Below are 113,648 nucleotides of genomic sequence, written 5' to 3'. Positions count from 1 at the left end.
TCCCTGGTGATCACTCAGAGTCCCTTCCCACGCTGTCTGAAATGCACAGGAGATTCTCTTATTCTTTTTACATCCAAGGAAACGGAGGAACAGAAACAACTTTATTAATTTACTTTGGGTCCCAGACTAGTGACCAAGCCCCATATGGAACCACTGTTTCAAGTTCAGAGGAAGCCTACAGAGGACACCTGGGTCCACTCTGTCTCGGGGGCCAAAGGCGTCCTAACAGGCAGTGTGGAAACAGATCTGGGATAAACAGACACACTAAAGGTAGCTGGGGGAGGCACTACAGACTGGCACAGGAGGGCAGGTACAAAGTTCTAATTTGGAGAGATTAAATACTTCAGAGGCAAGCAACCAGAGACTGACTCAGGGACACCAGTGGGAGGGTCTGGGCTGACAGGGCCAGCCAGAGAAGACACTCTCTCACGGGGGACATTTATGGGACAAAGGAAACATGGGTGATGTCAGGAAAGGAATTCAGTTGTCTGGTCACACTATTTTGGGTCTTTGTCCTACAAACAGGGCTCAGATTTTAGTTTTGGGTAGGGAGATACTCTTGGCCTTTCTTTTAAAAATTTAAAAGCTGGGCATCATACACATGCAGTAACTAGTGAATACATTATATATGTGTATAGATTCCCTCGCGATGATACTGCTCTGATGAGGGTCCGCTCTACCCAACCTACAATACTGGGCCATTTTGCCTGCGTTTGAAAAACCAAGGCTAGATACACATAGGTATGTGTGCCTGTGTAACCCCAACCAAGTCATACCCCATTCCCAGCAGCCCAGAAGTCTCCAGGGACCCTTCCGTCGCTTCCTGCGCAGGAGTCGCCATTCGGCTGCTGTCTTTCCACCCAGCGTTTTGCCTCAGGCTCCACTCAGCTTCCGGCTTCCTAACCCCACCTGCCCCCCCGTTGAACTACAAGCCCTCACTCTGTGGAAGCAACCCTGGGATTCACAAAGGGCTCCTCCTCTGCGGAGGCCTGGGGTTTGTCCTAAGGGATATTCTACATCAACCTTTGCAGGCGCGGAATCCACTAAAAGCGGCGCCCCGCCTGGAAACAACCGTCTACTCCGCACCAGGCCGACACCCTAACGATCAGTCAGGGAGCAGAATCTCTCAACAGTCGAGGCAGGGGACTGCGCATCCCCAGGGGCGCGTGCCCGCGGGGGAGCGCGCGTCCAGCGGCTCCCGGAGCCTTCCGGCAGGTGCCCCGCCCGCGTCTCGCGTGCGCACTCGGGCACAGGGCTCGGTGGCCCCACAGCTCGGACGCGACAACCGAGACCCAGCAGAGCGGCTCCTGGGGCCGCGCTAGGCAGCTGCCTGGCTAGACCACGAGGGTCGGTCCGGAGGCCCGGGAATAGAGCCGAACCCCGGGATCCCGGGCACACACGGCGCGGCTCGGCGCCCCGCCCGGGCTCCTCTGCGCGTGCGCCACCCGCAATCTCGGTTTCGCACTCGGCACCCCGCCCCACACCGTTCCTACGGCGAACCGCAAGGCCCAAAGAGCCGCGGGCCGAGGGCGGGGCGTCGCGCTGAGGTCAGCGCGGCGGCGGTCGGCCCCGCGGTGGTTGGCTGCGCGGCGCTGGCCGCGCCCTGGTTGGCTTGCGGGTCGCGGGCTGGGCGGCCGGCCGGGCTGAGGTCGGGGCTCGGGCGCCGGCCGGGTTTCTGCTGCGCTCGGCTCCGCCGCGGTCCAGGTCGGCGACGGCGCGCGCGAGGGCGCGGCCAGGCGGCTGAGGGCGGGGACGGCGTGCGGGCGTGCGGGCGGCGCCTAGGGGAGGAGACCGGCCCATGGACCCGCGGGGCCCGGTGCCCCAGACTCGGTGCCGCCGGGACGGAGCCCAAGATGTCGGCCTAGGCCCGGCTGCGACGACGAGGACTTTGCGGCTACTGGACGCCGGGGCGCGCGGCCGCTGGGCCGGGGAGTGCTGGCCCTGACGCCGGGGGCGCACGGGCGGCGAGAGGCCGGCGCGTGGGGAGCGGGCCGCGCGGCACCATGTCGGCCAAGGTGCGGCTCAAGAAGCTGGAGCAGCTGCTCCTGGACGGGCCGTGGCGCAACGAGAGCGCCCTGAGCGTGGAGACGCTGCTGGACGTGCTGGTGTGCCTCTACACCGAGTGCAGCCACTCGGCGCTGCGCCGCGACAAGTATGTGGCGGAGTTCCTCGAGTGGGGTGAGTAAGGTGCCGCTCGCCCCTCCGCGCTTCTCGCTCCTCGTACCCGCGCCGGGCCTCCCTGGTCCTGCGCTCCGGAGCCACATCCTCCGTTCGCACTCCCCCCACTCCCGGCCATCGCCCTGGCCGCTTCCTAGACCCACCCTCCGAGTCTGGATATCATTTCCTGCAGCGCTCCCTGGGACATCCGCCCTGCCTCCGCCCGGGACTGGCCTTTGGGGTCCAGAATCGGGCCTGGAGTTACCCCTCCAGCCCTAGCCTCTGCCGGGTGGGAGGGCAGCCCCCGTGTCTTTTGCATCTCCTCAACTCCCGCCCCCGCCGGGTGGGCCTTCCGAGGGCATCGCGTCCCACAGCCCAGCCCCGAGAGCTCCACCCAGGTGACAGCCTGTCCACATCCCCTCGATGTCCAGGGCCTGAGCATCCCCTTCCCTTTAGCACCTCCAAGCGAATTTTAACGTTAAAAGCTTTATTTCAAGTACACCATTCGAGCGCAAGTCGATATTCCTCCCCACCCCCGAATTATAATCGTGTCAGACTCTGGTGATATTGGGGCGGGGGCGGGGAAGCTGGAACTGTCACTTAAAAACTTTTCTTCATCTGACCTTGGTATTGGGTTCATTTAGGGATCGAATGCAGTAATCATGGGGCGAATAACCTATTGTGCTTCATTAGGACAAATACGCGATCGAGTCATTTATTGATAGGAGTTCCCAAGACAGGTTAGAGTATAAGGTGAAACCCTTGCTTCAAACCTCCCTTACGGTCATTTCCCCTCAAGACCCTCAGTTCCTTCACAAGGCCTGACTGAGTAGGAGGAAGTGAAGCTTAGGTACAGGTCAAACTCTGTCCATCTTGCCCTCGGGTTGCTCTCGTCATTGGGCTAGGACTGTGCAGTTTGAACCAGTCATTTCTAATCTTCGGGACTGATAAAGCTGATATTTACATGCGGAGGCCTCCTCCTCTCACAGTGGTTCCCGGCATCTAGAATTCTGTTGAGGACCTAAAGTGCAGTGATCTTTAGAAGGGCTTCTGTCTGGTTGCTTTTGAGCGTGACGTTGCTGCTGCGTGTGCCTTAGAGTAGCTGGAGGAGGGACCCTGCCTCAGGACACTCTGGCGCTTTGTTGTGTGTGGGGCCCCTGCTCTTGGTTACAAAGAGGGCTGAGCCCTTAGTTGAGAGAGGACTGGCTTTCCGGGGACCTTTATCAGTGACATGATTTCCAGTCAGATAATTAACTGACTTCAGAGTTGCTTTGAAAGCGAGGTCTTGAGTGCATGCTGCAATCTGAGACTTCTCAATATTGTATTTGTCATTCTTTTCTGAGCACTGGATCTGGAAATCCGGACAATTCCAGAGTCAGGTTCAGCTGGGTGCATAGCATGTGAGTAATGAGAGGAGACGGCACAGGGAAGGGCTGGTTCACTGATGAGGTGTGGTCCAGGTGTCCTCTGGCCCAGGACGTGCACAGTGCCTGGTGGGGATGGGCCGGAAGGCTGGGTGCTCACTGCTGGGTACTCCAGACTTCCCGGGAGGAAGCTCTTCTCAGCATGTGAAGAGGGCAGATTTTGTAAGATCTGACCTTTCCAAATCTAAACAGAAACTGTGTGCTATAATGTAAGCATGGTTACAAAATTGTGTTTTGGCCCTTGGAAATTGTGATTACAAATAAATTATCCTCTTGGCTCAATTCCTGCAGCGGTGTAAGCTTTTAATTAAGAGCAAACCGGATGGCACACCCTTAATCCCAGCATTTGGGAGGCAGAGGCAGGAAGATGAGGACCTGAAGGTCAAGCCTCAGCTACATTATGCGTTTGAAGCCAGCATGGGCTACCTGAGAGAGACTGTTCTATAAACAATAACAAACACCAAATTAGAGAACAGAATGGCCTATTAAATACAAGGTAGAATTTTATTGAAATAGTACATAGTTTAGAGTGCCATGTACTTCTATGTATATTCCTGTGTGCACTGCTGTAACATTGGTGTGTCGCCAGTACACACGTGTGCAGTCATTGTTTAGGTGTTGGTGACAAGACAAAGAACGGCCTTCCTAACAAGACTGTTCTAGTAGGTACCTAACTTAACAGTGGAGAGGCTTCAGTTCAGGAAGCATACAGCTTGTTGAGATTTGGGGTTCCTCATTCTGCCTGTTTTGGAGTCTGATAACATTGACAGTCCAGAGGGCCAGTCTCTCTCTCCCCACCACACAAGTCTATCTAGTGACAAGTAGATAGGATTCTTGAGACTTGGGAACAGCTGACTTAGCCCTTAAGAAACTTAAGGGAAGCCGGGCGGTGGTGGCGCAGACCTTTAATCCCAGCACTCGGGAGGCAGAGCCAGGCGGATCTCTCTGAGTTTGAGGCCAGCCTGGTCTACAGAGTGAGATCCAGGATAGCCACCAAAAGTACAAAGAGAAACCCTGTCTCGAACAAACCAAAAACCAACCAAACAAAACAACAACAACAAAAAGAAACTTAAGGGAAACCTTTGAGGAAGTTTGGGAAATGAAAGTAATAAAAGTTTTTAAGTTTGAAGATTATTCCTGACTCCATGACCACTGTGTTTGTGTTGGACGAATGGCTGCAGCTTTCACTGTGGGAGTTCGTCTTTACTTTTCCTCTGATTATGTTTATCGTTTGATTGGTTTCCTCTATGAAATTCCGGATGGTAATTAAAGGTTGGAAATACTGCGCTTTGTATGTGTTTCTTTAGACTATTTCTTAAAATTGTAAATTAGGAGCTGTTTGAAGATAGCATATGAAACACTTGAGTTTCCACTGGTACATAGTAACAAATACAAACACCCCAGTGTGCTCTTTTCTCTTCGCTATATAAAGTGTGTTTTCACGTGCTGAGTATTTTTTCAGTTTAGAGTGGTGTTTGAAAGAGCTGTTGTTTGGAATCCCAGCTTGCCCCACACTCATGGGTCTGTGTAGTTTGTAGACCAGGAGAAAGGTGCCATGGCTTCCCAATTCCCTGTTGGGCATCTTCTCTTGCTGTGTGCTGTCTCTTAATAAATAGAACTAATCTTTTTATCCTTCTGGTTGGTTAATTCCTTATAGTTTTTCCTTTTTTCTTCTGCTTTTTTTTCCTTTTGGTTTTCAAGACAGGGTTTCTCTGTGTAGACCAGGCTGGCCTTGAACTCTAAGATCCACCTGCCTCTGCCTCTTGAGTGCTGGGATTAAAGGCGTGCACCACTACACCCAGCAAGCAGTTTTTCATGTATTCAAATACCTACCCCCTCCCATTTTTAATGTATTATGTGCGCCACATATATACAGTTCCCTCAGAGGTCAGAAGAGGGTGTCAAAACCCCTGGGACTGGAGTTAGAGACAGTTGTGAGCTGTCCTGTGAGTACTGGAGTTAAACTGTAATCCTCCAGAAGAGCAGCCAGTGCTCTTAACCTTTGAGTCATCTTTCAAACCCCTTTAAAAGAACCACCAACAACAAAAACCAAGAAAAAACAAAAAAACAAAGCACTTTTTTAAATCTTGTGGCACACAGGGATGTGTACTGTGGTGCGTGTGTGGAGGTCAGAGGGCATCTAGCAGGTGTCCGCTCACTCCAGCAGGAGAGTCCTGGGGATGGACTCAGGTAGTCAAGCTTCAAGGCAGCACTTTTGCTTAAAGCCACTTCACCCATCCCACTCGGTGGCTTCCTCATCAGCAGTGTGACCAGTGTCTCCACGCCTTCATTGAGCTGTGTGGGGATGCCCAGCCCAGTGTGACCAGGCAGCAGCCACCACAGGAAATAAGACCTGATGGTGCAAAGCATCTCAGAATACCTGGTAACTTAAGATTTCTCTGAATAAGATGGAATATAGCTAGTCTTTCTCTGTCCTGTCAGCCAGCTCCCAATTAACAACTCTTTATTAGTTATGAAAGCTAGGCCTTAGCTTGGTTTGTTCCACTAGCTCTTTTAACTTAAATTAACCTGTTTATATTAATCTATGTTTTGCCTCATGGCTTTTTACCTTTCTTTCATTCTGTATGTCCGACACCCTCCATGTCCTATGTCCTCTCTCTCTCTGCCTGGAAGTTCCACCTATACCTCCTGCCTAGCTACTGGCCGTTCAGCTTTTTATTGCACCAATCACAGCAGTACATTTTCACACAGTGTACAAATATCCCACAATAGTGGAACATGAAAAAAAAAAATTTTTTTTCCAAGACAAGATTTCTCTGTGTAGCCCTGGCTGGCCTGGAATTCACTCTGTAGACCAGGCTGGCCTCGAACTCTGAGGTCCACCTGCCCCTGTCTCCCGAGTGCTGGGATTAAAGACTTGCACCCCCACTGCCTGGCTAAAATTGTAATGTTTCTGTCTTTTTGTTTGTTTCTCCCAGTGAAAATATTTTTTTAAAATAAGAGACTTAAGAAACATCTTCTAGTAAGATCCAAATTGGAAGGAAATGCTGGAATCGCATGATAAAAAAACAGGCTAGCATAATTTCAGTTTTGTAAATAGCTCCTTGAAGTGCGTATTGGCTGAGTTCAAGGCGTGAGATAGGATGGTGGAAACAGTTAATCATTAACAGGCAGTCCTGCTTTGTCCCTCCTCACACCACTTCACGGACAGTGGGGCTGTAAAGTGAGCAGGCAGTAGTGTCCATGTTAAATCTTCAAACACACAGAACTGGAGGTGAAGATCGTTCTCAGTCAGGACACCACTGTGGGAGCCACCGACTTGGAAGTTGATGTTGCTTGGAAGTTGATGTTGCGTGGGAAATTGCTTTTCAGCTCAGTACTCAAGTGCAAGTTAGGGAACTGAGCCTACATTGCAGGGCTAGCAGGCAGGTCCTCCCTGCCTCCTGCTTCTGGTCAGCCCCCTGCTGGGGACCCAGGTGCCTAAGTTGCCTATCTGAGTGGGCAAGACTATTTCTTCCAAATAATGGGCTAAGAAGTTCCAGGAGAAAGTATGCTGGGCAGTGGTGGTGCACGACTTTAATCCCAGCACGCAGGAGGCGGAGGCAGGAAGATCTCTCTGAGTTCAAGACCAGCCTGGTCTAGAGTGAGTTCCAGGACAGCCAGAGCTATACAGAGAAACTTGTCTTGAAGAAAGAGGAGAGAGTATTTTTAAATTTTTATCTATTTTATGACTGTGTATATGTGCCACCGTGTGTGGTCAGAGGGCAGCTTGGGGTGAGCTCTCTCCTTCCACTGCTGGATTCTGGGGATCAGCTCAGGTTACTGGGCTTCCTGGGGGAGCACCGGTGCCTGCTGAGCCGCCCCACTGACCCCAGAGAGCGCTCTTGAGACTGATAACATTAATCGGTTCTTGTTATATGAGACTGAACACAGGCTTTACCTTTATTTTTTTGAAAGAATTAAAAACTGGATAGGAATTTGGCTTGGTTGGTGGAGTATTTGCCTAGCCTGTACAAAATCCTGGCTTCAGTCTCTAGTACTGTATATAAACTCGGTGCACTGGTGCCTCCCTGCAAGCTAGTGCTAAGGAGGTAGAGGAAGGAAGGTCAGAATTCAAGGTCATCCTTGGCTACATATCAAGCTCAAGGTCAGCCAGGGCTACATGAGACCCTGGGCCAAAAAAGAAAAACTTTTAAACACTAAAAAGCATAACCACGTAGTCATATCTGAGCCTGTGACAAGACACACCTTGGGTCCTTTTCCACTTTGATGTTTTATTATTTACTTATTTTTTAAAATGTTATTTTGTGTGTGGATGGATGGATACACCTGTGCCACAGTGCCTGTGTGGAAGTTAAAAGATGGTGTGTCAATCTGGGCTCTCTCCTCCCTCAAATGCGCCCTGGGGATTACATATAAGATCATCAGGCTTGGTGGCAAAGCACCTTTACCTACCCTCTGAGCCATCTTGCTGGCCCTTTCTAACTTTTATTTATTTACTCTGAGAGACAGGGTTTTATGTAATCCAGCTGGCCAGGAGTTCTGTGTAGCCAAGGATGACTTTGGACTCTTAACCTCTCTGGTGCTGGGTAACAGACATGGGTCACCATGCCCAGTTCTTACTGGATTCCTAGGGTACTGTATAACAACAGGATCTCAGGAAGTGTGCGTGGGATCTCATTCATGCCTGTCCTTACTGATGAAGATCGAGATAACCATGCTCCTCAGTAGTAAGTGTGATGTACTTAGGACGATTCTCTTTCCTTTTTGGGGAGGGACTGTAGTCCCTTCACAGTAATATTTTTCACAATTTGTTTGGATTTAAAAATCTACCAGAAAAAGCTGGGCAGGGTGGTGCATGCCTTAAATCCTAGTGTTCTGGAGGCAGAGCCAGGTGGATCTCTGAGTTTGAGGCCAGCCTGGTCTACAGAGCTAGATCCAGGACAGGCACCAAACAAACTACCAGAAAAACCTTGTATGTGCAAACAGAATAGATACTACCTATGAGGTATAGGTCATTCCTTTAAGTTTGACATACACTCCTTTCATGACAGGGTTTCTCTGTGTAGTTTTGGTGCCTGTCCTGGAACTCGCTCTGTAGACCCGGCTGGCCTCGAACTCACAGAGATCCGTCTGGCTCTGCCTCCCGAGTGCTGGGATTAAAGGCGTTCGCCACCACTGCCCAGCTAAAATTAATCTTTTAAAAGTCTTTTTTAGGGGCTGGAGAGATGGCTCAGAGGTTAAGAGCACTGGCTGATCTTCCAAAGGTCCTGAGTTCAATTCCCTGCACCATATGATAGCTCACACCTACCTATAGCTATAATACCATGGGGGTCTGATGCTTTCTCTCTTCTGGTGTACAGAGGCATATGCAGGCATAACACCATACACATAAAATACGTAAATAAATGAATTTAAAATTCTTTTTAATGTGCTCTTTGACCAGTAAGATGGCTTGCTGGTGCCACTGTCTGGCTAAGTTTGACTTTAATCAGTCTGCGTTGACAGTTAGGTTTTGGTTGATTTCATTGGTTGGTGGTTGATTTCATTGGTTGTTTTTAGATGAACGTTGTCCAAAAAAAGATTATAGAGAACTTTGGATCGTTTTTTTTTTTTTGCTGTTCTTAGGAAGGTGTTAAAAATTCAGAAATTTTGAGTTATTTCATTCAAATTCTGCCCTGCACTGGAGCCTCGTTGGAGAACTTGTGACACTTCTCCCTCATGGGTGATTTCTAACGTCATCGAACCCATGATTCCTGTAGTCCCAGAATGGGAATTTTGAGACACTGGGGCCTGCCCCATTCCATGCTCCTCTCCCTTGAGTAAACCAGTTGTAAACATTCCCTTTAATTCTGAGGCAGTGTCTAGCCCCGCCTGACTCTCTCAGGACCACAGTCATCCTTGGGCCTCCTGGTTGCTCGTTGGTTTTTGGCTTTTTCTTTGGGTTCCCCTTGGCACTGGCCTGGATAAAGTTCTTGACCCTGGACGTAAGTGGGTGCTCTTCCCTGCATTCAGGGCCTCCGTAGGACCCTAAGTGTGTGCTCTTTCTTCCAGCGTTCTGCTATCCATTTCGTTACGATTTCTTCTAGAAGCTTCATTTCGTTATTTCTCCTAGAAGCTCCCGCAGTGCTTCAGGATGTTGCCTTATAACATTGTCTGAAACCCAGGTCAGCGTGAGAGTTTAAGAGACTCAAGAAGATCCGTGGAATCCTAGTCTTAGAAGTTAAGGTTAACATTTCTGTTAAAAACACCTGAGAGTGATTTTCTTTATATTAAATTTTCCTTTATTAGTGTGGTACATTCACATAAAGCCAAGTAGAGCTATGGAATTCGAACATAATCCAGCAGCTCCTTGACTACCTTTGCCTCGGATTCTTTTGTCTCCTCTTTCTGCTTATCAGTTGGAATCACACTACACTGCCAGCCGAGGAGAGGAGCCAAGGCTGTGTCCACTGTCACAGAAAACTGGGATGTTGTGGTCCAGGCTGGTAGGACACCTTGTTCTTAGAAGTGACCAGGGGCTGGAGAGATGGCTCAGTGGCTAAGAGCACTGCCTCTCTTCCAGAGGACCTGGGTTCAGTTCCAAGCATCCAAGGTGGCCGATAACCACCTGTAGGTCTAGTTGCAGAGGATCTGATGCCCTCTTCTGGCCTCTGAGGGTACCACCACGTGTGTGATATGCAAATACTCATGCAGACAAAATACCCGTACACATTAAAAAAAAAGTGTGGGGCTTTGGGCTGCTCCTACTTACAGCTCACCTGTCAGCAGTGGCCAGCCCTTCCAGGTCTCAGGCAGCAGGTGGGGGTTACTATGGAAACCCTTGGCTGTCTGTGGCCACTTATTCAGCATCCCTGGTTCACTTCCTCCCGTACAGCAGGCTTGTGTGGTCCTCCCACTTCCCTTTGAGTATCACCGGCCTCTTCCAGTGTCTCCTCACTCCTCTGCGTCCGTGTCCTCCACTGCCCTGGAGACAGGCTTTTCTGTCTCTCTCCAAACACTGCTTTGTAATCTGGCTTAGGTTGCTCTTCAGTGTTGCCATTCTTACCAATAAGTGAACCTGTCACAGCTAACCCATAAAGAGGACGGTTAATTTGGGTGTCCTTACTAAGACAGGGGAGATTTTTATGTGATTGGAGTGAATTATTTGCCTTTAGCTTGAGTTTCAGTGAACAGACCTGAATTTCATACTAGGTTTTTATTTTATTTATTTACTAGAAACAGGATCCCACTATGTAGTCCTGGCTGTCCCTGAGCTGGCTGTGGAGACCAGGCTGGCCTTGAACTCACAGAGCTCCTCCTGCCTCTGCCTCCTGAGTGCTGGGACTAAAGGCGTGGGCCCCCATGCCTGGCTTCATACTAGGTTTGTAAGTGGAACATGAGTGTAGTCACATGCAGTCTGTCATTGTTGTTTTCTCTAGAACCTTCCAGGTTTTCTGCTTCATTGTGGGATGTTCTGTAGGTTACAGCTGAGCTGCTGTCCATAGATCCTTTTCATCTTTATTGGACTCTTTCTCTTTTGGAGGTGGGGGTGGGGGGAGCTTTGAGATTGGCGTGGAACTTGGGGCCTCTGCCCGGGCTGGCCTCAGCCTCACCCTCTCCTGTGCTTGCCTCTTGAGTGCTGTTTGCCACACCTGGCTGTCGTGGGGACTTTGTTTCTCTCCTCCATCATTTCAGTCCCTTCTGGATTCATCACAGGTAAATGTTTGAGGCCTGATCTGCCTAAAAATGCCCTTCCCCTCCCGACTGGGATCCCAGTTTGCCTGGATGTTGGGTGCTAGGTTGGAAAGGATTTCCCTGAGCAGTTTGAAGAATTCTGTTGCTCGTAATGAGACGTCCAGGACCACTGAGGTTCTGTGGCCTTCATGTGATGTTTGGATCTGGAGGCACAGACATTTTCTTTTTTCATTCTTGTTTCTCTGCATGGTATATGTGTGTGTGTGTGTGTGTGTGTGTGTGTGTGTGTGTGTGTGTGTGTATGCCTGTGTGTGTGGGGGGGTGTGCATATGTGAGTACTCTCCTGTGTAGAGGCCACAGGTAAACATAGGGTGTCTCTTTCTGTTGTTCTCTACCTTATTTTTTGAAACAGTGTCTTTACTGAACCTGGAACTCACAGACTGCTAGACTAGCTGGCTAGCGAGCTCTAGTGTTACACCTGTGTCCACTCTCCTGGTGCTGGGGTTAAGGACTGTGTCATGCCAGTTTTTACATGGGTGCTGGGGTCTGAACACAGATCCGCCGTGCTTGCACAGCCTGCACTCTACCCACTGAGCCCTCTCCATCCCCCCTCCCCTCCCCCCTCCTCCCTTCCCTTCCTCCCTCCCTCTCTTCCTAAGATGGGTCTCACTGTGTTACCCAGGCTGCCCATGGATTGGTATCCTCCCCTACAGCTCTGGGGTCACATTCTCCCTAGTTTCAGGAGTTGTCTCTGAGTTCCTGTTTTCCTGTCCTTGCTTTGGTCTGTGGGAAGGCTCTTTTCCCACATCTGGTGGTTTGGACTGTCTTTCTGTACTCGCATATTTGACTGGAACTCTGTATCACTGGCAAACTTGAAGCCTTGTCTCATCTTTAAGAGATAGGATGTGGGGGCTGGAGAGATGCTCAATATACAGAGCACTTCTTGTTCTTCTAGAGGACTCCAGTGTGGTTCCCAGCATCTGCCTAGGGTAACTCACAAGTGCCTGTAACTCCAGCTCCAAGGGATCTGTCGTTCTTTTCTGGCCTATTTGGACACCTGTACACTTTGTGGCATGTTCTCATACAGACACATGTAAACACTCCCCTTCCCCCCAGGGTTTCTCTGTATAACAACCCTGGCTGTTCTGAAACTTTGTAGACCAAGCTGGCCTTGAATTTACAGAGATCCTGCTTCTGCCTCCCCAAGTACTGGGATTAAAGGCTTGTGCCACCACACCCAACCCACAAAACATCTGAAAGAAAGACAGACAGACAGACAGACAGCTGATAAGGCCCTGTCAGTGTGATTGGCAGTGCCAGAACTTAGTAGTTTGGTAACATACTTTTCTCTTGGTCTTGAGAGTTTCCTCAGTGAGAAGCATGTATGGCCTCCTCAGTTTGTCTCTCAGGCTCTGTCCCTGTGAAGCTTGCATGTTCTGATTGGGGTGGAGTCTTCTGACTGTAGGTAAAAGGTGTGCTGTGTTTTGTGGTCCTGCACATGGGGCCATGGAGTCCTTGTGCTTACTCTTTCCTTCGATTTGGATAGATTGCTGCTTCCGTTTTTTTTATGCTCATTCATTTTCTTGAAAGGACCCAGGTTGAGTAAGAGGAGAGAATGGAAGTGAGGGGTCAGACCTGCACTGAGGACAGAGATGGGCTAGAGAGGGATGAAGGGTGGAGGGACACCAGGCGGTGGTGTTGAAAGTCTGAAGGGTGCCTGACAGTTCCTGTTTCCAAGAAGGGGGCTCCGTGTTAAGGGTGCCGTTTGTGCCACAGCAGCCGTGTGTATAAACTGTCTTGAGATGACATGGAGCAGAGTTCGTCTAGTGCCTGAGCTGCTGCTGTGTAGGAAGAAATCACTTGGAAATAAACAAAAGGGTAACAAGAAAATTCTCATCACTAGAACCTCTTTAAAAACATAAAAACAGCTGGGCGGTGGTGGCGCACGCCTTTAATCCCAGCACTCGGGAGGCAGAGGCAGGCGGGTCTCTGTGAGTTCGAGGCCAGCCTTGGCTACCAAGTGAGTTCCAGGAAAGGTGCAAAGCTACACAGAGAAACCCTGTCTCGGGAAAAAACAAAAACAAAAGCAAAAAAAAAAAAAAAAAAACCCATAAAAACAGCCTGGGTGGCGGCGGCGGCGGCGGCGGCGGCGGCGGCGGCGGCGGCGGCGGCGGCGGCGGCGGCGGCGGCGGCGGCAGCGGCGGCGGCGGCGGCGGCGGCGGCGGCGGCGGCGGCGGCGGCGGCGGCGGCGGCGGCGGCGGCGGCGGCGGCGGCGGCGGCACACGCCTTTAATCCTAGCACTCAGGAGGCAGAGGCAGGTGGGTCTCTGGGTTCAAGGCCAGCCTGGTCTACAGAGTGAGATCCAGGACAGTAAGGACTAAACAGAAAAATTCTGTCTTGAAAAACAACAACAACCAAAAAAAAAAACAAAAACAAAGAGGAGGGGAGGGGGAGGAGAAATCCAAAGGTCAGCAGTCTCCCTCACCTACAGCCCACTGTTTGCAAGGCTGTTGCTCTGCTGCACGTCACCCATGACAGTACAAGAAGGAGTTGACACAGTTGACCCTGCCATTCTGTTTGAGAAATGAAATCTGCAAGCTGAGTGTATTTAGTATATACCACACCTTTAGTCCAAAGACCCTTTTGTGTTGATTGTTTGCTATTGAGAAAGATGCTGATTTCATAACTGGTGGATAGCTAGCAGTCCTTAAAGTAATTTCCTTTTATTTTATTTTTTAGACAGGGTCTCACTGTGTAGCCTTTGCTGGCCTGAGACTCACCATATAGTTCTGGCTGCCTCTACTACAAACATCCGCCTGCTTCGGCCTCCCAGTGCTGGGATTTAAGAGCCACCATACCCTCCTTAAAGCTGAGTCACACATGGATGTTTTTTAACCCAAAGTATTTGAAGTCAGGTTGTTGAAGTCTTTTAAGTACATGAAGAAAGCAGCTTTCTGGTGTACATTTACAATCCGTGTCGAGGAAACGTGGAAATGTGCTGTGTGAGCCGCAGGTGGGTGTTGCTGGGAGGGGGCTGGTTCAGCCTTTTCTGGTTAGTTAAGGCATCGGGGAGAGCATTGGATTGTAAATATAGATGGTGTTTGAGAGATTTCTCAAACCAGGCACCAGAATAACTTTATATGACCAAAATGATAAACCCAGATACATTCCCTTCATAATAAATATTTCGTTTTTTTTTTAGAAAGCAACGTTTATGTTCATGAAGTTTAGATAGCCCTTGTGAAATATTTTAAGAGGATTTTCAATTAAAACTACAAGTCTGTTATAATAAGTAAGAGAAATTTAAATTGAGTTATATAGGTGGTTGTTTATTTTAGTGGAAAAAGTTTCTTCCTTTTCTTCATGAGTGTGTGTGTAGGTTGTGTATGTGTTTGAAATAGGGTCTCTTGTGCACCTAGGCTGCCCTACAAAGATCCTGCCTCAGCTTCCCCAGTGCTGGGATCACAGGCTTGTGTCACTTGTAATGCCTGGATCCTTAGTAACAGGTTTTCTGTTTTGTTTTGTTTTGTTTTTTAAGGTATAGCTGTGCACGCCTTATCTGTTTAAATTTTATAATTCAACTTGGTGAGGTGTCTTGGTGGATGAAGTGCATAGGGGCCTGAGTTGGTATGCTAGTACCCTCCCTCCTCCCCCTCTCCCTCCCTCCGAAGCTGGGTGGGGTGGTTCACATCTCTAATTGCAGAGCTGGGAGATGGAAATCGGAGGATTGGGAGGCTGGTGTGGGGACACCTGATGGCTAGCTAGCCAAGCCAGATTGTTGAGCCCCAGGTTGTAAGAGACCCCTGCCTCGGGAAATAAAGTGGAGAGGGAGCATGTGAGGTGTGACACCTGACCCTTGGCTGCCACTTGCTCACACATGGGGTTCATGCACCTGGTTATACATTGCACACCACACACACACACACACACACACACACACACACACACCACAAGCATACACCAGAAAACCCAAACAACCCCAAGTGTACAGCTCAGTGGTGTCTTAGTTGTGCCCCTGAGAGCGTCTCTGCCTCACAGGGAAATTCTGCATGAGCCCACGCCCCCAGCGGGTGTCCTGCCACCTCAGCCCCAAGGTCACTGACCTTACACGTTTGCGATGCTATACTGTAGTCATCCCCGCACCCAGGCACACCTTACTCTGTGTCTCAGGCTATTAAACTCATGGTGAACCTCCTGCCTCATCCACCCCGGCTTGCCTAGCTCTTTCACTGGCGTGTTTTCAGGGTTCCTCCCATAATCTTCCTTCCTCTCCATCATACAGTGAATCTACAGTTTATTCATCAATTGATGGACATTTGGGTTTCTATCGGGTTCTATTGACTATTAGGAGTAATATTATTATAATACTAGTATACAGTTCTTGTGGACATGTGTTTCTGTTTCTCTTGGGTTGTGGGCTGGCAGCTCTGTTTTTGGTGTTTTGAGGAACGACCAGATTGTTCTCCGCGGCAGTTGCCAGCAGCACAGGCCTGCCCCAGTCCATATTCTCCTGTGTGCGTGTGTCTGACTCTGTTCTGCTTATTGGCAAGGACAGGTCCTCACTCTTGACTTGATGTGCATCTCATCAGTGGCTCGTGATGTTGAACACCTTTTCCTCTGTCTGTTGACAGTCTGTCTGTCTGTCTGTCTCTTGTTTTGTTTTGTTTTTTTCGAGACAAAGTTTCTCCGTGTATTTTTGGAGCCTGTCCTGGAGCTCGCTCTGTAGACCAGGCTGGCCTCGAACTCACACAGATCCACCTGCCTCTGCCTTTGGTGTGGGCTACCACCGCCTAGCCTGTCTCTTTTTTTAATAATCAGATTCTTTGCGTATTTAAAACTGAGTCAGTTTTCTCTTCATTTTTGAGTCATTTATAGGATACATCACATATCAAACACATCTCAGTCTCTGGAGCTGCAATCTGCTGTCTCCACGGTATCTTTTGAAGCACAACGGTTAATTTTGATGAAGTCCAGTTTATTTTTTCTTTAGTTGCTTCTGATTTCTTCACAGCTAAGAAGTCATTGCCAAATCTAAGGTCACCTGTTCTTGCTTCTCTCTCCTCCCCCTTCTTTCCTCCCCTCCCCCTTCTCCTCTCCCCCTTCTCTTCTCTCCTCCCCCTTCTCCTCTCCCCCTTCTCTTCTCTCCTCCCCCTTCTCTCCTCCCCCTTCTTTCTTCTCTTCTCCTCCTCTCCTTCTCCCCCTTTCTTCCCTTTCCTTGGTTGGTTAGTTTGTTTTCAGGCATGGTCTCCTTATGTAGCTCCAGCTGGCTGTGAACTCAATTCTGCACCAGCCTTCTTTTGTTGTTTTTGAGACAGGGTCTCTCTGTGTAGCCATGGTTATCCTGAGACTCACTTTGTAAACCAGGCTGGCCTCGAACTCAGAGAAAGATCCACCTGCCTCTGCTTCCTGAGTGCTGGGACTCAAGTTGTACACCACCATACCTGCCCTATGCACCACCCTTCTGAGGATGGAACTGCACACCTACACCACTGTGCTCAGTGTCTCTTGTGAACTCACAATCCTCCTGCCTCAGCCTGCTGAGGCTGGAGTTACACACCTTCTCCACTGTGCTCAGTGTCTCTTGTGAACTCACAATCCTGTGTCAGCCTGCTGCGGCTGGAGTGAGACCTGACAACTATGCCCAGACTGCTGTTTGTTTGTTTGTTTGTTTGTTTGTTTTTAAGACAAGTATAGTTTTAGCATTTATATGTTGGTTCGTTTGCGTGTAAATATCCAATTCAACCATTTGTTGAAGAATCTAGTTTCCTCCATTGGATGACTGTGGGTGTTTTGAATGCAGAGCACTCCCGTGTTCTCATGTGTTTGAATATTTGGTCCTCAGCTAGTGCCGATGTTTTTGGAGGTTGTAGAGTCTCAAGGAGCTGGTCCCTTTTTTCCCCGGCTGCCACAGGGTGCAATGTAACTAGCCACCCGCTCTGCATGGTGACTGTATCCTCTCAAACTGCAGGTCAGAAGAAATCCTTCCTCCCATGAGACCTTTCAGGTGTTGTGCCCAGCCATGGGGAAAGGTAAATCATTTGTAAATGTGTGGGTTTATTTACACATTCCAGTTATCCCTTTGTTCTTGACACCAGTTATCACGGTGTCTTGATGATTACTGTTGCTATATGGTCAGGTGTTGAGTACTCCAGCTTTGTTCTTTCTAAGATGGTTTTGGCTACTGGGGGTTCCCTAGGTTCCCTGTGCATTTTCTCTTCACTTTGTTGCTGCTGAGAGCCTCATAGGGACTGGGATAGACCGCATTGTCTGCCGGGAGTACTGCTGCCCCAAGGGTGGTGAGGTCCTCTTTTCATGAGCACCCATCCTCCTGGTCACGTAGATTGGCAGTATTCTGTGTTCTTTTCTGTATAGCAAAACATATAATGTAAAACCTGTCATTCTAACTATTAAATGTCCAATTCAGCAATTTTTTTTTTGCAATTCAAGATTTCTTTCCCACACCATTGTAAATGGGAATTGTTTTCTCAACATCATTTTTAATTGTTCATTGGAAATATATCAAAAGACAGTTTCTTTGTGTATATTGATCCTGAGTCCTGCAAATTGCTGAATGAATTCCCTTATTCAAGTAGTTTTTGTGGTGCTGGAGTTGGAATGTAGGTATTTTTTTTTTTTTCAGTTTTTAGAATTTATTTTACGGAGTTGTGAAATAGAGGCAGAGGCAGGGGGGATCTATGTTCAAAGCCAGTATGATCTACACAGTGAGACCCTGTCTCAAAAAACAAACCAAAAGGCCAGATGTGACGGCACACATCTTAAGTTCCAGCACTCAGGAGGCAGAGGTAGGTGGATCTCTGTGAGTTTGAGGCCAGTCTGGTCTACATAGTGAGTTCCAGGACAGCCAAGTCTAAATAAAGAGACCCTGTCTCAAGCAACAATTAAAAATTATAATTAAAAAAATTTGATTTTTATGTGTATGAATGCTTTGCCTGCATACATAATGTACCATGTGCATGCAGTGCTCATGGAGACCAGAAGAGGGCATCAGATCACCCAGGACAGGAGCTGCAGACAGTTATGAGCTGCTATTTGGGTGCTGGGAACTGAACCCTGGTCCTTTGGAAGAGCAATTTGTGCGTTTAACTACCAAGCCGTCTTTCTAGTCCCCAGTTGTAGCTGGAAGTTTTCCTGTCCTGACCACCCACCCCCCATCCTGGCAGCTGCTCCCAGTTTACCACACAGAGATTTAATATTATTTACAAATGCTCGGCTGATGGCTCAGGCTTGTTACTAGCTAACTCTTACATTTAAATTGACCCATATTTCTAGTTATGCTTTGCTACACGGCTCAGGGCTTGTCACCTCATTTTTCTATGTCCTGCTTGCTCAGCAGCTGCTGGTGTCTCCTTCTCTCCACCCCTCTTCATCCTGGTATCCTCTGTTTGATTGTCCCACCTAACTATATCCTGCCTTGGTATAGGCAAATCAGCTTCTTTATTAACCAGTGAGAGTAATACATACTCACTGTGTACAGGAGGATTATTCCATAGCACCCGGTGCTAAGAATTTTTTTTTTTTTTTTTTTTTTTTTTTTTGGTTTTTCGAGACAGGGTTTCTCTGTGTAGCTTTGCGCCTTTCCTGGGACTCACTTGGTAGTCCAGGCTGGCCTCGAACTCACAGAGATCCACCTGGCTCTGCCTCCCGAGTGCTGGGATTAAAGGCGTGCGCCACCACCGCCCGGCAAGAATTTTAAATCTGTAAAATGAGGCTGGGTTTGCTGGCACAAGCTCTGGGCCAGCTTGGTCTGTGTAGTGTAGTGAGACCTTCATTGAGAAACAAAGCAAAACAACACACACACACACACACACACACACACACACACACACACACACACACAAACCCCAACTACCCCAAATTAAATATAGAGGAGCCGGGTGGTGGCGCACGCCTTTAATCCCAGCACTCAGGAGGCAGAGGCAGGAGGATCTCTGTGAGTTAGAGGCCAGCCTGGTCTACAGAGTGAGATCCAGGACAGTCAAGGCTACATAAGGAAACTCTGTCTTGAAAAACCATAATAATAAAAACAACAACAATAGCAACAGTAATACATTTTTGAAGTAATTGTAGCTGAGTGTGGCTGAGGCATGAGTTTGAGGCCATGGTAAGACTTCCCCTAAAGACGAAGCAAAACAAAACTGAGGTGATTGTAAGTAGAAGTGACCTTGAGTAGAGCAAGGGTAACGTCCGTCCGTCTGTCCGCTTGTACCGTTACTGCCGTTCACTCCTGATCTGGGTCTCCAGTTTGGGTTTAGCGATGAAGAGCACAGTGGCCAGAGTTAGTGTCTCTGATTCAGTCTGCCGTGTTGTTGTAGGTGTGTTTGCTGTTGCTCTTTTCTGTGCTCTTCAGACCTTTCTCACTTCCTCTTCCCTAGTAGATTTCACAGATGATCCAGTCACCAGTCTGTGGTTTAGGACTACCTTGTACTAAGCATCAACAGTATTGGAGCAGAGGTCACGGAAACTTAGGCAAGTACTGTTGTCGAAAGGATTGTTTATTTGTTTATTTTTGTGTCGAGGAGGAGAATGGGGACTTGCTTTGTTGCCCAGGCTGGACTTGAACTTGGAGATGAAAGTGATCTTTCTATCTCAACCTTCCAAAGCTGGGACTATAGTTACCTGTTGATCTGCCTACCTTTACTTACGTGTGCATGTGTGCATGTGTGTGTGGGGGGGGCACTCGCGTGCCTTGGTGTGCATGTGAAAATCAGAGGGCAAGAAGCCAGAGCTGGTTCCCCTTTGACCATCAGGGAACTTTTTTTTTTTTTTTAAGATTTATTTATTTATTATGTATACAGTGTTCTGCCCGCAGATTTCATTATAGGTGGTTGCGAGCCACCATGTGGTTGCTGGGAATTGAACTCAGGACCTCTGGAAGAGCAGCCAGTGCTCTTAACCTCTGAGCCATTGCTCCAGCCCTCATGGGAACTCTTAACTCAGGTCCTCAGGCTAAGTGACAGGTCCCTTTACCATGGAGCCATCTTGCTGACCCCGCTTTATTTTTTAAATTATGAAAATAATGTGAACTCATGGCTACATAAACTTAAATAGTGCAAAATAAAATATATTCCATAAAAAGCATCTCTTTCCTTACTTGTATCTTTTTTTACCTTTTAGATTTTAAACAGTTTCTCTTAGAGTTAAATATTATGTTTAAGTGTTTTAAATATTAAAATATATTCATTGTCTTTTGAGTTGTGAGCCTAGCCTTGACTGGCTGAGCCATCTCTCCAGCCCGTTAAAATCCCTTTCTGTTCATAGTCAAGACTTCCGTGAGCAGCTGATGCTGGTGTATGGTGGTGTGTACGTTGAGAGGATTTGGCTTTTGCCTGTGAATGCCTTTGTTGTTGTGTTACTGTGCATGGTGCTGTTGACTCGTTCACTCCAGAATCAAACACGAAGTGCCATTTTATGTTCTGATGATGTAGTGAGCCTGTTAGGTTTATGCTTTGTTTGAAGACTAGGACTTAAAATTTATTGCACTATTATTTAAAAACTTTTATTTTGTGTGTGGTTGTTGCCTGTGTGTACCTGGTGCCTGCAGAAGCCGGAGTGCATCCGACCCCACAGAACTGGTGTTAGTTACACAGTTATGAATGTCCGTGTGGGTGCCGAGGACTGAGCTCAAGGCCCGGAAGAGCTGCAGGTGCTCTTAACCACCAGACCATCTCTCCAGCCCGGTTTATCTGTGTGTTTGTGTGTGTGTGTGGGGGGGTGGCACACATGCCACAGTTCTTTTCTTCCTTCCTTCGTGGTTCTGGGCATTAAAGGACAAGTTTGTCCGGGGGCAGAGCCATCTCTCCAATCCTGATTTTTTTTTTTAAATTTGAGACAGGATCTCACTATGTAGTCCTGGCCATCCTGGAGCTCGGTAGTTGACCAGGCTTGCCTCTGCCTCTGGAATGGTGGAGTTAAAAAGCTGATTTTGATAATTTTCTCTTAGAAACATCATCCACTTTCTCAGTAATTTCTGGTTTATTAACATGAATTGTCTAAGAATTACTAAATTTGATCTTTATACCTTTTCATTTTTATTTGAGTTAGAGGACTTAATTAGTTTATGACATTTATGTTGTGTGACTACAGTGATTCAGGGATGGAGATGTTGGGAAGGTACTCTACCACAGACTGTATCCTTAGCTGTGACGTCTTTATGTTGGTTTAAAGAATCGAAAACCAGGCCGGGTGGTGGTGGCACAGGCCTTTAATCCCAGCACTCCAGAGGCAGAGCCAGGCGGATCTCTGTGAGTTCGAGGCCAGCCTGGTCTGCAAGTGAGATCCAGGAAAGGCACCAAAGCTACACAGAGAAACCCTGTCTCGAAAAACCAAAAAAAAAAAAAAAAAAAAAAGAATTAAAAACCAGTGACAAACTTTTCTGGCTGAGTCATCCATTATAAGCCCTTGTCCTGTGAACGCGTCCAGTGAGAGTGCAGGCCCATGGACGTCCTTGAGCAGGTGAGTGGGCGTGGGCTGTGGTTCAGGTGTGATGTGGACTGCCCCTCCCCTGACTCTGGTGTTCTTCACGCCGCTGCGTCCCACTCACCCACCACTACTCTCTTGTGCTCACCCCTTTTTCTTGGATTCTGTTTTTTTATATTTTTCTAGGGTCCTCATGGGTGTGTGTATATGTCTATACACACAGTGTATGCATGCATTGCACATGTATGTGTACCTATAACTAACACTTGGGTTTTCCCCCTCTGAGGATTGAGATGTCTTCTGTTCGCAGCTGACTTAGAGTGAACATGGAACTAGGGGAGACTAGATAACATCTAGAGACCCTGCTTGGTGGTCATGTGGTTGCCGGGGAGGGTGGTAGAACGCTGTAAAGGCCTCTCTTTTGGTTGGTTAGAATTTCAGTGTTTTCTTCGGTGACGTTCAGTTTCCTCTAGACACAGCTCTTTTCTTTGCTGACACTGGCGTGTCCGGGTTGGTAGTCCTTGGCTGTCCACTTGGCTCCAGGTTATGTACTTGTTTGTAGTGTAGGTCAGCACCGTTGTTAGTCTCTCTCTCCAATAGCATCGCAGTGGCCGTCGGCTGTCCTCGAAGTTGAAGCGCGCGTTGCCGGGAATCGGGGCCCATCTCTCCTCCACCCTCTCTCCGCTATCCTCTTCTTCTGTGGGAGTTCTTGTCGGTGGCCTGCACGTCTACTTACTGTATTTACAGTCTTAGAGAAGAGTTCTCAGTAAGATGAACAGTAAATGGTTTTGTGGAGAATTTCAATGCTTGTTTCTCATTTCCTGAGGTTTGTTCTGTAGCACTGTGTCTGGACGGAAGCCGACATGTGGAACAGTAGAGAACCTGCACAGACATTGCAGTCAAGTCCAGAGTGTGGCTGGGCTGGTATTGACCAAGTTTGGGAAGTGTGGATAGTTAGTGCTGAGTACTGAAACTGTCCATCATGTTAGCTCTGCAGGGTTTGCACAGAAGTTTTACCAGCCCGTAAAACTTTTATGGCCCGGAAGGAATGCCAGCAATAAACAATGAATTCATAGCAACTTAGCTGGGCACGGAGCTGGTTGTCCTGACAGTGCCTCCGTTGGAGATGCTGCCCCATGGGCTACAGGGCTGGCACTCACGGGGTTCTGGGTTCTGCTTGGAGAATGTGTGCATGGGCACTTGGTCAGCAGTCTTCAGTGGTGTGTCCTCCAGACTCGTTTCTGACAGCCGCTGTCTCCCTTTACACCATGAGGTCTGATTTGACCTTCCCAGACACTTCTGGTTTAGTTGGGGCCCTCCCTCCATGGGGTGGGAAATTTGCAGTGAAGGGGAGCTGTCTGGAAGGGTATACTCCCCCTCCCTGTAGCCCTCCCCTTTCTTGTGCTGGCCAGATGTCCACCCAAGAGCTATAGGGCAGCTTCCTAGGATCCTCCTGTCTCATGGAACCACACAGACACAGGCTCTGGGGGGAGGGGAAGCCTTGTTTCTTCCTGTCTCCGGCCAGAGCACTCTCTGGGCCCGACCTCCACTGGGTAGGAAGGCTGTAGACTAGTTAGGAGGCAGTGACTGCCCCCTTTGCCAGTGGTGACTGGCAGGACCTCAGACCTGCTCCTCGGAGGGAGCAGAGGGAACAGAAATGTGTGGTGTCCTCCTAGCGTCCCCTGCCAGCAGTAGCGGACCCTTGCACAGAGTGTCTGTACAGCAAACACATGGGCTCATTGCGTGCTCTACACTACTGCTCAGGATTCCACTACTGCCTGGAGACCCTTCATTGCTGAAGGTAGTGAGGACTCCGTTTGTTTTGAAAAAGGATCTCATGCAGCCCAGGCTGGCATGAACTCCTCATCTTCCCACCTCAGCCACCATGCCCAGCAGGACTTGGCTTTTAAATATGGGCTTGAGCTTTGTGGTATAATTGAGTTTAGGAAAAACAAGTTGATGCTTGCCCATCTCTGTGAGCCGTGCTGTGTCCAGCTACCTCAGGTGTGTTTGTGGATAGCTCTTCCAGTTGCTAGATCTCCAGACACTTGCTGCAGATGAGTCCAGATGGCAGGCCTGGGCCGGGAGCCTCTTCCCACCAAGAGCGGTGTGTGTACCCAGGAGCAAGCACAGCGCCCTGCACTTGTCTGTGTGCTCCCTTCCATTATGTGTTGACTGCTTCGGTGTGGCTAGGGAGAAGTCCTTGGCACAGATCTAAACTAGGGTACGGTGTTTGTCTTTTCGTCAGCCTCATATGAAAGTCTTTTCCATATTCTAGACAGATACAAATCCCTTATCAGCTGTGTGGTTTGCAAATGCTTTTTGACTGTGCTTGTCGTTTCCTTCCCAGCCTCCCTTTTCAGTTTTTGATGCCCCCCCCCCCCAATGAGATGTTGCCTGGTGTACGTGCTCACCAGAGCTCTCGGCTCAGCCTTGCAAGTGTCTGGGACTATAAGTACACCACCTCCCGGCTCCACTGCCCCGCTCCACCACCCCGCTCCTTCTGCCTCTTCTTCCTTTTGCTTTTTTTGAGACAGAGTCCATGTAGCCCAGGCTGGCCTCAAACTTGTGGTCTCTTGCCCCAGCCTTTCAAATGCTGGTATTGTAGACGGGTGCCACCGTTTTCTTACTGCTGTCTCTTGTTTTAAGGTCTGAGGTGGAGGTCTGTGGTCGAGTGCGTCCTGGTACTCGGGACTCACTCTCCAGCACTGGGGAAGCTAGCCCACTGCCATTGGCTCCTGACGGACACTTTCAAACACGTTTTTATGCTTACAGTGTTTTGTTTGTTTTTTGACTTTTTGAGACAGGGTTTTACCAAGTAGTTCTGTGTAGCATGAATCTTAAAAAGTCTTATTAATAAAAACAAAACCTGGAGCCAGGTATTGGGGTCAATGCTGGGAAGATCAGAGAAGCAGAACAAGCCACAGCTAATCTCACCTCGCCAATTCCTCAGCTGATCCTGTTTCCTCAGACTGGATGCCTCTGAGTCCTCATCCAAATAGATCTCAGCTGAACTGTTGCTCAAAAGCCTAAAAGCTTAACCATCTAATTCCTCATTCTCATGCCTTAAATACCTTTCTGCTTTCTGTCATCAGTTCTGGGATTAAAGGCGTGAGTCACCATGCCTAGCTGTTTCCAGTGTGGCTTTGAACTCACAGAGATCCAGGTGGATCTCTGCCTCTGGAATGCTAGGATTAAAGGTGTGTGTGCCACTATTTTCTGGCCTCTGTATCTAGTGGCTGTTCTGTTCTCTGACCCCAGATAAGTTTATTAGGGTGCACAATATTTTGGGGAACACTATCACTACAGTCCTGGCCACTGTAGAACTTGATGTGCAGACCAGGCTGGCCTTGAACTCAGATCTGCCTGCCTCTGCCTCCTGCTCTTGAGAGCGTCTGCTGCCATGCCTGGCATGCTGTTTTGATGAAATCCAGTTTGTCTGGTTTGCTTGTGTTTTTGGTTTCATATCTAAAATTGTCTCCTAGCTCAAGATTACCAAGATTGGGACCGGTTCTATTGTTCTAAGTGTTTCCTAGTGTTAACTCTTGGAGGAGGTTGCCCCCCACTTCCTTACTGAAGAGGCCGTTCTTTCCTGTTGGACTCCTGGTGGGGGGTGTGCTTTTGAGTTCCCCGGGGGTGTGGTGGATTGTGCCTGGTTTCATGTGTGGATGTCCACACGTGTCCCACTCCACCTTATCTTTAGAGACGTGGCTGTTACTGAGCCTGGTGTTCACTGATGAAGCCACGTTGACTGGCCACACTCTGAGGCATCCTCCTGTCTCTGTTTCCCCAGCTCTGGAATTATAGGTGTGTTGGTGGTGTTTGTTTTATTTTTAAACATGGGTTTTGGGATCCAAACCTCCCCAGTGCATGCTCGCTCTCCCTCACATTACGTTACGATTGATTTACGTGTGTGGGGTGGGTGGGCCTGTGGAAGAGCGTCAGGTGGGGGCTGGGCTCTCTCCTACTCCGTTAGTCTTCTGACTCCGGTCATCGGCTTGGCGGCAATGCTCTGCTCACTGGGCCATCTCGCTGGTGAACACCCTTGCGCCTCACTTTCTTTTTTCTCTTTGAGACAGTTTGTAGCCCAGCCTGGCCTTGAACCCATGATGGTTTCTGCCTCAGCCACTCCAGCAGTAGGAGCAACGTGAGCTACTGTGCCCACCTTTAGCTTCACATGGTGCCGGAGATACTCAAGTGTATCCGGCAGTAATCTGCTCTTTTTTAGGTGTAGTGATAGTATTTATTATATGAACAGAACAGATTGCCCCTTCACCTGGTAGGGAACGTGTGGGTGTTTTTAGATTTTGATGATCACAGATAAAGGTGCTGTGAACATCTCTGTGTGTCCTTTTTGATAGATTCGTCCATTGTTTCTCTTAGAGTTACCTAGTCTGAATTCAGTCTTTGGGCTGCACCTGTGTTAGCCAGAGAGCTTCCTGCACAGGTTTGGGATGGTGGCAGCCAGATGTGCTTAGAGGAGAGTGAGATAATTTCCTGAAGTTAAACTTTTCCCTTCAACTAAGAGGCATGGCCCCTCTGACGGGCAGCGCTCAGAGCGGGCTCCTCCTACCGTGAGAAGCTGCTGTCACTTGTCTGTTCAGCAGCACAGGCTGTTTTGCTAATGTCATTTACTAATGATTACATTAAAAATAACCAAAAAAAGTCAGGAGCTAATTTTCCCTCTAGCTTTTAAATGGAAGCATTTTAGTGTTACAGGAAATATAAGACATGGATGTGGAAGATGAAAATAAATGGTAACACATATAAATACCAAGTGTTACCATGAACTTAGACCTCACATTTCCTCCTTCTGCTTAGATAGTATCCATCCTTCAGGTTTTGAAAATAACAGTGTGATATCCCTGACACTTATTGTTCAGAAAACAGGAACTGCCGTGAGCTGTGAAGTGGATTTACTACTTACCTAAAAATTAGGATTCTGTGAGCAAACGATTTTTAGAATATTAGGTGAGTCCTGCCTTTCGAGTCTTAGATAGGAAGGACTGTACGTCTGAGTCTTTGCAGGCTAGTGGTTCGTGGGGTCTGGAGAAATGCTTGTGTGGGTGGAGGGCTAGGATCCTGGCTGATCAGCCCCTTGGGTGCCAGAAGAAGCTTGGCCACATGAGAACTACCAGCAGACAGCCCCTGAATGGACTTACATGCCCCTTACCCTCAGATTTTCCGGATTACGGAAGTTTAACCACCCACGTTCGCTTTAGTTTGTTGATGCCTTGCAGACTCGCCCTTCTGGTTAATCTCCCTGCTTCCTTCCCGGTGCAGTCTCTGCTCTGGCTGCCGGTTTAGCAAGTGCACTTGGTCCTCAGCCTGCCACTGCTGTCACCAGAAGCATGTTAGAGAGTCCCTTGGGCTTAAGGATTGGAGCCAGAAGACCTCGGTTGTATTCTGTCAGACATCCCCAGCAACCAAAGTTGAATCTCCTTTTTGTCTTCCATTCACAGAAAACTCATGACCAGAGGCATTCTGGGAGGAAGAAGGGCAGACAGTTCCTTCCTCAGTGTCATGCCCTTCCTGTCGTAGCAGCCCCAGCCCATGCTAGTGTGGGAGCATCGCTGTGTGTTTAGAATGGCTCAGCCCAGTGCTGGGAAGGAAGGAGGAACCCAGTCTTGATTTCTCATCCTGCACCTGTACAGTACTTAAGTTCATTTCCCTTGTTGCTGCCCTGGAGACAGGCATTGTCCTAGGTTCTGTCTGCGTGCTAGATCTGTCCATTTGATCTGGGGAACCAATCTGTATTGCTTCTTGTCTGTAAAGTGATTGCATAGAACTTGAGGGTGGGGAATGGGTCAGTCGCCACAGTTTGAGGTACTTAGTTCACAATAATATTGGGATTAGAAAACTTTTTCTGCAGTGCTCTTGCTATTCTGTCTTGCTCACCTGCCAGTAGACTACACTCCATGGTACAAGATCCAACATGACTCTGTTGAGCATGCTGTGGAATCTGCCACTACCAGATAACCCCAGGGTCTGGCTATAAAAAACTGTGTGTGCGCCATCCTGGGAGGACATCACATATAAAGTCCACCAAGGGCTTTCCCCAGTAAATGTGGGCAGAGGTAAATCTGGACTGGGAGACTTTGTTTCTCAGATTAGATGTTAAGGGGGATGGTTAAATTGGGACAAACCAGGGGCCTTTGTCTCTGTGTCTCGGCTAGAACACACTGTTTCAGCAAAGGTGATTTGCCAGTTAGCTGGTGGATGCCGCAGAAGACCCCAAGTTCTCTCAGCATGCAGAGCTGGTTCTTTTAATTTCACCCTCAGGGTGAATGATTCCAGATATTGAGTGAAATTCTTTGCATTTGAAGAGTGGTAGAGGTGAAGAGGGGTGGGAGTCCAGAGTTTGGGGAAAGGCCTGGAAAAGTATGTAGTGGGGAAAGGAAAAGAAACCACAGCAGCTTCCTTCTGGAGCAGCAGTGGTTTTATGATCTGTTCTCCACTATTAAGCTCTTCATTCCCAGTACTAAATGGAAGAAACAGACAGACGGCCTGCTGAATTCAAGACTCTCTTACTGAATTACATTTTGGAATGAGTTGGTGTCACAGGGTAACAGAAACAAGACGTTCCCCCTTGTGTCTTGGCTGGTCAACCCCAAAGCAGGAAGGTGGCTGTGGGGGAAATTCGGAAGCTAACTGGAAAGGCCCTTGTGACAGGGATGTGACCATCTAGCCTTCGCCTCTGCTTGGACTGTCCTAGCCTGTCCCCTGAGACCAGTACCTGGTGCCTGGGAGAAGATGGCCCCCAGGGACCGACACAGTCAGATCTTTGATTTAGTCTTGGCCTGGGGTCGAAGCTCTGCTGTTTCCTGTGTGATGTGGCCACAGCCCTTAGTTGTCTACCTGTCAGATGGGGATGCTGCAGCACAGCCACATTGCTGGTGGTTGGGGTGGGTAGCAAAGTGTTCTGTGCACTCTAATTCACATCCGCTCACAGGCTGTGTCATTTCCATGGCAGGTTGTTCCACGCTTGTGTTTCCTTTCCATGCTCAGCTCAAGTTTTGCCCCGTGTCTGTCTTTGTAAAACAAGGTCAAACAAAACATTATTAAAGCTCTTACATTAAAGATTCTTCTTGCACTGGGCGGTGGTGGCAGAGACTGGTGGAGCTCTGTAAGGCTACGTGAAAATAAGTACATATTTTCCAAAATATTTTGTCCCATTTTCCCCCAAAGCAGCAGGGCACCGGACCTTACTGTGTCCTCTGGTACCTCTCTATTGTTGAGGTTCTTGGGAGGGCTCCACTCCCCACCCAGCGAGTGTCCGTCAGGATGACACTGAGGGCCTCTTACCACAGGGCTTCAGGGCTGGGAGGATGGCTCAGTGCAGTGTGAGGACCTGAGTTCTCAGCACCTGTGACAAGCAGGGTGTGGTGACACACGCCTGTAGCTCCGGTGCTGGCAGGGCAGAGAGACAGGTGGATCCCTGAGGCCTCTGGCCAACCAGTCTAGACAAAGCGGAGCTCCAGGTTCAGTGAAAGAATCAAAGATGGCATCTGATGTTGACTTGTGGCCTCCACTCATCCATCCACTAATGAGTGCGCGTGCACATGTGAGACACACACACACACACACACACACACACACACACACACACATACACACATGCAAACACTCACGCATGCACACGCAAGTGCATGTGCACCATACACACAGGTTGGGGTGTCTAAAGCATTGTAAGTCACAACTTCCTGAGTGCTGCCGCCCTTGCTGCTCCAGACTCGAGCATTCCACTTCTAAACTACCAGTGTTTTGTTGTTATTTAACATTTGTTTACTTATTTTGTGTGTGTTTGGCCGGGGGCTGGTTATGGTACAGACCACAGTGTAGCACAAATCTAAAAGAGTCTATTTAATAAAATCAAACCTGAGGCCAGTTATTGGGGTGAATGCTGAAAGATCAGAGAAGCAGAACAAGCCACAGCTACCTCACCTCACCGGATCCTCAGCTGATCCTGTTTCCTCAGACTGGATGCCTCTGAGTCCTCATCCAGAATGAATCTCAGCTGAACTGCTGCTAGAAGCCTGAAAGCTTAACCAGCCAAATGCTTCTAGTTTCTGGTCTTCACACCTTATATACCTTTCTGCTTTCTACCATCACTCCCTGGGATTAAAGGCGTGTGTCACCATGCCTGGCTGTTTCCAATGTGGCCTTGAACTCACAGAGATCCAGAGGGATCTCTGCCTCTGGAATGCTAGGATTAAAGGCGTGGGCTACCACTGCCTATCCTGTTTAATATTGTGGCTGTTCTCTTCTCTGACCCCAGATAAGTTTATTAGCGTGCACAATATTTTGGGGAACACAATACCACCACACCACGGAGTGCATGTGGAGGTCAGAGGACAGCCTGGAAGAGTTGGCTCTCTTTCCACTGTGAGGGTTCCAAGGATGAAACTCAGGTCATCAGCCAGCCTGGCAGCAAGCACTTTCCCCTACCCAGCCATCTTGCCGACACCCAAAAGCCGTCAGTTTGTACTCGGCACCATGGGCCTCTGGGCCCTTTTCAGCGTGTCTTTGGTTAGCTGGCAGAACTCCCGGGGAGACAGAGTTCAGGGAAAACATCCTGGCTTCTAGTTACTAAATCTCTACCTTCTCCCAGCAGATGCTGTGGGCCAGTGAACTGGTTAGGGTTTTGTCAGCTTGACAGAGCTGGTTCATCTGGGAAGAAGGAACCTCAGCTGAGAAAATGCCAACATCAGATTGGCCTGTAGGCAAGGCCAGGGGAGCATGTTCTTGATTAATGGTTGACATGGGAGGGTCCAGCCCACTGGGCAGGTGGTCTTGTGTTCTATAAGAAAGCAGGCTGAAGATGCCAGCTGGTGGTGGTGCATGACTTTAAACCCGGCACTCAGGAGGCAGAGGCAGGCGGATCTCTGTGAGTTTGAGGCCAGCCTGGTCTACAGAGTGAGATCCAGGACAGGCACCAAAACTACACAGAGAAACCCTGTCTTGGGGGGAAAAAAGAAAGAAAAAAAAAAAAAAAGCAAGCAGGCTGAGTGAGTCATGGAGAGCAAGTCAGTAAGCACCATCCTCCATGGCCTCTGCTTCAGTTCCTGCTCCGGGTTCCTGCTGTAAGTTCTTGCTCTCACCTCCCTGGGACAGTGTGCATGTGGCTGGGTCACTGCCTCCTCAGAGGGTTCAGGTGGGGTGCACCATCTTTGAGCAGGAAGTCAGGACACTGCTAGGTGATGTGCATCAGTGAGGTGATGGGGGAGGGGCTTGTTGAACAAAGCAGCTTCAATCAAGTGGGTGTGAGTGGAGAGAAGGAACCTGACAGACATGGAGTGCAGCCAGTGAGAGGCGTGAATTGGTCTGGAATTTAGGTGTGAATGGCTTCATAGGGGCATAGGCTGCCCCTCCCATGACTGTATACTGCTGGAATGAAGGTTTCCCATCTGGGGTTGACTCAGCTCAGCCTCCCCGCCCCAGTGGACTTTCACTGCCCAAGCTTGTAGCTGGCTTGGCTCCTGACTCACTGTTAAAAAGCTTCTTCTCTACTCTGAAGTCCCATGTTGAGCAAAGTTCACATTCACTGTTTGCTCACTAAGAGTGTTGCAGGTCTGCAGGTCCACGTCCGTTTGGGCGGGAGGGTTCTCGGGTAGGGAGCTAGAGCCAGGTGCCACTGGGGCTTCTTGGAAGAGTCAGATCAGTTTTCTCTAGCTGATGGTCATGGTGGAAGATTTGTAGTTGCCTGCCTGGGAGGCAGATGGCTGTCACTTTACAAATATCTGGTTATCTGTACAGTGAGTGCGGTTTTTATCATTTGAGCACAGTTTTCAGAACTCTTACGGTGAGTATTAATCTTTTGTGCCCTCACTAGGAGCAGGTGCCTCCAAGGAGCCGCCCATGTGCCAGGGGCCACCCTACGCTCCTGAAGGGAGCCAGGCTCCCTGTGTCTCTATGATTCTGTCAGCTCTTCCCTTTGCCTCCTGTAGTTCTTCTGGGCAGAGCTTTCTTGTCTACAGGAACACTGGGCTTCAGTCTTTCTTAACAGTTTGGATCTCATGTTTATCAGTAGTTCCTCTTTTTGTGTGTATGTTCTTGTGGGAGTGTGCCTGTGTGTGAACATGAAAGGCCAGAGGAGGATATCAGGGGTTCTCCTCTATTGCTCTGTGCCTTTTTGCCTTGAGACTGGGTCTCTCGTTGAAGTGGAAGTTTGCCTTTTTGGCTAGGTTGACTGTCTGGTCATTGAATTCCTAGGACCTGCCTGTCTCTGCCCTTTCTGCTGGGGCACACAGAGCCATGCCTGCCCAGCAAGCAGTATTATTTACTGAGCCATAGTAGGTATCCTGAAACTCACTTTGTAGACCAGGCTGGCCTCGAACTCACAGAGATCCTCCTGCCTCTGCCTCCCAAGTGCTAGGATTAAAGGCATGTGCCACCACTGCCTGGCTTCATAGTAGGTATCTTGATTGATGAATTCAATCAATCTTTTGGGCAACAAGAGAAGTTCAGAGGGTCAATAGAGATCTACAGCTCAGTGTAGAACACTTGCCTGGGACTCTAGATTTGGCCTCTAGCTCTGCAAAAAGAGGAAAAGTTCAGTGTGGTTTAGAGAAATGGCAAGTTTACCCGCGTAGACTTGGCGGTGTAAGCCTTCCACACAGAGAGGTAAATCTCTCTTTGGTGGCTTGTCAGTGTGACCAGTTTGTGGCTGTACTGGGGAGAAAGCAGTGGTTAACCCATGGGAGGGAGACCTAGACTCCAAGTTCACTTTGTGAGGGGGTCTTGGTGTGTGGGAGTGTTTCAGGGCTCCTGGAGTCTAAGGCCAAGAGCGCTGGTACTGGAGTGAGCCATCGAGGGCTGGTTCTAAGTTAAAGCTGTGAGTGCCCGTCCCTCCCGGCCCTGCACTTGCAGGGTCCCTGTGGGCATTTACTGACCTGGCAGCATTTAGTGTTTAGATATAGACAGGTATAGATAGACTATGCAAGAAAGTTCTGCTGTAGTTTGTTTGTAAGACAGTCTCTCTCTGTGTAACCCATCGTAATGCCTCTGCCTCCTGAGTCTTGGGTTACAGGTGTTCATCTCTGCCCCTCACACAGTTCTGTTCTTGAAACTTAGAATTGTTGCATGTGGTCTTCCTGCTCCATTTATGACGTGTGGGTCTCACTGGGAGAGTCAGCGCCGTCACCTGAATGTCTGCCTTTTTTAGCCTGTGTTGTGTGAGCTGGGAAGATGGATGCTCTTCAGAGGACCAGGGTTCTATTCCGAATACCCACACGGCAGCTCACAAACCTCTGTAACTTCAGTTCTGGGGGATCTGACACTGTCTTCTGGACTCTGGGGACTGCACATATGTGGACACAAACACATGCAGGCTGAACATCCATATATAGAAATAGTTCTTTTTGAAACATGGTCTCTCTGTTTAGTCGTGGCTGTCCTGGAACTCACTCTGTAGACTAGGCTGGCCTTGAACTCACAGAGATCCACCCGCCTCTGCCTCCTGAGTACTGGGATTAAAGGCATGTGCTACCACCGCCCGAGGAAAATATGTTTTAAATAAAGATATGATTATTTTTATTTTATATGTATGTATGTATGTTTTGCCTGCATGTAAGTATGTGTACTGCTTAAATACCTGGTGCCTGCAGACTATGGAAGAGTGCGTCAGATCCCCTGGAGTTGCTGATGATTATGAGCTACTGTGTAGGTCCTGGGATTGAACTCAGCTCCTCTGCAAGAACAAGTGCTCTCAAATGCTGAGCCTCTTTCCAGCCCTAGTGTTCTGAATTTTTTTTTAAAAGTACAAAACAGCAGTAAAATGCTGTCTTAGGGTTTCTGTTGCTGTGAACAGACACCATGACCACAGCAGCTTTTAAAAGGAAAACATTAAATTGGGGCTGGTTTACAGTTTCAGAGATTTAATGTCCATTATCGTCGAGAGAAACATGGCAGCATGCAGGCACACGTACGTGGTGTAGAGAAGGAGATGAGAGTTCTACATCTTGATCTGCAGGCAGCAGCAGATTGTACCACACTGGCATAGATTAAGCACAGGAGACCTCAAACCCCACAGCAACACACCTGCTCCAGCAGGGCCACACCTCCTAATGTGGCCAAGCATTCAAACACATGAGTCTGTGGGGGCCACACCTATTCAAACCTCCACAAATAATGTAAGAAAAGACAGTCACTTTGTCCCCTTTACACTTGAAAGTCCTGTAGCGTTAACTTTTGTTGCTTGATTTTTGTGGTTCTGGGGGCGTTCTCTGCCTCTCATCCCAGCCTGACATCACTGGATCTTCCACTTCAGTAAGTCATGCTCTTGCTCACCAGGTTGCTGGGATGTATGCTCTGGTCCCTGAGGTGTCCAGGTGCATCCCGCTCCTCCGCTCCTCTAGGACTGGGACCCATCTAATTTGTCCTGGTTTTCTCTTGAGGCATTAGTGGCAGTGTTCATCTGACGAGTGTGGCTGTCCCCACTTTTTAAACTTCTCTTCTTAGCTACAAATGACCATTAGAAAAAGTGTTTAAAGTGGCTTAGTAATGGTTTTAGACTTAGAGAAAAGTAAATAACAAGTATTTGAGAGTAAGTTCTAACATGATATTCCCTGACTCTTGACTAGTATTTCCTGTAAACACAGGTATTTTTTGTAACCCTAAGACAACTGAAGTATCATGAAGTCAGCCTTAATATGTCACTGCCTGCTCCTTTTGGGACGCAGGTAAGGTCTTGAGTATCCCATTTTTCCCAGCTGAAGAACATTTTTTTGTTTTTTAGAGACAGGGTTTCTCTGTGTAGTTTTGGTGCCTGTCCTGGAACTTGTTCTGTAGAGCAGACTGGCCTTGAACTCAGAGATCTGCCCGCCTCTGCCTCCCAGTGCTGGGATTAAAGGTATGCGCCACCACCGCCGGCTTGAAGAACTTACTGATTTTGTCAGTACCGACTCCCTGGTTTGCGGTGTGTGCCGATGGTTTGTTACCACCGTGGACCATCTCTCCTTGAGCTCGTCTTCACACTGCAGGCTGCTCTGGCTTGCCTGAGGAGACCGGCTCCTTTGGAGGATATTGAGAAACTGAAACCTGGTATTAGGAGCTCATTTTTGCTGGAGTTTCTGTTTCTATGGCCCTCGGGAGATAGAGCTTGATTAGATGTCTGTGTACACCCATTTATGACTGTGCTCATTTCTATATGTCTGTCTGTGCCTCAGTGTGTATATTTGAGGCAGGATCTCACTGTCTGTCTGTATAATGGAAGTGGGGAGTCATGCTGACCCTGTTGGATTCCCCCCACATGCTCCCATTGCCTTCCTGTCCTTCCACCGACTTTGTCTAGGTCTGTGTATTTACGTGATCACTCCCAAGTCTATACCAGCTCACCCCTCCATCCTCAGCCTCTCCCCAGTACAGAAGTCTTCCTTGCTCTGTCACCCAGAGTGTGAGCTCTGACTCCTTTATTTTTTGACCTAAAGAAAGTGCTAGATGAGGCTGAGAGATGGCTCAGTGGTTAAGAGCACTGGCTGCTCTTCCAGAGGACCCGAGTTCAATTCCCAGCACCCACATGGCAGCTCACAACTGTCTGTAACTCCAGTTCTAGGAAACCTGACACCTTCACACCAATACATGTAAAATAAATAAAAAAAGAAAGAAAGTGCTAGATAAACCCTCAAGGGCTTTCCTTCCAGGCGCCATTGTGTGTCTCACTTGGTTTACATTGATTTCCTGGTTTTACTCTTGTATTTCTTTACCTTGTCTCATTCTCCTCTTAGGTTTGTTTCTGTAGTTGTCCAGGTTATCAGGCTGGTCCTGGTCACTCCATGTCAGCCTTTTGAGGACACCTGGGCAGGACTGTTGAAATGCACAAGCAACAGACAAAAGTTTGTCAAAGGGTAGAAAGAAAGCTTGACAAGACACTTAAGTAACCTTAGGGCGGGCATGTGGAAGGGTGGCCTGAAGGGAGGGAGAGACCTGGAGGGGACATCCTGGGCGTGGGCTCCAGCGGGGAAGGACTTTGTGTGCAGAGAGAAGAAATCTATTCCCTAGAGCGTTGAGTGACCTCTAAGGTGGCGCAGGCGCCGGGTTGTTACCAGGCATCTGATCTGAGTCTGTGGTGGAGGCTGGAGCTTTTCTCTGGACCCCACAGTGAGGGTAGCTTCTGCCTGAGGAGGGAAAATTGAACAGAATTAGGCAAATCATGTTCAGACTACTTAATGCATGTGGGTGGTTAAAAACAAGCATTAAAATCTGCATTTCACACCTGCTAAGAGATGAACAGTAGGTGGCATAAAGGATTAAATGGTTTTGAAAGCCCTTTAACAGAAAATAGGATTAAATAGGATCTCCAAAGGATTAATTGGTTTTCTAAACCTTAATAAAATGATAGGAGAAAAAAGAACCAATTAAAATTTATTAAGATAATTTTTTGCCCTGCCTCAAAACCAAAATGAATAAACATATAAGTATGATTTTCCTTAAACACTTTGTATAAAATGAAAAACAGTGTCATTCGTTAAAAAAAGGCCACAGTGTAGAAGAATTCCATTTACAGCCGTTATGTCTTGACGGAATGAGGGTAAAGCATCCCCGTGCCCAGCAGGAAGAGCAGCGTGTGTAGGGTACAGAGCACACCGGTGGCTTACTAACCCAGCCCACTGGAGGGTTTCAGCTCTCCAGGTAGCGTCTGAGAGCCGTGGTATTGAGAGTGTGGTCTGGGTTAGGTTTGCTTGGGAAGGCGTCTTAGGAGCTATACAACATTTCTGTGTTCTTTGGAGAGTCCAGGAATTTCATCCTCAAAATTAATTAAAATAATAAAAAGATAGTGTGTATGCAAATGATCATTGTAAATGTATTCACTCTATGAAAATAATATTTATTAAAATTAACGTATTCAATAGACTCAACTCATAAGTCTACTAAAGCAATCATTGACTGATATAAAACATGAAAATCACAAGTAAAATAAAAACAGAACAGAGGTTTGTAAGCAGTCGGTTAGTCCAGGAACAAGAACTGAAGTGGCAGTGTGGGCCAGTTCAGTATGCATGTGAGACTTATAGGTGGAATTCCCTTTGCTCCCCGAGTGCTTCTGTGTGACGGACGCGCTGCTTGTGTGACGGCCCTCAAGCTTGTGCGCCTGGTTCCGTGGGGTCCAGAAAGCCCTCTGCTGTTGGCATTTGTGCTCTCGGTGGCTTGTGGGTAGGTGACCGGCACCCTTCCCTTCCCAGACACTTTTTTCCCCTGGTTTATAACAGAAGTCTGGTCCCTGTTTCTCCTCACAGTAGGGTGGAAGGTGCTGTTTGGTTTCCCTAAAAGAAACCAAGAGGTGGTCTCCAGTGGCTGTCTAAAAGACTTGTTTTCTTCGGGGATTTTAAGAATGGTTATTTTTGGTGATATTTGAAAGAAACAAGCATGAACTGTAGATGACCCTTTAAGTTCTAACTTGAGGGTTTTCCTGTTAGACTGGCCTTAAAACCCAGGCTTTGTGTGTTCTGTTTTCTGAACTCTGTGCTGCTGGCGTTGCTGGTGATGGACTAGAGCCCACTGCTCAGCCTCTGAAGAAAGCCCAGAGTCGTCTGTTGCTTCCAGTCTGTTGTTCTGGGAACAGCAAACAATAGTGATTGACCGTAATAGTCCTGAGCACCTGTGTAAGGGAGAATACAGAGAAGTAAGGTCAACGACGTGGACGTCAGTGTAAAGTTTAAAATGTCATGTTATTCATTTTGACAGAGCTAGTTTCAAATATTAATCTGTCCGGTTTCCCAACCACCTAATGTTCTAGAAACTTTAGAGTAGCCGGGCGATGGTGGCGCACACCTCAGGAGGCAGAGGCAGGTGGATCTCTGAGTTCGAGGACAACCTGGTCTATAGAGTGAGTTCCAGGACAGTCAGGGTTACACAGAGAAACCCTGTCTCAAACAAACAAACAAACAAAAAAATAAAATAAAATAAAAAAAATAAAAAAGGAGGAGGAGAAGAAAGAAAAAGAAACCTCTAGTAATTAGGCCAAATAGAAATGTGGGTTTGGGCCGGGCGGTGGTGGTGCACGCCTTTAATCCCAGCACTCGGGAGGCAGAGGCAGGCGGATCTCTGTGAGTTCGAGGCCAGCCTGGACTACCAAGTGAGTTCCAGGAAAGGCACAAAGCTACACAGAGAAACCCTGTCTCGGAAAAACCAAAAACCAAAAAAAAAAAAAAAAAAAAAAGAAATGTGGGTTTGGGTCTGCCGGTGAAAGCAGGCAGCATCCGCAACCAGCCTACTTGCCAGGTGGGCAGACTGGGCAGGAGGGAGACTGGTTAGGAGCACACTTCTCCAGAGCCGCAGTCCAGCCTCGTTTGTGGCATTCGCTGTGTCCTGGGAGAAATGAGCACCTCTCTGTGTGAGTTTCCTGGGATGACCATGCCTTGTCATATTGGTGGAGGTGGGGGCGGTGCTTAAAGTGGCAGAGCCTGTCACAGTTGTGAGGGCTAAAAGGCCAAAGTCAAGGTTTGGTCTGTTGTTTCCTTGAAGGCCCAGGGAGAAACGTGTTTGCCTGCCCCAGCTCCCAGTGGCTACCAGTGTTCCGCGGTGTTAACTGGTTTGGGGCTCTCTCCCTCTATCTTCTATTTTCATGTGGCCATTTCTCCTTCCTGCCTCTGTCCAAATTGTCTTCCTATAAGAACACCAATCTTGTTGGCTTTAGGGCCTACCCTGTTACAGTATATGACTTCATGCTAACTTGGTTATATCGGTGAAGACATAAAGAAAGTCGCATTTTGGGGGAACACTTCATCCCATTACTACACCTTCCAAAAACCCAGCTATTTACTCCTATAAAACATGGACAGTAATAGAGTTACTCTAAAGAGTTGGTGTGAAGAATACATACATAGTAACATGAAGTGTCTGACTGGCAGATGTCTCCAGCAGAGCTCGCCTGTCTTACCAAGGACCATTTACAGCTCCCTGAGAATGCTAAAGGCATCTTTGAGTCTCACTGTCCTGCAGGAGTCTCCTGTTTCCATAGCTGCCCCATAGTTCCTGCGTCACACAAGTAGGGACCACAGAAACACCCCACCCAGCACTCTGTGATCATTCGACAGAACTGTCCCTTATGATGTTTGGGGACATGCCAGTTGCTCTCTCAGTGGACCAAGCTTGGATCTGACCAGGAAATTTAGTTTTGGATTTTTATATTTAAACCAGGAGCTTTTCACAGCAATGGTATTTGCTACAGTAGATACTGAAGTGTATAACTGTTGACAAACATCCACATTCAGAGAAACTTATAAAATGCGGTGTGGTGCTACCTCCATCGTTTAGGTTTTAATGGAGTGTTAGTGTGCTGGACTCAATTGGCATTTTTCTTTCTACTTACAGCTAAGCCGTTCACACAGCTTGTGAAGGACATGCAGCTTCATCGGGAAGACTTTGAGATCATCAAAGTGATTGGAAGAGGGGCTTTTGGTGAGGTAAGAGGGACTTCCTCTTCATGGCCTGGGCAGCGCCACCTCCATACTTCTTGGGCACCTGTCCACTGGCATCTTCTGGGAAGCTCTGGTGGGTAAACTCTGAGAAACAAAGTAAGAAAACAAAGTTTATGAGTGGTGAATTACCCTGCATATTTTAGGGCCTAAAAAATAGTTTCTTGGAGATAGAAGTTTTCAGTTTGTTGATTGAATTTTTTTTTTTTTTTTTTAATTCTCTGTCTTTCCTTTTTTGTTTCTTTGCTTTGGGGGGAGGGGGTGGGGTATCAAGATCTCATATAGCCCAGACTGGCCTTGAACTCACTATGTAGCTGAACTTTTGATCCTTCTCTTTTTGCCTCCCAAGTGCTGGGATTCCTGGCTCTTGACATTTTCCTAAAACTGCAGGAGGGGCTAAGTGAGATCCTGTTCTGTCTGTCTGTCCCGGGCACCTTTCTCTTTTCCTCCAGGGCCGTGCACTGTAGTGAGGTCTGACCTGATCCCCTAGCTTGCTTTGGAAGTGCATGTTAATCACTGAGGAAGAGTCGAACAGTAACGAGGCGATGCATCACACTGGCTGGGCGTTGTCTCTGCCTGACAGTGACCCCGTCAGGCATTACCCACTGGGTACTGCTGTAGAGGGCTGCCAGGCAGTTGATGTAGCACAGGGGGGGATCCACTTTTCTCATTTAAAAAAGCAAACAAAAAAAATGAAGGAAAGTAGTTTAGAGAGTGGCTGCTTCTCTCTGGGGTCCCATCTGACTAGAGTCTAAACCAGCTCAGTGTTGGAGGTCTGGCTGTGATGGACTCTGTGTCTCCCCATTCCTCCCTCTGCCTTCCCATATCTCCTCTCCAGACCCACCTCTCTCAGCCCTTTCCCATCAAGGGGAGAAAGGCATCCCGTCCCCAGTGGCTTTTCCACAGCTCCAGGCCTGTCTTAGTCCCGCTCTGGATAATTACATACAGAGTGCACAGATTTCAGCACATGGTTTGTGCCTGAAGGAGGCCTGTGCCTCTGGAACTAGCACCCAGTGAGATTTCTGTCTGGTAAACTCAGCCAGCTTCCACCCAGCCCACTGTTTGCCTGCAGTGGTGAGGCACCCACCACAGCCAGAACATCCCTGCTGGAGGGAGCACACACCAGATGGAAGCAGAAGGGAAATCCTTTGCCAGGACAGTTACAGTGTTTGCCCATCGTGTGTGTACAAGTGTGTGTGACACTTTGGGGGAGGGTGTTGAGAGCTTGTTGAGAGCTTGTTGCAAAGCTCGGGTTTTAATGAGTTTCAGAGATGGCACTTAGCAGTATAGGCGTCTCCCAGGTTAAGAGAACCAAATCTCCTTCCAGGCTGGGCCTGCCCTCTGTCTTCTCCCCTCTCTCCCTCTCTGTGATGCTGGACTCAGCCCAGGGCCTCTGGAAGGCCTTGAAATGTTTTCTTCTTTTTCATTTTTTGTGTTTGACGAGTGGTGTCACTATGTGGCCCTGGCTGTTATGGAACTCGCTCTGTAGACCAGGCTGGCCTCAAACTCACAGAGATCCACCTGCCTCTGCCTCTGGGTACTGGGATTAAAGGTGTGAGCCACCATATCTGGCTATCTTTTGTTTTAAAGATTTTATTACTTTGGTTACATGTGTGTTATATGTAAGGCTATATGAATTTATGTGCACTGCCTGCATGCACAGCATGGAGGCCAGAGGGTGTCAGCTCTCCTCAGACTGGAATGACAGTGTGGGCCACCTGGTATGGGTGCTGGGAACAGAACCTGGGTCCTCTGCAGGAGCAGCTCTTAACTGCTGAGCCTTCCCTTCAGCCCCTTGGCCTTGCACCTTTTACCACCGCCACTGCCCCCAATTCCCGTGAGGTATATTAGCTCATACCTGTAATGCCGCAGTTGGGAGACTAAGGCAGGAGGATTGCTGTGAGTTGAGTACAACCTGGGCTATATAGTCCTATCACAAAAAACAATAAATAAAGAAAACTGCAAATTAAAAAACAAAAAATAAGCAAACAAAAACCTGTAGCTTGAGTTTTTCTGCCTTGCCCACAGTCTGGACAAACCTCTGTCACCCGCCAGTCCCACAGCCGCTCAGACCCAACCAAGTAAACACAGAGACTTATATTGCTTACAAACTGTATGGCCGTGGCAGGCTTCTTGCTAACTGTTCTTATAGCTTAAATTGACCATTTCCATAAATCTATACCTTGCCACATGGCTGGTGGCTTACCGGCGTCTTCACATGCTGCTGGTCATGGCGGCGGCTGCAGTGTCTCTCTGCCTCCGCCTTCTGCTTCCCAGAATTCTCCTCTCTCCTTGTCCCACCTACTTCCTGCCTAGCCACTGGCCAATCAGTGTTTTATTTGACATACAGACCATCCCACAGCAAAAACCCTCTTCTCTTTGTGTACTCTTGTTATCCTTTGGTGGCCTCAACATCATCCGTGACTGTCCTCCCGGGTCCCTGTGGCCTGGGCTTTGCACCCAGACCTCCTTGCTCAGTCCCCCAGCCAATCTGCTCGTTTTCCTGTGGCCATACACCCTTAGGTTTCCTCTGTCATAAACTAAACCTTTGGCCTCTGACTGAGGTTACCGCAGCCTTATGTCCCTGAAGTGTGCCAATCTTTGTACCTGACTCTGGAAGCATTGAGCAAGTCACAAAAGGTGTGGACAGTTGCCAATCATTGTTGGGAGACATTTTCTTCCTGTCTGATCCGTTGAGGTTTGTGTTTGTGAGCATGTCTTATGGGGCACAGTCTTCAGTGTGCTCCCATCAAATCAGAGTCCTTGGCATGTCCCTGTCTGTCATTGTTATCACAGTGCTCAACTCCTCTTCAGCCTCTCACAAAGTACCTTCTGGGGTAGGCTTTCACATGCCACCAGTCTGCCTGTCTGCTCTGCACCTCCTGAGACCCTGTCCTCGGGTGAGAACACACACAGACCGGGTGTCCTAGTTAGGGTCACTGAGAGCAAAGCAGATTGGCTTACACTTCCACATCAGTCCGTCATTGACTGCTCAGGACAAGAACTCAATCAAACAGGGCGGGAACTGGAGGCAGGAGCTGGTGCAGAGGCCATGGAGGGGTCCTGCTTACTGACTTGCTCCCTATGGCTTTCTCAGCCTGCTCTTATAGAACCCAGGACCACCACAGTAGCCTGGGCCTTCCCATATCATTCACTAATTAAGAAAATGCTCAACAGGCTTGCGTACAGCCAGATCTAATGGAGGCATTTTCTTTCTTTATTTTTTTGTTTTTTCGAGACAGGGTTTCTCTGTGTAACAGTCCTGGCTGTCCTGGAACTTGCTCTGTAGACCAGGTTTGCCTCAAACTCACTGAGATCTGCCTGCCTCTGCCTCCCAAGTGCTGGGATTAAAGGCATGTGCCACCACTGCCCGGCTGGAGGCATTTTCTCAATTGAGGTTCCCTCCTCTCAGATGACTTTAGCTTGTGTAAAGTTGACATCCAACTATCCAGCACACCTGGACTGTACTGGTGTTTGATGTGCAGATGGGTCTCTAGGTAATCACCGTTGTAGGGTCAGGGCATGCTTTCCTGCTGCCCCGTCTCCATCTCAGGAACATGACCCCCTGCCCCCAGAAGGAGGCTTTCGAGGTGTATCTGAGGAATTATGGAGCCAACAGTGGACCTGACCCTGGGCAGCCCTTGGTTCTCATGGACACCTCCTCCTGGTGACCACACTAGGTACAGTGCCTGTTATCCGGGAAGGACGAGAGAAGTTTGGAGCTGGAGCCCAGCCACTCTGCCTGCTGGAGTCATGTTAAAAATCAGATGAACAGCCGGGCAGTGGTGGTTCTGTGTGTGTGTGGGGTGTTGCTAGAGAGAGAGTCCAGGGCCTCGTAAGTGTGAGTCAAGTGAAGTGCCACTGAGCCAAGCCCCAGCCCCAGGGACTCTTTTCAGAGGACACTACACACAGGACATACAGTTGGTTTTTTGTTTGTTTGTTTGTTTGTTTTGGTTTCTCGAGACAGGGTTTCTCTGTGTAGCTTTGTGCGTTTCCTGAATCTTGCTCCAGGCTGGCCTTGAACTCACAGAGCTGCCTGACTCTGCCTCCTGAGTGCTGGGACTAAAAGCTTAATGCCACCACCTCCTGGCAACATACAGTTAATTTAAAACAGGGTTTGGTTTTGGGGTTTTTTTTGTTTTTTGTTTTTTTGTTTTTTTTTTTTGGTCTCCTTTTTTCTTCCAGCACAGGACCAGCATGAAATATTAACTTTGTTCTCGTGTTCCAAGGTCAATTTTTAATGTTTCATGAAATTCCTTTGTTGAAATGTCTAATTTCAGAAATATTTTGACAATGATAACTGTGCTTGTATGTGTGTGCATAAATGTGGGGGTGGTATTTGTTCATGTTAGTAACTGGGGGGTCTTGGTGTAGCCTAAAGGTGATATCACATGTCTTCTGTCACTCTCCACCTTGTTTATGCAGAGGCAGGGTTGTCACTGAACTCAGCCCAGCTGGCTCTGCCTCCCCAGTGCTGGGTTACAGGGTACAGTGTAGCATTCAGCTTTGCACTTGGGCCCTGGACATTGAGCTAGCTCCCTAGCCCCAGGGGGATTGTTTTGTTTTGTTTTTGTTTGTTTGGGTTTTTTTGGGGGGGGTCTTTTCTGAGACAGGGTTTCTCTGTGTAGCCCTGGCTGTCCTGGAACTCACTCTATAGACCAGGCTGGTCTATAGACTTCAAACTCAGAGATTCACCTGCCTCTGCCTCCAAGTGCTGGAATTAAAGGCATGCACCACCACTACCTGGCATAGAGGATTGTTTTTCTTTGAAAACTTGGATTGAAGTTTGGGCTGGAAAGTTTCTGGTAGGCCAAATGAGAGTTTTATGCCTCGTTTATTTTGTAAGTTGTTTTGTAGTAAAATTTATCTAGCAGGCAAAGATTTGTTTTACATTAATTTTACTTGAATATTTCCCTGCTCTGGGAGGACTCTTCTATAAGCTGTAAAAGTATGTTACTCTTTTGGTTGATAATAAAAGCTAGTTTGGCCTATAGCCATGCAGAATAAGGCTGGGTGGGAAAGCCAAATGGAGATACAGGGAGAAAAAGGGAGGAGTCGGGACAGTCTTGAGCCAGACACAGAGGAAGCAAGATGAGAACACCCTAAAAACAGGTACCAAGACATTGGGCTAAACACAGATAAGGATTACGGGTTAATTTAAGTGTAAGAGCTAGTTAGTAATAAGCCTGAGCTACCAGCCAAACATTTATAATTAATATAAGCCCCTGTATGATAATTTGGGAAGCAGCTGCAGACTTTTGGGAGTTGCTGGCAGGACAGAAACTTCCAATTACATTTCACTTCTACATATTCTTAACAGGTGTTTTTCTGTGACAAATATTTTATTGACTATTTTGTATGTTCTCCAAGCAGTAGTTTGTGTGAAATATGCATCTTGGGAGGATTGGGGTCCGGCAAGAGTTCCAGTGTTGTGGGTCTTGTTCTCAGTTGTTCTTAGGCTTCATCTTCAGAGTGTTAGTGCTTTTCTGAAGAAGCTGCTGCCTCTGCCGCCCTCTGCAGCAGGATGGTTTTCTGTGGTGAAGCCAGCGTGGTTTTAAATGGAGCGCCTCGTGCCAGCGCATGCGGCCTCAGGAGGGAAGAGCCATGCTGCTGCAGTCTGTACCCAGAGCTGCTGCTCCACGGAAACTTGCTGCTGCATGCTCTGTTTTCCGTTTGCTCAGGGTGCAGCAAGCTTGGCGGGAAAGGCTGTCCTGAAGAGCCATCTGTGCTGACACTGTAGCGAACGCTGCAGTTAGGGCATATGTCCTTGACACAACCGGCCTGGGTTGGTCAGGGTGTGCTCATCATAGAAGAGCCATTGTCCCCAAAAGACTTTGAGTTGGCTGTCATTTTAATGTGGGCTTTAAAAGCGTATGCCTGAGAGTGAGTTGAGATTCCTCCCACCCTCCAAGTCCACATCTGTGAAAAGTGCTGTCCAGCATCCTTACCATTGAGCACTGTGAGGACTGCTCAGCATGGTTCCCAGAACATGGCACATGCCTGAGACTTGTCAGCTCTCACAGTCTCTTGGTGGTGTTGTGAGGTGTGTGCTGTTTAGAAAAACAGGAAAGTAGGTGGTTCCATCTCAGAACTTCCTGTCCCATGGCTGTTATGTTCAAAGAGACACTTGGCCTTCTTGCCAGGGTGGCTCACAGTGTCTTGAAGATGTGGATCAGTGGACACATACTGTAGAATGGCTGCCTTGATACTAGTCATGATGGAGCTCGTTCAGGGAACAGAGCCGGGAAGGCCTAGAGGACTTCTGAAAGGTGGTTACAGTCAGGCCTGAAGGCTGCCCTGAGCCTCTTTTGTGGAGTGTGAGGCCTGAAGAAGGAATCGTGTGCCATACTCTGACTCCACATGGCCACTGCTTCTATGAGGCAGATCCAGATGAGTAACTGTAGAGAGCAGAGAAGGTGGACTTGGCAGGAGGGAGAGGGATGAGGAGTGAAAGCTTGAGAGCCAACTTCAAAAGGACTGGGTTTGTTTTTACTGGAAATCTTCAGATGTTGCTCCGGTTCCCATTGCTTAGTACGGAAGTGTTTTTTAACTGAGCCAGGTGGTCCTACCCAAGCTACAGTGTCAAAGCCAAGTTTTGTTGTTTAAAGGGCAAATCTTTCTTCATATAGAAGACTTCTCTTTTTTTGACTTCTCGTTTCTCAGAGTTCCCAGGCAGTTAGGATTGCCATTTAAACGTGCAAGGCTTTTGAACCATTAACTAAATTTTTGTTAAATTCAAATTTGCACTCTAGGTTGCTGTGGTCAAAATGAAGAGCACTGAACGGATTTATGCAATGAAAATTCTCAACAAATGGGAGATGCTAAAGCGAGCAGAGGTATGTGTGGAGTGTGTAATAAGTAAAAACTGTGTGTGAGAAGGGACCGGCTGCACTGGCCCTTGCAGCAGCCTGAGACGCTTCAGACGTTCACCATCGTTCTCTACCACGTGCAAATGATACTTTCACGATCGCTTATTGAGGGTGGTAGACGGGAAGGGTCAGAGTAAAGGGGCAGGGGTGGAAGGAGCTGCTTGGCCGTCTTGACACACTTGCCCTTGGTTCCTGCATCCCCACACCCAGCCTCTGGTCTCAGCCCTTCCGTCCCTCGTGAGCGTCAAGTTGTCTTCCTCTTGACTCTGCTCCGTCCATCATGCTCACTCCTTTTCCCTCTTACTCTGCCAGGCTCCCTTGGCTCCCCATCTTTGCAAATCCCACCTCTGGCCAAGCCCCTTGCTTGCCCAGGGCAGTCTGGGCTTCAGTGGAGCTGCAGTGTATGGCTATGGGTTTCTCTGTGTAGCTTTGCGCCTTTCCTGGATCTCGCTCTGTAGACCAGGCTGGCCTCGAACTCACAAAGATCCTCCTGGCTCTGCCTCCTGAGTGCTGGGATTAAAGGCGTGCGCCACCACCGCCTGGCGGGATATTCTTGATAGAGGTATACCTCCTTTTGGAAGACTCTTCTGTAGTTTCTGACTCTCGGCATCTTGCTACTCATACCTTTCTTGTCAGTTGCCCTGGACTTCTTACATGTTTTGCCATTGGTAGCTGCACCTTGGGCAGATAATAATATGTAAAATCCTTAAGCCAGGAGAGAGAGAGAGAGAGAGAGAGAGAGAGAGAGAGAGAGAGAAAGAGAGAGAGAGAGAGAGAGAGAGAGAGAGAGGGAGGGAGAGGGAGAGGGAGGGAGAGAGGGAGGGAGAGAGAGAGAGAGAGAGAGAGAGAGAGAGAGAGAGAGAGAGAGAGAGAGAGAGAGAGAGAGAATATGAATATTGTTTGGGGGAGAAAGGGTCTTGCTATGTAGCCCTAGCCTGGCTAGTCTAGAACTCACTATCAGGCTGGCCTCTAACTCATAGAGATCTCCTGCCTCTGCTTCCCAAGAGCTAGAATGAAAAGCATGTGCCGCCACCCCTGGCCATTACTAGGTAGGTCTTTCTTGAGCTTCAGATTTTGTGGGCTGGGTAGTGTTGACCAGCCAGCCTCCCACAAACACTTCATGCTCTTGATGTCTAAATTGTTTGTATGTCTCGTTCTCCTTTGGTACCCATTTCCTGTTTCTGATGTAGCTCCACACATAAGACCTTGCCCTCTGTCATTGCTCAAGTGAATGTGGGTTGACGGAGTTGTCACCATTCTCGGTCACCTGGTAGCCCCATGACTGCCTTTGCCACCTGCATCACCGGCCTTGGAGTGGCACCCAGTGGCTTCCTTCCATCCTCTCTGTTTTCTGCTCTCACAGTTTGTGTCTGTTGCTGTGATAAAACACTGACCGAAATCAGCTCAGAGAGGGAGGGTTTGGTTGGCTGTCATTTCCCTGTCACAGCGTCGTTAAAGACATTCAGGGCAGGAACTGAAGGGAGATGTGGAGGATCACTGCTCACTGGCTTGCTCTCCATAGTTTGCTCAGCCTGCTTTCTTATATAACTCAGGACCGCCTACCCAGCATTGGCACTGCCCGCAGTGAGCCGGAGCCTCCACATCAATCATTATCAAGAGAAGTCCCCACAGGTTTGTCCAGAGGCCTGTCTGATGGGGGCAGTTCCTTACTTGAGGGGCCTTCTTCCCAGATGACTCCAGCTGGTGTCAGGTCGACAAAAACACTTTGGCCAACAAGGGAGTCACTGAAGCAGTTGAGGGGAAGCAGCAGCTGGTGCGCCATAGAGTGTGGGAGGCGGAAGGTGTGTGGTCTGGATCCAGCGCCGTGGCGGAAGAGCCGGTTTAAGAGTTCCTTCCTACAGCTGATTCCGTTTGATGGGACACACAGCTTCAGTCGAAGTAGCCACTCAGAAAAGGCTGACATACTCGTGCGTGCGTGCGTGCGCGCGTGCGTACACTTGCTTGCTCGGCTTTCCTTTTTAACCATACAGGCCTGAAAGCCTTTTCCCCCTGTGTCCATGGCCCTCGGGGTTGATATAGGAGTGTCAGCTGTTTGTGATTGTTAATCAGCAGACTGCGTAAACAGTGTTTCAGATCAGGAAGAAGTGTGCAGTTGGGCACCACGTGTGCCACACACCCAGGGCATGTGAAGAGGCTGTTGGTAAAGAGGTGTGAGGGTGTGTTGTGGTGGATGGGGGTGTGCAGTTGAGAGCTGCTGCTGAATCCATGCATCACATCAGGGTGACCTTAAGGTGTGGGCCACAGAGAGAGTCGTTGGGAAGGGGAAGGCATTTGTAGTCTCCATGAATGACCCTTGCTCCTGCCCAGGGCTCAGGAGAGGGAAAGTGCAGCTGTGTTCAACTTCTTGGCTTCTGTAGAAGGCATTGGGGACAGAGGTGCATTTGGTTCCAGGTGAGGTAAAGAGATCCGGCTCCAGGCAGTCAGGAGGTTTGGGGTTACTTACTGTGACCATGTGATCATGGTCACAACAGAGACTACTAATATTCAAGAATATGTTCTGTGGGACAGTTCCCTAGATCAGTGGTTCAACCTGTAGGTCACGACCCCTTTGGGGTTGAATGACCCTTTCAGAGGGGTCTCCTAAGACAATCAAAAAAAACAGATATTTACATTACAATTCATCACAGTAGCAAAATTACAGTTATGAAGCAGCAATGAAAATAATTTTATGGTTGGAGGTCGGCACAACATGAGGAACTGTGTTAAAGGGTCTCAGCATCAGGAAGGTTGGGAACCAGTGCCCTAGGTGGATGCTGACGGACTTGCGGGGTGGCTACCCACCAACCCCACAGTTCCCCAGAGTTTTCTTGAGTAAGAGCAGCAGGAAATATTAATAGAAGGATTTAGAGTGTGGAGATAAACAGATAGAAAATACAGGATAGCCTCGAGAGGGCCTGGAACCTATTCCAACGATCCCCAACTGTCTCTGCCCTAGGGTATTTAGAAATGCCAAGGGGTGGAGCAGAAGACCTCCCCCCAGCACAGCCAAGTGCAGACCACCTCAGACACCTGCACTCAGGCCCGTGGTCCAACCATCCTCTATGTGCGGACCTGCTGGGTAAAGCCACGAGGAACCTGAAAACGGGCTCCCACACTGACTGCCCTCTCCTCCCCCACAGACAGCGTGTTTCCGAGAAGAGCGCGACGTGCTGGTGAACGGCGACTGTCAGTGGATCACGGCGCTGCACTATGCCTTTCAGGATGATAACTACCTGGTAGGTCCAGGCGCTCGGCACACCGCCAGGGACTCTTCCCTCACGGTTCTGACTCTTCCTTGATGCCACTCAGGAAGACAGTGTGGAACGGACATTATTAAGTACATGCTGGCCTACACAAAACTGGGGGGAGGGGGGGTTCAATTTAATAGCCCTCAGGTAGAATTTTTAACACTAGCTTCTCAAAGTTTGTACATCATTTTTCTCAAACCACTAGTTTACTGTGTGACTTGGTTCTTAAAACATTTTTTTGGGGGAGGTGAGCTAGAGATGAATGGATCAGTAGTCTTTTTCCAAGGGACAGTTGTGAGCTGCCTTGTGGGTGCTGGGAATTGAACCCAGGTCTACTAGAAGAGCAGCCAAGGCTCCCAACCACTGAACCATCTCTCCAGCCCAGGTTCTTAAAACATTTTAAATGGATAAAATTCTTTTTTGTTTGTTGTTTCTTTTTCTATTTCTTATGGTTATTGTGTATAACCATAAGAAACTCAGCTTCAGTGGCAGCACACCTGTGGTCTCTAATACACAGGCTAAGACAGCGGGTCAGGGGTCAGAGAGAAGCTGTAACGCATGGGGTGTCACGGTGCCCTAGCTCGGTACTGCACGGCTGTTTCCTCCTTTGTCGCCGCTCTGAGTCTCCAGAGGGTCTTCTGGGGTGCCCCGGTGCTGCCGAGTCCCCTCTGTTGCCTTGAGCCGCACACTCTGAGTATTCCGTGAGTACTGTGGAAGTCCACCCGTGTGTGGACCTGAGTGTGGACAGCTGTGAGACACTCCTCCCGCAGCCAGCATGGAAGTGATGGCCTTCAGGGCTGCCTCGTTTGGATTCCAGTCGGGGGGACTTTCCAGTGAGACTGTTCCGAGTGGACTCTGAGGACCACGGAGAAGCAGGGCCACGCTTCCCTCCCTCTGACCAGTGCTCTTGCCTCAGCAGTGGCTGAGCAGATGGGGTCGCTCTTGTCCCCAGCCGGGAGCTGAGGCTCTTCTGTATCACAGGATGCCCTCCTCTGTGTGCCTGGGAAGCTCCTTGGTCAAGTGTCCATTTGCTTGCAGAAACTTTTTATTCGTGTTAAAGCCATCTCTTTTAAACAGCAAAAATGCCTGAGATTTGAACCACCAGGATGTGGTAAATGGTATATGTCGTATTGTTTACTTAGAGAGATTTGTTTTGTCCCAGCAGAGGGCAGCTGGTGTCTGCCGGGCACCCCATGACACATTAGGCCCTGGTCAGCCTTCTCAGTGACTCCATGATATAAGCCTTTGTGAATGCCGTCTTTTTATAATTGAGTGTCCAGGGCACAGAGTGTGTGGCTGTGTGCTCACAGTCCTTGTACAGAGGACAGCAGCCAGGTCAGGGTCCTGCTCTGGCCTGCTGGGGCAGCTGGTTGATGTTGCTCAGTTCCTGATGATTGTTTCTGCCTGTGTGCTCACAACGCTGGCTGCTCTTCTAATAGGAACTATTTGAGCTTTCTGGGGAATACTAGGCAGCACGGGTCTGTTCAGTAGATGACAGTTGTGTTTTAAATCTCTTCTCTCAAATCAGTAGTGCGATGCTGTGTGAAGTGTGAGACAGGCATTATCCGAGTGTTCTAAATTCACACGTATCAGTTAGGAGTCTCCAGGGAAGATGCCAGTTCTCAGGTTCCCTTCTAGGGTGTGCCTGTGGTGAACCAGCAGGCCTGCTGCCCGAGCCAGAGCACAGAGGAATTGTTGGAATAGGAACTGGGAGCATGCACGCCTTACCTGGGAGCGTGCATGCCTCTGCTGCCCAGGTGCTGGTGGCAGTGTTCTGATTTCTGTTGCAGATGTGTGGCATGAAGTCTCATCAGAGTAAGCCTGTTAACCACCAGCTGAAAGACTTAAGTCTCAAGCCTGCATGACAAGCAGAGCTTACTCCTAACTAAGTTTCTTTGGTCTGTCCCATAAACTGTTAATTCCCTTTCCGTAGCTTGGTTTCAGGAAGCCGTCGGTCAGAATGGCCCTGGTACAGCTGCAGTGTAGCTCTTTAGATTCCTGGATAGGCACGAGATCCTTGGAGCTCGGCTGTACGTGGTGCTGATTCTCACCCTCTGCTCTCTTAAGGGTGCTGTTTCATTTCTCCTAGGTACCCCCAGCCTCCAAATATGTCCTTTGGCAGCTCCTGGCTCTCTTCCTCCAGGGTTTCTAGAGTGTCTACCCCCTTCCTCCACACACAACGCCTTGCCTGCCTGCCTGCCTGGCCTCCAGTCTCAGTGATCCCCAACATAGCTGATGCTCTTGCTACAGCTCTAGCTTCCTCCTCCCTGTACCCAGGCTCGGGTCATGCTCCAGCTGCCACATTCGTCTCTTCCCTCCTGGCCTCTGCACCCCACTCCACCCCCACCCCCCCGTCCGGCTGGCCGTGACTCCAGCGCCCCACAGTCTGTGCTCAGTAGCTTCTGTGCTTGTTGTGGTCTTCCTTAGTAATAGGAACCCTGCTGCTGAGCAAGGACATTTTCCATTTTCTACACTCCAGGCCTGGCCTCCCAGGGGTCCTAACGGGCTAAGTGTTGAGGCGGGGTCAGGGCGCTGTGTGACGGAAACGGATACTTTAGTGTCTGTCCACCAGGACGCTGTGCAGTAACAGTTGAGCAGGGGGTGGGGCGGGAGACTTGCGGGTGCAGGAGTCTGCTCTCAAGAGTGCTGTTGCTTGGCTAGCAGGCTGAGGTGGCCTTCACAGGGTGGCGATGCAGGAAGAAGGAAGGATTTGTAGAGGAGGGGATACCTGAGGGGAGTTTTGGAAGTGGGGTGAGAGCTGTCGGTCACACTCTAAGGCAGGGGTGCTCTGGTTTGTTCACACCCAGTGGGCCACTCTTAGTGGCGTGGTGACCGCTTTACTTTCACAGGGCATGCATCCGGTCCTACTGGGATTGTGGGCCCTGAGTTGGGCGTGAGAGGAGGGCTGTGTTGAGGACTGACAGGTAACAGGCTAGCTCAGGTAGCTGGAGGCACAGCAGAGTAGAGCTGTCACTGTATCAGATAGGGCGGTTTCCCTGGCTCAGTTAACCAGGCCATGGGTATTCCTTACTGTGGCAGTGACTTAAAACTTAGGTTGACATGGAGATGAGACTGCCCGACACCCCGTGTGCCCGACACCCCGTGTGCCCGACACCCCGTGTGCCCGACACCCCGTGTGCCCGACACCCCGTGTGCCCGACACCCCGTGTGCCCGACACCCCGTGTGCCCGACACCCCGGCCTCGGGCCGTGTGAGTGAAGGGAAGCACGCGGTTCACTCGCAGAAGACATTTCTCCCCGTAAAACAGGAGCAGCCTGGGCTGCCCGAGGCTGAGCATCTAAGTGCCCCCCTCCTGCTTTGATGGCAGGGCTGCTGGTGTCTGTGATGTTAGATGCGCCGCCCCCCCCCTTCCTCCTGTGACTGAGGACCTGAAGGACTAACCCTGCAGGCTCTGGACGGGCTCTCTCTGTGCGTGATGCCGTCAGCCCTTCTTCACTGACTGGCTGCATTGCTCCGTGAACTCTCCTCTGCCCTGTGTGCATTTGGACCGCAGCAGCACCACAGCGCATCAGGGTGTTTGCTGAGAGAGGAGATCCCTGCATATGCCTGTAATCCTAGCACACTGCAGCCTGGGGCAGGAGGCCAGCCTGGGCTACTTGTCAGACCCGGCCTTGAGTCAGACAGCTTCCATGGTAGTGAGCTGTCAGGTTTGATGCTAAGAACTGTGTTCTCTCTTTCTAACCTGTAGTACTTGGTTATGGATTACTATGTGGGCGGTGATTTGCTGACCCTGCTGAGTAAATTTGAAGACAAGCTTCCAGAAGACATGGCAAGGTTCTACATCGGCGAAATGGTGTTGGCCATTGATTCGATCCATCAGCTTCACTATGTGCACAGGTAACCACTTTTCATGAATACTTTTATGAATACTACATTAAACATCAAAGTTCTCCTTCCAACTAGTAGTTCCTTGTCTCGGGCCCCCTGAGGAATCCTGCAGGTGACAAGTCCTCCTGTCTACTTGTCTGAGAACCTGCTGTGACTCCCCATAGGCCATGTCATGAGCTCTGCACACCAGGAAGGAATGTTTTCTTTACTCTGCTCCATTCTTCTTCGGTCTTGCTCTCCTGGGCTTATCCCTGGAGTGTCTTGAGTGGAGAGGTGCTCTCTGGTCTCTGGAATCCGAGCCGTGTTTTCTAAGCCTCTGGCTTCCTTTTGTCGGCCTCATTGTTTGCTGTAGTGGTTTCTTGAGAAGGGACTTGTGAGGTGGCGACCTGGATCGCCGTGGAGAGTGTCAAGCTGCAGGTAACTTCCTGGGGTTTTTGACATTGCAGCTCCTGTTTTCCTTCTCCACAGAGCTGCAGAGATGAGTGTTTGTGGTGTTGATTTGTTCTTTGCTTTTTATGTTTCTGGGGATCCAGGGCCTTGTGTGAGCTGAGCATACACTGGTGCTGCACCCCACCCAGCTCGCCTTGGCTTGAAACACTTGTCAGGCCTCAGGCCTCTGTGAGGAGACTCCCTAAGGAGCAGAGCACCCACTGTGGAAGGACGGACTTTTCCATTTCACAGAGTGCCGCCTCATTACCAGGGGGTGCAGCAGGTCCCGGGGGTGGCATTGGCCCACTGGGGACCACAGGAGCTGCCCCGAGTACATAGTGCTCCCTGTAGCTCAGAGAGCTTCCATCAGTGTATCCCCCCCCCCCCCCCCCCGTGTGCTCTTCACTGGGGTATGCCTGCTTCTGTGGGTTATTGCAGTTCTTAGATTACGGTTATTATTTCACTGCTAGGGTTCAGACCTGAGCTTCACATTCTACCACTGAGCTGTTCCACACACGGCCCTTTTGTCGTGAGACAGTTTGCACCCGTCACCCGGGCAGGCCTTGTGCTTGTGGTCTTCCTGAGTAGCTGGGATTACAGGTGTGCATGCTACCAGCCCTGGCTATTGCAGTTCCATTTTTCACTTTAAAATATTATTTTTATGTGCTTGCATCTATGTGTGTGCCATGGGTGCACACCATGTGTGTATGGAAGCCTGCAGAGGCCAGGTGCTGTGAGCTGCCCAGTGTGGGCTAGGAACCAAACTTGGGTCCTTTAGAAGAGCAGCAAGTGTTCTTAATCACTGAACCATCTCTCTAATGCCCAGTGCATGCGTGAGAGAGAAAGAGAAGTGTCCGTGTGTGTAGTCATGTATGGAGACTGGAGGATTAGTTCTCCCCTTACACCCTTGTGTGGGCTCCGGGGATAGAACTCAGGTCATGAGGCTTGCCCCCCCAAGCCATCACATTAGCCCTATTTGGGTTCTTAACATTTTCATTTTGTACCCTGTCTCTGTGATAGAACTTTGCCAGCTCCATAATACAGAGAGAAATAGCTTTGTATTTGTCACAGGCTCTAGGGAAATTGTTTATCTATTTATTTCATGTGCATTGGTGTTTTGCCTGCATGTATGTTGTGAAGATGCCATATCCCCTAGAAGTGGAGTTACAGACAGGTATGAGCTGCCATGTGGGTGCTGGGAATTGAACCTGGGTCCTCTGGAAGAGCAGCCAGTGCTCTTAACCACTGACCCACCTCTCCAGCCCCAATTAGGTTATATTTTAAATAGCTTATTCCTCTCTCTTTTCTTTCTTTTTACTTTTTAAATTTTGTTTTTGTCAATGTGTGTATGTATATTCCTGCTTTTCTGTGTGTGACGTGTGTGCAGTGCCCATGGAGGCCAGAAGAGGGCATCACACCCCAGGTTCTGGGGTCAGAAGTAACTGTGAGCTGCCTGATGGGAGTGCTCGGAACCAAGCCTGAGCCGCCTCTCCAGCCCTTGCTCATTTTTAATTGGCCACACAGAAGTCCTGCTCTGTCATTTGACCTCTAGGAATAAACATACATAATTCTCCTCAAACCAGCTCAACTCAGATTGTATGCAGATGTAACACAGTAAGAGCTAATGCCGTCCAGTCTCAGGTAGGGGTGCTGTGAGGAAGTTGAAAACTTTATTTGGCCGTGTCAGAAGCGAGTCTCTTGGGCACACAAATGGCACTGGTGAACTCAACAGCAGAACTCAAGCACAGGCCGCAGCTGGGCTCCTTTCTTCTTCCTCTGTGGCTGGGGGTCATGACCCATTTGGTGGCCAGATGACCCCTTCACAGGGGTCGTTTATCAGATACCCTGCATATCAGATATTTACATTACTATTCATAAAGTAGCAGTGTTACACTTTTGAAGTAGCAATGAAATAATCTTATGGTTGGGGGATCACAACATGAGGAACTGTACTGAAGGGTCACAGCATCAGGAAGATTGAGAACCGCTGCTCTGTGGATTGTGACAGCGCTGTGCACTGCCCCCTTCCTCACAGCTGGATCCACCTGGCACTCAGGGAAACAGTGACAAAATCAGGACCCAGGAGCACCCAGGCCCACGTGTGTGGCCCCTTCCCAAGGTGTCAGCCGCTAGGGGCCTGAGAAGGCAGACAGTGACAGGGTCACAGAGGACCACAGTGAAAACAGTGTGGATGCCCAGAGACGTGTCACACAGGCACATGGACACAGATGAGCTGCCAGCTAGTAAGCAGGCATCCAAAGGGTCAAAGCAGCCTAGGGGAAACTGAGGCGAGGGCGGGCAGAAGCAGAACCGAGGGTAAAGCGGAAGCGGCTCACTGAAGGCGCTGGTCAGGCATCCTTGTGCCTGGTGCCGCCGACAGAAGCTCATCCCGGGTGCGCAAGGCACCCGTTCTGCTGTGGGACTGGGATTTTGTCGACTGGCGCTCATGGGAAAGGAAAGGCTTTCGGAATACTGGGGGCTTTGTCAGAATGGTTTCCTCTTCTTACCTGCTGGTGAACAGGAATTTGGGCCATAGATCGGTAGGTAACACCACACAGCTAAGGAGAGGGGACGGCAGGCAGTGGCTGACAGTCTCCTCCCGTAACAGAGAGGGACATTCATGTCGGCAGGTACTGTACAGGATGTAATGCTTGGTCCTAGCCAAGACACCCCTAACCATCGCCATAGTCTACATCTATATCTCTGTGTGTTGGTACGAATGTGGCACATAGGTGTATGGGGTTAGAGGGCAAATTGCAGGCCTCATTTCTCTCTCATGAAGGCCCCAGGGTCAAACTTAGGTGCTCTGGCTTGATGGCCATTCATTTACCCATGGAGCCATCTCTCTGGCTCCTGGGTTCTTAATAAGTTAATCTAAGTAGCTGTATGTGGCAAGAGACTTTATTAGATAAAGGAGCCTTGGGAATAGAAATTAGCTTGTTTTTAATTATATATCGTGAGCCATACTAGATATAAATTGTTTGTTGTGGGGTGATGGCCTGGAACTCGGGATCCCTTTGCTACAGCCTCGCTAACCCTGGGCTTACAATTCTGTGCAATGTTGTTGGTTCTATTTCAGTGGGGTTGTGTTTTATTATCGGGTTCCCTTGTGTCGGTGGCCCTCTGCTGGCTCCCACCTCCGTCTTCAGCTCCTCGGCTGACTTGTTGTCTAGGTTCCTTCCCTCTGCCGTTAGGTTTGGTCTAAACTCACTCCCTTAAGCGTTGGTCATTAGTCTTCATTTGAGGCTACAGTTCATCTTCTTCTGGTTCTCCTTTAGTTAATTCTCTCCTCATTCTTCCTGGTTTTGTTTTGGTCCAGTGTTTTTCCGCTGTGGCATTTGGTTCCCTGCTGTCCCTTTCTTTATGTCACATCTTCCCCACCTTTCCCTTTCTCTCCCGTCTTTTCTAGTCTCACATTGTGGCTCAGGCTGACCTTGAACTCACAACACTCCAGCTTTGCCTTTCTGAGGGTGCTACACCTGACGTTTCTCTTTCCCTTAGTGTCTGTGTGAGGGCGTTACTTCAGGCTCCGGTGTTGTGCTAATTTTCTCCTGCTCTGTTTGTCTTCTGGTTTTGTGGCAGGATTCCTGCTGCCCTGCAGGGCTCCCCCGTGTGGCTGCATCGCAGTCTGCACACGTGCTTCTGCAGCGGATGCGGAGCATGTTTTTGTTCTGTGTGGTGCTGCTGGTGCTGTTGGAAACCGACTTGAGCATGACTTTGGACATCTTTCTTGCTTTCAGAACAGTCTGTAATGATTTTGTTCTCAGGGCTGTGGATATGCTGCAGCCCAGCATTGGGCATAGAAGGCAGGTGACAGCAAGGGCCCTGGGAGGCTCTGGGCTGTGTGACCGCCATTTGCTGTGCTCTGTATGGACTCTGTATAGGCTGCTCAGCTTCGGGGTGCAGAGAGGGTTGTTAGCCTGCAAACAGCCGGCCCCACCTCTTCCCTGGCTCCCTTACTTCCCCTGAAGATCCTCGCGGCAGCTACTCCATGCTGCAGTCCTCCGTAGCACAGGCCACAGTGTGGTGCCGTCCGAGGCAGCACCACACCGCATTCGCTGTTGGGATGTCTCTCTTTAAAGAGAGTGCGAGAGTACCCAGGCTAGAAGAGAGCGTCCGATATCTGAGCTGGAGCTGCAGGCGTTTGTGGAGCCCCTGGCTGTTACGTGGTTGCTGGGATCCAGAGATTGCATAGCGAGCACCCTGACCTAGTGAATGTCTCCCTGACGTCTCCCCGACTCCTCAGTGGTGGTTCCTATGGCTGAGCAGCCTCTCCAGGAGGCGGCAGGAACCTTGGCAGGGGCAGGAGTCACAGTGCTGCTGGGAGGGTGGCTGCTCTCGGGGTGGCTGGGGTCCCTGTGAGCTGCGGGGACAGTTAACTTACTCTGCCCATCTCACCAACAGAGACATCAAGCCTGACAATGTCCTTTTGGATGTTAACGGTCATATCCGCCTGGCTGACTTTGGGTCATGTTTGAAGATGAATGATGACGGAACTGTAGGTATTTTTTGTTGAAGATCACTGTTTGCTTTGGAGTTTGACTTGTAGTTAAAAGGGGGTTAAATGTTTAGTTTGACATAAAATTAAGAAAACCAAGTTAAGAAAATGAATCTGTTTAGGAGACAATTGAAAATTTATATTTAGAGAATTTTGAAAGTTTGAAAATCGTGTGTGTGTGTGTGTGTGTGTGTGCATGCTGTGCGCAGATGTGTATGTATGAGTGTACAGGTGTGCATGCTGTGCGCAGACGTGTATGTATGAGTGTACAGGTGTGCATGCTGTGCACAGATGTGTATGTATGAGTGTACAGGTGTGCATGCTGTGCGCAGATGTGTGTGTATGAGTGTACAGGTGTGCATGCTGTGAGCAGATGTGTATGTATGAGTGTACAGGTGTGCATGCATGTGTATACCTGTGTTGGCCGGAAGCCAGCCCTGGGTGTCATTCCTCAGAAGCTACCCACCTTTTCTTTTGGAGACGGAGTCCCTCAGTGGCCTGGAACTCACAGAATGGGCTCTCTTGGCTGGCCAGTGGGCCACCTGTCCTCCCTCCCCAGCACCAGGGTTACAATGGCGTGCCACCATGGGCCACCCCACCCCCACTGCCCAGCTTCTTTTAACAGTGTGGGTTATGACGATAGAGCACAAGATCTCATTCTTGTAAGGAAAGCAGTTTACCTACTGGACTGCCTTCCAGCCCTTCTCTTTTGTTTTTGTGTTGACATATGGGCCACTGGGGATTTGTCAGGTTCCCCAGACCCCTGGTGACTAAGCATGCCACACTGCAGCAAGTGAGGCCGGCCCCTTCCTCCTTTGAAAAGCCCTATCCATCTGGGAGGGCCGACTCCCTCTGCTCCAGGTGGCTTTCTGCCAGGTGAGCTTTCTCTTGTTGTTATTGTTGGCCTCAAAACTGGCTCCTTTGTACGGAGTGCTGTGAGCCCAGCTGTGGGACAGGAGGGGGCCTGGCTCAGCTGGTACCTCAGGTCAGATCAATACTGCAGCTGGGTGGCCTATGGGTAGTTGGTCTGTCTTACCTCAGTGGTCAGTTCCCCGAAATGATTTACTGCACTGTGTCATTGTATTCTTTCCTATGACCTCAGCAGCCCCTGCAGTCCCATACAGGAAGCTCTGCTCCTTTAAATCCTACACTTAAGTGTGATGCCAGATACTCCAAAAATGAGTGGCCCAGACATTTCCTACCAGTGTTTTTTCAAGTATATGTGCAGACACCAGCTGACCATGCCGCACAGGCCGTGGGGCTCCGGCTGACCATGCTGCATGGGCCATGCACAGGCCGTGGGGCTCCGGCTGACCATGCTGCATGGGCCATGCACAGGCCGTGGGGCTGCAGCTGACCATGCTGCATGGGCCATGCACAGGCCGTGGGGCTCCGGCTGACCATGCTGCACAGACTGTGGAGCTGTTCACACCCTCCTCCACTGTCCTGTGGTTTGTTGTTGTTTTAACCCCACACTGACTTGTTGGTGGGTGGGTGCTGTGGTCAGATCTACTCTTCTGTAATGAGAGAACAGTGTCCGTGGGCACATTTACAGTGTCACCCTGCCACAGTGGACATTGCCTTACCATCACCACCCTGCTGCTTGCAGCGACTGCAGGCTGTGTATGACCTGCCGTGATGACTCCCTGCTGTCTCTCCACTCTGAGTAGCATGTCTTACCCTGCTCACCCAGGGCACTGCTTGTCCCTGAGATGTTCTTTCCAAAGAAGACCCTAGAGAGTCTGGTCTCTTCTTAGATGGGCTTAGGACTCCTGCCCCATTTCTGCCTAAGTCTCAGTCTTAGAGACTTAGCCACTGCGGTGGCCACAGCCCTGCTCTTGTCCCATCTGCTCATCTACCTCTGTCTTGCTTTCCTGTGACGACTGGCCCTCACTGAAAGCAGCGCTGATAGAGTTCCTCTGCTCCAGGCCTGTGTCTGCAGATGTGGATATTCGGGAACTGCTCTCTGTCTGGAGTAGTTACCACCTTCCCGGGCCCCTGAGCAGAGACTCACTTGGGAACCGGTTTGTGCTGGGCCAACTTGCCTGTTTTCCTTCTGGATACTCAGGGTGGGCTGTGCTAGGAAGCTACAGCCCCTGAGGGCTTGTGAGAAGCCAGCATATGCTTTTCCTAAGGCTCTACAGGAAACTGGAGGGCCGGCCTGGACCTGTGGCCCTAGACCACCCTGGGAGCGTGGACAGCAGGTGTGGAGCTGCTGCCTCGGGTCTCAGGCCCACGGGAACTTCAGAGTCTGAGTGCTCCAAGAGTGCTTGTGTATGTCGAGTTTTGAATGCCTGGTCTCTGGGTCCTGACCACTCACCGCTTTTATTTCAGGATTGCTTTGTTTTCTGTAGCTGCTAGATTCTAAGGAAGGTGGGTAGAAATCTGTCGTTAGTGATGCTCTCGGGTTTCCCTTCATTGCCCCTTCTCCCTCCAAGGTTCAGTCTTCTGTGGCTGTGGGCACACCTGACTACATCTCACCAGAGATCCTGCAGGCCATGGAGGATGGCATGGGCAAATACGGACCTGAGTGTGACTGGTGGTCGCTGGGCGTCTGCATGTATGAGATGCTGTATGGAGAAACGCCATTTTATGCAGAGTCACTGGTGGAGACCTATGGGAAGATCATGAACCATGAGGTGAGATGCTGTATGCTGTTCTGGTGCCTGTACAGGCTGGTGGGGGTGGGGTGGGGTGGGGGGTAATGGTGTTCAGGCCAGATGGGGTAGGGGGACAGGGAGAGGTGGGCAGGCGTTTGTGACATCATCAACGGAGGACGGTGCCACTGCACACGAGACAGAGAGGAAGGGATGCTTGAAAGATGGCTCCCGTGTCCCTGACGGTGCCTGTGTTCACTGATCTCAGACTCCCCAGGAGAAGCAGGCTTGTGTGGAACAACCCATGTGTTCATTTAACTGTCACACTGGGCCTTTAGATGACGCCTGAGACACAGTCGGTCCTGAGTGAGCTTGCCTTCATGTAGGGCGTCCTCATTCCTTCCCTGGTCCCAGTATATCCCTTTTTTCCCTTGTCAGGCTTTTTATTTTTCACTCTTACTTTTTTCCCTGTTTTCTCCGTCTTCACCTCTGCCCCACAGTACATACTTGATTGAACACAGGGCTTCACACATGCCCGGTAGCCACCTACCACAGAGCCATACACCCAGCCCTGTAGATTATGGGGTAGGATTCCTTTCTCCTGCCTGCTCTAGTACAAACATGCCCAGGCATGTATGTGTGTATGTGCCCACATACATCCCAGAAAACCGAGTTGTATGTAGTTAACCTGGATTTCAGCCAGTCTCCCATTAACTGCTTATGTTGAGCAGATGGACATTAAAAACAGTAAATTGCTTTATATTTCACTCCAAATCAAAGTAAAAACTATAGAACATTTTCAGGATGGGGAGACAGCTCCAGCAATAAAGTGTTTGCTGTGCAGTCGTGCACACCTGATTTGAAGCCCCAGAACCCAAGTAAAAGACAGGTGTGGCGCTGCACAGCTGTAGCCTATGGAGGGCCAGGTGTGGTGGTGCACAGGTGTAGTCCCGTGGAGGGCCAGGTGTGGCGGTGCACAGGTGTAGTCCCGTGGAGGGCCAGGTGTGGCGGTGCACAGGTGTAGTCCCGTGGAGGGCCAGGTGTTGCGGTGCACAGCTGTAGCCTATGGAGGGCCAGGTGTGGCGGTGCACAGCTGTAGCCTATGGAGGGCCAGGTGTGGCGGTGCACAGCTGTAGCCTGTGGAGGGCCAGGTGTGGTGGTGCACAGCTGTAGCCTATGGAGGGCCAGGTGTGGTGGTGCACAGGTGTGGCCAGGTGTGGTGGTGCACAGGTGTAGTCCCGTGGAGGGCCAGGTGTGGCTGTGCACAGCTGTAGCCTGTGGAGGGCCAGGTGTGGTGGTGCACAGGTGTAGTCCCGTGGAGGGCCAGGTGTGGTGGTGCACAGGTGTAGTCCCGTGGAGGGCCAGGTGTGGTGGTGTACAGGTATAGCCCCATGGAAAGATAGGCACCCTGGAGCTAGCCGGCCCAGACAGATCAGTGCTGTCTAAGTTCTGTAAGAGACTGTCTCAAAAAATAAGTAAATAAAATAAAGGTGGAAGGTAATTGAGGGGAGCCCCCAGTGTGGACCTTTGGTGTACATACGCACATGCGCACACACAACTCCACAAAATGAGGTAGATTTTTAATTTATAAATAAGTGCTTCCTAGAAAGACTTCACACAGTGCATACTCACCTCAAGTAGCTGGCAGCTCAGCGCTCAGCCCTGCGGTGCTTCATGTGTGAATGGGTTTCTGCTCATGTTTTGGTATTTTTTTCTGTAACACACAGGTACATATTTCTCATTGTTGGTGTCTGTTCTATCCTTTCTAAACAAACCCCTTCCGTAGGAATTCAACTGAACACCTGCTCTCTTGGTCAGAGTGCAGATGTGAGGTGTTAGGAGTTTTAATCTGTTCTTTGGTCCTGACAGTTAAGGAGTGTGTGGTTTGTAGTTTTCCTGCATCATGAAGTGTAGATCCTTGAGACCGTCTTCTTCTAAGAGTCGGTGGTGGCCTTGCACTGAGAGGGCTGTGCTGCGAGTCTCCCCAGCACTCGTGTCTGTGTGTCTTTGTCATTTGTGGGCAGTAGTTAACAAGTCAGCTCCCATTGTTTGTTTAATGAATTCACTTACGTATGTGGGTGTATGTGCCACAGCGCATGTTGAGGACAGCTCTCTCCTCCCTTCACACGGGTTCTAGGGATCAAAGTCCGTTTTTGAGGCTGCAAAGCAAGCAAGTGCTTTTACCTGTGGAGCCACCTCACAGGCCCAAGGGAATCATTTCCTTGTTTGCCTTTATGCTTCGGATGACGTTTGGTTAATTGTAAAGTAAGGATTATTTCCTGTACTGTCTGCACGTCTCAGGTTTTCCTGACTGTCCTCTGGCTGTCCCTTCCTCCCCAGGAGCGATTTCAGTTCCCGTCCCATGTCACTGACGTCTCTGAAGAAGCAAAGGACCTCATTCAGAGGCTGATATGCAGTAGAGAACGCCGGCTGGGGCAGAACGGGATCGAGGACTTTAAAAAACATGCCTTCTTTGAAGGTCTAAATTGGGAAAATATACGAAACCTAGAAGCACCGTACATTCCCGACGTGAGCAGTCCTTCTGACACATCCAACTTCGACGTGGATGACGATGTGCTGAGAAACACTGTGAGTGCCCAGGCCGAGTCTCTCTGGGTTGCTAAGTGTCAGGCTACAGTAAGTGGCAGAATCGTTCTAATCTTTGAAAATCTTTGACAGCTGAGCTGGAGAATGGCTCAGCAGTCAGGATTACCTGGTGCTCTTCCAGAGGACCCAGGTTCTGGTCTTTGCAGACACCTGCATACATGTGGCATAGACACACACACACACACACACACACACATAAAATAAGAATTAAAGTAGCTGAGGGTGGAAGCACACACCTTTAATTCCAGCACTTTGGCGGTAGGGGCAAGTAGATTTCTTTTGAGTTCAAGGCCAGCTAGTCTACATATTGAGTTCCAGGCCTGCCCAATGTAAGACCCTGTCTAAAAACAAAATTATTTTTTAATTTAGCAATTATTTTAAAGTCTTCAGCTTGGTCCTTAGTGTCCCTTTTAAAAGACGATGGATTACTCGTGATAAAAATTGTGCTCTTGTTATGGCACACATCTGAAATATTTTTGCTTTTATTTTTCCTGTATTTTGTACCTTTTTATGCAGTGTTGATTCATTATTGTGTGATTCATTATTGTGTGACAGCTTCATTGTTACCATGGCTACTTTGTGTATGTAAAGGAAGCCTGGCCTATAGGCCTCTCGCTGGTGAGCCATCTTGCCAGCCCACATTAATTAATGCTGCTGGAGCTCAGAGTAGTGACCACAGTAATAGGGGTTTTGAGCTTTTTTGTGGCACGTGTTGTGTTGCTTATTGAAGGGAGATTTATTTCATTTGTGTTATGTGTGTTCTCGTGCAGGAAATATTACCTCCTGGCTCTCACACAGGCTTCTCTGGATTGCATTTGCCATTCATCGGTTTTACGTTCACAACAGAAAGGTATGGTTGGGTTGGTGCCGCCCATCACTCTTCACTAGGGGTAGGCACAGCCTGAGTGGGCTCTCAAGTGTCTGCTCATGCCCTAAGGGCTGGGAGGATGTCGAGAGAGACAGAGAGAGAGAGAGAGAGAGAGAGAGAGAGAGAGAGAGAGAGAGAGAGAGAGAGAGAGAGAGAGAGAGAGAGAGAGAGCGCGATGCAGAGAGGCTTTCGTCCTCTATTGATTCCTATCGGTATATATCAGCACTAGCTGGCTTTTTCTGTAAAGGGAGAATTAGTAAATGTAGTCATGTCACAATGTTTTGGTCAACAACAGACCACATACACAGTGGTGGTCTGAAATATTCCCGTTGACAATGATGCCAATGTCTGCCATTTGTGGTGATGCATTACCATGGTAAACACATATGTTCAGTGGTCATACGTGGCACTGATAACAGGTAACTCGGCTCACAGCTCCAGCACACTGTTGTGTAGTATACTTGTTCTGTGGAGAAGGCTCACTGCACAGCATCCCACCATGCCAGCATCAGCTTAGGTCACATGTGTGCTCTGCAGTTCTGATTGCATCTCTCTGTCCTGCACATGGTTTACTCTCGGGTTGTGTAAATACACTTCAGGCTGTTGGCACACGATCACCTAACAGCACTTGCCAGAATGTGTCCCTGTCATTCTACAGTGGATAACTAGTACACGTCTTCTGTTCTCTGTTACACATTTTTTTCTTCTCCAACCCCTTAAATGTATAAAAACTGAGGCAGTTAAGAGCCTGGCTGCTCCTCCAGAGGACTGGGGTTCCATTCCCAGCACCCACAGGGCAGCTCACAACCATCTCTAACTCCGTCCCAGGGGTTTTGATGCCCTCTTCTGGTCCCCTTGGGCACTGCAAGGATGTGCACAGGCATACATTCATCCACATACAATAAAATGGGAAATGGGAAAACTGGAAATGTAGCGCAATGGCAGTGCTTGGCCAGCATGCGTGAGGTCCTGGGTTCCATCCCTGGTGTGGGGGGTGGGGAGAGAGGATGGGGAGCAGTGACATGTAGAAAACATCCTTAGGCTCATGGAAAGTACAGGATTTGGCCCGCGGGCAGTGGTTGGTTGGCTCCTGTGTGTGGATTTACTCTGGGAGGATTGGTTCTAGTGAAAGCCAGTGATGGCCGCAGCTGTTTCCGCCCACACTTGGTCACCGTCTTTAGCACACACTGCTCACTCTGTCGGGACTGCAGCCCCAGTTCCTAGTTCCCACCGGTGAAGCTGGAATTCAGTTCCTCCTGTGGTGTGACTTCGGTGTTTCCAAGAACATCCACCCCTGTGTGGCCTCAGCCAGTGGCATCAGATTGGTGTTTGCGTCTGTCATGTCTGTCCCCGGTGAGCCTGTCTGTTAGCGAAGTTGTATGGTTGAGGACGTTCTGCCTCAGTTTTAGAAAGCAGCTGAGGTCCAAGAAGAAAGGATGGGGAGGTGAGAGTGAGGCGCGTCCTCTACCTGAGGGGAGTTACAGGACTGGAGTCCTGGGACCTTCTAGGCCCACTCTGGCGGTGGTGTGGTTGTTCCGGAAGGACACCTCTGCTCAGGCTGGTAGGGGTCTGGGGATGTGGCATGCGGACCTCCTGTCTCCCATGCCACAGTGATGGCTGGCACCTCGTCACAGAAGGGTTCCAGGTGTTTTCAGTGACTCAGTGCCCTGAGTGCTCTCCACCTCATGGACACTTGTGAGTCCCAGGCCTGCCTGTCAAGACACAGTTTGTAAGGATGGGCTTAGAACTCTCCTTTTGTGGTGGGCTGTCTTCAGAACTGCTGGTTGACTTACAGGCTGTAACAGAAGGGCATGTGCCTGGTGCCCGATTTCAGGTTCATGATAGGAATGGGACAGGCTAAGCAGACCTGAGAGCCTCGTGCAGCCGTCCAAAGATGAGTCTGCTGAATAACGACTGTCCTTGGCTTCCATGTGAGCAGGGGAGGGAGCACACATACAGGAGTGTGGTTATGAGTCAGCTGATCCTTACAGCTAAGCCCCCTGGCCAGAGCACTGCCGTGTGCTATTTAGTCTCCAAGGCAAGAAGATGAGCCCTAACGTTAGCCTGGCACAGCTGTTAAGAGGCAGAACCGGTGAGCCTTTGACCACTTCCCAGCGGCCATGCTTCCCTGTCAGCCCCACTCATTAGGCAGACGCCTTAGTTTTCCCTTTCCACTTGAATGTGAGCACTGATTTCCCAGTGAGCATCTGTCTGTTCCTCCTGTGTCCTGTCCGGCCCCACTCCCTGCCCAGTCCTCTCTAGTAAGGAGGCTCTTGTCTGACTCTGGCTCCATCCACAATAAGGTCTTTTCACAGGTGTTTTGTGAGCCACTCTAAAAAGACTCTGAATGCTAATGAAATCACCGGGGCGCTCAGTAGGTCAGAAGCCTGTCGTTCTGTTTGCAGCTGTTTTTCTGACCGAGGCTCTCTGAAGAGCATGATGCAGTCCAACACGCTGACCAGAGATGAGGACGTGCAGCGTGATCTGGAGAACAGCTTGCAGGTGGAGGCTTACGAGCGAAGGATACGAAGACTGGAGCAGGAGAAGCTGGAGCTGAGCCGGAAACTGCAGGGTGAGTGGCGGGAGTGGCCTGATGTGGGCGAGGGTCCTGCCTGCACACATGGCTGGCCCCTCCCAATGCTGTGTCTCCCTTAGAGTCCACCCAGACTGTGCAGTCCCTTCACGGCTCCACACGGGCCCTGGGCAACTCAAACCGAGACAAAGAAATCAAGAGGCTGAATGAAGAGATCGAACGTTTGAAGAACAAAATGGCAGGTCAGTGCTAGTCTCCCTGGTTGCCACTGGATCTTCATTCTTGAGTGTGAGTTCCTGTTCTCAGAATCCTTTTCCTTAAGGTGCAAAAAGGAGGGAGGAGCTACAGCTGTGCAAGCTCACACGGAGTCGTGGCGCGTTGTCTGCATTTGACGTGGTTTTCCTGCCTCGCTTGTTCTCACGACGTCGTATTCTCTAAACTCCTGCTTTTCCCTGTGCTTGACTTGCCTGGCTGCTGCCTCAGGATTATAGGGGTTCAACCCCACCTCTATTTTCATTTTTTTTTTGTTGTTGTTGTTGTTGTTAGGAGTTTTTATCTTACGCATATGAGCGTTTTGCCCACATCTCTGCATGTGTACTGTGTGCATGTGTGCTGTGCGTGTGCCTGGTACCTGTGGAGGCCAGAGGAGGCGGTCAGATTCCCTGGAACTGGAGTTCCCGGTAGTTGGGGGCTGCCATGTGGTGCTGTGAACCTAAACCAAACGAGGTCCTCCGCAAGAGCAGCAGATGCTCTTAACTGCGGGGTTGTCTCTGCAGCACCGTCCACGCTCTGTTATGGTCTTGGTCATCGGGACTTCCGAGGGCTCGGATCACTTCTGACTGTAGCCCTTAGCCACCCGTGGCAGGCTCTTCGGCTGCCCCCATCTCCAGGTCGATCACACCCGACCATGCTGGCTAGAAATAATAAAGTGAATAGTCTCTTATTCACCAGATCACCTTTACTGCCTTCCACCCTGAGAAAGGGCCAGCACTCTGCTGGGTGACAGAGAGGGACTGAGGCAAGTCTTTGAAGCCAGAGACTCCAGCATAAAAAATGAGCAGACTGCAAGTGTTTAGGATAAACACCAGGAAGCCTCCTGTGCCGGTGTGTGTGACTCTGTGTGGGGAGACAAGGCTTCCGAATGAAGACATCGTGAGGCTGATGAGATGGTGCAGTGGGCACTGGCCACAAAACCTGACGGTTAACGTTCCGTCCCTGTTGCCCACAGGCTGGCCTCTGCCCTCCACACCCTCACTGTGGCATGCACATGGGCACACACTACACAGACATACATGTCAAATAAGTACATGGAAACTAGTGAAAACAGTTGAAGAAAAAGACTTACCTGTGAATTGCCAGATGTCTTCAAGTCAGTAAGTCAGCAAAATCGCTGTGCACAAAGGAACACAGGTCATTTCTCTTCTGTCCAGATTCAAACAGGCTTGAGGACACAGTGACACTTCGCCAGGAGCATGAGGACTCCACACACCGGCTGAAAGGCCTGGAGAAGCAGTACCGCCTGGTTCGTCAGGAGAAGGAAGAGTTGCACAAGGTATCACAGCCTGTCTCTGTGGGAGGCCTGTTCACATGAGAGGAGGCCTGTGTGCATGAGAGGAGGCCTGTGTGTGAGGAGGCCTGTTCACATGAGAGGAGGCCTGTGTGCGTGAGGAGGCCTGTGCGTGAGGAGGTCCTCGTTCTGCCTTGCCTTCCCTGTGTGCAGCCTGCAGGCTGCACGCTGGCTCAGGTACTGAGCACCCATACCACCAAAGTCCCCGGGGACTCATGTAGGGCCTGCGGCCTGTTCCCAGGAGCACTTTCCAGACCCCGGCTATAATCCGAGCAGCATTTGAATCACTTTTCACTTTAATACGACAAAACAGCTTCTGGTTTTCCAGGTCTTTGTTAAGCAAATGTAAAACCTCCAGAATTCTTTTCATTCAGCAATTGGTTGAAGCCTCAGAGCGATTGAAATCCCAGACCAAGGAACTCAAAGATGCCCATCAGCAGCGAAAGCGAGCCCTGCAGGAGTTTTCAGAGCTCAATGAGCGCATGGCAGAGCTCAGGTCCCAAAAGCAGAAGGTGTCCCGTCAGCTCCGGGACAAAGAGGAAGAGATGGAGGTGGCCATGCAGAAGATCGACTCCATGCGGCAGGATATCCGCAAGTCCGAGAAGTACAGGAAAGAGGTACCGTTGTCTTCGTTTGTTTTACCTATTGAGGGTGAGTTCGGATGCGCCTGTGCTGATGAGCTCGGGGAGGCCAGAGACAGCCTGGGGTCAGTTCTCTCCTACTGTGTGGGTTCCAGGGGTAGAAATCAAGTCACCAGGCTCGGGGACAACTGCCTTCTGGTTTTTAAGAATTTGATAAAATACATGAAAACTCCAAATGCTAGGTGCTTGAAAAAGGAGGGACTTTGGTCTTCTGAAGGTGTCGGGGACTCGGGGACCCTCCTCCTCGGTTCCCACATGGTGTGCTGCCACCCTGGGTAGTTGGCGTTCTGCTGTTCACTCTAAGCAATGCTTGGTTTTAAGTTTTCTTAAATATGTGTGATGGATTGTGAGCATAGACAGCCTGGTGGTGCATGATCTAATGTCTTCGTTCTCAGGCTGTGTGTCAGCCCCAAATACCTATTTGTTTTCTTAGTTTAGTTTATAGCCCAGATATATTTGTAGTGGTAACCAAGTACAGCTCAAGTTAGTGAAACTCACAAGGATTAAGGAAGAAATAACAAGGTGCCTGGGCTTTGTTTTAAAACAACCTGTGTAGCTGGAGACTTTTCTCTGTCCCGCTTGGTCCCGCAGCCACTTAGAAAAAACCATTCAGAGGCTTATATTAATTACAGACTGTGTGGCCTGTGGCGCAGGCTTCTTGCTAGCCAGCTCTTAGATCTTAAATTAACCCATTTCTGTTCATCTGTGTGTCGCCGTGTGGTTGGTGGCTCATGGGCACTTCCACGTCTTGCTTCTTGGGCGGCTCACTGACGTCTCTCCACTCCACCCTCTCCTGTATCTCTCTTGGGTTTCCCTCCTGGCTCTAGTCTGCCTTGTTATAGGCCAAGCAGCTTCTTTATTTATCAACCAATAAGAGCAACACATATTCGCAGTGTACAGAATGACATCCCACAGCAAACCTGAGAACGGACATACAGACAAAACAAGCGTGGTTCTTAGCTAATTGTCACCTGTCAAAGCTGGACTATGGGCATGTGGTTTTTCTCTCCTTTTGAGGATGTTTGAATTTTTCTTCTAAAAGCTGAATTGTAAGTGTAATTTTTTTAAGATAGAAGAACACCACTTTATTGGGTGGTGTTTGGTCAAGAGGGATCAGAGTTTATTCTCTGAGCATATGAAAGGCATTGAAACTCTACATTTGGGGCTGGAGAGATGGCTCAGCGGTTAGGAGCACTGCTGCTCTTCCGGAGGACCTGGGTTCAATCCCCAGTACCCACGTGGCAGCTCACAACTGTCTAACTCCAGTTCAGGGGATCCGATGTGCTCACACAGAGTATATACAGGCAAAATACCTTTGCACATTAAATAAATAAATATCTTTTTAAAAATTTGGGGGGAAAAAGTACATTGTTTTCCTTTTTCTTTTCCTTTTGTTTTTTCTCTCATATATTACATCCTGAACAGTTTCCCCCCACTCCTCCATTTCCGCCTCCCATTATGCCTCCACATGTCAGGATTGTTTCCACAAATACGGAGCTTTTCTTGAGTCTAAACCTCAAATTAATCTGTTTGACTAGATCACAGGCTTGTTTCATTACTGATGGTCATAGCTGACCTCTCCAATCGAGTGTTCCTCGGCCTTCAACTCTTGGGGAATCTGATGAGGAGACTGTACAGAGACCTCCCTGCACCTGTTCCTCAGCTGGTTCTTACTGCAGTTTTATAAAAAGCAGATCTGCCTTTTCCTTAGCTGGAAGCTCAGCTTGAGGACGCCGCTGCCGAGGCCTCCAAAGAACGAAAGCTGCGTGAGCACAGTGAGAGCTTCTGCAAGCAGATGGAGAACGAGCTGGAGGCCCTCAAGGTACCACTTCTCCCCACTTCTCCCTGCGGCCGCTGGGGCGGGACTGTCACAGGGTTGTTGAACCCGTGTCACCCAGGGCAATTCCAAGGAAGTAACAGGTACGGGAGGAAGTGGAGGATGTGGCCACTGCTTGGGACCACAGCTTTCATTATAAAAGCCAAGTTCGTTTCCTTGTTGTATAAAAGTTTTGGGTGTTTGTAGTCAGTATTGCAGAGTTAGCAGACGCCACCTCCTTCCTGTCCTGACTTCCTACGCTTGGGCATTTTAGTTCTGGAAGCGTTGTCGAAGCCATGCCCTGTTGTTGATGTGGCAGAGGCAGGCTGCCGGCTGATGGGGTCAGAGGGCAGAAAAGGCTAAGAGAAGGAACAGTCACGAGTGAGGCTCTCAGCCTCTCGGTGCAGTGTGGTCTTGGATGAGCGACTTCCCTCTTTGGAGCCGGGGCCTCCATAGCTTCTTGTGGTTGTGATGATGCCCAGGGCATATGTTCCTCTGTTGTCTTTGCTACCACCCGACCCAGCTCTCAGCAGCACTGTTTTCTAGACTGCTTACCTGTGACTGGCTCTCTCTGCCTGCTCCTTACCTCTGGGTAGGTGTCCTACCCCAGGACATGCAGCCACTGCGTTTAGCCGAATATCAGGGACACCTCTGGACTCAGTCTGCAGCCTGACAGTTTGCCGGCCTGAGTCAGAGCTCCTCTCCTGGTACCTCTCACCAGCCTTGCCAGGCATGTCAGCCTTCCCGGTGGACCCAGCTCTCTCTCCTTCACCCCCAGCGTGCCCGTGCTGAGACCCTGCCAAGGTGGCACCATGCCCGTGCTGTGTCGCCTCTTCTTCCCTTTCTGTGGTTTGCTGTGGCCACTCCCACTACCTGCCTGTGAGAGCAGGGACCTCAGTGTCATCCCAGTCACCAGAAGACTTGTGACAAGCAGTCGGTACTCAGGAGTATTAGCGGGTGAAGAAGTAAACAGCCCACCGCAGTGGGACAAGCCTGTGCTGCAGTTTGCAAGACAGGTTCTGTCCCCAGACTACCTCGGGTTGTTAGAAGGACCCTGTCTCCCACGTGGGCTGCTCGGCCTGGTTCAGGCCTAGATGGCAGGTCCCTGCCAGTAGTAGAGACTGAAAAGACAATGCAACCCTTGAGGGAGGACAGATTTGTCGTTTACATCAACCCTTGTCTGAAGGTGAAGCAAGGAGGCCGGGGACCAGGCGCCACGTTAGAACACCAGCAGGAAATCTCCAAAATCAAGTCCGAGCTGGAGAAGAAAGTCCTGTTCTATGAGGAGGAGTTGGTCCGCCGAGAGGCCTCCCATGTGCTGGAAGTAAAGAATGTGAAGAAGGAGGTCCACGACTCAGAAAGCCACCAACTGGCCCTGCAGAAGGAGATCTTAATGCTGAGGGATAAACTCGAAAAGTCAAAGCGAGAACGGTAAGTTAGGATCTCACGGTGAGAACCGGAAGCTCGCTGCCGCCGTAGGCTCCCGTTAGTGAGGCTTTCTCCCTCCCCTCCACAGGCACAACGAGATGGAGGAGGCAGTGGGCACGGTGAGGGATAAGTACGAACGGGAGAGAGCAATGCTCTTCGAGGAGAACAAGAAGCTAACAGCCGAAAACGAAAAGGTGACTGAGTCCGTCCGCGCCACCCCTGAGGGGAAGTGGCGGTTTTTCCCGAGTCTCTTGGAAGCTTGTGCCTGTTTTAAATGTTTGGGACTGAGATGAAATGGTCTTTTAAGTGGGATGTTTTCATTTGTGAAGAGCTGCTCATCCTTGGCTCTGTCACTTGGGTTAGAACTGAGACTGGGGTGAGATACGGTGAAAGCCCCACAGTGCGGATGCGCTGCAGATCTGGGGTCACCGTGCTGTGGAGTGAAGAGGCGCCAGACAGACATGTGATGAGGTGACATTGTTTAATTTCAGCTTTGTTCCTTTGTGGATAAACTCACAGCCCAAAATAGACAGCTGGAAGATGAGCTGCAGGATCTGGCATCCAAGAAGGAGTCCGTTGCGCATTGGGAAGCACAGATCGCAGAGATCATTCAGTGGTACGTGCCCTGCGGCTGTGAGAAGCTGCCTCTGGGCTGCCCTGTTGCCTGTAGGCTGGAGTGCCCCTCGCTGCTGCCTGTGGGTAACACGCGGGCGGAGAGCTTCCGTAGCCAATGTACACTCAACTAGGGAGGCCCTAGGAGGGGCGGAGCCAATCTCTCCTCTGCTCAGTTAGAGGCAGCTGGTGCTCTGGCCACCTTGTCCTGAGGGATGCAGGACCTGCTCCTCTTCCTAAGACAAATGCCTGTCCCTGTGCAGGGTCAGCGATGAGAAAGACGCCAGGGGCTACCTCCAAGCCCTGGCTTCCAAGATGACCGAAGAACTGGAGGCCTTGAGAAGCTCCAGTTTGGGATCAAGAACTCTGGTAAGGTGCTCTCTGAAACTTGATGTCTCCTCCCTGGTGGTCTGTTACAAGGGAATGCGCAGCTTAGGTGGGAAGCTTCTCGGGTACGTTTCTTTAGCTGTCAGCTTGACTGGGGCCTCAGAGCGTCAGGACAGGTGCTGCTCAGGGAACTTGATTGACTTCATCCTTCGTCCGCTCACTTGGGGATCTGTTTTGAACTTGAGGGTGTAGCAGGCTCTGGGTTCTTTGGGGAGCCGCCCCCCGTGAGGCTGCCTTTGCTCCTGTGAGGCAGCAGACGCTTCTCACCGCCACGGCGTTGGGGCTGGTTGTGCCCTCTGTTTTCTTGTTCGAGACAGGGTTTCTCTGTGTAACAGTCCTGGCTGTCCTGGAACTCACTCTGTAGACCAGGCTGGCCTCAAACTCAGAGATCCACCTGTCTCTGCCTCCCGAGTGCTGGGGTTAAAGGTGTGCACCACCTCCGCCCAGCTGCCACCTTTTCTTAAGGTGATCTTGTGATGTAGCCCAGGTTGACTTAGGAATCACTCGGTGGCCCGTCCTGTCTTCAGACTGAGTCCTCCTGCTCTCGCCTTCGAGTGCTGCTGGGTACACAGGGGTACACTGCCACTCTCAGGCCCCAGTCTTCCTTCTCAGCTGTGTATGTGTGTATGTGCATGGGAGTGTAGATAGATGCTCCCGGGGCCAGAGGCATCAGAGCCCCCTGGATTGAAGTCACAAGCAGCTGGGGGCAGCTCACGTGGGTACTGAGAACCGAACTTGAGTACTGTGCAAGAATAATATGTCAAAGCCTTTGACTGCTGGAGCCATCTCTCTGGCCCCCGTTATCCTCTCAAGACACGTGTACGAGTGGTGTGTGTGTGTGTGTGTGTGTGTGTGTGTGTGTGTGTGTGTGTGTGTGTGTGTGTGTGTACACGAATAAATGGTAGTAAGAGCAATACAGCATTTTATTTAGAATTTAAAGCTGGTCAACTCCCATTTTATTCACGTTTTCCGGGTTGAAGGGGTATTTGCTTGGGTATGGATGGCCAGGCTGGCATGGAGAGCATCTTACCTGCCCCCACGAGCCTGGAGTCCTCCCTGGGCACGCAGTGCTAGACGCCGAGACCCTGTGCTGACAGCCTAGCTGTGCTCACTTCCCGTTCTTCCCCACTCTTTGAGAACACTGAACTCACTCTGTAGACCAGGCTGGCCTCGAACTCATATCTGCCTGCCTCTGCCTCCTGAGTGCCGGCCGAGATTAAAGGTGTGTGCCACCACCTGGCTGAGAACACTGAAAATTCTTAATTCTGCAGAAGGGTAGAAAGCAGCCATGTGTTTTGCTCCATAGTGGAAAACGTTTTTGGTTTTAGACTCGAGATTAAGAAACACCAATTAGGGGCCTGGAGAAATGGCTCAGCAGTTAAGAGCACTTACTGCTGTTCCAGAGGACCCAGGTTCAATTCCCAGCACCTACAAGGAAAGAGGGAGTGAAAGAGAAGGAAGGAAGGAAGGAAGGAAGGAAGGAAGGAAGGAAGGAAGGAAGGAAGGAAGGAAGGAAGGAAGGAAGGAAGGAAGGAAGGGCGAGCAGTTGGAATATTCAGTAAGGTGGGGGTCAGGTGGCAGCTCAGTTGGTAAAGTGCTTGCTGTGCAAGGAGGAGGACTTAGCTCTGATTCCCAGCACTCAAGTGAAAACTCAGCAGCTGTAGTCCTCACTGGGAGGACAGACAGACAGCACGGGACCTGGGCTTACTGACCGGACAGCTTAGACTAACTGGTGAGCCTCAGGCCCCAGTGAGAGACTTTCTCAGAAAATACAGTCAAAAGCTCTCAGTGAACAACATCTGGAGTTAACATCATGGCCTCTGTACTTGTGTGCACCCATGTGCAAGCATGCACAGCAGAAACAAAATGATAAATAAGGAATATTCAATAAGCTTATTCCATTTCTCATTTCTGTTTTATTCTAGTTGTTTATATACACGTTTGTAGTCATGTTTATTTGTACTTGTGAGCAACATAAGTAAATTTGTGCATAAACCTCATAAAAGATGGAAGTATGCTCTCACAGGCCTCTGGCAAAGGTCGAGATCCTTGTTTCAAAAACAGCCTGCCTTTTGAAGGGCCGACTGAGGGAGAATGGAGCAGTGTGTTTACCCATCAGGTCTTTAGGGTGGACGGAAGCTGAGGAATCCCAAGGTTTTCTGTCACAGTCCACACCACCATTCTTAGCCTCTAGCTAGGGGCCACCCCTCCCCCACCCTGTCCCTTTGATGGCATCTTGAAAAACATCTTCCTTGGATTAGTTTTCTTCTCTTGACTCTTACGGGTGGAAGATGAAAGACTCAACTGTGTTCAATGAAAGCTTTTTAAGTAAGTCCACCAACATGGTGTTTGGAGACTTTTTAAGAATGGCATCATTCACCGTGGCTTCATTCTGGCAGGTTATTCCTTCATTCCTTCTTTTCTTTATAATAATTTTAGCCTTTACTGTAAGTAGGAATGAGTAATGACAGTTCCCTAGGGTGAAGTAGTAAAATGTTTCGGGATATAGGGAAAAGCTAAGAGACCCCATGTGATTTATGAATGTCCCATGGACCCACACAGAAATTGTGCCACAAAAATTAGATTTCTTCTTTGTTTAAAAATCACACCAGTTGTGACACGATTCCAGCCCCTGAGAGGCAGAGGCAGGAGGATCTCTATGAGTTCAAGGCCACCATACAGACAGTTCTTGGCTAGCTAAGGCTATATATCGAGACCCTGTCTCAAAAACAAAAGACCTAAGCAGAGGCGCTGGGGCAGTGGCTGGTGCCAGATGGCAGATAATGGCACTTGTTGCCAAGCCTGACCATCTGAGTTCAAGCTCCAGAACCCGCGTAGTGGAAAGAGAGTACCTATTCCTACAGTAACCTTCTGACCTCTGTGTGAATGCAGTGGCTCGGCCACACACACAGTACGGGAAACTTTGAAATTATTGTTTAGGTTTATTATTTTATATGAACGTTTTGTCTGCGTGTATGTATGTGTAGTACAATTTTGCTTGGTCCTAGCAGAGGTCAGTTCCCTGGAACTATAGTTAGAAATGGTTATTAGCCACTGGATGAGTAATGGGAACTGAGCCCAGGAACTCTGGAGACAGAGGCAGGCGGATCTCTGTGAGTTCAAGGCCAGCCTGGTCTACAGAGCAAGATCCAGGAATGGCGCAAAGCTACACAGAGAAACCCTGTCTCGAAAAACCAAAAAAAATTAAATTAAAAACAGGACTGATGAAGGTAATTTGTAAATATCCTAAAGGTGTGAGCCTGGAAATGGTGAATTATTTACTTGTATTCACTTTATTAAGTAATTTAAGACGTCTTTTTATTCTTTTAACCAATCAAAGGACCCGCTCTGGAAGGTCCGCCGGAGCCAGAAGCTGGACATGTCCGCACGGCTGGAGCTGCAGTCCGCCCTCGAGGCTGAGATCCGCGCCAAGCAGCTGGTTCAGGAGGAGCTGAGGAAGGTCAAAGACACAAGCCTCTCCTTCGAAAGGTTGGTTTGTCCCGGAGCTGGCCCAGAGAGACATGTGAGGTCCTTAAGTCAGGGTGAGGAGAAATGTTTTGAGGAAGCGTGTGCCTTTCCCGGAGGGTGTCACTTAGTGTTCCCAAGAAGTAATGAACCTGTGTGCTCTAATCCTGGCCCCTAGGCTGAGACAGATGCTGAGGCCAGCCTGGACTACACAGCCCTTAAAAACAAACAAACAAACAAACAAACAAACAAATAAATAAGCCATAAAGGGGGTGTGCCATTCAGTAGTAGAGAACATTTGCAATGGCCTGAATTAAATCACGTGTGACCCTCATACATCCCAGTGGAGTAGACATTATTGTCCCCATTCTACAAGTGGTGAGACCAAGGTGTAGGTGTTGGAGGTGAATGTCATCCTGTTGACTAGTGGCCATGCCTGTGCTGGGTCCTACCCTCCTGTCCAGATTTTATCTGCTAACCCTGTCCTGGAGTAAGGCCTACTTAAGAGCCAGGCTCTCAGGGCCTCTGTACTCAACCATAGTTCTCCTGGTGTCGGTCATGGGCAAGTCTTTTCCAGGATGACAGCCAAGGGATCTGGACTGTGTGTTTATCCTCAGAGGGCAGGCAAAAACTCACCCCCAGTTTCATGAGCTGCACTTTCTTTGACCAGGACCTTACTTCGATATTTTTGTTTTGTTGGTTTGATGTAGCCCCGACTGACCTTGACTCTTGATTCTCTTGTCTCTGCTTCCTGGTTGCTGGAATTGCAAACTTGTTCTATCGTAACACCTTAGCCATGACTTAAAATCTGTGTTTGAATTCATAATTCTGAATTTTCTGTAAAATATGCTAAGTGTAAAGGCCTAGCATGCCCTAAGCCGTTCCTGGGAAGCCAAGAAAGCCCCTTGTTCACACTCCAGCACACCGTAAACAAAGAACACGGCCTCTACCCCCTGCATTTACAGCTCTTTACTTTTATTTCAGTAAACTAAAGGAATCCGAAGCCAAAAACAGGGAGTTATTAGAAGAAATGCAAATTCTGAAGAAAAAGATGGAAGAAAAGTTTAGAGCAGATACAGGTAAATTAAAACCTAAAGATTTGCATTACTAAATACCAGCCTTTTCCAATGAGTGGTTTTTCTTCTTAATAGCTATTTTTGGTTGTATAAAAATAATTCCGGCTGGGCCTTTAATCCCAGCACTTCTTGCCTGGGCCTTCAAGACAGAAGGCCCCAGGCCTCCAACAAACCAGATTATTTTGTTCTCAAAATCCCTCCCCAGCACTGGGAAGGCAGAGGCAGGTGATCTCTGTGAGTTTGAGGCCAGCCTGGTCTACAGAGTGAGTTCCAGGACAGCCAGGGCTATTACACAGAGAAACCTTGTCTCAAAAAACCAAAAAATAAATAAACCCGAGTTTGGTTATTTAACCAAAGTTAAAATTTTGAAACAATATGTTCAAAAATACCTTCCCCCAGATTAGCCATAAATTTTGGTCACTTCTTCCTTTGAAAATCAAAGCAAATTGGTGCGCACACACATTCTTATTCTCATTCTCTCTCTCTCTCTCCCTCCCTCCCTCACTCACTCACTCACTCACTCACTCTCTCTCATACATTCCTATCCCCTGGTCACACAAAAGGTAAGTCTGTTCTGTGCCGAAGAGGCCACTAGACCACAGCCCATGGGAACCCTTTACAGCTGCTCTGTGCCCTCCGGGCAGAGCTCTTTGCTCACTGCGAAGTGCTGAGGTGTGGTGTAATCCCAGCACTCAGGAAGCCGAGGCAGGGGGATCCTGAGTTTGAGGGCAGATTGGAGTCTGTAGAGTTCTCTCCCACATGCTTCAGGAGTAGCCATGTACATAAAGCATCCCATATTTTGAGATAGAGTTTTAGAAGTGAGACTTTGTCCACATCAAAAGGCAAAACGTCGCAGTCTTGGACAAGAGGGTTTGTCCCCAGACCACACTCAACGTGAACTTCATGCTTGGGATTCTCCATCCCAAATAGGTGGCATCTCAGTACAGGAATTTGCATTCTGTCTGTTTCTTAAATTTGGGTTGTCTTACATTTCAGAAGCTTTTTATATATTGAGGAGGAAATCCTTTTATGATGTAAGTTACGGATATTTCCTCTTACTTAGATTTTGGCTAAGAAAGAGCCTTTCTAGGGCTCGGGTTGTAGCCTGTTAGCGTGTTTGCTTGGCATGCATAAACACCACAGAAACCAGGCGGGTGCACACACCTGTAGGCTCTACACTCAGGACGTAGTAGGTGGTCCTGGTCTAACTGAGACCCTGTCCCAAAGAAAGAGAAAGCTTTCCCTGTGTTTGTGTCGAGTCTATTCATTGCCTTTCCTTGAAAAGGAGAATCTTCCCCGCTGCAGGCTGCTCAGGGGACACAGTACATTTTCCTGGTTATCTGTTGGTGTATGTGCATTGCGGTTTTTGCTGGCGTGTGTGTCTGCATCACTTGCGTGTCTGGAGCCTTCCGAAGCTGGAAGTGAGTGTCAGACCCTCTGGAACTGGGCTTCAGTTACAGACAGTTGTGAGCAGCTGGGAATCCAGCGTAGTCCTCTGGAAGGGTAGCCAGTGCTCCTGACCATGGAGTCACCTTCCCAGCGCCCCCACCCCTTCCTAAACAAGACACAGTCTCACTGTGTTGATCAGACTGGTCTCAAACCCGTCATCTTCGCTGCAGCCTTCTGAGTGCCAGGTCGTTGCCGTGCGCCTTGCATGGCTTCGGCTTTTAAGTTGGGGTGATTAGTTGATTTGGAACCCACTCTGGCCTGCAGCTCAAAGTGTCTTCCCAACTAAATGCTCATCTTAATGTCCTTTCTCTCCTGCTCCCAGGTGGTCTCTGGGAACTGCTATTGTCATTTCTCATCACAGAGCATCCGTGGCCCTGTGGTCAGACTCTGTCACCCCTCCACCCACCCCCCAGAGGCTTTCCTAGATTTTCTTCGGAGAGTGTGTTAACTCTGCTTACCCTGGAGCCCCAAAAGGTTGACATCGAAGACTGCTGTCTTTACAGTTTTTGCCTTAATTTTCCATTCTTTCTTGCAGGGCTCAAACTTCCAGATTTCCAGGACTCTATCTTTGAGTATTTCAACACTGCTCCTCTTGCACATGATCTGACATTTAGAGTGAGTACTGCTTTTTGAAAATACCAAGTATATGTAAGTTAGAAACAATAGAATATGACTTGACTACCTGTGGGCCCAAAACATCTCCGGAAACAGGTCTGACATTCTGTGAGAGCTGTGGCAGTGACGACATGGGTAGGGAAGTCATGGTGTGAAGGTGGAGAGTGCTGTGGGTGTTGGAACTGTTTCTGGAGACTAAGAGGGACTGAGAAGATGCTTAGCCTCGCTGCAGAAATCTACACTGGCCTCTGGCTGTGTGGTGATGTTTGGGGTCAGATTTAAAATATGAATAATAACGGTCGTGTTGCCATTTCTGGGACTTCTGTGTGAATATGTAGCTTGGACTCAGTGTCTAGTGGGGAAAAGGTTTCTAAGTGATTCAGTACCAAGCAGTTCACCAAGAGCCGCCTGGTCCACTCCTCGCTGAGCCGGTGAACCCCAAGGTGACCAGTGCCTGCTGGTCTGCCTGGAATGCCCTTGCAGTGGGAGGAGCCCACTCCCCTCTCCTGGAGCGGTGAAGTAGACTTGCTCTACGGGTTCCTTACAGCACGCATGTGGGAATGATGAAGGCCAGGGATGCATTTCAGTGATGAGCCCTCGCCTAGCCTGGGGTTAGACCCCCAGTCCTGGGGGGCGGCTGGAAGAGTGAAAGCATTTGCCGTGTGATGGACGAAGCTTCTGGTGAGGCACCCAGTGCTGCTTCCCACACTCGCTGTGTACGGTTGACAAAGTCAGAAGTCACACGGGAGCAGTGGCACCCTCACCGGGCATGAGCTTCGTGTGTGCACTCGATTCCCCTGCCTGTCTCCCTCACTCACATACACACGGGTCTCTTTCATCTAAACTGGTGGGAAGTGGTTTGTAGACAGCAGTGACCACAGGAAACTTGGCACCGGCTTTCAGCTCTGCAGACTCACCTGCGGTCCTGGCTGTGTCCTGGACAGCCGGGTTTCCTCCCAGTTCAGGACCCACCAGAAGTCACTGATGGCATTCAGTCATCAGGTTCTATCTAGACAGTGCTACCTCTTCTACTTAGGGAGAGTGCCCTGCACGCTGGGTTTATATCATGTTCCCTCTTGGTGCCCATGGGAAGGGGCTGTTGGCCCTGATTCTGCACAGGAGACAGGTTTGTTTCTGTTCAGAGGCCACTTTGCAGTTGCATCACCAGGTTGGTAGTGGCTCAGTGCAACACTCCAGGAGTGCCCGCATGGCACAGTGCAACACTCCAGGAGTGCCCGCATGGCACAGTGCAACACTCCAGCAGTGACCGAATGGCACAGTGCAACACTCCAGGAGTGCCCGCATGGCACAGTGCAACACTCCAGGAGTGCCCGCATGGCACAGTGCAACACTCCAGGAGGGACCGCATGGCACAGTGCAACACTCCAGGAGTTCCAGCTGTTCACCTTCACTCATCAGAGTATTTGTGGTTTTTCCCAAGTGACAAAGTGTCTTTTCCCTTGATTTTTTTGTTTTGTTTTGTTTTCAAGATAGCTTTTCTCTGTGTAGCCCTGACTGTCCTGGAACTTGCTCTGTAGACCAGGCTGGCCTCGAACTCAGAGATCCTCCTGCCTCTGCCTTCCGAGTGCTGGGATTAAAGGCGTGCGCCACCACCGCCCGGCTAAGTCCTCAGTCCTTAAGCAAATATATTACAGCAGTAATCGCTGACCTTGCACGCTGGTTGCGTAGAGAGCTCGTGGCAGTGGCTTTCACGGTACCATCCATCAGCGTGGACTGAGTTTCATGGAGGTGGAGCAGTCATCAGTAGACCTCATTCACTGTCCAGCATCCTGCCATTTTTAGACCTCCTTCAAGGCTTTGTCATTTGAGTGTGAAGTGGCTTCCTTTAAAAGAAAACTCTCAGCTAGATCAGGTCCATGTTAAGTTTCCAGACTTGAGACCTGCCCAGGAGATCTTGTACTTTGCCAGATTAAACACGTTGCTGAGTGCTAGAGTGAGTCTGCACGGTAGCCTTGCCAGGCTTTGCTGGGGGAGATGATCATTTGTGTTCCTCCTGTCTGTTATACCAAGGACTCGCTCTCCTCCTCCTCGTCTGCATCTTCTCTGCTAGCCTTGTGGGAGGACGTAAGTGACCGCAAATGCCCTTCCGTGGTTGCTCTCAGACTGCTAAGTCTGCATCCTTTGATTAACAACTAAGGAAACTGGGCTCTTAAACCGCTAAAATTTACTTCATTGGCTTGCTCTTCACTCACCAGGTGGATTGCTAACTTGTTTAACTTGCCTTGTGGGTAATGTTCACACTTACTAGCTCTGCTCATTAGCTAGTTGATGGCCCTGTCCACAGGGGTTGTTGACACACTTCAGCCCCGGGGTGTGCGGTTGTACCCGTGCTGTGTGTGACCCCCCCCCCCCCCCGGGAGTGTGCGGTTGTACCCGTGCTGTGTGTGACCCCCCCCCCCGGAGTGTGCGGTTGTACCCGTGCTGTGTGTGACCCCCCCCCCCCCCCCCCCCCCGCCCCCAGTGCTCCCTCTGACCAGCCCCGGAGTGTGCGGTTGTACCCGTGCTGTGTGTGACCCCCCCCCAGTCTCCCTCCCTCTGACCAGCCCCGGAGTGTGCGGTTGTACCCGTGCTGTGTGTGACCCCCCCGGAGTGTGCGGTTGTACCCGTGCTGTGTGTGACCCCCCCCAGGGTCTGATGAGTGCCGCTTTGGGACGGTGCTCACCTGTGTGCTCTTGGGCTCCGCGGTGGGGCAGTTCAGCCGTGGACCTGCAGACTCTGCTCTGCAGTCTCCCATGCTAGCGCCGCCGTTCCGTGTGCTTACTGCACGCTGGGAATAGCGGTGACCTGGGCCCACGTGGCACTGTACCAGGACTACGCCTGCAGGGAGGTTCACCTCAGGTAGCCGCCATTCGTGAAGTGTGCCTGTGAGAGTCGCCACTGTCAGAGGAGGGCAGCCAGGCTCTGGCTGTGGGCTGTGGGCTGTGGACAAACCGTCCTGATCTCTGGAAGGAGGTGACTATCCGGGCGGTCTGAGGACTGCCTGAGGGCCGTATTCCCAGCTCCTTCTCTGAGGACTGAGGTTAATTTTTCTAGATCCATTAAAAAAAACAACAGATTTTTACTACGTGGCCATAGCAGATTAGAAGGCACTGTTTAGACCAGGATGGCCTCAAACCCTGAGATCTGCCTGTAGCACACTGAGATCAAAGGGTGCGCTAACGCCCCCAGCCCCAGTCCCTACTTGTGAATGGCCGGAGGAGGGAAGGCTCGTGTAGGGAGCTGGCCAGGTACAGCTTTCCATTGAAATGACAGTGACTTGCCGCTCCCTGGCCAAGTCGGGGTAGCTGTGCGTCGACAGGTTCGTGGTAAGACTGGAGAGGCTCGGACACAAGGCACTGTCTAGGAAATACCTACCAACTTTGTCCTTGTCACAGACCAGCTCAGCCAGCGATCAGGAGACGCAGGCCTCCAAGCCGGACCTGTCCCCATCAGTGCCGGTGGCCTCCAGCACAGAGCAGCAGGAGGTGAGACTGCGCTGCCCTGGGGGTGCTCCGTGGGCCCTGGGGGTGCTCTTCAGAGGGGCCCTGGGGGTGCTCCGTGGGCCCTGGGGGTGCTCCGTGGGCCCTGGGGGTGCTCTTCAGAGGGGCCCTGGGGGTGCTCCGTGGGCCCTGGGGGTGCTCTTCAGAGGGCCCCCCCCCCCCCCCCCCGCGCTTGTGGCTAGGCCCCTTCGCAGGTCTCCCCGCCCTCCCTCTTCAGAACTGTCAGACCATCAGCTAAATGAGGGAACCCTTGACAGGTGTCTGAACAATGTAGTAGATTAGAAATTCAGAATGTTAAATCATTTATAAATCCTAGAGAGAAGCCCCAGATAGGCCCTGGCAGCTAAGCTGAAGCTCACCTGTCCGCACCTTTCTCCTAGGGTACAACACGGGCCCAGCAGAGACCGTCTGCTGGGCCACTGCCCAACACACAGGCCCTCGCCATGGCTGGACCAAAGGTAGGCCCTCTCACATTGCTGGGTGCCTTCTTGGTTTTTTTTTTTTTTTTTGGTTTTTTCGAGACAGGGTTTCTCTGTGTAGCTTTGCGCCTTTTCTGGAGCTCACTTGGTAGCCCAGGCTGGCCTCGAACTCACAGAGATCCGCCTGGCTCTGCCTCCCGAGTGCTGGGACTAAAGGCGTGCGCCACCACCGCCCGGCTGCCTTCTTGGTTTTAGAAGATAAATTTTGGGTAAAATGGCTGTGCTCGCTGGTTTTGAATGTACACAGTCGGCCCTCGTGTTCTGTTGGGGGGATTCACAAACCAAGTCCAGGGTCTACACTGTCGTCTTCATGCTTAAGCACTAAGTGTGTTCTTCAGCTGAAACAGTCCCTGAGCCGCTGCCGCTGCCTCCTCCTCCTCCTCCTCCTCCTCCTCCTCTGCCTCCTCCTCCTCTGTCTCCCCCTCCTCCCCCCTGGGCAGCGGGGGCCTCTCACACGCAGGTGCTGCTCTTTATTATTATTATGTCTGTTGTTGAGAACTATATGGTTTGTCCCCAACATGAATAGCTACCCACAACGTGCAGTTTGGACCTCACCTTCTGCATGAGCCCGGCAAGAACCTAGACTCAGTGTGTCCTCACCTCGTTTTCTTACGAGCCTTGAAGCTCAACTGGGTCTCCTTTCTCTTTGTAGATCCCAAGTTTCCAGCTGTGCCAGGCCCTGAGGTTCTGGCTTGGCTACATTTGGCCAGTATGCCTGGCATGGACTTGTGTCCTGGGTTTTGTTGTTGTTGCTTTAAATACAGACCTGGTCTATTGATGTTTTCCCCTGGAGACCTGAGAGGAATCCATGCTTTGGCTTTGGGACTCAGGCTCTTGTCGAATTAAGGACCAAGGTGCAGGGCTGCTTGTTTAGTAGCTTCTGCTATCTGGAGAAGGAACTGTCAAGGTGACGTGTCTCTCAGTGATGACTGAACCCTGACCTTCTCTGGGCAGCTCCTCTCGTTGCTCCTGGGGCTGTGCTGACCACCCTACTCCTTGAGAAACACATGTTCCTGCCGGTCCGTGTGTTCCTGCGCAGTGTGTCACTTTGTCACTACATGTGGGCTTTCTAGGCAGCTGTCACGGCCGGTCCTTGTCTTCCCAGCTAGCCTCACGGTTCTTCCCATCTGTTGCGTTCTTGTTTTTCTGTCCTCCTCCAGGAGACAGTGGGTCTTTCCAAGATGTTGCTGTTAACATTTCTTGTAGATTAAAAGTGCTATCTTGTTCACACACCCAAGAAGAGCCAAACCTAGACAGGGTTCCAGGCCAAATCCCCAAATCTAGTTGGTGCTGATCCCTGGAAAACGCCCCTAATCCAGTTAGAGTATCAGCTGTGAAAGGTAACACCACAACGTCGCCCAGCTCTGTGTGTAACAAAACTAACTGAAGGAAGCAGGGGTGGCGGCTTCGGGTTCTGGCTTGGGACCTTGGGGTTTAGGTGCCACTGATGAGAACCCATGGCAGGAAGAGAAAGAGCATGAAGCAGGCAGGCTGTGTCTACGTCAGTCAGAAGCCGACTGACCCGCTTCTCCTGGCTTCCCAGTCACCTGGCTTGTTTTGCTTGTTTTTCCTGCAGCCCAAAGCTCACCAGTTCAGCATCAAGTCCTTCCCCAGCCCCACCCAGTGCAGCCACTGCACATCCTTGATGGTCGGACTCATCCGACAGGGCTATGCCTGCGAAGGTGAGTGGATCAGTGCACGCGAGCTGGAAAGTGCTGCTCGCGAGGGGGTGCTTACCTCATCGAGCTAAAGAGGGGAGTGTACCTGGTAGCAGTGTGGGCAGGCCTGTCTGCATCGATGCCTGGGCAGGCCTGTGGTCATCCTGCACAGCCTGTAGGACCGACCACTAGCCAGGTTATCAGCTCAAAATTACTATAAAGCACACCACCTCCACCTGAGGGTCCTGTAGAGCACACCTCCCCCTGAGGGTCTTGTTGTAGATCACACCTCCCCCTGAGGGTCTTGTTGTAGATCACACCTCCCCCTGAGGGTCCTGCTGTAGATCACACCTCCACCTGAGGTCCTGCTGTAGATCACACCTCCACCTGAGGGTCCTGTAGATCACACCTCCACCTGAGGGTCCTGTAGATCACACCTCCACCTGAGGATCCTGTAGATCACACCTCCACCTGAGGGTCCTGTAGAGCACACCTCCACCTGAGGGTCCTGCTGTAGATCACACCTCCACCTGAGGTCCTGCTGTAGATCACACCTCCACCTGAGGGTCCTGTAGAGCACACCTCCACCTGAGGGTCCTGCTGTAGATCACACCTCCACCTGAGGTCCTGCTGTAGATCACACCTCCCCCTGAGGGTCCTGCTGTAGATCACACCTCCACCTGAGGGTCCTGCTGTAGATCACACCTCCACCTGAGGGTCCTGCTGTAGATCACACCTCCACCTGAGGTCCTGATGTAGATCACACCTCCACCTAAGGTCCTGATGTAGAGCACACCTCCACCTGAGGTCCTGATGTAGAGCACACCTCCACCTGAGGTCCTGATGTAGAGCACACCTCCACCTGAGGGTCCTGCTGTAGATCACACCTCCCCCTGAGGGTCCTGCTGTAGATCACACCTCCCCCTGAGGGTCTTGCTGTAGATCACACCTCCCCCTGAGGGTCCTGTAGATCACACCTCCCCCTGAGGGTCCTGCTGTAGATCACACCTCCCCCTGAGGGTCCTGCTGTAGATCACACCTCCCCCTGAGGGTCCTGATGTAGAGCACACCCCCACCTGAGGGTCCTGATGTAGAGCACAGCACTCACAACCATTCTGTCACATCAGGAAACATGGAGGAGAGGCCAGAACTTCCCACTCTGTCGTATGGGGTTTGGGGGTTTCTTTGTTTTTGTTTTTAACTGTTAATTGCATTTACTTCCTGGTGTACGTGAGTGTGTGGGTGCATGTGCCGTGGCGCAGGCTGGGTGTCGAGGACAACTTGAAAGAGTCGCTTCTCTTCACCTTTGGTTCCAGAGGGCGAACTCGGGCCCTAAGCCTGGCAGTGATGGCCTTTCCCTCTGAACCTCTCACAGGCTCCAGATTGTCTAGATCTCACAGGGATAGAGTGTGTCTTTTGATGGCAGTTATTTTTAAATCACAAAACCTTCTTGTGCTCTGCTCCAGGCTGGCGCTTGGCCATGTGCTCTCGAGCCGGGCCACTTCACAGACGGCGCAGTGCGGAGTGAGATGCCTTGGTCAGAGCCTCCAACACTACTTGTAGCACAGATCCTAATTGGTCTTAATAAAAACCTGGAGTCGGATATCAGGGTGAAAGCTGAGAGATCAGAGCAGCAGCCTTAGAGTTCTGACCTCCAAGGAATTCTCAGCCTGAAACGGCCGAGCTCCTGTCTCCTCCCGCCTTATATTCCTTTCTCTGCTCAGCCATATCACTTCCTGTCTCAACCTCCCTAGTGCTGGGATTAAAGGCATGTGAGCCACCACTGCCTGGCTGTTTCTCTTTTAGACTGGATCAATCTTGTATAACCCAGGATGGCCTTGAACTCACAGAGATCCATCTGCCTCTGCCTCCCGAATACTGGGATTAAAGGTGTGCACCACTGCTTGGCCTCTGTGGCTAACTAGTGGCTTAGCTCCACACTGGATCTTCAGGGTGTGCCCTACAGGGACGCCCAGGTGACCTCAGTGAGCGGATCTGGAGACTACCCCTGTGGATTTAAGGCAGGCTTGTTGGCTAACTGTAACACAGACTTCACGCTTGTTCAGGCGGCCCCTCTTTATGTGTGGTCTCCATATGTGTAGAGCTTTTATTATGAAGCCTTCGGGAATTGTTTTCAGTGGAGTCTGCCATCCTGGACACCGAGGCTTCCTGGGCAGTGTGTGCAGAGAGCCTGTGCTCAGCAGGTCTACTGCCTTGGTTGCATGTTGTGAGGTGGGTGGAACGTTTCCTCTTTTCCAGTGTGTGCGTTTTCCTGCCATGTGTCCTGCAAAGACAGCGCTCCCCAGGTGTGCCCCATACCTCCTGAGCAGTCCAAGAGGCCTCTCGGCGTGGATGTGCAGAGGGGTATAGGCACAGCCTACAAGGGCTATGTTAAGGTAAGAGGAGCCAGCGTCTGTCCCATAGTCCATTGTGGCTCATTTTTCATTCGGTCACTTTGTGTCCTTGCTCTCTCTAGTAGCCCTGGTACCTAGAGGGTCTCGGGCACAACTGCTACTTTACATGACCAAGAGCTCGAGTACCGTTGGGCATAGGAATCCTGCCTCATGGTCCTATAGTTACTCTTCTTGGGTGTCTGGTCATGAGCTCAAAGTCAAGGTTCCAAAGCCAAGCGGTACTTGCAGAACACAGGTACCTGGGCCACCTGCATGTCCTGTCCAGCCGCAGCGTCCAGGATGCGTGTGGTCCTGGGCTGCTAGCATCCCTTGTGCTTTCTTCCCATTCACAAGCTTCTAGTCAGGCCCTGAGTCTCCTGATCCAAGACCGGCTTGCCCAGATGCTTGGGAAGGGGGTTGATGGGGGAGCGTCCCTGGGGACCAGGACAGGCATACAGCAGGTGGACACAGACTGAGTGAAATGCCAAGGGTCTGGCAGCCTCTGTGGCCCAAGGGAAACATGGTCATTGTTGGTCTGTAGGTCCCCAAGCCCACAGGAGTGAAGAAAGGCTGGCAGCGGGCTTACGCAGTGGTCTGTGACTGCAAACTCTTCCTATACGACCTGCCAGAAGGAAAGTCTACCCAGCCTGGGGTCATTGCCAGCCAAGTCTTAGACCTCAGGTATGTTTCTCCAGCAAAGCAACGGCCCTGGTACCCAGTGCTCACTGCCCACGGTGGCAGGCCCATGCTTCCTGCCTGTTCTCGCCAAGGTCATGTGAAGACTGTAGCGGGGTAGGAGGAGCTGTCGTGAGGATTAACCAAGGGCACACTCAGAACAGGGCTGGAAGTATTGCTGCTGTCGTCACCATGTATGTGGAAGGCCTGTGCTTTTCTCGCCGTATGCCAGATCAGGAAGGCAGGCATTGTGACCGTCTGCGGTTAGCATCTGTCTGGTCTAGAGACACAAGCTCCAGCGTGTTCTTAGCAAAGGGGGCTCTCTGGCTGGTTCCTTCAGAGATCTGTAAGAACACAGGGGAGTCAGAATCACCCAGCAGTGGCAGGGTCCCATACTTTCTGTGTCTGCATCACATGGTACCTTCCGCTTCCCTTGTTGCGTACCACTGCCTTGGTCAGTGTTCTATCGCTGTGAAGAGACACCGTGACCAGGGCAACTATTATAAAGGGAAACATTTAATTGGCTTGTTTACAGCTTCAGATATTTAGTCCATTATCATGACAGAGAGTATGACAACATGTATGGTGCTGGAGCAGTAGCTGAGAGCTACATCCCCATCCAGAAGCAGAAAGAGAAGTGGGCCTGCCATGGGCTTTTAAAAACCTCCAAGCCCACCCCAGTGACACACCTCCTCCAACAAGGCCACGCCTCCTCATCCTTTTAATCCTTTCAAATGGTTCCACTCCTTGGTGACTAAGCTTTCAAATATGTGAGCCTATGGAGACCATTCTATTCAGACCACTGTAACAGCTCTGTCCTGGCCTGAGCCCACGTGATTGGGCACCATCGAGGGTGGGGACAGCTCAGCTGGCATGTCCACGTGAACTCAGCGCCTTCTGCTTCTTATTGACCAGCCTTTGCCTGATGGTACCACGGACAAGCCAAAAATAACTGTTGTGGAACTTGGAACTGGGGGACAGTGTGAGTCAGGCAGGGGCTGTTTTCAGTGTCCCCCCATTAAGATGTTGGGATGAGTTGTGAAAATGTGGCGGCAGATCTGCAAGGCTTTCCCAGAACTGAGTGTGTTTCTTTCTTGCCAGAGATGACGAGTTTTCTGTGAGCTCAGTCCTGGCCTCAGATGTCATCCATGCAACACGCCGAGACATTCCATGTATATTCAGGGTATGCGTTTCTCTGATTTCATTTGTTTGTTAGTCATTTAAAAAAATAAATGAGCCGGGCGGTGGTGGCACACGCCTTTAATCCCAGCACTCAGGAGGCAGAGCCAGGCGGATCTCTGTGAGTTCAAGGCCAGCCTGGGCTACCAAGTGAGTTCCAGGAAAGGCGCAAAGCTACACAGAGAAACCCTGTCTTGAAAAAACAATCAATCAATCAATCAATAAATAAATAGGTAGGTAGATAGATAGATAGATAGATAGATAGATAGATAGATAGATAGATAGATAGATAGATAGATAACTGACACTGTTAAAAGACAGCAATTTTTTAAAAACAACCAAACCCACGGGCACAGTGGTACATGCCTTTAATCCCAGCACTTAGGAGCCAAAGGTCATGGGGTCTCTGAGTTCCATGACAGAGAGCTAAATGGTGAGACCCTCACTCCGTACAGAAATAAAACCTAAAGGACAGCAATTCTCCGAGCATCTCGCTGTGCTGCAGCAAGTTCTAGGGTTATCCCAGGTGGCCCCTCACCTACCTGCATTCCTACTGTGTACCGGGTTCCGCCTTTGCCACGGGCCTGGCGTAGCCGATCCTCACTGAGCACAGCACCCTCCCCACAGACTGTTTCATGAGGAGCCGGCCACCGCGTCCCGTGCTGTCCCTCTGCACTGACCACCACCCCTTTTTCTCCTCCGCTGAGCACCCTTCCTTCCCACCTGGTGTTCCTTCCACCCTGGCCACAGGCCTTAGCACTGAAGGGGTCTTCGTGGTCTACGAGACGTGTCTTGCTAGGTCCCCTCCCTGGCATACATACTCTCTCTGAATAAGGCAGAAAACATTTTTAAATGACCGCATCTGGTTTGTCTGTGTCTCTCTGACTGGGCTGAGCTCTGTTCCCCCAGTTAGTGCTGTACACTAAAGCATCAGAAAGCTTCTGGAGGAGTGTTGGTCAGAGAAATACACACACCTTCAAGTAGGAATTTTTATAGGCACATCTGGTTGACCAGAAAGCTGTCTTTAGAGTTGTTTTTACTGAATCACACTGTTGTTCAGAAACAACTTGTGGATACAGTCCAGAAAAAGCACTGGCGTCCTGTGCTAAGAGTGGCCTGTGGAGCCCCCCAGGTTCCTTCCTAATGGTGCTTAGTGAACACTTAGTGGAGACCCTCTCTTCCCTGGACATGCCCAAAGAACCCACATCTTAATCATAATAAGGTTACTCAGGGAAACTTTTTTTTTCTTTTTGAGACAGGGTCTCTGTTTATAGTCCTGGATGTCCTGGAACTTGCTGTGTACTGCCATATGTATGTGGCCAGTGTGTGGCAGGCTGGCCTTGAACTCGCAGAGATCTGCCTCTGCTCCCGAGTGCTGGGATTAAAAGTGTGTGCCACCAGGCAGGGCAAGAAAGCAATTTTAGAATGTGTGTTTCCATGACCGTGTTGACAGGAGCAGAGTTAACCGACATGGCCAGGAAGGGACTTGTGTGTCCACGGCACTGCCCTTCCTGTTAGTGGCCTGCCAGGGCCTGACTGGCAGCTCAGGAGATTGGTGGCCTTTGGGGCAGCACAGGGACGGGGACTTGAGCCTCTTTCCATCCGTCCTGTCTGTGACCTCTGTGTCTGGGTGGCTCCAGCACAGTCCTTGCTCTGATCTGGCTGGCCGCTCATGGTTTTGTCTGTTTTGTCTCTCTCATGAAGGTGACGGCCTCTCTCTTAGGTTCACCTTCTAAGACCAGCTCACTGCTCATCCTGACAGAAAACGAGAATGAGAAGAGGAAGTGGGTCGGGATCCTTGAAGGGCTGCAGGCCATCCTCCATAAGAACCAGCTGAAGAGCCAGGTAGTGCACGTCGCCCAGGAGGCCTACGACAGCGCCCTGCCGCTCATCAAGGCTGTCCTTGCTGCTGCTATCGTGGGTATGTCTGCAGAGCCTGTGGCTCCCTCCATCTGAACGTGTAGGCATCGTCTCTCCTGTCTGAAGAAGCAGGCCTTGGCTCACAGGACTCGTGTGTTGTTTCCCCAGATGGAGACAGGATTGCAGTCGGCCTGGAAGAGGGCCTCTACGTCATCGAGCTCACCCGAGATGGTGAGTAAGAGGCCCCCTGAGTCCCACTTGACTGCTCCAGACACACAGGGCCTTGAGAAGAGGGGTCAGTGGTTCACTCGGACTTTGTGTGGCACAGTGCCAGAAGGTGTGAGGCCCTGGGGTCCATCTCCAGCGCTGTACAGTAAGGGACATCCTGTTATGTAACCGAGTGACCGTGTCGGAGGACTTAGGTACGAAGTGGAGAAGAAGAATTTCCAGTTGACACCGCAGGCGTTCGGCCCGCTCAGGTGCCTGGACGTGTTTTCTGTGTATGGAGACAACAGCGGAGGGCCTTGTTATGTCTGTACTGTTATTTGTTTGGGTTTTGTTTTTAAGACAGGGTTTCTCTGTGTAGCCCTGTCCTGTAACTCTCTCCGTAGACCAGGCTGGCCTTGAACTCACAGAGATCCTCCTGCTTCTGCTTCCCAAGTGCTAGGATTAAAAATAGGCACCGCCACCATCTGGCAGGCTAATTTTTTAAACGCACATATATTTAATTCTGTGTGCGTGTGTGTGCACATGTGTAAGTACAGGGGTCAGAAGACGGCCTGTGGTGGCTGGCTTCTCCTGTGCCACGTGGGTCCTGTTACTCAAACGCAGGTCTTGCAGCCTGGCAGCAAGCACCCTTACACACAGAGCCATCTTGCTAGCCCTCTGTTGAATTCTTTGTTTGTTTGTTTGCTTGCTTACTTATTTTTGAGACAGCCATAACCCTGGCCATCCTGGAACTCACTCTGTATTCCAGGCTGACCTGGAAATCTCAGAGGTCCACCTGTCTCTGCTTCCCGTGCTGGGGTTAAAGGTGTGCATCTCCACATCTGGCCTCTGTTGACCTCTGTTGAGTTCTTTAAAGAGACGGGGATAGGGTGGTGAGTCCCAGGGCCTCAGGAGAACCCAGCAATGCTGGTGCACTGAAACTTAGCGGAGTTCCTGGGTCCCTCTCCTGCCGGCGAGGGAAGATGGCCTTTCCTGCCTTTTCCTACTCCATGGCCCCTTCCTGTTGAGAGAGAGTGAGCCAGAGCACGTGGGCAGCTGAGTCCTTCAGGCTCTAGACCAGGGAAGGAGGAGGAGGTCCTAAGCCGGCTCGTGTCCTAGTTTGAGTGGGCATGAGCTTGGAGAACTCCAGACCCGGCTCACAAGCCTTACTGTGTTGTAAGTATCAGCCAGACTCGGGCTCACCAGTACAGGACAGGCAGTGGCGGGTCAGGGTTGTCAGGTAGCTGAGACAAGCGCCACTGTGTCTCTGTTAGGGACATTTGCAACACTGGCCCTGGGGCTGGCTGTGGTGGGAGGATTGCTAGGGACCCGAGGGGCCATGTCAGCCAGAGCACGTCACCTGCATCCTCTGACCACAGTGATCGTCCGCGCTGCTGACTGCAAGAAGGTGTACCAGATCGAACTGGCGCCCAAGGAGAAGATCGTCATCCTCCTCTGTGGCCGGAACCACCACGTGCACCTCTACCCCTGGTCCTCCTTTGACGGAGCGGAAGCAAGCAACTTTGATATCAAGCTTCCAGAAACGAAAGGCTGCCAACTCATAGCAACAGGGACCCTGAGGAAGAGTTCATCCACCTGCCTGTTTGTCGCCGTGAAGCGACAGATCCTTTGCTACGAAATTCAGAGAACTAAGCCTTTCCACAGGAAGTTGAGCGAGGTGGCGGCACCAGGGCACGTGCAGTGGATGGCCGTGTTCAAGGACAGGCTCTGTGTGGGCTACCCTTCTGGGTTCTCTCTGTTGAGCATCCAGGGGGACGGGCCGCCTCTAGACCTGGTAAATCCCGCTGACCCCTCGCTTGCGTTCCTCTCCCAGCAGTCTTTCGATGCCCTTTGTGCTGTGGAGCTCAAAAGTGAGGAGTACCTGCTTTGCTTCAGCCACATGGGACTGTACGTGGACCCTCAAGGCCGGAGGTCACGCATGCAGGAGCTCATGTGGCCTGCGGCTCCTGTCGCCTGTAGTATGTATATGTTTTTCTGTTGCCATATCACTGTTGCTGCTTCTCACGCGGACAGTCGGCATGTGTTCTCTTGGCTTTGGTTTGTCTCCCGGTCCCCGAGCTGAGAGCTGGGGAGCAGAGCGACCCGGGTGATCCAGAGACGGCCGTGTGCAGGCCTGGCGCTGCACAGCAGTGCTGGGGCTGGGCCGTGCTGGGGCTGGCCAGCAGCCCCCTCCCGAGCGAGCGAGCCAGGAGCACCCGCTTGTTCTTCAGTGTGTGACAGCAGGTGGCCTCCTGGGCAGAAAGGGACCTGGAGTCTCCTTTCAAAAGGCAATTCACAGGGCAGGATAGAGCTAAAGGGAATTGGTCACCAGGAGACTTAACTCCAGTGCCAGCCAGGCCATGCCCTTGTGGACCGGAGCCTATGGGTCTGTAATGCACTAACTGTGTGTGCGCACTGCGGGTGCTGTGCAGAGGCCAGAACACCCTGCTTTGCTTGAGAAGCCGTAAGGCTGGAGAGCCGGGCACTCTGTTCCTTTGGGAGGCCTTGGCCTCTCCACCCTGCCCAGCTGTCGGAAGTGAGGTCTGCGGCCGGCAGGGCACAGGCTGGTCTTGACACCGAGCCTCTGATGGTGGGCAACCAAAACAGCAGGGCTGCCTCCTCCCGGTCTGGCCAAGCTAGGCACCAGGCTGTCCCGGCTGATGGACCCTTCTCGCCCCTTTCCTGTCCCTCACAGGCAGTCCGTGCAGCGCTCTGCCATGCGCTCCCTACTTCGAGATTTCATTTTTCTCTGCAGTTCTCAGGTCCCCGAGTGCAGTGTCTTTTTAATCCTGGCACGGGTCACTAGCGTGGACACGCAGTGGGCTGCCTTCCACCTTCATGGTCTTCCTTCTCAGCCCCGTGTGTAGCAGACTCCAGGCCAGCTTTAGAGCTGGGAGAAGTTAGGGAGCTCGAGGGTGGAGAAGTACTTGTTAGAGCCCCTCTGCGTGAGTGAGTGTCTGTGGTGCCGCCTCGTCCTGTCTCGGGAGACCGAGGTGCAGAGGCACCCAGCCTGCAGGTCTGCCCACTCGGAAGCACACGGCCTCCCAAGTTCTCTGTGGTGTCTGTTTTTCTTCAAACCTTCCAGTTGGAACCTCGTCCCTTCTGACAAATCAGGATTGAAGTCCCATACATTGAGCACGTAAGAGCGCTCACCCCACCATCCCCTGCCGGGGGTTTTCATCTTAGAGGTAATTGAGGGCCGGCCTCTGCACATGGCATTCAAAAACCGCTCGTGTGTGCACACTCGTATGTGCACGCTGGACGGGTGTGGTGGCTGGTTCCAGCATCTTACCTTGTCTAGGCTGACTGCGGCTGACTGGAATCAGGCAGAGCCATAGTGTAGCTCCTAGAGCACATTCCCAGTGAGTGCTTACAGCCTCATTAATCCAGCTGTGTGCAGAGGCGCTCCAGCACTCAGCCTGGGATCAGGGTGCACCTCCTCCATTACTCTGCATTTCCATAAGGACACTGCAGCTTCCTGGTGGCGGCTGGGCAATGTGCCACAGCGGAGCTGAGGAAAAGTAGACAGCCACTCCTTGGGTCTGGCAGGCTGTTCAGGTGGGCTTTGTTTGTTGTGTCCTAAACATGAGGGTGTCTCCTTAGACCTCTTGCTCATGGCAGCAGAGGGCGCTGGGCATGTATCTGCTGTGTACCAGTTGTCAGAACCTAACAGACAGCGTTTCTCGAGAGTGCTGGGAGAGAGAGGAGAGGGCACCATCCCTACACGCTCGCACTAGAGTGAGGCCCTGCCCTGCAGGGTAGTTAGTGTCCCCGTGTGAAATGCAGACCGCTAAGTCATGCCCAGAGCAAAGCAGTTAGTGTAGTCTGCGGAATACTCACCCACCCAGAGACCTGGCTGCTTCTTTCCATCATTTTAGAAGACTGGAGAGGTAGCTCGGTGGTTAGAGCACGGGCTGCTCCCCTAGAAACTGGGGTTCAATTCCCAGCACCCACACGGCAGCTCCCAGCCATCTGTAAGTACAGTTCCGGGGGATCTGGCACCTTTTACTCGTCTTCTCGGCACGGCATGAGCGTGGTGCCAGATGTACATGCAGGTAAAAGACCTCTATATTATATGTGCAAGAAAGGGAAAGTGGAGATTTTGTCTGCTAATGTGGTCCCTGCCTGAACTTAACGGGTTGAGCCCCGCCAAGCTCACTTCTTAGGAGAGCTGAGCTGAGGAAGTCAACTTTGTAAATGAGCTTTCACATCTGGCTGTGCTGTGGGAGAGCGGAGGCCTCTGAGCCCCACACAGGCCGCACATGCGCCTGCTCCTCGCCGATGCCGCCGTGGCCTGAGAGGGCAGGCGAGGCTGGAGCTCGGGCTTACTTGCTCTGCTTCGTCTGCCCAGGTTGTAGCCCCTCCCACGTCACAGTCTACAGCGAGTACGGGGTGGATGTCTTCGACGTGCGCACCATGGAGTGGGTGCAGACCATCGGCCTTCGGAGGGTAAGAGAGCGCGGTGGCCTCGTCCAGGGCGGCTGCCCCCCCCCACACACCCCATTTCCTGCTGCCACACACACGATGCATCTCCTCCACTCCTCCACAGATACGACCTTTGAACTCCGAGGGCACCCTCAACCTGCTGGGCTGTGAACCCCCACGCCTCATCTACTTCAAGAACAAGTTCTCAGGTGAGCTTCCCCACGGGTGGGAGGCGGCCTCAGATGGAACAGGCCGCGTCCATCCCCCGACCTGCTGGGCGGTCTGAGGGATCGTTTCCGGCACGTATGGCTGCACCTCCATGCAGCAGCCCAGTGACTGCCCCCCTACAGGAGTGGTCCTCAATGTGCCCGACACCTCGGACAACAGCAAGAAGCAGATGCTGCGGACTCGGAGCAAACGGCGTTTCGTGTTCAAGGTTCCGGAGGAAGAAAGGATACAGCAGAGGCGGTGAGGCGGGTCCCTCTGGCTCCAGTCACGGGGTCCCCGGGGCCCCGTGATGGTGCAACCAAGGCCTGGAGGATGCTTCCAGATTCCTGAATCCCAAATGTTTCCTTTTTGCAGGGAGATGCTCAGAGACCCAGAATTGAGATCCAAAATGATATCCAACCCGACCAACTTCAACCACGTGGCTCACATGGGCCCCGGGGATGGGATGCAGGTGCTCATGGACCTGCCTCTGGTGCGTGCTCAGCCAGGTGTGGGCATGGGCTCCATCCCCTGCTGTGAGGATAGCCTGGCAGACTGTCCTAAGGCCAGACCCCAGAAGCCTCTCCCCAGGCCCGTGGGCCTGCCCTGCCCCAGTGTGCTGTGCTGGCCTGTGAAACCCTCTGCAGTACTATGGGGCCATTCCTGGACCTCCCTGTGTCCACTCGTGTCCCTAGGAATCTGCTGTCCAGACGAGGTCTACAGTTTTTGTGTCTTCATTTTAAACAGCGTTTTCTGTGGAATTTTTCTGCAGTTGCCATTGCTGGTTCTTAGTTGAGGCATTTGTGGTCCAGTGGTGCACATGGCTGTCTTCCGTTCTTAGCTCTAACTGATGAGAAGCCATGTCCAGGGACCTACAGCCAGCCTGTCATTACCCCTCATTGTGGCAGCCCCACTGTGCTCCTGGTCCATGTTCACAGACCACTTTCCTGTGCTGCTCTTCCCCAGAGTGCTGCACCCACTGCCCAGGAGGAGAAGCAGGGCCCTGCCCCTCCAGGCCCCCCTCGGCATCCCCCGGCCAGGAGCAAGCCCTACATCTCATGGCCCTCATCAGGTACCGGGGGGCGGGCAGCTGCTGGGGCGGGACCTCCACTCTCCGTCTTTCTCTTGGCCTCTCCCTGAGGTCACGGGTGTCCTTGTCCACAGGTGGCTCTGAGCCTGGAGTGAGCGTGCCTCTGAGGAGCATGTCCGATCCTGACCAGGACTTTGACAGAGAGGTATGTGTTCTCCAGCACAGAGGATGGGCACATGGGGCCGGCAGAGTGGAGACAGCCGTTCTTGTGTGCCTGTGACCCCAGGGCCAGCTGGCTGAGAACTGGGACAAGGAAGACACCGTACAACGGGGAGCGCAGTCTGAACCCTTCTGGAGCTCTGCACTCCCTGGAATACAGTGGTCTGAGCACAGAGACCCTGGTAGGATGGGCAGCTGCCCATCGTGAGTCACAGGCCCACCTCCAGCAGTGTAGCCAAGGTTGTGGGGTCACCAGGTACACACCCCTAGGGATGAGGATCTCCTGTGGAGCTGAGTGAGTTTCTGCCAGAGGTGTCTCTCCTTTGAACCTCTCTGTTCCCTAAAATGGTTTCGAGTAGCCCGGACTAGCCTCCAGCTTACTGTGTAGTTGAGGATGACCTTGAACTCCTGATTCTCCAGGAGTAAACCCTACATCTTGGGGTGTAGTGGTGAGTTCCATGTCCTGCTGCGTAGGCAGTTGTGCCTAACAGAATGTCCCTGAGGCAGGGGCATGCTCAGGCCTCGTGTATTGCCATTTTCTCCCAAGCTCTGGAATCACAGGCCTGCACGACCTCACTTGCCTCCTTCTGGACTTTGTCCTGTAGTTTTGTTTTGTGAGGGGTTAGTTGCTTTTATGCAGGGTCTCACCATAAAGCCGGGTCTGGCCTGGAACTCACGATGTTGACCAAGCCTCACCGGGCTCTGCCAGCCCCTGCCAGCCCCTGCCAGCCCCTGAGTGCTGATGAAAGGTGTGGCCACCACATGGACCCTGCTTGTCTTTGCTTTTTCTGACAGGCTCTCAGTCCATTGCCCGGCGGGCTCTGTACTCCTGATTCCCCTGCAGCCTCCTGAGTTCTGAGCATGTGCCACCACACCTGCCCTTCTGTCCAGCTTGTGTGTGTGTGTGTGTGTGTGTGTGTGTGTGTGTATCTCGGAGGGTCTTCTCTGGTCACCTGTGCTCCTTACCTTCTAGAACACTTGTGAGGGTGTGAGCAGCAACACTCCCATGCTCTTGAAGGTGACAGTGGCCCCTGCCTCAGTTTCCCTTCTGGAATGGGGATGAGAAACAGATGAGATAGGACTTACCTAGCATTTAGCACTGAGGTTCAAGACTTAGGTCTTTCTGGAAACAGGAGCTGGCCTGTCACCCATGGCCACCCCGTGGAAGTGGGGATTGACATGGCCTCTCTCCTGCTCCCTTTACAACCCTGAGGCTCACCACACTGGCCATCTTCTCCAGTGCAGACTGCAGAAGGGACCTCCTTCCCTCTTCTCAAGCATGCTGGGTGATGCCCTGCTCTCCATTGAAGGCAGTCTTATCTCATGGTTTTGTTTTTATTTATGTGTATGGGTGTAGAGACCTTGAACTTGTGACCCTTTCTCTTCAGCATCCCAAGCAGCTGGGATCATAGGCCAGAGTCACCAAGCCCAGGTTTTCTTCTATTTCTGCCAAAGGCCATTGGAATTTCAGGAGATCACATGGAGTCTGTAGGCCACTTTGGGGATTGATACCATCTTGATTATATTTCAGCCTATGAATATAGGGTCTTTCCATTTTTTTGAATCTTCTTTATTATGTGTGTGTGGTGGTTGCTAGCACAGGCCAGATCCACCAGAGGTGGAGTTAGGGACAGTTCTGAGCTGCTTAGTGGGTGCTGGGAACTGAACTTGGGTCCTCTGCAAGAGCGGTTTGCACTCTGAACTGCTGAGCCATCTCTCCGGCCTCTTAAGTGGTGGTTTGTAAGTGTACAAGTCACCTCCGTTGTTATTTTCAGTGCTGCTGTGACTTGAATTGTCTGGTTTTCACGTTGTCTGCTGTATGTAGAAACGCAGATGAGTTTTGGATGTTGATACTGAACCCTGAGCCTGCTGAATTCACTTGCAGTTCTGGTTCGTTCTTGCTGTGTGCAGAATCGTGTCACCTGTAGATAGTGTCTGTCATGTCCCCTCTAGTGCAGTGCTGAACTTGGGCAGGAAAGGAGGTCATTCTTGTCCCCAGCCTCAGGGAAGCGCTTTCTCTTGAATATGGGATCTGTAGGCTTTTGTGGCAGGCTTTGACCCCGATGAAGTTCCCATCTGTTTATTCCTAGAGTGTCTTTTGGCTCCAGGCTTCTTCCTGCAGTCAGAGGTCCTAAGTCACTTCCGAGTGCAGGGGGCAGTGGATGACGTCCTCACCTGCAAAGTTACGGCCCCCCGAGGCTGTCTACAGCGTGTGCTCTCATGCAAGGGGCAAGAGCAGCGCCCGCCTCTCACATGTCTCTTTGCATTGGCAGCCTGACTCGGATTCCACCAAACACTCAACTCCATCCAATAGCTCCAACCCTAGCGGCCCCCCGAGCCCCAACTCACCCCATCGGAGCCAGCTCCCTCTGGAAGGCCTGGAACAGCCAGCCTGTGACGCCTGAGGTGGCCAGCATAGCAGCGTGGGGCCGGGAGCCCAGATGGCCCCAACATCAGTGCCAAGACTGAGCTGACCCTCCAGTGTTGTCCAAGGAAATGTAGAATCAGTTTGTAGATAGAGAAAATAATCTTTATTATAATGAGCAGTTGTGTGCCACGTTGTTGGTGGCAATCGACCAGATGTGTTCGTCTGCACAGCCGTAAGGCATCACTGTTCCGTTTGCACATGAAGGACCACCGCTCACCTCCCACCAGGACCACCCAGGCCCTGACCCATGGGCTTCCTCGGCAGATGCTGGGGATGTGGCCTCCAGCCCTTCCCCTGCTCCTGAAACTGTCTCAAGGACCTTAGACGAAAGTTGTGCATCACCCAGTGTCAAGGAGGCAGAGGCCAGTTTGTGGCTCTCACTCAGTTCACCCCGACACAGCTGCAGCGGTCCTGACTGCCTGTGTCCGCGTTAGTCCATGCTGGGCCGCAGCCACGAGATGCCCCTGCTGCAGTGAGGGCAGCTGCGCACTGGCTCCGTGGCTGCCCAGCCCGCTGCAGGCCAGCACACACCGGGCTGGCAAGCCCATGGCTGCTGAGCTCAGAGAAGGCCGGAGCCTGGGAAGCCATGCCGCAGGCCCTGGGACATCCCTCCCTCTCCCCTCACCCTGCATGGAGCCTCTGTGCTTAATAGCCCAGTCAGTCACATAGAGTCGCCCGACACTCCTGCACACCGGCCCACAGCGCAGGCCCGGGAACGCCACATGTATTTAACCTCACCCCTCCCTGTGTTGAGTGATCAGGCCTGCAGCCCTGCCTGAAGGCCTGCGATAACGGGCAGCAGGCACGTCTTGTCCTCTTTTGGGACAGGCTTCCCTTTCCTATTGGCGTGCTTGGTGACGCTCTTCAGGATGTGCACTTGGCCGAGTTGGCACTGAGGGTTGTGGCACAGCTGGCCATGCCTGTGCGTCACCCCCAGCACCTGCCTGCCCCATCCACCCTCCCAGCTCTGTGCTGGGGCAGGCAGGCGCTGGGGACTCTGGTTTTTACTTTTTCATGTAAGTCTGAGTCTTTGTAATTATTGAATTGTGAGAACATTTTTGAACAATTACCTGTCAATAAAGCAAAAGACAGCAGTTTTACAGTTCCCGGTGGCTTGTCTGAGTGCGAGGTCGCCCACTGTCCCCACAGGTGAATTTCTCCAGGGGTGTACACATGCACTTGTATCCACAGCATAAGCTGGCATGTTAGCTGTGCCATGGCAGGCAAGGCAGATGCGCGGTAGGAGGAGGGGCGATCTGCTCAGACGCTTTCACCAGGCCGGCGAGTCCCCCCAAGCAGCCTCTGCACAGTTGGCCTTCCGGCCTGAGCAGCAAGGCAAAGGTGGCAGGCAGCCTTGGAGGACAGTGTGTTGTGAGACCCAGCAAAGCAGTGGACAAGCCCGTAAGGGAGGCTTGTGCAGGGCGGCCTGGCCAGCAGGACCTGCTCCCACGAGTCAGCGTTCCTGAGGTCGGAGAGTGGCCACTCGGACCTCCTCCTGTAAGGCTTGGTAAATGAGGACACCAAGAGCCTGCCCTGACTGGGCACGAGGGTGGCTGCAGGGTCAGCTGCTCGTCTAGGAGCTCCTTCCCTGGTACAAACATCAAGGATTAAACATTTGGAAAAACACATGACCCAGCCCCAGAAAATCAAAGGTAGCAGTTTCAGAATAGGAGGGGCCAGCCCTGGGTTCTGTTAGAAAACTGGGCCATGGGCACGCCTTTAATCCCAGCATTTGGGAGGCAGAGGCAGGTGGATCCCTGTGAGTTCAAGGCCAGCCTGATCTACAAAGCGAGTTCCAAAACAGCCAGGGCTACACACAGAGACCATGTCTTGGCGCATGGGGGACAAGCTGAAGAAGCCAGATGGAGCGAGCCAGTGAGCAGCATCCTCCACGGCCTCCACACCAGCTCCTGCCTCCAGGTTCCTGCCCTGCTTTCGTTCCCGTTTGCCTGGCGGCTTCAGTGATGAACAGTGATGTGGAAGCATGAGCCAGGTAAACCCTTTCCTCCCCAAGTTGCTTGGCACTGGTGGCCCTGTCGCCCTGGCCCTGCTCCAGGCCAGGCTAAGGGCTGAGCACAGTGGGTCATGGTGCTCTATCACAGCAAGGACGCCTTAAGTAGGACAGGCCCTAAAAGCTGGGGATGTGCTAATGGGCTCTGGCTTGGGCTTTATAGGTCTCCTGGGTCCTCATTCCCCTGCTGGTCCTTGTTTGGATGCTCACCCAGTACCTTGTTCTCACAATACTGTCCAGGAATAAGCTCTCCTGTCGGGGAGCTCACCACCCCCACGTCCTTGTCATCCGCGGCACATCCAGCGGCTGCGTGCTGAGGGGGCGGAAGCTTGGGAGTGTCAGTCCAAGAAAGAAGGGGCCCTTAGGAGGCAGGCTCCTGGGCCACTTCAGTGGGCTGTGGTCCCACAGCCTGAGCCGCAGCCTGAGGTGATGCATTGGATCCCTTCAGAGCTCGGGTTGAACCTTTCTTCCAAACTTAAGAATGGCCTAGGTGGGCATTTTCCTCCATTAGGTCCTGGGCCAAGGCCAGTCAAGATAAAAGTGGGCTCTCTCTAAATCCTTGTGGGTTGGACAGTCCCAGGTGACCAGCTAGATAACCTCGCTTAGATCCTGGCAAGGGAAAGTTTAGCTTCCAAGGCTCGTCTTGAGGATGATGACACCAGAATCTGCTTTCAGGAACTTTCATCACTAGTGGAATGGCTAGAGTCACACTGTGAGGTCCCTCCTAGATGCCTTCTAGAAAGAGGAAAACAATCTAACCATCATTTGATCCCCACTCGCCTTAGGTTTAAACAGTAGGCCTGTCTTGGCTGCAGGTGGCCACTGCAGTGTTGAATCAAACCAAACTCATGATGTCCCATTCCTGGGCAGTTTTTTCCTCCATCAATATTATTAGTGAGAAATACACGTCTAAAACATGTCACACCGGACAACAGTGGTGCACACCTTTAACCCCAGCACTCAGGAGGTAGAGCCAGGATGATCTCTGAGTTCGAGGCTAGCCTGGTCTACACAGCGAGATCCAGGACAGTCACCAAAACTACACAGAAACTCTGTCTCAAAAAAACCAACAAAAATGTCACATACGAATTTAAGCCTCGTGTCTAGGGAATGTGATCCTACTAAGGAGTATGATCTTTTGACAATTAAATTCTGCACTCAGGAAGCAGAGGTACAAGGATCTCTGTGCGTTCAAGGCCAGCCTGGTCTACATAGCAAGTCCCAGACCAACCAGGGCTGCATAGTGAGACCCTGCCTTGGAAAAGAGGAAGGGAGGGAGGGAGGGAGCGGGGTGGAGGTGAAGCGAGAAGGGATAGAATAACTACCATTTTAGTCCTTGGTCCTGCTTTCCTGTTGGGTGTTCGAGATCCTGCAGTCAGCCAAAATTAATTTTTTTTTCTCTTTGACTGTCAAGGCCAGTTGAGGCTGTGGTCTTTAGTCCTTTGAATTGAGGGGAACCTCTGGCTCCTCGAACCTTTTTGGTGGTAATTACATCCATGTGAGGATAAGTCAAAGGCCTTGCTTGGCCATGGCTTCTCTTAGAAGCAGAGAGGAAATTATCCCCCTGTATTGACCCTCCTGTTCCTGTATTGACCCTCCTGTTCCTGTATTGACCCTCCTGTTCCTGTATTGACCCTCCTGTTCCTGTATTGACCCTCCTGTTCCTGTATTGACCCTCCTGTTCCTGTATTGACCCTCCTGTTCCTGTATTGACCCTCCTGTTCCTGTATTGACCCTAGTGAAAACTTACCAGCTGGAGTCTCCTCAGCCATCCCGAACAAGAGAACAGGTGGCCCCGCAGTCATGGCCCACGGTTGACCTTGGAGGGCAAGGGTTAAATCTCCCCTTAATTCCTCTGACCGCACTGGTGTAGACCTCCAGGTGTGGTTATTGGACACCCAGAAGGTCGGTTACACCTTTATTTTTAACTACTGAGCAACGTTTAGATCAAGTTGAAGCAAAAATCAAGCACTGAAGTAGACTTGGATTAGACACATTGGTTAAGTCAGTCCTTATAACTGCTAGGAAGGACAGACCAAAAATTCCATCGATCTAAGGAGAGGTGTGACGTCAGTGAACTAAAGATTGATCTTTTACATACCTTATGTAACTTGTCCAGACCTTTGTAACCTGCTTAAGCTTTCTTTTTTGTCTTAGTTGGGTTTACTGTTGTGATACCATAACCAAAAGCAAGATCCCTGGGGAGGAACGGGTCTCTCTGACTCAACTTCTACTTCACTGTTCATCACTGAAGGAAGTCAGGACAGGAACTCAAACGGGCAGGAATCCAGAAGCAGGAGCTGATGCAGAGGCCATAGAGGGCGCTGCTTACTGACTTGCTCCCCCTGGCTAGCTCAGCCTGCTTTCTTATAGAACCCAGGACCACCAGCCCAGGGATGGCACCACCCACAGTGGGCTGGGTCCTCCCTGATCACTAATTAAGAAAATGTCCCACCTGCTTGCCTACATCCTGATCTTATGGAGGCATTTTCTCAATTGAAGTTCCTTCCTTTCAGATGACACACTCTAGCTTGTGTCAAATTAATATAAAACTAGCCAGCATATTTTTCTGTTTGAAAAAACATCCAGCCATCTTACATGAGAATAACATCAGCAAATCAACAAAGCCCACCGTACTGATCTCAGCTGGCATCATGGCAGTTGTCTGGCTTGAAGACTGCTTTGTAACCCCACCTTAACAAAGTTGAGCCAGGTGGTGGTGGAGCACACCTTTGATCCCAGCTCTGGGGAGGCAGAGGCAGAGATCTCTGTGAGTTTGAGACCAGCCTGATCTACAGAGTGTGTTCCAAGACAGGTAGGGCTACACAAAGAAACCCTGTCTCAAGAGCAAAACATTGAATCAAAACTACATACATGTATGTAGTGATATTTTGTTTGTGCTCTAACAAATAAAGCTTGCCTGGAAATCAGAGTGTGGAGCTAAGCCTAAGCCACTAGTTAACCATAGAGGCCAGGCAGTGGTAGCTCATGCCTTTAATCCCAGCATTTGGGAGAAGGAAACAGGAAGTGATATGGCTGGGCAGAGAGGAAGTGATAAGGTGGGTGGAGACAGGATTCAGGCCCCGTTCAGTCTGAGGATTCATAGAGGTAAAAAGTTGATGGGTGATGTTGTTCTGTATGCTGTGAATATGTGTTGTTCTGATTGGTTGATAAATAAAGCTGTTTGGCCAATAGTGAAGCAGAATAAGGTTAGGCAGGACATTCTAACTAGAGAAAGAGGAAGGAAAAAGAGGGAGCCGCCTCCAGGAGAAGCAAGATGTAAAGATACCGGTAAGCCACAAGCCACGTGGCAAAGTATAGATTTATAGAAATGGGTTAATTTAAGATACAAGAGCTAGCTAGCAAGAAGCCTGCCACGGCCATAGTTTAAAAAAAAAAAAATACAAGCCTGTGTATGTTTATTTGGGTCTGAGCAGCTGCGGCTCAGGTGGGACACAGGAAAACTTTCAGCTACAAAAGTCTCTGGTGGGAGCTGGAGAGATGGCTCAGAGGTTAAGAGCACTGGCTGCTCTTCCAGAGGTCCTGAGTTCAATTCCCAGCAACCACATGGTGGCTCACAATCATCTGTAATGAAATCTGGTGCCCTCTTCTGGTGTGGAGGCATACATACAGGCAGAACACTGTATCCATAAATAAATCTTTGGGGGAAAAAAGTCTCTGTAGTGGCTGCTGGTCTACTTCTCTGATCTTTCAGCTTTCATCCTGATATCTGACTTCAGGTTTTATTGTTAAGATCAATTAGAATTCCTGCTCCACGTGTACATGAAGCTGTTAAACCATGGTGCTCTTGGTAAGTTCCCCGGTAAACCTTACAGGAAACACAAGAGCATCTCATACAGCACAGAGGCTGTAACTTTACCCTGGTCTTGAGCATGAGGAGCAGGTATGACCGAGGTGCTGCGGGGTTTTATGGACAACAGCACCAGCGAGCGTAGCGGCGTTCTACACTTGCCCGTGGCTCAGTCCCTGCCGTTTGGCGGTTCCCTCTTGAGTCTTGGGCCTGTATCACCCTCTGTCCTTCCCCACAGGGACCAGGGTTCAGGTCCTTACAGCTACCCAAGACATTTGATGTCACCCCTCCCTAAAACACTTGTCCCTTAAGCCCCATGAGCTCAGAGGGACAGAGCTCCACTCACCAGGTTCCCTCAGCACATGCTACATGATGGAGCGGGCAGTACTCCATCCTCACACGATCCCAGAACTGACGGTTAGTGGGTGTCCAGTGATCAGGAAGTGATCACTTGAGTTCACAGAGCTGGAGCAGGAGCCAGATGCGGACAGGATGCCGGTAACTTCAGCCCACCATGGGTCATACAAACAGCCAAGGCAGAGTCATCATGAGTCCAGAATTTGGGGTCTTCCTCATTCCGGGGTCAGCCACCCAACAATTAAATACTCAAGTGTTAGTCACTTGCAGAAATACCACAGAAAGAGGAGTACCAGCCCATCGTCAGCCCAGCTTTGTCTCCAGTTCCCATCACATTCCTACCTGGTCCAGAACGAGCAGTCTGGAGGTCTTTGGGGAAACAACTCCCGTCTCTGCGAGCTTCACACCCGTGGCTTGGCCCTGAGTCTAGTGTCTGAGCTCACGGGCCCTTTAGACCCGGCAGCAAGGTTCCAGACACATGCAGCCTGCATCCGGGCCGTTACTGCTCTGCTAGCTTTCCTCCAGGAACTGGCTAGTCAGAGCCACCTTCCCGTCACACCTCACACCAAGGCTGTGACAGTAGCTCCTGTAACACAGGAGTAGCCCAGGAGGGCGACTCCTCAACACCACCCCTTGGTGGGACAGGGCACCTAACAGATTAAAAAGTGGCCAAGGATCATCAGAAGAGTCCACAGCGCAACTGGGGGACATCTGCAAGGCTGCTGCTGCTGCTGCTGGACACTAGCCTAACAGTACCCTCCACGGTGACCCCGGCCACAGTCACCAGGCACAGGCCAGGGGGGTGGTGAGATGGAGCAGGAGCAGCAGCAGCAGTGGAACTAGATGCCACGCACACTCTTAACCTTGGGAAGCCAGAACGCAGGAGAGTCACCCCAGGTGCTCAGAACATGTCTGACTTCAGAGCCCCGGAACCTAGCCCCTTCTGGTTTCTGCTACGGCTCACAGCCTCTCTTGCCTCTGGGGACCTTCCTAAAGGTCCTTCCCTTGTTGGCACTTGGCAGAAGTCCTGAAGTACAGGAACAGCCAACCACCTCTTCAGCTTCATCCAGCAAGAAGCAGTTCGTTGAGCGCTGGCCTACACCAGGGTTGGCCGTGCAGGCGTTCTGCGCTGCTGGTTTTCACATGCTCTGTAGCTCCATTAGAGATAAAGCCCGTATGCAGAAAAATACCAGTTCTTCCCTTCTTACGGCCGTGGATCAGAGATCCCAATGGATAAAGACACAGCCTAGGGGAGCCTTTGGGAACGACCATGCATTTGTGGACAAAAGATGTACGGGAACATCTTCTAATCTTTGTCTTCAGCTCGAGAGTCTTCTGAGTTTTGTTTTGTTTTGTTTTTTGATTTTGTTTTTTTTTTTTTTTAAGATTATGTTTTGCCTGCATGTACGCCTGCAGGCCAGAAGAGGGCACCAGATCTCATTACAGATGGTTGTGAGCCACCAAGTAGTTGCTGAGAATTGAACTCAGAACCTCTGGAAGGGCAGCCAGGGCTCTTAACCTCTGAGCAGTCTCTCCAGCTCCCTTATTTTGTTTTTTAAGCCAAGGTTTCTCTGTGTAGCTCTGGCTGTCCTGGAACTCACTCTGCAGACCAGGCTGACCTCGAACTCAAATCTGCCTGCCTCTGTCTCCTGAGTGCTGGGATTAAAGGTGAACACTACTGCTGCTGGCTGGGACTTCTGGAGATTTTAACAACGTGGGCAGAGGGACCTGTGTCCTCTAGTTCCCCATCATCCACCATGAAAGGAGGGAGAGCGGTCCTTTTTAGGTCATGCTGGTGAGACTTCATGGGTGCACAGCTAACTCCCTACACCTCTGGCTCTTAGTCTTCCTGCCCCTCTTTCCAAGCGATCCCAGAGCCTTAGGACAACAGCTGTGTTGTAAATTTATCGGTTGGGACTGGGCTCCGTAACTGCCCTGTTGTGGCTTTTGACTAGCTGTGGCTTTCTGTAATGGTCTCCATCAATTAGGCATGCTAAAGTGGATGCTGGGTGGGGGGCATGCTGGGGTTGGGGAGCTCATGAGGCCTCAACCCGAGACAAAATACTACAGGCAAGTAAGGAATGTGAGCGTAGGAGAAAGTCTTCCCCAGGGAAGAGCACGCCAAGAGACTGCCCCATACCGATGTTCAGCCCTGAAAACAAGGCAAGTCACATACAGACTGAATAGGCTGTATTTATGCACTCAGGAATACAGACATGCCCACGTGTACACACGCATATGTGTAACACTAATTAAAAAGAATCCGTGAATTTGAGAAAGAGCAAAGGGTGGAGGTACATGGGAGGGAGACAGGAAAGGGGGAAATGATACAATTATCTCAAAACATTAAATATTTTTGAAGAGAAAGAAAAGAGGGGAACTGTAATATCTGCCCTCTATGACTCTTCAGTACCCTGTGCCTTCATGAATTAACCACCATTCACAAAAATCTCTGAGATAAACAGGCCCTTTGACACCCTTTTCAAATTTATGATCTGTAAGCTGGATCAGCACTCAGTAAGTAATTTAGCGCATGCACCTGTAATCTAGAGAGTGTGGAACGCTTTTTCCTCAGCCTGTGCATGTCGAAGCAACCGGAAAATAAAAACAAAGTGGAACGGGACAGGACCCCAAGCAGGCGGCAAGGAGGGGTGACTATTCCATCTCAAGCAGACGAAACAGGTGTGACTGGCAGGCAGGAAGAGCTGGCGTCCAGGTCCAGCCGGGCCCTGGTCTCTGCCTCCCGCCCGGGCAGGCGCGGCCTCGGTTCTCGGCAGGTGTTCCTGGCAGCAGCTTCTCTAGCGCCCAGCCCCGGCTATTGCAAGTCACAAACGCCTCCCAGGCCATCCTAGTGCGACATGGCTGGGAGAGCTCTCGGTTCGGTTCCCTTTGTCCCAGAGTCCAGTGTCCCCTGCAAGGCCAGCAGAGCAACACACACACACACACACACACACACACACACACACACACACACACACACACACACACGGGACACAGAGCCTGGGCTGGAGAAGGGACGAGCCTGGAGGGGGTATTTGCAAGGTCACAGCTGTCCCTGACACCCAGCCCTGTCTTAGAGTCCACATCAAACATTCTTACCTCTCCTCTAGGGAGCTCCGAGGGGGAGAAAGGACGAGCTTCTGGCAGCCATATAGTTCCAGACACAGCCAAAGCCTGTGAGCCATGCCAGCCCCCAGCAAAGCTTTCCGATAGGGAAAGCACCTCCCTCCCAGGCCACTCAAAGCAGCCTTGGGGTGGCATGCCTCACTTCAAACTCAAGGCAAGCCTGGGATCACCTTTTTCCCATCTATAATGGAAAAAAACTTCAAGGTCAGGTTTTTCCCTGCATGCTAGATTGGCTCAAGAAACATTAGGGAAGCTGGGTGGTGGTGGCGCACACCTTTAATTCTGGCTCTTGGGAGGCAGAGCCAGGCGGATCTCTGTGAGTTCCGGGCCAGCCTGGTCTACAGAGCAAGATCCAGGAAAGGCACCAAAACTACACAGAGAAAACCTGTCTCAAAAAAAAAAAAAAAAAAAAAAACAACAACAACAAAGGAAATATTAGGGAAAGCTGAGTGGGTCTTCGTCCCCAGGTGCCTGCCCTCAGCTACTCACAGCCTGTGGGCCCCAAGCCAGGTGGGGCGAGGAGCAGAAGAATGACCTTCCCGTGAACCTGGCCCAGCTGTGTCAAGTGGGCATCTGCCCTCGCCTGCACCCCACCCACCCCCCAGCCCCCAGAAGTATCAGTTCCTTGGTTTGCCCTATCTTAGGAATGGTGGCTTCCACCCTGGTTCCTGGGGTGAAAACTCCTTCCAGCCAGAAAAGATCAAAGCTCTCTCCCTCAGAGTCTGAGCGCCCTACTCTCCTCATGGAGCTAACTGGGGTTTCTCACCATGCTAGGTCTTGGTACAGCGGTCTCAGAAGGGGCCCCCAGAGTGCCTGATGGTTGACCACCTCCAAGCCCTCCTCCAGGATCTACAGTCTAGAATACAATCGAGTAGATTGCTCCCCAAATCCAGTATAAGTACCCTGAAAATCTAACAGGGTACATTGCAGGGATCTCCAAGCTCATTCCCTGACGGGGGAAAAAAAAAATCCAGGAAAGACAGAAGGCCAAAGCCAAGCAGGGAGAAAGTAACAGCTTCACCCTTCAGGGCTGGGGAGGCCCATGCCCCAGGCTTAGGTACTTCATAGGGCCCCTGGGTCCTCCCCTTCCTCCTATTGGCCCTGTTTAGACGCACACACCCACCAAGCCTCTGAGTGATGGGCAGGGCTGGAGCTTGGAAGGCAGCGCTGGACACCAGCGCTGGACACCAGCGCTGGACACCAGCGCTGGACACCAGCGCTGGACACCAGCGCTGGACACCAGCAGCAGCTCTCAGCCCAGCTCGGCCCTGCAGACCCAGGCCTCCCTGGGCCTCAGGCAGCAGTCAAGGAGGCAATGTGGTTTTAGAACATCAGCTCCAGGCTGGAGAGATGGCTCAGTGGTTAAGAGCATTGTCTGCCCTTCCAGAGGTCCTGAGTTCAATTCCCGGCAACCACATGGTGGCTCACAACCATCTGTAACGAGATCTGGTGCCCTCTTCTGGCGTACGGCAAACTTGCAGAAAGAACACTATTTACATAATAAATAAATCTTAAACAAACAAACAAATCAGCTCCACTGTTACCCATGAGGGGGTCACATAATCCCCTCCCATTTCTTGAGCAAATCAACTACAACCTCCCGGGAGCACAGTCCTCCAGCATGCCTAGAGGGGCTTAGATAGGGACATAGTGGGCTGCTTAAGACACAGAGGGCCCTTCCGAGCTGGTGGCTGAAGGAGCAGAGCACTAGGAACCAGGAACCGGCTGGGCTGGGTGGGCTGACCCATCCCTGACATCTCTACATGGTAGACTTGAGGATTGAGAAAGGAATGACCATACTCGACGCTCTGGTCTGAAAAAACGCTCCAGCGTGAGCCACTTTTCAAAATACTAGTCCTCTTAGGATCGTGGCAGCATTGTAAATGATGAGTCACAAGAGTGCCACGGGCATCTCATTTACGTGATATCCCACACAGCTAAGCTGTCCCAATGGGGACAGTGCCACTTCAGAAGCACCTGACGACGTGAAGAAAAGGTTGCTGACCGTTCAAGCTGCACATATCCAGCCAGGAGCTCCGGCCTCTGTGCACACACATGCTATGACCTGCCCAGTGGCTGTCCTATAACCACTCCAGCTCTGGCTCCCCAGTGTCTGCACCAGGCTTCTTCTCTTAGGTCACCAACCAGCTCCCAAATCATGACACAGAGACTTCATATTGGTTATGAATGCTTGGCCTTATTTTAGCTCTTACTTTAATCTATTTCTCTTTATCTACGTTTTGCCTCAGGCCTTTTTACCTTCTTTCTGTATCTTACTTTCCTGCTGTCTGTATGTCTGTCTGTCTGGCAGCTGCCTGGCTTCTGGCCCTAGGAGTGTCCCTCTTTCTCCTCCTCTTTTTCCTCCTCCTCTTCTCCTTTCCCTCTCTCCTCTTCCCCCTCCCCTCTCCCTCTCTCTCCTAGCCCCACCCCTATACTTTTTTTTTTTTTTTTTTTTTTTGGTTTTTTTCGAGACAGGGTTTCTCTGTGTAGCTTTGCGCCTTTCCTGGAGCTCACTTGGTAGCCCAGGCTGGCCTCGAACTCACAGAGATCCACCTGCCTCTGCCTCCCGAGTGCTGGGATTAAAGGCGTGCGCCACCACCGCCCGGCAGGCTGTTCGTCTCTTTATTAGACCAATCAGGTGCCTTAGGCAGGCAAGGTGAAACAGATGCAACACATCTCTACATAATTAAACATGCAGTGTAAACAAATGTAACACACCTTTACACAGTTAGAGTAATATTCTGCAGCATAAATAAATGTAACACATCTTTACCTAGTTAAAATAATATTCCACAACAAGTGAGTACCTCAGAACTGCCCTTGGGGAAGGGTGGGCTTTGCCTTACAGCAATGGGAGAATAACAATTGTAAAAAGTGAGATGGATTCTTGCTTGAGAGCCAGAACCACAATAAAAATGAGTAAGAGTAAGAGTTAGGAATGGGGAGAGCCATGCCTGTGTAGCGCACTGGCCAAGAACATCATGGAACTTCAGAACACAGCCTCCTCCCACAACCCACTTCTTCAAGGACGTTTGTCCAGTGACAACTTCAGCTCCAGATTGGCCCCGTCCTTGTGAAGCCTTCCAGCTTTATTTTTAAAAGCTGCTTTTAAAACCTTCCCTTTGCTTAGAGCTTTTGAACAGGCCCTGGCCTCCTGGGCACTCCAGTGCTCGAATGCAGTGCCCATGGCCTCCGGGGCACTCCAGTGCTCGAATGCAGTGCCCAGCTGTAGCCAGAAGGTTTCTCTGCTCCCACCAGGCCTGGCAGTCCCCAGGTCCTCTGGTTCCGCCCAGCCCCACAGTCCCTCAGCTGCTTATAAAATAATCATTCAAAGGCTTATATTAATTACCAATTGTATGACCTATGGCAGGCTTCTTGCTAGCTAGCTCTTATAACTTAACCCATTTCTATTCATCTAAAGGTTGCCACGTAGCCATGGCATTACCAGTCTGCTGGCATCTTGCTGCTCTTTGGTGGTGGCTGGCATCTCTCCCCTCTCTCCTTTCTTCTCTCCGTATATCTGCTCGGATTTCCTGCCTGCCTCTAAGCTGCCTTGCCATAGGCCAATGCAACTTTATCAACCAATCAGAGCAACACATATTCACAGCATACAGAAAGACATCCCACAGCACCTAGCTCTACCAGGATACGTCTAGTGTGGGCAGAGAGATCTGGTCAGGTCATCTTCAGAGGGACTCAGTAATTAAGTCTTTTAGACTCTGATTTTACTTTTGGGCCCAGAAGACACCCCCACCCTGATGCCCTGCCCATCTGCAGCCTGGCTGATTAGGTGGACCTGGGGTATTAGATCACATAGGAAGTACCATCAAAAGGCTTCAATCAAGAGCTCTTTAAGTCACATAGATGTTACTGATGAAAACTGCCAAACTGTCCTCCTGTGATGCCTCGGGCCCACTCGTTAAAAATACCATCAAAAACAACCCCCTTGTCAGTGACTAAATTCAAAAATTCTAACCGTGGCTGTTCTAATTAGCTTGTCGCCCACAGTTCTGAAATGTTGGCTATCAGGTTCTGGAAACTTCATAAATACTCTCAGTACAGAGTTCCAATCACTTTCAAGATGGATGAAGTAGGGCTGGAGAGATGGCTCAGTGGTTAAGAGCACTGACTGCTCTTCCAGAGGTCCTGAGTTCAACTCCCAGCAACCACATGGTGGCTCACAACCATCTCTAGTGGGATCTGATGCCCTCTTCTGGCGTAATGTTGTACATGCAGATAAAGCACTCATACAGTTCCCAGGCCCCACATCAGATGCACCTGTCACTCTAGCTCAGAAGATCAAACACCCTCTTTTGGCCACCACAGACATCACTCACACATGCTGCACACATATCCATGAAGGGAACCACACATTCACATAAACTAAAAAAAAAAAATCATTTGATTGAAAAGAATCATTAAACAAAAAATTTAAAATGTCAGGCTAGACATGGTAGCA

At 50.6% G+C, this 113,648-nt stretch overlaps 1 protein-coding gene across 2 annotated transcripts; it reads left to right on the top strand.

Annotated features, from left to right (window-relative positions):
• Positions 1-1,881: 1,881 nt before the first annotated feature.
• Cdc42bpb (CDC42 binding protein kinase beta) lies at positions 1,882-100,989 on the top strand. Of its 2 annotated transcripts, XM_042261208.2 has the most exons (38): positions 1,882-2,178; positions 38,967-39,058; positions 45,823-45,906; positions 49,080-49,175; positions 52,897-53,045; positions 57,870-57,963; positions 60,402-60,602; positions 62,901-63,149; positions 63,938-64,017; positions 66,441-66,607; positions 66,691-66,810; positions 67,999-68,120; positions 68,510-68,752; positions 70,488-70,598; positions 71,779-72,023; positions 72,109-72,214; positions 72,512-72,636; positions 72,896-73,001; positions 76,360-76,508; positions 77,469-77,563; positions 79,545-79,624; positions 81,656-81,709; positions 83,020-83,109; positions 83,505-83,582; positions 85,180-85,285; positions 87,521-87,657; positions 88,196-88,335; positions 89,431-89,512; positions 91,213-91,429; positions 91,537-91,599; positions 92,955-93,554; positions 95,927-96,024; positions 96,125-96,209; positions 96,351-96,468; positions 96,583-96,700; positions 97,174-97,279; positions 97,372-97,442; positions 99,730-100,989. In XM_042261208.2, the coding sequence occupies exons 1-38, from the start codon at positions 2,004-2,006 to the stop codon at positions 99,859-99,861; spliced, it is 5,184 nt and encodes a 1,727-aa protein (XP_042117142.1). In that variant the 5' UTR covers positions 1,882-2,003; the 3' UTR covers positions 99,862-100,989. The 2 variants fall into 2 exon arrangements, with proteins under 2 accessions (XP_042117142.1, XP_042117143.1); XM_042261209.2 differs by lacking the exon at positions 81,656-81,709 and having other exon boundaries at positions 1,883-2,178.
• The last annotated feature ends 12,659 nt before the right edge of the window (positions 100,990-113,648 follow it).

The sequence above is a fragment of the Peromyscus maniculatus genome, chromosome 14 (genome assembly GCF_049852395.1).
Source record: "Peromyscus maniculatus bairdii isolate BWxNUB_F1_BW_parent chromosome 14, HU_Pman_BW_mat_3.1, whole genome shotgun sequence".
NCBI classification, from domain to species: Eukaryota; Metazoa; Chordata; class Mammalia; order Rodentia; family Cricetidae; genus Peromyscus; species Peromyscus maniculatus.
Note: the sequence above shows the minus strand (reverse complement) of the source record. Positions and strands in the feature narration are given on the sequence as shown.

What these genes read in the sequence shown, in the direction of transcription:
- Cdc42bpb (XM_042261208.2), top strand. Translation starts at nt 2,004, where the DNA reads ATGTCGGCCAAGGTGCGGCTCAAGAAGCTGGAGCAGCTGCTCCTGGAC. An exon ending in GAAAAGTCAAAGCGAGAACG is followed by an intron (nt 72,024 to 72,108) that starts GTAAGTTAGGAT and finishes TCCCCTCCACAG; the next exon opens with GCACAACGAGATGGAGGAGG. An exon ending in TGCTAGCCTTGTGGGAGGAC is followed by an intron (nt 81,710 to 83,019) that starts GTAAGTGACCGC and finishes TCCTTGTCACAG; the next exon opens with ACCAGCTCAGCCAGCGATCA.